The 112979-nt window shown below is 37.2% G+C and overlaps 12 protein-coding genes and 2 long non-coding RNA genes across 30 annotated transcripts; 7 read left to right on the top strand and 7 right to left on the bottom strand.

The window, feature by feature from the left end:
• Nucleotides 1–15743: 15743 nt before the first annotated feature.
• Nucleotides 15744–19224, bottom strand: LOC113706737 (ubiquitin-conjugating enzyme E2 10). 3 transcript variants are annotated; one of them, XM_027228693.2, is made up of 5 exons: nucleotides 19086–19224; nucleotides 18852–18962; nucleotides 17624–17751; nucleotides 16900–17004; nucleotides 15744–16096 (listed from the first exon to the last, which is right to left on the bottom strand). In XM_027228693.2, the coding sequence occupies exons 2-5, from the start codon at nucleotides 18919–18921 to the stop codon at nucleotides 15953–15955; spliced, it is 447 nt and encodes a 148-aa protein (XP_027084494.1). In that variant the 5' UTR covers nucleotides 18922–18962; nucleotides 19086–19224; the 3' UTR covers nucleotides 15744–15952. The 3 variants fall into 3 exon arrangements, with proteins under 3 accessions (XP_027084494.1, XP_027084495.1, XP_027084497.1); XM_027228694.2 differs by having other exon boundaries at nucleotides 18852–18946; nucleotides 19086–19223; XM_027228696.2 differs by having other exon boundaries at nucleotides 18852–18936; nucleotides 19086–19196.
• Nucleotides 19225–20625: 1401 nt separating this feature from the next.
• LOC113706255 (probable inactive receptor kinase At4g23740) lies at nucleotides 20626–24914 on the bottom strand. 2 transcript variants are annotated; one of them, XR_011820683.1, is made up of 4 exons: nucleotides 23251–24914; nucleotides 21169–21987; nucleotides 20949–21033; nucleotides 20626–20867 (listed from the first exon to the last, which is right to left on the bottom strand). XR_011820683.1 is itself a non-coding variant. In XM_072064049.1 (2 exons), the coding sequence occupies exons 1-2, from the start codon at nucleotides 24497–24499 to the stop codon at nucleotides 21329–21331; spliced, it is 1908 nt and encodes a 635-aa protein (XP_071920150.1). In that variant the 5' UTR covers nucleotides 24500–24914; the 3' UTR covers nucleotides 21070–21328. The 2 variants fall into 2 exon arrangements, 1 of the variants encoding a protein (XP_071920150.1); XM_072064049.1 differs by lacking the exons at nucleotides 20626–20867; nucleotides 20949–21033 and having other exon boundaries at nucleotides 21070–21987.
• A 3915-nt stretch (nucleotides 24915–28829) lies between these two features.
• On the bottom strand, nucleotides 28830–32702 carry LOC113705543 (putative glucose-6-phosphate 1-epimerase). 7 transcript variants are annotated; one of them, XM_072063056.1, is made up of 8 exons: nucleotides 31813–32702; nucleotides 31646–31720; nucleotides 31431–31487; nucleotides 31163–31326; nucleotides 30810–30944; nucleotides 30375–30480; nucleotides 29772–29871; nucleotides 28830–29338 (listed from the first exon to the last, which is right to left on the bottom strand). In XM_072063056.1, exons 1-8 carry the CDS (start codon nucleotides 31921–31923, stop codon nucleotides 29169–29171), a joined length of 918 nt encoding a protein of 305 aa, XP_071919157.1. In that variant the 5' UTR covers nucleotides 31924–32702; the 3' UTR covers nucleotides 28830–29168. The 7 variants fall into 7 exon arrangements, with proteins under 7 accessions (XP_071919157.1, XP_071919158.1, XP_071919163.1 ...); XM_072063057.1 differs by having other exon boundaries at nucleotides 30375–30477; nucleotides 31813–32699; XM_072063062.1 differs by having other exon boundaries at nucleotides 31431–31720; nucleotides 31813–31907; nucleotides 32398–32698.
• Nucleotides 29867–30753, top strand: LOC140013631 (uncharacterized). The gene is made up of 2 exons (XR_011820453.1): nucleotides 29867–30265; nucleotides 30359–30753. It is a non-coding gene; the product is annotated as an uncharacterized lncRNA (long non-coding RNA).
• Nucleotides 32703–33235: 533 nt separating the features above from the next.
• LOC113706254 (putative pentatricopeptide repeat-containing protein At1g10330) lies at nucleotides 33236–35833 on the top strand. The gene has a single exon (XM_027228130.2). It carries the CDS (start codon nucleotides 34194–34196, stop codon nucleotides 35619–35621), a length of 1428 nt encoding a protein of 475 aa, XP_027083931.2. The 5' UTR covers nucleotides 33236–34193; the 3' UTR covers nucleotides 35622–35833.
• A 429-nt stretch (nucleotides 35834–36262) lies between these two features.
• Nucleotides 36263–40883, bottom strand: LOC113705529 (hydroxyproline O-galactosyltransferase HPGT1-like). Of its 3 annotated transcripts, XM_072063055.1 has the most exons (13): nucleotides 40728–40803; nucleotides 40562–40625; nucleotides 40164–40297; nucleotides 39742–39791; nucleotides 39397–39610; nucleotides 39035–39084; nucleotides 38871–38943; nucleotides 38301–38424; nucleotides 37657–37744; nucleotides 37490–37540; nucleotides 37333–37404; nucleotides 37135–37247; nucleotides 36263–36626 (listed from the first exon to the last, which is right to left on the bottom strand). In XM_072063055.1, the coding sequence occupies exons 3-13, from the start codon at nucleotides 40188–40190 to the stop codon at nucleotides 36604–36606; spliced, it is 885 nt and encodes a 294-aa protein (XP_071919156.1). In that variant the 5' UTR covers nucleotides 40191–40297; nucleotides 40562–40625; nucleotides 40728–40803; the 3' UTR covers nucleotides 36263–36603. The 3 variants fall into 3 exon arrangements, with proteins under 3 accessions (XP_071919156.1, XP_071919154.1, XP_071919155.1); XM_072063053.1 differs by lacking the exon at nucleotides 40164–40297 and having other exon boundaries at nucleotides 40728–40883; XM_072063054.1 differs by lacking the exon at nucleotides 40164–40297 and having other exon boundaries at nucleotides 39021–39084; nucleotides 39417–39610; nucleotides 40728–40883.
• A 3568-nt stretch (nucleotides 40884–44451) lies between these two features.
• LOC113705607 (V-type proton ATPase subunit E) lies at nucleotides 44452–47547 on the top strand. The gene is made up of 6 exons (XM_072063526.1): nucleotides 44452–44749; nucleotides 45053–45153; nucleotides 46002–46158; nucleotides 46570–46763; nucleotides 46963–47062; nucleotides 47205–47547. Exons 1-6 carry the CDS (start codon nucleotides 44648–44650, stop codon nucleotides 47238–47240), a joined length of 690 nt encoding a protein of 229 aa, XP_071919627.1. The 5' UTR covers nucleotides 44452–44647; the 3' UTR covers nucleotides 47241–47547.
• A 9835-nt stretch (nucleotides 47548–57382) lies between these two features.
• On the top strand, nucleotides 57383–67686 carry LOC113705605 (ABC transporter C family member 10-like). Of its 2 annotated transcripts, XM_072064154.1 has the most exons (11): nucleotides 57383–59662; nucleotides 59913–60233; nucleotides 60324–60410; nucleotides 60593–61171; nucleotides 62717–62881; nucleotides 63349–63643; nucleotides 65910–66124; nucleotides 66214–66519; nucleotides 66914–66977; nucleotides 67055–67294; nucleotides 67370–67686. In XM_072064154.1, exons 1-11 carry the CDS (start codon nucleotides 57587–57589, stop codon nucleotides 67489–67491), a joined length of 4470 nt encoding a protein of 1489 aa, XP_071920255.1. In that variant the 5' UTR covers nucleotides 57383–57586; the 3' UTR covers nucleotides 67492–67686. The 2 variants fall into 2 exon arrangements, with proteins under 2 accessions (XP_071920255.1, XP_071920256.1); XM_072064155.1 differs by lacking the exon at nucleotides 60593–61171.
• A 591-nt stretch (nucleotides 67687–68277) lies between these two features.
• On the top strand, nucleotides 68278–70109 carry LOC113705606 (6-phosphogluconate dehydrogenase, decarboxylating 3, chloroplastic-like). Its single transcript, XM_027227516.2, has one exon. It carries the CDS (start codon nucleotides 68421–68423, stop codon nucleotides 69888–69890), a length of 1470 nt encoding a protein of 489 aa, XP_027083317.2. The 5' UTR covers nucleotides 68278–68420; the 3' UTR covers nucleotides 69891–70109.
• Nucleotides 70110–72211: 2102 nt separating this feature from the next.
• LOC113706253 (uncharacterized) lies at nucleotides 72212–73090 on the bottom strand. Its single transcript, XM_072062946.1, has one exon. The coding sequence runs from the start codon at nucleotides 73088–73090 to the stop codon at nucleotides 72212–72214; it is 879 nt and encodes a 292-aa protein (XP_071919047.1).
• A 1197-nt stretch (nucleotides 73091–74287) lies between these two features.
• LOC113705609 (BTB/POZ domain-containing protein POB1-like) lies at nucleotides 74288–79788 on the bottom strand. Of its 2 annotated transcripts, none has more exons than XM_072063387.1 (6): nucleotides 79247–79788; nucleotides 76788–76934; nucleotides 76359–76480; nucleotides 76194–76257; nucleotides 75668–75947; nucleotides 74288–75412 (listed from the first exon to the last, which is right to left on the bottom strand). In XM_072063387.1, exons 1-6 carry the CDS (start codon nucleotides 79527–79529, stop codon nucleotides 74599–74601), a joined length of 1710 nt encoding a protein of 569 aa, XP_071919488.1. In that variant the 5' UTR covers nucleotides 79530–79788; the 3' UTR covers nucleotides 74288–74598. The 2 variants fall into 2 exon arrangements, with proteins under 2 accessions (XP_071919488.1, XP_071919490.1); XM_072063389.1 differs by having other exon boundaries at nucleotides 76815–76934; nucleotides 79247–79735.
• A 13086-nt stretch (nucleotides 79789–92874) lies between these two features.
• LOC113707328 (uncharacterized) lies at nucleotides 92875–94454 on the top strand. Its single transcript, XR_003452198.2, has 2 exons — nucleotides 92875–93868; nucleotides 94033–94454. It is a non-coding gene; the product is annotated as an uncharacterized lncRNA (long non-coding RNA).
• A 3120-nt stretch (nucleotides 94455–97574) lies between these two features.
• LOC113706937 (uncharacterized) lies at nucleotides 97575–99968 on the top strand. Of its 3 annotated transcripts, XM_027229018.2 has the most exons (7): nucleotides 97589–98133; nucleotides 98257–98429; nucleotides 98534–98636; nucleotides 98749–98865; nucleotides 98951–99121; nucleotides 99380–99503; nucleotides 99585–99968. In XM_027229018.2, exons 1-7 carry the CDS (start codon nucleotides 97846–97848, stop codon nucleotides 99698–99700), a joined length of 1092 nt encoding a protein of 363 aa, XP_027084819.1. In that variant the 5' UTR covers nucleotides 97589–97845; the 3' UTR covers nucleotides 99701–99968. The 3 variants fall into 3 exon arrangements, with proteins under 3 accessions (XP_071919368.1, XP_071919367.1, XP_027084819.1); XM_072063267.1 differs by having other exon boundaries at nucleotides 97575–98133; nucleotides 98951–99064; nucleotides 99380–99968; XM_072063266.1 differs by having other exon boundaries at nucleotides 97585–98133; nucleotides 99380–99968.
• LOC113706936 (uncharacterized protein At5g41620-like) lies at nucleotides 99789–104467 on the bottom strand. 2 transcript variants are annotated; one of them, XR_003452128.2, is made up of 4 exons: nucleotides 103501–104467; nucleotides 102597–102719; nucleotides 100410–102018; nucleotides 99789–99963 (listed from the first exon to the last, which is right to left on the bottom strand). XR_003452128.2 is itself a non-coding variant. In XM_027229016.2 (3 exons), exons 1-3 carry the CDS (start codon nucleotides 103987–103989, stop codon nucleotides 100492–100494), a joined length of 2139 nt encoding a protein of 712 aa, XP_027084817.2. In that variant the 5' UTR covers nucleotides 103990–104466; the 3' UTR covers nucleotides 100245–100491. The 2 variants fall into 2 exon arrangements, 1 of the variants encoding a protein (XP_027084817.2); XM_027229016.2 differs by lacking the exon at nucleotides 99789–99963 and having other exon boundaries at nucleotides 100245–102018; nucleotides 103501–104466.
• Nucleotides 104468–112979: the final 8512 nt, after the last annotated feature.

The following is a 112979-nucleotide window of genomic DNA, read 5'->3' as shown; positions in this document are numbered from 1 at the left end:
TTGTTTTGCAGAATCGAATTCGAATGAGCTTTCATCAAGTCGAGCTCAAGTAGTTTGAATTTTTTACATATCAAATCCAATTTTATAGGAATAGAATTAAACTCGAGTTAAGTTTAAAAGTTTATTGACTATAAAATGTTGTTCAAGTTTGATTTAACTAACTGATGAACCAAACTCGAATGATATTTTATTGAATCGAGTTCAATTCGAATATCGAATAGTTTAGTTTATGTTTTGGCCCCTTTTTTGAACCATTGACCCTGGGTTCAACGTGGATTTGCAAAATTTTGGATCGAGAGTTTAACTTCTCCTATGGCATGCGTACACTAGTGGCTCAAGATTCTAGCAACACGAGGATAATTGTAATCGTTGCCCCGAAAGGGGTAAGGCCTATAATCTACTTTAGCTGCAGTTCCTTGATCACGGGCTTCAGTAGAAGACTTGGATACAGAAAGCCAAAACGGCCCAAACATCAAAAGGATTCCCCGTAGTTGCATGCAGAAGCGCAAAACCAAGGGCAACAAAACGAAAGTTGGGCTGGAAAAGTGACTGAGCCGACCGAAAAGCAGGCCTGCCGTAAGCTGCACTGGTCCAACTTTCCCAGGTGTCGCCAAGAAGTATGGGCCTGTTTGGAACCTGGGTTTTTTGAGAGTTTGTCTAAAACTTTACTGTAGTGCACTGTAGAAGTTTTTGAAAAAATTTTGTAAAAGTTTTTATAAGGTGAAAAATTTTTTGTAGAAGTTTTTATAAGATAAAAAATTTTGTTAAAGTTTTTGTAAGGTGAATTTTTTTTCCTTTTCTTTTTTTTCTTTCTTTCTTTTTTTTCTTTCTCTTTATTTTTCTTTTCTTTCCTCTCTTTTTTCTTCTTCTTCTTCCTTCCCCTTCCCGCCACCCCTCTGACCTCCCTTTCCCCTTCTCCTCTCCTCTGCATTTCCCCCCCGCCTCCTTCCCCCGCCAGCCCCTCTGCCCCTTCCCCCTCCCCTCTGCACGCTACCCCCCTCCCCCCGCCAGCCCTTCCCCAGCTGCCGCGCCCCCCCTGCCCCTTGCCCCTCACCTCTGCACGCCCCGCGCCCCCCCGCCAGCCCCATTCCCCCGCCAGCCCTCTGCCCCTTCCCCCTCCCCTCTGTACGCCACCCCCTCCCCCCGCCAGCCCTTCCCCAGCTGCCGCGCCCCCCTGCCCCTTGCCCCTCACCTCTGCACGCCCCGCGCCCCCCCGCCTCCTCCCCCCGCCAGCCCTTCCCCAGCTGCCGCGCCCCCCTGCCCCTTGCCCCTCACCTCTGCACGCCACCCCCTCTACCCCTTCTCCCTCCCCTCTGCACGCCACCCCCTCTGCCCCGCCACCCCCTTCCCTATTCCCCTGTTCCCTTGTTCGCTCGGTTCTTAATCATTTGGAGGTCAGCACCTGCGGAGTAGCGGACCTCGCTCCATCAACGAGAAAGCCTTCTCCGCTGTAACAATTGAGCGGGACGGCGATGATGATGAAGACGACGTCGTCTGGGCCTCTGGGGAGGCTTTCATATTAAGCATCATCTGGAAATTTGGAAATTTGATGCACAATTTGATTTTTTTTTCCCGCCTAGAGGTTTGCAGAGAATTGCAGGATTGAGTTGAGGTGCTTATGACTTGTGAGAGAGAGCAGAGTTAAAGGAGCAAAGGAACGGCTAAGATTTTGGAAAAAAGTTTTTGTGTATTATTTTAAAGTGTGTAGGTAAAAAATTTTGATAAGTTTTTTGGGGTTCTTGTAGCAAAAGTTGTTAAAAAACTAGTAGCTAAAAAACTTGGCCAAAAACTTCACTTCCAAACAAGCCCTATATTTTAAGGGACGAATAAAACTGTCTTTAATAGATATTTTGATAAATGTAAAATAAAAAATAATTAAAAAATATATTTATGAAAAGTGTAAAAAAAAAATTTTTTAATGAAAAATTCCTTTCCAGGGCGAAACTTTGCACTCACCTCAGCACAATACTAACTGCATTTTGTACTCACCCCGGCGCGCGGCACAAAAATCACGTCCCCATCTTTTTTCACCTCTAATAATGACTTTTTATTAAATAAATTAAATTTAGTTTTAAATTAATTTTCAAAAATCGATAACTCTTGAAAGCAATTCAGAGACTTAATTATCCAACTCAAACCCCTCTCAAGAATCGAATCGATGTGGGACTACTTAAAATCACGTCCCCGTCTAATCTGCATATTGTCGAGTGCTGTCGTACGCAGGTTCGCTGAGCTGGACAAAGGGCCCACAAATTGGAGGGAGCAGCCCCGAAATCCTACTAGGTGCAATGCAAAAGGATGAGCAGTACGGCACTGGGATGGGACTGATGATGATGACCCGAAGAAGTTCGTTAAGCTGACAAAACAAAATTGAAAATACTACCACGTTACCTTAAATGCTTGGCTTGGCTTGGCTGCTGTGTCAAACCCAAGCTCAAGATTCCAATCTTTGCTGATTTTTTTTTTTTTTGCTCTTCTTTTGAGTTTTCATCCAGAAAATCTACTTCTTCTTCTTCTTTTTTTTTTTTTATTGTATGTTTCTGTCTATCCACTCTCCCTTGTGCTTTTAGCATGATTTTGGTTCTTGTGAAAAGATATTTATTATGTGTACAAGTTGTACGTTGTTTCTTTTTTTTTTTTGAACAAAATTAAACATTTTATTGATAAGAATAGTAAGTCTGTACATGAAATGTAGAATTTCTACTACATTAATAGTACCCTATGCCAAATCCCAACTCTATAGCCAATTCCCAACTCTATACCCCTTGTTTATTGGAAATTTTTCTCAACCTGCCACTAAATCTTTTACAGTAGCCTGCACTTCACGAACAATGTCCTCTTCTTTTACAAACATGTGTTCGAAAAAAGATTGGTTTCTAGCCTTCCAGAAATGGTATACCACCTCAACAAATGCCAATCTCCTCACTTGATCAGGAAAAGATTTCGACTTCGAATGGACACTTAACCATTGTTCTTCATTTGTCCATGGTAGAGTATCAGACAAGCACATGTGTAACAATTTTTTTTACACTTTCCTTGAAACAGAACAATCAAGGAACTGAACAAGTGATTCATGGTCTTCAATTGGCCTTGACGTAGCTCGCAAAGCTCACCTTCTGGTCTTACCTCCCAGTTCTTCAATCTATCCTTGGTATTTAATTCCCTAAGACATAGCATCCAAACAATAAAAGCATATCTTGGGAAAATGAATTTCCTTAGTATATATATATATATATATATATATATATTTTATAATGATTAGGGCGAAACTCGGAAATAACTTGTCTAAGGCAACTTTGGCCACTAGGAGGCATTAAGAATCCCTTTCTAAGCTGTAGACCAATAGGAAAAACTCTCAAAAATCCAGAGGTCTAATTTTAGGTGGACCTCCTGCTTCTCTAACTCCTTATATAACTTGGGTTTCCCATTAAGTATAGGAGGCGTCATTTATAAAAGAAAGAAGGAGGACTGTATTGTTTAACATCTGTGCGCGATGATTAAATCCATTGTAATTTAAGCTTCAACTGCACACAGATTTTCTGCAATGCCTTTTTTTTTTTTTTTTTTATAGCTTAATTTATTTCGAGTACGTATTGTCTGCCTAAACGGCATCTATTTGTTTGCTTAAAACAATCTTAATCTATTTTTAACTGTGGAAATCATTAGATGGAGATAAATGTATTAGTTAATGCAGTTGAGTTATCCTAGGCTGGCTGAGCAGTTCCCGCTCGATCTTCAAACTTTCCCCAGTGATAAATTGCACATCTGTTTAAGTAAATTTCCTTGGAGAGAAGGGAATACAAAGCTTTCCGTAAATAAGCCAAAAGATCTCCAAAATCATTTTGAATTATCTATCACCGGACGCTGCATGTGTTTAGATTATACCATCTAACAAAAGTACCTAAGTTACAGTTGAGGGAGGTCAAATGCATACGGATGCCGAGCATTGAACAAGAATGTGCAAGAGATTTCTTTGTTGAAATATTGCAGATGACATGATACAAATGTTTCCCGATTGCGGTTACAAGTATGCATCAAGATTGGCATTGAAACTCACAAATGGCAGCTTACCAACTGTTACGAATCATTTCAGACGAATGGGGTCATGATTTTTCCATCCACCACATCTCTAACATATATACATCCTTATATACTTACTGTATAAGAACGAGTTTATATAGCACAAAGAAGGTTTTTAGATTTCAACCGCAAGGGTGGGGCTATTTTGGGAATGTGAGAGTGTTTGGAGTGTAATTGGAACATCGAGTACAAGTTATTATAGCTTTAATTTCATTATACTTACTCATATAACCTTTCAGACATTTAAGGTTAGGGGCATGTTTGGTACCAAGTTGAGTATCAAATACAACTAAATTAGGAACAAGGGGAGCGTTTCCTGAATGAAGAAGAAGATCGTACTGCTTCCTGTGCTCGGTGTATTTCACTCCCTTTTTATTAGTCAACATGTCTTGCATTCTTTGTTGGTCCATCGTGTTGGGGGAGAGAGTGGAAAAAGAAAGAGACCCGAGGAAAAGGAGCGAAGATTATGAGTCAGGTTCGCATTTGAAAGCGAAAGGGGGTAGAACCCAGACGCAGAAGTGAGGAGAGGAGAAGGGATGGAAGAGATTCTCGGAATAAAGGGGCAGCTGAACGTTGCTAAAGCTTAAACGCCCTTGAAATTAACACTGCAAAATAAAAATTACCATGGGTTTCTAAGATGAGGTGACTAAAAAAGGAAGAGAAAGTTCGAGGAAAGGAGCAATAAAAGAAGAGATGTTTACTTAGGAAAGTGAGTTAAAGATAGATACATAGATGGATAGATATCTTCCAAAGCCTTCTTTTTTAACTCTCTCTCTCTCTATATCACACACACACACACACACTCAAGGGTGTGTTGGAGCAAAAAGAGTGAAGATGAGAAAAGAGAAACATACAGGAAAGTGTATATATATTGGTGAAAGTTTTTGGGATGGAAAAGGAAAGGGAATATATGTTCCAGAAGAATCACAAGCGGTGTCCCAAAAGCTTCATGTTTCTGTTTCTGCTCCTCCTGTCTCTGCTATTAAAAAAAAAAAGAAAATCCAAAAGCTCAAAAATTCAGGGGATGGATGCCAGGGAGGGTGGCGCGCTTGAGGCTTTGAGCAGGAGCAGATGGAGAAAAGGAGGCAGAGGCTGTGGAAGAAGAAGAAGAAGAAGAAGAAGAAGAAGAGAGCAAGAGGGTGAGAGTGTGAGGGAGGGGGAGTGTGTATTCAGTTGGATTGTAGACCGAAGCTACTGCTGGAAATGCTGTTTTATAGGATACGATTGTTTCAAAAGAACTACTATTATTATTTAATTAAACGAAATTCTCAAAATTAAACAAATATATTAGTATATATATGCTCTAGCCTAGTAGTTTTGTTTTTACTTATAGTAGTAATTTGTAGTTATGCCAGTTTAACCTTCAGTTAAAATTGATTAGTAATTCTGGTCTAATCAGAGAGCGATGCAGCGGAGATATTTTAGGCGAGCCGCCGCATCTAGTGGAGAAAGCAGTACGATCTTGACATGTGGATAAATGTGGTCAATAATTTAACGGCTAGCAATGAGTGATGGATGGATTGTAGATGGCGTTGAATCAGTTACAGCAGGCTAAGGGTCGTTTTTTTTCTTTTTTTCCGGTTTTCTTTGTACCGGTGGTGTATTTTTTTTCATCCTCCGAGTCATTGGAATCTGTGATTCATGTCACGTGACACCGGAGAGGGCGGTTCCGTTAATTTAGTCAGTCGAGTCAATCAAATGACTGGGCAGTTAGCTCTTTAGGAGTAGCGAGCGAGTCATTGTACTAGTAATAGTGCGTCAGTCTATCTTTGACCGAAAGATCTTAATTAAGAGTAGCAATCTCAACTCTGAGGCCTTATAGTCCTGGGGTTAGCGTTTAATGCTGGTAATTATGAATTTAAATGTGGTTTATTGAACAGATTTACTAGTAAATAGTAGCAACACACTACTATATATAATATGCTTTTATAGAAGAGAGCTGGTGAGCTTTTAGCGCCTGATTTCTAGAGACCGTTGTAGAGAAAGTTTTACCGTTTCTAATGGTACAAACAGAGCAGCAGTGGTAAATTTTAAAATTGGAGTGGTTGCAATTTTGTAACCTGTTTTCCTGCTGAATTTACAGCTAAAATAAACGTGGGAGGCAACCTAGAATTTGGCGCCATTCATAAAATTGCCCTTCTTTTTTTTTTTTTTTCTTGGGTTGGTTTGGAATTCCCATGCTGCTCTCTAAGCAATTTTATACTATTCGGGAGTAGACTAAAGACCAGATAGATGTAGAAAAGAGCATTCCCACTCGTACTTCTGCCAGTTGCCACCTTGGTACCGTATCATCTGAGACCTCAACCACCTCTCCTCTACCACTTTCTTGTATTTGTATTTAGCTTACGAGTGGCGTTTAACGTTTGGGCATCACACTGTTTCCACTTGATCCTCACCATTGCGCGCCTGCCTTTTGGGTTTTCCAAGATTTTTTTTTCTTTTGTTGGTTTTTTGTTAGACTACAGCATTATGGTTTTAAGTTTTCCGATTCAATGTCGTATATATTTCCTCTTTGTGTAGTATTGTTAAACCTTTTTTTTTTTTTGTCAACACAAGAGTGTTCGAATCAATTCTTACGGGGCCCAACTAATTTCCTGCGACTCGAGAAAGGAGGTCCCACTCCACATCGAGCACGTTAACACAGGGGGTGTAGTATTGTTAAACACGCACTACAAATTACCACTTCTTTACATGGCATGACATGCAAGAAAGACAGGTGTCATGCCTGTTCCAGGATAAACATTGGCCTAACATTTGAAAAAAAGAAAAAGAAAAAGGGGACCATTGTACAAGATGAATTTTATAATCTAGCTACACACACGGATGCTTCAAAGATAAATTTCGCAGGGACAACCTAATTAAGTACTTAATAAGGGATGGAATAAAGATAGTCATATAACATATCCGAGGATAATAGTCACGCCGGTTTCATATTTCCCTTTTAAATTACTCAAGAATCCCTGACGAAGGAAGACAAATTTAGATGTGAGATTGTAATATATTGTATGACTGACCAAAACTCTATTCTGTTCTTTTTTATGGTGCCAATTCCTTTATTATCTTGACACAGATTTAGATGTTTACATTGAATAACTCCTGTCATGCACATTGAAAAATGTACTCATGTTTTGGTGTCCGCAATCAATAATCACCTCAACGTTATAAAAGCTTTGCCCAAATTCATGACCGGACACGATCGGTTGGTTCAACCGATCGAATTGCGAATCGCTCATAACTCTAGTCCGATTTATACTTTAGGTTTATTGGACTTAAAAATCGATAAAAACCATTTGAACCATGCAATATCATGCAAATTGGAATAAAACCGTTGGACCGATAGTTTTTTTTGTCTATTAAATTAAAAAAAAAGAATAGATTTTCCTTAATCCTAAAGACTAATTATTAAATGTCACATCCATTCACTTTTTTCTCTTTTTTTTTTTTGCCTCTTATAAAGTTTGCATCTCTATTTTTTTTTAAAAAATTGCAATCTCTAAATTTCAAAAACGCGATTTAAAATTTAAACTCACACTGTCTAATTCCCATGTACGTGAATTTTGTATCATTTCAAAATATTATGGTATTTTTGGATTGGATTTCAAACTCACAGTGCCTAATTCCGAAACCAAACTAACTATTCTTCAAAAAAAAAAAATCCAACCTAAATTTACTTGTTTATTCATTTTGCCCCAGTAAGTTCGTTCATTTAACGTTAAACCACCAACAAGTTTACCGTACAATACAAATTTTTTTTTTTTCGCGTCCCCACTTAAATCTTGAGTATACAGACGGCAAATTCAGATGCTGTTAAATACCAAAAAATCTTTAACGGTTTTTATCCTTGCGTACATGTTTCAAATTAGGCAACACGGCTAAACGAAGGGTAAAGTACGAGGGGCAGTACAGTAACTTTGACTCACTGTTCACTAGTCTAAGGTTTCAGTGTGGGCGTGGGCCGGCCCAAGGTTATTGGATCCCTTGCTGCGGCTGCGAAAGGACCAATCATTCCTTCGCGGCACATCAGACAAATAAGCCGTCTAAACTGTTTCTTTATTCAGCAGCCGGTTTCTGATTAGTCATTAATTATGTTATTATCCCATTAATCAACCTTAAACAAAGGTGACGCGGGATGTCAAGTTGAGCGGTGCGGGTACCACTTGACTTCCACGAGCCTAATTATGGAAAGAAGACTTGCTCTGGGGGCCTCTTTCCAGCATTTAATGATTGGATGTAGGTTTCAAACAGTTATAATCCCGTCGTGTAGCTTTTAATGAAATTCATATCTCTATTTATTCATTGTGCTAATTGATGACCAATGCCCCCCATATATACGTAATTCATTAGCTATTTTAAAATAATCTAAAAATACCACGATATTTTTCATCGAGTGTTTTGGGAACACCCGGCATGTCATGCATAGAATTTACTATTTAAATGCACGTACTCGTATATTTATTTTTCCACTTGATTTGGGTTATTTTTCTTTTACGATTTAAGCTCGTTTAGAGGAAGTAGAGTAAGCTTACTACAGGTACACTCAATCGATTAAAAGGTACTATGGCACCATTTTTTAATTTTTTTTCACTGCAAGTGTAATTTGAATCTCCACCTATAATTCAAAGAAGGATTTGGCCATTGAATCAAATTCAGTGATCGATAGATAGCTCTCGTTTCTATCTTTTCAATAATTCGGGAATATGATTCTCAATGTACGTCCAAGTTGACTCAAAATATGACTCACGTGATCGAGTGTTCATTACAAGAAAAAAAAAAAAGTTTATCTCAATCACACGAAGGATATCTTGTTGAGAGATCTACGAAAACAGCCATTTCTCCTGTGCTACGAAAGGATTCCCTCAAACCAATTGGGGCCGTATACAACAAACGATGACTCAATGGGCCATATTAAGGAAAGGAAAGAGTACTTTTGTTTGTTTCATGGTCAAAGTAAAGTTGACCCGTAGACGGGAATTGAAAATTGTCTTTACATGGACGAGATCTCCAGCCTCCGTTAATACTGTCCAAAGGGTCACTTTCTTGCTGAATGCATTAGTGCTTTTCTTGAACTTAAATTAATACTGGGATTAAGGCTAACACGTTTTTGTTAGGTGCTGTTTGCTTTGCCTGGCTCAATACCATCATTGAGCTATAAACTCAATTGACCCGAAATCTGATTTCTTAGGGGGTGGCATTATTGAATGAATGATTAGTCGTTAGGGCAAGAAATCGTAACAGGAATTTCCTAATGAATAAATCATTTGCCGGTTTGTACACTAATCAGATTTTGGATTATGCTTCATCAGTTTGTGCAGAGACACATGTAATTGTACGTTCTGTTGTTGGATGCAAAATTTGGCCATAAAATGACTCATTTCAGACACTAGTGGTTTGGCTGGGCATATATATATATATATATATATATATATATATATATATATATAAGATTAGTTTGTACTTGATTTCACGTAAACAGCTGAAATGGGAATTCTTTTGAACTTAGTATATATGGTTAATGTTACCTAGGACATTTGCTTTTGTCTTAAGTGAAATAGCACTAATTAATATAATACGATTGATTACTAGCACTAATATGAAATTAAGGTCCTAAACTAAACCTGTGAGAAAAGACTGCAGTGAACTCTGTACAGCAGTTTATTCCATTTGTTCCCTGAGTTAGTAAAATGCTCATAGCGCACGAGCCACTTACAAGGAAACGTACATTGAAAATAAAAAACAATAAGATTGTCGACCACTCACATAATGGATGGTTTCACTGAATGACATTTGAGATTAACTAAATTGACATTCATCTAGTTGATCATACAGTAGTATTGTTGTCATGTTAACATGGTACAGGAATCAGTTTAATTAGTGGAATCATATTACGTACAAACTCGTAGCCAGCAAGGAAGATGGTGTGTTTAATTATAAAAACGTGCACGTACAAATTAATTAAGACCGAGAGACTTCATATTAGAGGGTGCATGCATGGCAATGATGATAATTGGTGTTTCATTTCATAAGAGATCCAGAATGGTCGAGTGAAGAAGGGATTAGCAAAGACAAAACACTCAATAGATACCCAAAACCATAAACTAAAGGACAAGTAATCTAAGTAATAACTACTCTCTATAAGTAATACAACATGCATTGATCTTCGTTCGTTTTCTCGAACTCCGACATTTTTACCGTTGATTTGCCAGTTGTGATTTTTAACTCGATCCACTTCGCAGAAGGAATGAAGTCAATGGACATCTTCCCCAAGATGGCAACTAATTAGTGCTCCCCCTTTGAGCCACCCAACTGCAGAAAATCAGTACCTTTCTTTGCGTCCTGTTCTGTATATCGGCTTCCAGTTCCGCCCAAGTCAAAACCCATCATCGACCTTACCACCTCAATCAAGTTATACCCGCAGAATCATGACCCTATAATATAATGAGGAGAGCATAAGTCTATCGATCTCCTTTATTTGTTTATTACTTACTTTTGCCTCTTACCATTGGAAGGAGAGTGCTTGTACTATTGTTTCGGATTTTTATTACTATCAAATATACTTGGGAAAAAATCCCTTAATTTTCTCAAGAAAATTTACGTGTTTCTCAGCTTCAGATCAATTTTTCTATCTATCGGTAAGTGCAAAAAATTTCTAGCTAGAACTTCATACACCTCCTTCTTCCCTTTCTTTCATGTGTATTCTTTTTTTTTTTTGGGGGGGGGGGGGGGGGTGGGTTGGTTAATAAATCTTAAGCTTGGGGAAAGCTGGTTGATCAGCTGTGTAACTTTGGGGTGTGTTTGTCCATGTATAACTACAGCCTGATAAAGGGACTCAATAGGGATATTTCTCAATTTGTTAAGAGTGCTACATACATACATACATACATACACACATACACTTTTGTTGGATTCTTGCCATTTTCTCCTACAAAATTTTTAATGAACCAATTTTTCAATCGTAATTTTACCACATATACATTAAATTGGTATAATATATTTTTCTATAAAAGTTTCAACAAATAGCAATGCAGATAATAGCAAAATTAATTGTATTAATTTTAGCAATCCAAACTGCAGAAAATTAGCTAAAGCACCTTAATTAATTGTATGATTGCGTACGTAAATTGGCACCACCATTTACATTCATCTTTTTTGTCTACCGTCGCAGCAAAATTCTTGAAAGCACATTCTAATGAACAGTACACAATAATAACAATGCATAAGTACGGCTGGTTCAGTCCGGTAAAGCAGTACTACCACAATAGACGATTAATTACAGCCAACTTGCTTTGGCAGTAATTTAATTCTTTTCTATCCGCAACCATTTAATTTAATTAACGAGTTAGACCCCCAAGCTGAACATTTAAGGGGAAGAAGGAACTAGCTAGACTCAAGATTTAGACAGGAGACTGCTACATCTGTAAGGAGAGCGGGCTGAGAAACAGTAAGGCACGTGAAGCCCCTCCATGTTTGGAAGATTTGAGTGCAGCAGCCCTCCTAACAATCCTAGCTACTAAATTAATCAAAATCAACCTGCAAAACTCGTCCTTCTTGTTAACACTCACGTACGTACGTGCATGCAACTAGTTTCCTTGCATGACTTGTGCAAGTAAATTGTTTTTCTCAAGTCAAATTCTTACTTAATCCTTCCATTATTGGATTGATATGCATGCACTACTGCTGCAGCAGTTCCATTTGACATTTCTGGAGTCAGTCAGTCTCTCGCCATTTCGCCTTTCACTGGGTATTAGCTTAGCGATGGTTCTCTCCTAAACAACGAAAAGAACGCACTCGGAAAGAGAATGCTATTGACCAGAGTTTTAATCTGCTAACTAATAATGACAATCAATAGCTACAATTATGGCAAAGTGCTGGAAAAAAAATACTCATTCGAATGTGTATATTTCTGCTCTTCTAGCTACAGTTTTAAAAAAGCATCATGTAAGCCTAAGGAAGGAAGAGGAGCCCTTACTTAGGTGAGCTGAGCGAAGCGAAGAAATGGTGGCCTGGCGGGGAGCGAGCGAGCGAGCGAGCGAGCTTGAGGTCGCCGGAAGGAAAGAACAGGGGGACCGTTCGGGCCCATGTCTACACAGTCAAAGACAAAATTACAGGCCGGTTTTTGGATTTGGGGGAAACCCCAGAAAAATGCTGACGCATCCAACGTTTGAAAAGTCCGCTTCCGGCGCCTTTTATGCTGCTTTTCACGGTCAGGGCGCTGACACGTGCCCCCATGTGATGTCGACGTGGCTCCCGGTTCCAACTTCAGTTCGGGCTTAGGAACTTGGGAAATCCCATCTCCTCGACTCTGACTCTACGATCACGATTGAGCTTGACAAGAATACTGCGACTAACACATGAATCCATAATAGTCATTTCTTAATTAAGAAGAAATATTAGAGTAAATAATACACAATTATTCGATTCTCAGACTCAATTAGTTCGAATTCGAGTCAAGTGTTTAACTGCCGGCAAAGTAAGGAAATTATTGAAGCATGAGTGGAGAACCCACCAGCGAAAAGGCTGCAAACTGTTACAGTGTGTTACTCCTCCAAATCAAAACAACTCATGAAGCAAATAATTGTTGCAACTCAAGAAAGAACTTTATGGTTTTCTTGATTATGTATGTACCCATTAATCTTTCTGTGGCGAAGTCCAGATCATTTTGTTCTCCGATATTTGAGTGGGGATCAGACTACAGATAATACTCTCAATGGTCATTATTGTGTAGCTCTAAATCGAGAAAAAGGGCAGTACTTGACTATGAAATTAGTTTAATTTCTTGGTGGCAAAATAATGGTCCAGCACTCGTGTGCATGAACCCTTTTGCCTGCCTAAATTACAAATTCCGTACCCTGTAGTCTGTACCACAGTGCAAATAAAAAATATTTTCACAGGTTCAGTAGAAAAAGATGCAACAGTAGTCTATAGTATACAAATGTTGCTGGACATCAAAAGGAATGGGTCACAAATACAATACCCCATACAAAAAGCTAATAGTAGTATAGTTTTTTAAATGAAAAGAAGCGACAACCAAAGCTCTAAATCTGTCTTTTTGTTTTTTCTTTCTTTCTTTCTTTCTTCATGGGGAGCAAAAACGGATTTAGAAGCAGCAACACGGGGTGGTGGAGACTGGAGACTGGAGACTGGAGACTGGAGAGGGTCTTGACCCCCGGATTTTCCGGTCTCCACCACCGATTCAATTGCTGCTGCAAAGATTGCAGATTGCAGACACCACAAAGGCTATCCAGATACTCGTGTCTGTCTTCGGGTGGTGCTAACGAAACGAAGGATCCCATTTCAATTTATTAGATGCAATGGAACTGGTCTCAATTCATTCATTAATAATAACACGAATGTCCCATGCAATGCACCCAACCAATTGTTTCTTTTTCCTTTTCCTTTTCCTTTTCCTTTTCCTTTCTTCCCCCCAAAAAACCAAAAAGAAATTCTTTACACAAAAAAAAAAAACCAAAAAAGCGTTGACGATCTTGTTTATGGATTAATTTTTGATATACTGATAGCAGTGTATGATGCACCGCTATTAAATTAAATTTGAATGTATGAAAACTAATTTCAACTTAAATTTGTATGAAACTCAAGTTTTACACACACATATATATATATATATATATGTATGTATGTATGTATGTATGTATGTTGTAGTATTTATTGTCGGGAGTTATGAATGAGTGCTAGTACCAGGCATATGCACAACTCATCGAAGATGGTTAATTAATTATGCTCCCCGATAATTGTGGCCCATCCATTTATTAGGATACATAACGAGTCTAGCTAGTTGGCATATTAGCCAGCCAGTGCTGTAGATATATATACATACGTGGGCAGATATGCTTATAGAGTCTGTTTTTTTTTTTTTTTTTTTTCCTGTGGTTTTTCCAAAGATGCTCATGGGATCCAAGTAAAAATTTAGACAGATTCAGGGGGAACACGTAGCCATAGTGGGATGCTCGTGGTCTTGTGTCATGCACTGTAATTGGACTCACTTTCATTATGAGAAGATGGGATATGGGGATGGCAGACCTATAAAAACTACAAGTATTATTACCGGCCACCTAGAACTAGAAGAGGCCTTAAAAACTGGATGTGCACTTGTATCATTCACTCACCAGTCACCACACACTACTACTACTACTAGCGTTTATCCATCTGACTCAAAAAAAAAACAAAAACAAAAGGTGATGTAAGAAAGGCTACAATATACAATAATAATATGTTCTGCGGAATTTCGTAGCAAAAAAGTGGCATACAAAAAAGCCCTTTTGAAGAAGGAAAGTTTGAGTCGTTGGTTGGCACGCGGCACCAAGAATTAAATCTGAAAAGTGGCCTCCTTCTGAGCTGCCACGTGCCAACGTCTACCTGTTTTTTTCACTGGCGGAAGGATGAGTAGAAAAGAAGCTAACACTTCGCTTCTCATAGTTATAGTTTACAAAAATGACTCTTACCGTCTTTTTGCAATTCACATCCTTTATATCTTCGTTGCCACCGTTATGTTTTATTTTGTTTAGATTCAAAAGGAGATTCTGATTCAAAAACCTGACCTTTCAGTTACACCAACTTCATTGTCCAAGGATCAAGCTTGAATTTCATTTTCATGATTTTTTGCTCTATTTTTCCTTGTCTCATTTTTTGCACGCACAACCTCCTCCTGTTTTCTCTTGAAGGAGCCACCACCAGTGTAGATGAAGCAGCATGGGATCAAATTTTTCATACCAGACTTGGACCGTTCTTAGAGATCCCCACCACAATTCCTCCAATTGGGCCATCTGAACCCAAGGTGTTTCTGGAACTAAAAGAATTTAGAGCGTGCTTTGTTGTGAATTCCCAGCCTCCAAGAGACATGACACCTGAATTTGGGCCATCTGACTTTGACCAAACATATTACAACCATTCTTCTTTAGCTTTGAACCCCCATTCAAGACTAACCAGGCCTAATAGCCCGAAACACCAATAGTCCAGATAATGCTTCGTTTTCAAGCCATATTGGACTGGACCAATGTTCAATTCCCTCCGCAAGATCGCTTTTCCTTTTCTAAGTCACACGCCTCTCTCCCATAAAGACGAGAAACATTTAGGTTGCCTTTCCACTGAAGTCAACAAGCTTAACATCTAATCTCACAAATCAAACATTTCTTTCTCTATATATGCTTTTTGATAGGATTAAATTTGACCTGCTCACCACCACAAATCAAGATATGCCCTAGAGCCCTTTACACAAGTTCTTATAAATTGCTCACCAATACATTGCATCCACAAGCAGATGCACAACCTTTTGTGCAAAAAGGTGCACATCCTTGCTAACTGATGTTAGGAAGATGCAGGGCATCTCAACGATCGATCTGGCATTTAAGGAGATTTTGAAGGCTTAAAATGCAAAAAATATTCAAGGTTGCGAGCAAGATTTAATTGATCTCGACCCATTAAGCCCAGTTTTAATATGCTCACATCCTAATGTCAACTGCAGTCCCATCAGGTGCCAAAACTGATTACGCCCAATTAGACACTCATTCCCAACGCAAGTTCAAACCCTTTCCCGTAACTCCAGGTCTCCCCGGAAGTAACCTTTTCTGTGCGTTGCAAACTTGCAATTTAGTCTTGTCTATGTTTACCAGGAGCCAAAAATTGAACGTTACTCTTTTCCGTCGGGAGACTGAGGATCAAACCACATAACCATGATTAAACAATTCTAAAAAGATTACAAACCAGAAAGAGAGTTTTTGAGGCAGGATTCCGTTGTTTTCTCTTCAGTCCACTCAATATAAAGAACATATTACACTTCATTTTGCAGGCCATATCATAGATAAGAGTTTAATTTCACAACGGAAAGGAACCCTCCCATGACGCTACTACAGCTGCTCTGCTAACCCATGGCATACTTTTGGGTCCAGCTCCGTGCAGTTGTCTCATACTTGTTTCGATCGGTCTTGTACATATGAGCAATTTCTGGCACGAGAGGATCATCAGGATTTGGATCTGTTAACAGAGAACAGATGGACAGCAACACCTGGAAGCAACCAAAAAAAATCTCGGTCAGTCAACCAAACATTCTCCATCTAATTTCTAATATCTAAACAATCATGATTACTTTTTCATTCAGTTCATGCATTGATAGTTCCCTACTTCAGGAAGGGGTCCCAGGGGATTGATGGATCATTGTTAGCCCACATTTCCTCAACTATGCAGCACTGAGTAGTAACTCAAAGAAAGCCTTTCTTGTTTTATACCATAAGGCATTGATCCATGTAGTCGACATGTATAATCATGTTTAGAGCACTTGAGAGATTCCCACAGGATAAGGTGCTAGTAAATTAGGTAGCTTAAAGCTCCCAAGCTGATGCAATTACACAACTGCAGTGTGCTTAAAACAAATCAATAATAGATCACGAAGCCCAATCTGATAAACAACTTAGGGCAGCCAATAATCAGGTAAAGTCCAATTAAGGTGAAAAGAAGACGATTAAGCAGACAATGAACTACTAATTCATGTTTCTTCTTGAGTTATTTCCCAATAGCAACAGATAAGGGACACAGAATGTAGAGGCATATAGAGGGAACTTCAAACAGATGACAGCGATGCATAGGGAAAAGAAATCTCTAGAAATGCATAACAGCTCAGCAAAAGGAAGGGTTGCTACAGAAAGGCAGAGGAATCTCTTGAAATGTATTATAGATTACTAGAAAAATAGCCATGGAATCTTCAAGTCTATGTTGCATGCACAAACAAAGTCCTCATCAAGAAATTAAAACACAAATGTGCGGCACCTTTTTCACAGAAGAGAAAAAACCAAATTGAGAAAGAACACACACCTTTGAGATTGTAAGAGCTGGGCTCCACTGTTCCTTCAAAATATCAAGGCAAATGCTTCCATTGCTGTTAATATTCGGGTGAAAAACCTTTGTCCTGAAAGCCACCTACAAAAGTAATCCCAAAACAATCAAAACCACTGAAATCCTTGAGCAATAACAATATCCATGTACAACAACATCCCACGAGTCAACGGGATGGTCTTCAAGAAACAAATAAAAGCAACTACAGCATTAACTTTTCAATTGCAACTTCATTATGGTTGGAAAGATCAAGAGTTTTTGCAAGGAACAGATAATGGAGAACACCATATACAATGTTGTCAAAACAGTATGAAGAATATGGGAATTCCTCGAAACCCACAAGGAAAACTTGCGTTAATGCTGCTATGTGTATGCACTAAACTTGTGTGAACAAAAGTTTAACAACTGAAAAATTCTTCTTTGAGCTTAGTTATGTGGGAAAAAATGAATATAATAAACATGGTAAAGACAACAATTCTGTAAGTTTAAGAAGGTATGATACATTAGAGATAAAATATCTGGTATCCACAAACTGCCTATAGCATTAGCCTATGTACGAAAACAATAAGGGCAGCATATCTGATGAATCTTCATCACAGGGAGCAAGATTTCCGAGAAAATTTTTGCAGTTCCTGAAAAAACCCTTGTTCCACTCAATAAACCATCAATAAATACATCAAAAACAGACAAGCTCTTCAGGTACCTTAGGTGGTTTAAATGGGTAATCTGGCGGAAAATGAATGGTAACAAGAAACACTCCACCAGCGTAAGGACTCTCTGGTGGACCCATTATGGTCGCTTGCCAATGAAACATATCTTCAGCAACTGGGCCTAGAGAAACACAAAAAACCTATATTGAAGATAAAAGAACAAACTTGTACACAAAACATAAATACCAAAGGGACCATATGGATTAGGTGTTTTTCGGGGTTCTTTTCAAGAAGTTTACTGTGACACCATATATCAAAAACTTTACTGTAGCATTGTATATTGAGGTGTTTTTAAAATTTTAAATTTTTTGGAACGTTTTTAAAAAATTTAAAGATTATCTCTCCCTCCACCTCCCCCTTCATAACCACCCCCAGCCACCTGCTACCCCCCTCGTTCCCCCTTCTCTCCTCCCTCCCAGCACCACCTCCCTCTCCACTTCCTCCTCTCCCCCTCCCCTCTTCCTATCTTCACCCCCCTCCCCAACCCTCCTCTCCACCCCTCCCCCCATCCCCTATCCTCCTCCCTGGCGACCAGAATCAGCACGTTATCCATAACAACAATCAGCAGCAACCTTTTCTTTTTCTCAGTTGAATTTCTTTTCCTTCACCTTTGGAAAGGGGGTGGGGGAGGTATACACATTGGGGCAAAACATTTGACTTCTACATCATACTGCATATATTTAAAATCACATTACATATGGCAAATCTTTCTGACTGCACAAAACTGTAGCTACAGATATGCTTCCTCCCAGACCCCCAACATATATCATAAGAATCAAATTTCAAGCACTTAAACGATGAAAACATGCATTAGCTACAAATTTCAAAGCTTGATCTTGATGGGATGCTTCATAGTCTCTAATTAAATTAAACTGGATTTATGTTCATATCAGTAGGTTCTCTAAAGTGACGAAGGAATGCGTGCCCGCTTCGAACCACAGGCCATGTCTGTGTCTCTCATGTACACGCACTTTCTATGAGGGCATAAGCGTCAAGAAAACTGAGGGATATTTGATAGCAGAAGCAGGATAAAAAAAAAAAAAAAAAAAAAGTCCAGTCCGACTCTTTAGAATATCCAGGTATTAAGAACAAAGACCCTAAACAGTAAAGGAAGAATCTTTTAAACAAACAGGGCGCCAGAAAAATCCAATCTTTTTCCTAAAATTAAAACAGATAGATTAATGACAAGGAAAAAAGGGGACGAATGGAGGGCGATCTAACCAGCGCTGCAAGAGGTAGGAGGATCCTTCTGGAGATCCTTGAGCTCTTTCAAGATCCGCTTGGAAGCCATCACTCAGCAAAAACCCTACCTCTCCCTCAAAAAATTAAACCCTAGATCAACCACCACAATAAAAAATACATAGCATAAACAAAAAGATTTACACGCTCACGCACACCGTAACAAACAAAATCACAAAAGAAAAACTTATGGTGATTGATTGGAGATATACTTACAGAGAGAAGATCCTCTCCTTTGGCCCTTCGGGAAATGGGACGAGAGAGAATCTGGAAGGGGAGGATTTTTCAATGTAAAAGAAACTGGAGTTTTTATAGATAGACTATACACGGCACTCCACCCACCCCACTCCTAGCCCCGCACTACACACTTCTCCAGCAGCCCCCCCCCCCCCCCCCCCCCCCCCCCAAAACACAAAAAAAAAAAAAAAAAAAAAAAAACCATTTTCATCTTTTATGCTATTGCTCACGCGATTACTAGCTCTCAGCTGGTCCCACTTCTACATCTTTTCTGTTTGGGTTAATATCAACATACGCCCCAAAGTATCTCTAATTTTCGTTTTTGTCATCTTAAACTATCAATTTGTATGTTATACTCATCAGCCACAAACAAGTTAGTCAAAAAACGTACAAGTTCAAAAATCTTCTTTTCATTTCAAAAAAAGAAGTGGATAAGTTACTGTGCATCTTACTGTTTTACAATAATTTTTATGTCGAATTTTTACTTACCAGCAACTAATTCAGTATAAATAATCATTGCATTATGCCGTTAATTTTAACTGATGTTTATAGTATAATACAACTGTATGTTATTATTGAATTTAATTAAGGTACAAAATTTGGAAAGAAAATACAAGAATTTGGAACTTACATGGTAGAGGAAGCTGAAAGGAAAGTTGGTCAAATTTGCTTACAACTCATCATATATTTCCAAGGACCATGAGGATTACCTTCAAAAGAAAAAGAGGCAACGAGGGGGGAAGAACCTTCACACATACATTAAGGAATGTAGAACATATTATTAGTTTTAGGGGGAATTTTGTTATTCTTTTAATGGATGAAAAAAAAAATTGCTTGTTCTTGTCTATGAATTTACTCGCCTATCTTCAAATTTCCTTGAAATGAAAGGTTATATTAGTAATACGAACGAAAATCACATTTATCTATGAATTTATTGAACCTTTGAATTTTTTTTAAAATCTTCCGTGTCGTCAAATTCAAAATTCAAAATTTGAACCTGACATATAGGGATGGAAAAAGCACGGAGATGAGTGGAAGGATGATTTTTTTTCTATAAACTTATTGCCTGATATTTTAGATACATAATTTTGCTACAATAGCTTTCGAAAGGATAAGAAGCAATATCATCGATAATTATTAATACTCCAAGTCCACGATGCAAGGGAATGCTATTTGGTACTTCAAATAGACTAGATCTCCGTCTAATTTTTTACTTTTTCAATTATTTGGTGTAGTAGGAATATTTGCCTTGTACTTCAGAAACAAATCTGTTTGGATCCCCTATTTTTGGAGTATTTTTCAAAAACTAGTTTTTCAAATATAACAAAAATTTTTAAAAAAATACTCTAAAAGGTAATCTAAAAATTAATTTAAATTTTCTTAAAATTTTAAAAAATACCTCAAAATATATTCTAGAAACTTTTCTATCTTTAAATATCCCAAAATATTTTCTAAAAATATTTTCTAAAAACTCTTGCTACAGCAAAATTTTTTAAAAACACTCCAAAAAATAGCTAATCCAAACGAAAATTTTAAGGATATTATTATTGACAAGACTTGTCTCCAGTTTTGGTTTTTTTTTTTTTTTGCCCTTTTAGCCTTAATTAATATGCGACAAATGCTTTTGACCAGCACACTCGACTTCAACTGATGTCCTTTCCCCTTTTTTATCGATTGTAATTCTTTCATGACCTGTTCTGCGTCTGACTCCGGCGCTCAGCTAGCGCCTGCTCAGTGTTCATGCCATTCCCCGACTCGTATCTTATGAAACAGGAAAAAAGCCATCAGTATTATGTAATTCTGCAAATATGTACTTATCAAACACAAGCACGTCCCTTTTACCTGATGCTAATCAGCGACGTTATTAATTCTGTAATCAAGAACCAAAGTTTCTGACTCCTGTAGCTAATATTTGCAGAAACATGGGCTGCATGTAAACGAAGTACTAGTAACAAAGATGGCATGTGAAGAGAGTGAATATGATTAACTGACGATCCCAAACTTCGATTGTACAACCAAAAATAAGAAAATCAAAATAGGTGCCAATGGCACGGATACTAACCGATGCACAACCCAATCCACCTCTACCTTAAACTGGGAATAGGTTAGTAAAGTCTCAAGGATAGTCGTCATTCACACGGGCAGTGAACAGAACATTTTCAGCACGATGCAGAATGATGCATCGTGTTGCAGAATCGAGTTACACGATTAGGCACTTATCTTCAGCTTGACAAATCCGTCTCGGATACCCCCACCGGTGGGGTTTGTGAAGAATTTCCACTCTTCAGCTCGCCAGATGATCTATTTCGAATAGCTGTTGGCCGGACATTCGCAATCATTTTAGCAACCTCTGACATTTTAGGTCTCTGATCCGGCATTCTCACCACGCATGCCATAGCTATCTGTAACATCTCCACTAGTTCCTCCTCTATGTTTGGATACCTTAATAGCTCCAGGTCAAACACCTCTGCTGTCCACTCTTCTCTAACTACTGAGTGAACCCAGCGGACCAGGTGTACAATCTCATCCCCACTGGTCGTATGGATAGGTGACTTGCCAGTGAGGAGCTCAAGTAACATCACGCCAAAGCTGTAGACATCAGAAGACTGGGTTGCTTTCCGAGTGTCCATCACTTCCGGGGCACGATAACCAGCAGCACGAGCGATTGGTGGGGCCAACGAGCTCATCACTGTTGACAGACCAAGATCTGATACGCAGCCGTATTGCCGAGAGTTGAGAAAGATGTTGGAGGACTTGACATTGCCATGAACTAGCTTTCCACCATTCTCAATGTGGACTCGAGCAATGCCTCTTGCCGCACCAACGGCTATCCTTAGTCGGGTTTCCCAATCTAAAGGAGGCCTGTTTTCTCCTCTTTTTCCTGTAACATTACATTTGCCATTAAAATCAGTCACCCAAGTCATCTTCCAATTGCATATTAGAGGCAATAGCAATGCAAACCAACAAGGTTCATGCATAGACTTGCTCGTATTTACCCAGTATTGTGAAGATAAAACATAATATTCAATGACCTGTGAGAATCAAGCTCAAAAGCAGTCTCAAAACTTGTTCAAGACTGTAGCACACAAATAATTTGCAGCTCATAGCGGCTTGCCGCACCTCATAGTCGATAGAATCGCTTCTAATTTTTTACAGAAAAACTGAAACACGGAAAGCCAGAACCACAGTACAGTTTATATTGCATTCAGAAACAAAGGAGATTAATTCTCTGAAAGCTACAAGAAGAAAACATCAATTTATCTGCATTTTGTTGAATATTAACCAAATCAATTGGCTCAAACTCGAAAAATTATTGACAGCTTCTAGGATTATAAAGTTTGTCTTTACATGCACCAGACAATCTTCCTTGTTGAACAATAATCTCCCAAGTAGTGGTCCATCTAGGGGTATAGTCAAGCTAAAACCAGGCAACATTAGCGTAAAGGAACCAATGTCGAGTGGACACGTTAGCGTAATCTGAACAGTGAAGCTAATTTCAAACGGACACGCTAGCAATAAAAAGACTAAGAAACCAGCGATTGTGCTTGGCTTGAGAAAAATATATGCTTATCCAAAGTAGGTAAGGGAATATACACAGAATGGTGACACTATCGATCAGTACAATACAATTCCCCTGCCCCACAGAGCTGTTAGCATCACAATTTTAGGCCACCCACAAAAACCACTCACGATCTCATGTTCGACTTCTTGTAGGCTAAATAACCGTCCAAGCTGGAAAGAGGATATTGAAAAACATTCCAACTTATAGCTATGGCCCTATGGCCCCCATTCCACCTACAGCTAGCTGTCACATAAAAATTAGTAATTGGTGGAATGCGACTTGACAGTTTGAAATTTGAAGATCCAGTCCCTAATTGTCATTTTTCCTTCAGCTCATAACTTCATTTGCAATGCTCAATGAGGAAATGGCTAGTTGCATTACAGAAAAAGCTTGCAGGTACGCAGAATCACATAACCTCACATGTTTTTAACAGGTATAATGTGTTGGCAAAATCAAGTAAAATTTTCAACAGTCCAATTGACCATTTTTAGTTCACAAATTTTCTTTGAGCATGCAACAGAGAAATCTTATATGTTAACTGTTAACAAATCAAGGCCAAGAAGACAAAAGAGAGGAACATACCATGTAACATCGCAGCAAGACTTCCTTGACTGTGATAATCATAGACCATAAGCTTCTCATCCTTTGAGTAGTAATACGCTCTTAGCTCGATGACATTCTCATGCTTTATGCTCCCCACCACCCCCATTTGTTGCTCGAACTCCCTTTTTCCAACTCCCACCTCCTTCAGCCTCTTCACCACCACCATGGTTGCATCCTCCAATATTGCCTTGTAAGCAGTACCAAATGTTCCCTTCCCCAACACCTCGGCAGAAGCCCTTAACAAGTCCTCCAAATCGAATGCATAATTACAGCCCTCAAAGAAAACTAATTTATTATTTGCATCTTGACTCCTGGAAATCACTTTCTCCGGTGACATGTTTCCTTTCTCAAGCTTGCCAGGAAAACCATCCTCAATTTTCCTCCTTAACAAGCAAACAAGCAACAGAAAAGCAAAACCTAGAAGCCCCAGAACACTAACAGCAATTATGATTCCAAGCAAAGCCCTCTCACTCAATTTCCCAGTATTCTTAGACTTCAAAATTGGTTCTTTAGGAAGTGAAACAGCAGGTGAGCTAGTAACAGAATACTCCAACAGAGATGCATTGTTTCCAAGAAAAGCAGATTTTGGAAACTTTTGCAAAGATTTAGGCACAGCACCACTGAGATTGTTGTTTGACAAATTGAGTAGCTGCAAATTAGGCAAATTCAAGTCTGGAATTTCTCCCAAAAGTGAATTATTAGCAAGATTTAAAGAACTAAGCTGCCTCAAACTAGAAATAGAAGAGGGAATGCTGCCATTGAACCCATTATTAGAGAAATTAATACCAGTAAGATTTTTCCAAACAGAAAAATCCCGAGGCAGAGGACCTGTGAAGTTGTTAAACTGAAGATAAAGATATGACAGGTTCCTAAGTTTACCCAAGTCCAAAGGGAAAGTTCCATTGATGAAATTGGATCTGAGGCTCAAGATCTGCAATGCTGATAAACGGCTAAGTGTATTTGTTGGAATAGGGCCGTGAAAGCCAACCCCGGGTAATCTTAACGATATTACTCTTGAACCATCTTCATTACAGCTCACTCCAGTCCAGTTCTTGCAAACTGGAGAGTTCTCGTCCCAGTTCAAAGACCTCAAATGGGGAAGCTTTTTTTCAAAATCAAGCAATGCTTGCTTGTCATTGTCCACCAGAGTAGCCCTGACGATCCCTTGTGACAGCAAAAACAATGCCGACGAGATTAAGGAGAAAATGTACAATCTTTGTCTCTCCATGTCAAGATTGCTTCTTTGGGTTCAAAGTAAACTATTTCAAAGAACACATTTTTCTGTTTTGATGCATCTATTGAAGCTCAAACAAATGAACGCAGGCAAGGATTAATATAGTAGATGAATAAACAACACAAGAAGAAGTTGAGGAAGTGAGGAAACGAGTCAAATTTCAAGACTGGTGTCGGGGAAAGTGATGTGGGATTCTGAGAATGGGCTTGGAAAGAATTGGAGGCCGCAGGGTTTGAAACAAGGCATTGGGTCAAAGGGGATATTTTAAAGGAAGATGTCTGGGTTTAGAATCAGAGCTTTTCTTTTTGTTCTTTGCTCTTTTACTTTCGGGTTGAGTGCCAAAACCAAGTATAGGAGAGTACTTTTTCCAGAATGAGAGAGGATAAAAGGCCTGCTTTTCCTCGCGATAAAGAGAGCCATTTTCATTTTTTTGGTGGGAAATCAGACGAAAAAAAGAAAAGAATCCCAAGACCTTAAATTTGTCCTCTTTTTTTTGGCTTTAATTTAAATCACATGTTTCTACAATTTTTTGAACTCAATCCTTGCCCATGATTTAATTTTTGGCGGTTGTGGGGCTAGGATTTTTCTACTGCTTTTATTTCCTGTCTACACAATTCTTTTGACAATTAGCCGGTTTCTGGACTTCTTTCTGATATAGAATAAAAATCGTTTTCATTTTCGCCTTCGAGATATTAAAACAATCCTAAAGAATATGAAGAATTTAGCTGTAAAACTCAAGAGCTTCAGAACCAGAAAATTTAATGCAATATGACTCGTCAAATTCATGGGTCCTAGGCAACGAGGATAACGTTGGCGCCCTGCAATTAGTCGATTTTGTTAGAAATTTGAAGAGAAGAAAGACATTTACAAGAGGACAGAAGAAGAAAAAATACAAAAGAAATCCTAAACAACAAACATGAAAATGCCTGGTCGGCATATGAAGCATTGAACAACGAGAACTATGCAGGCTAGAGCCTAGAATAGAAGTAATGGTACAATACGTAGAGGCATAACCATTCTGCTGAAAATGTAATGGGGCCTGGTGTTTAAGAATCTTGAGATGATGCTGCACAAATTGGACGACTGTAAATGCTGCACGTCTTTAGAACGCAAGAAACTATCGGACGACTTATCTACGATATGATGGTGGCCACATCCTTCTGGTAAAGAATGGTGTAAATCTACGGACACATCATGAAATATTTACGGAGTCATGAACTAGCTTAAGTAAGTTTAAAACCCTGATGATTATGATAAGAAGAATCATTTTTGACTCGTTGCTTTGACATGAGTAAAATGTAGAAACGTTCTTGGTTGGTAATGATAACACGAAGTTCCCCAGAAAAAAAAAAAAGAAAAAATTCCACTATTCAAAGTTTATTTATCTGTCTGTTTTTTTTAAAAAATAATCGTCTGCTGCTAAAAGAATCTCTGTACTAGTATTGTGACAGCCGTATGAAGCACTAGTAAATTTGATCATCAAAGTACAATAAATAGGTGAAAATTTGGAAGTATCACTTGATGCTGAGGGATAGAGTTAATGGTGGTGCATGTGGAAAAATTAATGTGCCTTGGTATTGGATGGCCATGCAGGGATAAGCTCCGTCCGAGAGCAAAAGCGGGACCGGAATTTATGGCATTTGTTGTCAGTCGGTTTGTTCTGTGTCTTGACTCTTTGATACAGTTATGCTACTACTGGTTAGGAAAGTCGGAGGAAGAAGAAGAAGACTACAAAAACGCATAGGGTGGGGGACTGCCGGACGCAACAAGAGGATATTTTGACAGCCAAAAAAAATATATATATATATATATATATATGTAATGTAATGATGGTGGTAGCTTTAGTGGCTTCCTAGGCCTAATCAGCCATCGATGGGGCGGTTTTGTGGGCGTTGCATAGCACTTTGTCTTCATGCTGGCGTCTTTCTCATATGGATGGATTGGTGTCAATTTGCTGTCCCACTCCCACATGGACATGGCCACCTAAGCTATTACCACCACCCAAACTGCGCCCCGGTCCGGCTCCGTTTTCCTTTTCTTCTGTTTGTTGATCTTTCAATCTTTTCTTTCATGATGAAACAGAGTTACGATTAGCAAATCCAAGAACCTTTTCCTTAATTTTCTGCTGGTAAGCATGAAATGTTTACATCTATCTCGCATCTTTAGACGTAGACATATCAAATCGATCGAGGTCTCATCACAACTTTCCTGAGAAATGAGTCTTTTACATGATTCAGCATGGTAACCTGAAAGATCAATTTTACGATTACAATCCTTTTATGTATTTAATTGATTGATGCGTGGCGTAATTTATCATGGTATCTTTGACTGCTGCCATCATATCATACGTGTCGCTTGCCAGCTTTCTTTACAGCAGTTACTTGCTTCCCGACCGACCGAGTTAATTGTAGGATTTGTTTGGCAAAAAAAAAAAAAAATTTCCTATATACAGTAAAATTGCGAGTTTAAACTTAGGATGCATTTGATAAAATTGAAATCTGAATCCATTAAGTTATTGATTTGTTAAATATTAAATCTAATACATTTGTGTTTGTATATCATATTCAGTGATAAGTGAATAGTTCATCACTTAATTTTGAGAGCAAGTTCTGTCCAAAAAATTCAGTGCTACTTAATTAATTCAGATATTCAATTTTTAGTTATCAGACGGCGTGAATCCATTAAGTTTAAGTATTAAATTGACTTATCAAACAGGGCCATATTTTATTTAGATTAGAAGTTGGAATCCTCGCACGTCGCATCGTACTAATAATCTAGAGCACATTTTTCGTAAAAAGGTTGTACATTTGATTACTGGTAACAAAAAACAAATGTTTTGGTTTACAAAAATATTAGCAAAAGATCAGTACAGCTTAGCTTCACAATCAAGTACTAAGTGTTGTTTGTCATCATTCAAGTGAATTATATTATCGCCCATGTGCCTCAAATCCCTATTATTATCGTCAGTGTTGGTTGGTATGAGTACCTAATGATGATAAAACCCAAAAAAAAAAAAAAAAAAAAAAGAGAGAGAGAGAGAGAGAAAAAGAAGCTAACAAAGTTGAGTCCATGGTTGACAAAAACTTTTTTTGAAATCATGGCTAATTGACATTTGTATCAATTCTGGTTATATTTTTCTGGTGTTAATTATTAGAGCGAAGATACATTTTTCACGGATTTACTAAAATGCTTTGGGCATAAATCATCTGACTTCAACTTAATTTTACTCTAAATAAATTAGCACAGAGACCTGGCTTTGAGTATTAGCGGGCATGCATATATAATTAATAAAATAAAAAGGTACATATCCCACGCAGTGACGGAACCAAAAATAATTTCCAGTAGAGAGGGCAAAAACAAATTGTAATTTTTTTCTTGGCTTCGAAATGTAGTACATAATGATAATGTTCACATAAAAGAACTATCCAATCTGTTTCGTTTATAATACAACGCAAAAATAGCATACTTTAATTTATTAACAACATAATAATTTTCTTCCAAAAGAAAAACTTTTGTATCGTTGCTAACCGACTTGCGGTTTTATAATGCACAAGGAAGTAAAATTTTGTTTTATTTTTATTTTTTTTTAAAGAAAAGAGTCACCTCGGTTTTATTGCAAATGGCCACATCTAACTTTATTATTTAACCTAAGCAACGCAATTACTCTTGTTCGATACATTATTAGATAATAATGTAGTTTTCCTTTTGTTGAAAAATCCAAGTAAGTTTTTTTAATAATGTAAAAGGCCTTTGATTTTGACTTTTGTAACATGCCAAAAACCAATGATTTTTATAACAATTTTGACAGTTTCTCAAAATTTTTAGGTATTAGTGGAATTATGCCCCCATTGTAGATTCACCATTGATGGTCTTTTTCAGCAAAAAAAAAATATATATATATATATACCATCTAATTACTTTACAAATTCGACCTACTATTTTGCAGCGTTTGATTGCTATATTATGCTACAAAAAAAAAATTCGAAACCAAATACTATTTAGGTTAAAATAACAAAAATATATACTCATTTAGGTTTAGAGAAGGGAAAAAATTCCATCACACCAGCAAAGCTCAATATATATTAAAAAGAAGAATTTTTCACCAACAATCAGAGTGGCGCAGCGGAAGCGTGGTGGGCCCATAACCCACAGGTCCCAGGATCGAAACCTGGCTCTGATATATAGAGTAGCTTCCACGGTTCCACCTAATCATTTTTTGTCGATTCAGTTTTCGCATTCTTCCAGAGGCCACTTTTTTGGCTTTCAAGAAAATCTCTTCAATTTACCAAACAAATTATTATACAGAAAACAAGCAACTACGAGATATAAAATCTTTAAGATCAAGCCTACAACCGAGCCTTTCATCTTCACAGACCATTTCACGGAGTCAATTTCTTGGATTGGATCAATCCACATACATCTTAGGGGGGAAATAAATTTCCCCCGTCATATTCCGGGTTATTTAACAAACTCACCAGTCATATCTACCTGACAATGTTCTCAAAGTCATGAATCATGAAATTACTATTGATCATGACTTCAGAGGTAACAAGTACAAGTTGCCACCAGCTGAGAAACCACAAGTCAGTTACTAATCAGTGTCCTCCTATCACTTCAGTTTTTCCAGGACAAAATTGAGAAGATCGCAAATGGCTCCAATCTGTTAAATTGATGCCACAACAGACAGGTCCAGTCGGCCTGTCCATTCCTCGCCTGGCTTCAGAGTGACTGGTTTCTCAATTGCAGCCCCATCCACGCAAAGCATCTGTTTGTACTCCTCGTCCCCAAGATCCACTATGGCTTTTGATTTCTTCTCCCATGGATTCCAAACAACTGTGATCATTGGGAGAATGCAACAGATTAATGCCAATTGGCCCTACTCTAAACCAGGACCTCAACAGATATTGTAGACGACTCCTCCCAGAATTTAGAATTGACACGACAATGAACAGCGACGACGACGCATCATCGACGAGCATGGACATAAGCTCAAGACCAACCATACTTTCTTTAGCAGGTGTTTCCAAATTCTATTATCCCTAAGATGCTCGTGGCTGCTTCTGCCATGTAGTTCTTTGGGGGTGTGTATCAAGAGAAGGATGAGGAAGCAAAGGTTCCTTTAAATGCCTAAGAGATAAAAGCACATCTACCATACACATGGAATTTCAAGAACTCGTATTGAATGAAAATCCCAATTTGTGATTCTTATGCAATGATCCCACATGCTGCTTCTCAGATATAAATCACGAGGGGAAGTGGTGCTCACCTACGTCAGGTAGCCCTTCCTTCCTTATGAGGAAGGTCCGCTTTTTCTGGTGATCGAAGACTGCTATAACATCCGAAGAACTGAGATATACTCTATCAACCTGCACACGAGATAACCTCAAAACGATATTTGCAGCAAATTTGATACCAAAGGCATGCAGCCCTGCTGAAAATAGAATCCCATCCTTCGCAGAAGTTTTATATACCTTGAAATTATCTAATTTTGATTTTCTTCTTCTTCTTTTTTGAATCTAATCTTCAAATGATCAAGTATACGTGTTATTAGGATCTTGAAGTGTTTGTTTGACAAGTTCTTTCCCAGCTCTATTCACTCAGGTGGTCACTCCCCCCTGCCCAAACATGGAGCTCCACTTGGCTTCGAGCTATAGTAACAGGATTTTTCTTGACAAGTGCAGTTCCCAAAACACCAATAGTTCTTCTGAGAACTCATTGTTATCAGTTGGCTTATTTCAGAAAATTGCCAATTGAAGAATGGTAAGCCCCATATACTACAAGGAATAGTGTTCATACAATAAGGGCTGTATTTAGTCAAGCATATTGACAACCTGCAGCTGGAAACTTTTACAGGTTAGAATTTGGTTACCTCGGATTCAAATGTTAAGGCATCTCCTTGCTCAGTGAAACGCTCTCTTTGGCACAAGTTGTCAAGATAGTCCAGCGTCTCCAAGCCCTCCACCCTCACTTCACTGCTATCACAATTAAATCTCAGCTGGAACTTCATGCAATTTCAATTACATACTAGATCAACTTCAATGAAATCCAATTGAAACGTAGCAATTTAATCTATAGAAGACAAGACTTGTCAGCTCTATGTTAAATTAGAAAACTATGGCCAAATTTGGATCTTGGTCTGAGTCATAAAACACCTGCAATTTGTTGTTTCCAAAATTTTGTACTGTAGTCTCTAGACTGACAGAAAATCTTGGCTTTGAAGAACTGTATGCAGAAGAATTTCTTCCAAACTTCCATTTGCGCATGAAGACTATACTGATTTTGAAAACATTGCATCAGAGCTTACCTGATATCGGAGATAGAAAAATAGGTGCGATAAGCAATTGAGAAGCTGAATGGCTTCGAATTGATATTTCTCACACGTGATGTGAAGATGAGATGCCCATCAAAGTCCAGAGCCACCCTAAGACGGAATTCAAAACTGGAAAAGGACACCTCAAATTACTAACATGCATGACAGTCAAGGAATAACTGCTCTTTGAAATGTACAAAGTCTGCAACTTTAATTGCTATGCAGATTCTAAAGAACTCTAACGTGCATAACCTAAAGAGATCTGGTCTGATGAAGAATTCCAACTATATATGCTGTAGTAGGATATTTCATTTTCAAGAGCATTTCCAAGCACAAAGAGCCTCTACCTGTGTGGCCAGATCCTTAGGTCTTCTTCAGATGGTTTAAGTAGCAAGTCAATGTATGCCTTGCCATTGGAATCACTGGAATGTAGAGGTGGAGGGTTTTCATCAATGAGCCACATTCTGTTCCTGGCAAATCCATGCTGCTCCAGGGAACCACGGTTTCCGAACTTACATGTATGCATCACAGCACCAGTCAAAACTCAAGAAGAATTGAATATCACTCGATTGTCCTGAGAGCCATGACATCAAATTACAAGATAGATAAGAGTACCTGAGGGAAACAAATAGGTATTCCACCCCTTACAGCTGCTGGTGGCTTAAAATTTGCCTGAAAGGACATTAAACCCATAATAGAGGCAGATTTCAGCTTTGAAATAGAATAGAAGAAAGAATATATACGACTTGGAAAAAATATAAATTTTGTGTAGCTTCTTGCTCCATTTTTTTCTTGTTTGTCTTTCTTAATTACTTCTTGACAAACTATACCTTACTACTAATGAATAATAATTCTTCACCCCTGTCGGTTTTCCATGAAAGAACCTGCCCTCCATGCAGGCTAACCTGGACTAGGCAAACTAAAACGATTAAATTGAAACCTGAATATAAAGGAAGAATCTTATCTTAGGTTCACACGTGAATGTTAAGGATCTAACCCTTGCAGAAGCCCCTCGAGGATTTTGAAGCAAAACCTGTTGGATGCCATTCTTATACTTGGTAACTTCAACTGTTGCTCTATTATCATCACCTGCTGCAGAATGGTCCATTTCAAAAAAGCAAAATGGACTTGAATATCAAGAACAAAATCGTCAATTTCTCTTTCTCCTAGACACACCCTAAGGCTCTTATATCCCACTGCTTGAGCCTTATAATGAGGTTGATCCGGTCTGAAGAAGACCTTAGCAGTCAAAAAGCTCTGCAATTACTGAAGCAGTTGAGAATCTGAGCTTCCTCCGGACACTTTTCTTGTGACAAAACCAATTTCATGTGAATAGTTACCTAAATCTCAACAACCAAAACTCCATCCCATTTACAACCCCCCCCCCCTGTGCAAAAATTTTTCCTTCCTAGTCTACCTCAAAAGGCTTCCAGTTCTTGCGAAAGGATGAAACTGGCCGGTATGTCTTGGTGATCTGGCTAATGGGAGAATGAGAATAGGCTCATACTAAGGTCTACTTTAAGCCCAAACAAAGAGTCAGTTAAGCTAGGAATAGCATAAGTTTCAAGGACCAACAAAAAACCTGTTCAAAGTGAGACCAAACAATCCAGAATTTCACTCAACTAACAGGCTAACGGCAACTTCAAAGCAGACGATTATGAAAGACGGTTGGTATTTGTCCAGAAGGAGAAGACAACCTCAAAGCCAGTAGAGACCTCTCAACCAAAGATGCCTATCTTAGAGAGGGATTAAGTCCACGTTTTGGTACTGACCTTGTCTTATCGAGGACAGGAATTTAATAAATGGGGCTGCTGGAGGAATGTGAGTCAGATAAAGAAGAAAGTCCAAATCCCTCGCACCCTTTGTTATGCAGCCGATCCTTAGTCGGTGGTACTCAAAATCTAAAACTAGAAACAGTGTCCGGAAAGGCGGATGCGCGACTTCAGCAATACATCAGCTGTTGGCGCTTGAGATATGAACCTGCGACATGGGACCATGATTGACCCACTTTAACAGAATTAACGGCCGTTGGGAAGCTTCAAAGCCAACAAATACAACAACAATTAAAAACAAGAAAAAGAAAATGAAAACAAGGACAATGAAATTGATGTGCCCGCAGACATTTAAAATAACAAATATTGATGGAGGTACTCCTCTCATTTATTAATTTAAATATTGACCAACAAATACAGCAGAAACTAAAAAAATTCTTGTCTGCAGAATGATCTCCATCCAGATTAGAAGATTGATACAAAATAGCCTTATATTCTCTGTCCCAAATTTGTTGAAATCTGAAGCAGTTTAGCTTACCATTCTGATATTGACCCATGATGCCCTTGAACATTGAAACAATTTACTATATGAGATTATTTATTGCTCAACAGGTGAAGGGATCTCCATTATTATCATATTAACTAACTGCAGGCTCCCTCTGGCATTGACTTGTTAACATGTTCCTTAGGATGCAGAGTATTGTTAATGGTCATGAATCATGATGCTTGAAGCCATATGTACTTTGACCAAGTCCCACGAAGGAACCCAGAGATACTTTTTGTTAAGAAGCCAGACGGCAGACCATATCCCTTTCCACAGTCCGCACTGCAAGAACGGAGTCCCAGCTTTGTCCGCTAGCCATTCGCAAGGGTAGAACAGCACAAAAAATTAGGAAACCGGAGTTGATTCTTCCTTTTTCTTCTTCTTTTTTTTTTTGGCTCCCCTTATTTTCTCTGGTTTTGGTTTGCGTAATTAAAATCCGCGGTCTGCTGCAGGTGTGAACTAGGTGAATTCAAGAACATTTTCGGCACCCAAATTTGAACATTTCCGGCCCTTCAACTACAGCTAAAAAATTTCAACATTCTACTGCTGCTCTTCCTTTATTTAACCACCGAATGAGGACAGAGAGTTGGAGATAAAATTGTTAAAAAAAAATAGAACCCTTACTCATTTTACGGGTGGGGCGGCATGGGACTTTGGATTTAGCTATTACCAGTAAACGAACCTAGGACACAGTCTCTGAACAGACGCAAATAGTTTTGGCCAGGAAACTAGGATTCATTTGTAATTTTGTGAACAGGCAAAGATTGCAGATGAAGTCTGCATTAGGTTAACAAATAATCTGAGTACGAGCATAAAACTGGAGAATTGAATATAGCCCATGTTTAAAAGCCTGCCTGCCCATCGGGGCCGCTCCTTCCTACTTCTCCCTCCCAAGACTACCCTTCTGAAAAAATTCTTAAAAACCAAAGAAAGAGAAAGAAACTTTGGCTAAATCCCAATCTGTGATAGAATTTGTAGGAGTCACAGATTTGATTATACCTTTAGCAGGAGGTAAAATAATCTCATTGGTTCAAACAGTTTTCTCAATTGGATAATTTGTTTATGCCAAAGCCTCAGGCCAAGATACACGCCCCGCAGTTCCTCCTCAATGCTCTACAACGTTTCATCAAAAACTCGGAAAAGATCAAACAAATTCATTCCCTTTTAACTACCAATGGTAACCTCCTCATCACTTCTGGATGGACCAACACACTTCTTTACAACTGCCTCATCAGAGCCTATCTCAGCCTTTCCCAACCACAAACAACACTCATTCTCTTCCGCCACATGCTCGCTCACACTGCCCCGCCCAATAATCTCACTTTCCCTTCACTCATCAAAGCGGCCGCGTCCCTCTTGCCTCCATATGCTTCCCTCGTGGGGCGACCCCTCCGAGCTCAAACTCTCAAAAGAGGGGTCTCAGATGACCCTTTTGTGCAAACTTCTTTCATTTCTCTGTGTGCACATTTGGGTGATCTTGATGGAGCACGTAAGGTGTTTGATGAAATTCTCCAACCGTGCGTTGTTTCATGTAATGCCATGCTTGATGCTTTTGGGAAGTGTGGGAACATGGATTCGGCGGTTTTGATGTTTTCGGGAATGTCTAGAAGAGATGTTTTTTCCTGGACGAGCGTAATCAGTGGCTACGCTAGGAATGGGCGATTTGGGGAGGCAATGGGGATTTTTGGGAAAATGATGGTGGATGAGGACGTCAGTGTTGGGGTTTTGAAGCCTAATGAAGCTACCTTTGTTACTGTTCTATCTTGCTGTGCAAATTTTGAGGGCGGTAGAGCTTTGTATCATGGGAAACAAATACATGGATATATGGTCAAGAATGAGAATAAATTGAGTGTTTTCATGGGAACAGCATTGATCGCATTCTATGGAAAAATGGGATGTTTTAATTATGCTAATAAATTATTTGGCAGGATGATGGTTAGGGAGGTTTGCACTTGGAATGCTATGATTTCTTCACTTGCTTTGAATGGTAGGGAGAAGGATGCCTTAGATATGTTTATCAGGATGAGGACTGGAGGATTTTGCCCAAATGAAGTTACTTTTGTTGGTGTATTATCCGCATGTGCTCGCGCCAAGCTTGTGGACTTGGGTTTGGAGTTCTTCCATTCAATGCAAAGACAGTTTGGCATTGTTCCCAGGATGGAGCACTATGGTTGTGTGGTTGATCTCCTGGGAAGAGCTGGATTGCTCAGGGAAGCATATGAATTTATGGAATGGATGCCTTTTGAGGCTGATGCATCTGTTTTGGGAGCTCTTCTTGGTGCTTGTAGAATACATGGAGCCACAGATTTGGCAAATGAAGTGGGACTGCGCCTTTGTAAGTTGCAGCCCCAACATTGTGGGAGGTATGTGCAATTGTCAAGCATTTATGCTGGGGCAGAGAGCTGGGATAACGCTGCTGCCCTGAGGAAACTAATGACGGATGCTGGAATTCACAAGATTCCTGCCTATAGCACGATTCACCAACAATGAGATATTTATGGTAACCTTGTGTTCTCAATTGCAAGGATGACTGAAGCTCGAACCTCAAAACTTACGTGTTTTGATACTCTCAAAATCTTGATAACTTGCCCTCTTCAAATAGATCTTAAAGCTGCTTGTACGGTTGAGAGACATCTTTAGAGCACTGCAGTATTGCCTAAAACTGCATTTTAGGCCCTATTTGAAAACTTGATTAAATGACATTGAATTTCTTAAGTAAAATTTGATTCCGAAAATAAGTGATAAATTATTCAGTTAGATGATATTTGATTCCAAAAATAAGTAATAAATTATTCGCTTATAACCTAACGTGATATACACTCAAATATATGAAATTTGGTACTTAATAAATTCAAATTTCATATTTTAGTTTTCAAATTTAAATTTTATCAAACGCGCCTTGCAGATACTTGCTTTAACTACGTAGTGCAAGTTAATCTATTTACAAAAAATTGCAGAACAACATATTTGAATCTTGAAAAAACAAATATAGCAGGTCAAGCAACATAAAAAAGATACGAATTCAATATTCATATATATATGTGTGTGTGTGTGTGTGTGTGTGTGTGTGTGTAGCTCTCACTGGCGTGTTTTTTCCTATTGACGGACAAAGGAACCACACAGTACGCCTCAACATTCAACATTTAACATGACTAAAATTATACTAAATCTCTATGAGACACCATGGAGCTCAGTGTAATAAAATTATACTAAATCTCTATGAAGGTACAATCTACATTTTTACTGTATTATACATCGTCAGCATCTGAAGCCCTTTCCAGGATAATGAAACGCTTGTAAATTGCTATTAACAAGAAACCTGTTGCAATGTAACTCAAGCCAGTGAACATCAACTTCTACTGACAAGAATGCTTATGAGTCCTCCATGAAACTCGATGGAATAGAAGCTGCAGAAAGCGAATCAACAGAGTGTCTCTTCAAGGTCTCTCAATAATCCCACAGAACTCAAAATCTAGGAAGCCGCACAAACAGACCCTGAAATGACAATGGAAGAAAGATAGTTAGTTCAACCTCGTCTAATAAAGAACTATTATCTTTTCCATGTAAAGGCCACAGTAATATGCCGAAGTCGCCCCAGCACTAAAGCAGTCGTCCTGGTTGTGAATACAAGTCTCCACAATGCTGTTGTCAGGGAGCCTCATCCACTAGATTTGGCTTTTACTCTTTAAGGTGGATTTAGAGGTAAATGGCTACCAATTTTTCCAGAAAAACCACTAAGCCAAGACTATACTGTAACATTATTTTCAAGAACATAGATTGGCTCATGCCCATGAAAACATCCACTTCTCCTTTTCACTTGGTTTATGTGCATAAATATGCTTCAACTTGAGATCACATGCCAGATGAGTTGCATTTTATTCATAAAGCATTCTTCTTTACCATCAGTGACAATTAGATAGAAACTTAATGTCTTGTCAGTCCAACTATCACATAATTGTCTTGATATATGCACACGCGAACACACAGAGCGAAATAGAGAGACCTGACGACCAGGATGAGCAACAAAACCTCCCTTCATCAACATGCTTAACATCTAGGCCAATGAACCAGGATCCAGCACTGACATCATCATGGGCATACGTACGAAGGATGGACCTAGGAAACCAAAGACAAGACAATCAAACAAATGTAACCCCCGTTTGTTATTGATCCAAAAATGGGTAGTAATTGAAGTGCTAACCTGTTAATTAAGATAAAGTGTGCCAGGGGATGAGATATAGCAAATATTTCTCCAGAAGCATGCAGGAAATATCTGTTGACAAAAGAGTCATTTATTCTGAAGTTGGAAAACAGTAATCCAAAGAGCCAAAAGGTAGCTCGAGCTTGGGAACACTTACGATTTCCCATCCCCAAATTTCCACCACTCTGGTTCATACCATTTCTGGGACCTGTATATATCAAGCATCATAACACAAAACCAGCAATGAATACAAATTCTAGTTAAACTTTCTCCATATATGGATAAAAAAAGTTCCTACAGTTTTAGGACTAAGAAGGGACGCACGGTTGAGAGAAAACCTCCCCTGACTTCATGCACCCAATATAAACACGAGACTTATCCAAATGACTGGCAAGTGCAGCTCCAAGTGCATCTGCAAATTAAATTGTTACCAAGAAAGATAAGTAGCATTTCAAATGGCCTCAGAGCATAAATCGTTCTATCTAGATGAATTTTCGGGAGTATGTGGTCTATAACAGGTCTTTACATTACTTAAAAGGTTTTTGATCTTTCAGATGGCTAAACCTAGCCAAAAATGTCAAATGCTAAAAAACCAAAATCAGGGTATACCATTCCCTCTTATACAAAAGGAATTAAAAAAATTGATTGACTAAATCGTTTTTTCCTTTGCCAAATATAAGTGCCAGTTCACATCTGGAGAAGCCCAAATTTTTACAAAGACTGCATATGTGCAATTAATCAATTGCTGCAAAGCAATAATGGAAGTTCTCATTTTTGTTGCAGAGTGCATTTCGACAATACGCTTCCATATCACATTGACCAAATTTGAGATGATCAACCTATTTGAACATGCAGCTAAATAATTCTCCAGGCCTTTTTGTTTTAGACCAAACCAAAGCCACCATATAAGCACTTACAGCAAGAGAATTCGAGAAAGACATAGCCCCACTGAAGACAGGGTCACGTACCAATGTTTATGTAGATATCATCATTGACCTTAACATAGAACTCAGCATTCCAATTCTCCACAGCATGAGCAAAAAATAATTTTGCCTTCTTTGAACTCTCCTTAGGAGCCTCCAGATGATCATTCTGCTTAGAAACAAATGGAAGAACCACATTTATTTAACTGAACATCCATCAACTTAGACATCCCAAACACAAAATTAGCACAGACATGTAATCACGATTAGTATATGACTGCATAAGTCTTTTATAATAACCAGAGCCCCAAACTTGTGTTATGCTCCTTCAAATGGTATTCCTTGGAAAAATTCATCAGCATGCACATCAAAGCGTAGATAAACATGCATATAAATTCAAAAATGAAAAGGACTGTGGGGAACAAAGAGATGCAGATAATAAGTATTTGGTGTAGAAAGATGAATAATGATTAGGCAATGTATGTCAAGGAAGCTGCAAACTACAGTGGTTTAGCAGAGATTTTGATTAGCTGTCTGGCCATCACTGATCTTGAGGCTAATAAATAATTCCCTTAACAGTTCACCTCCAAAAGTTCAAGCAGAAGTTGAACATACAAGAATTATGAAGTCACTAGTCTGCCTATTTTCATTGTCGATGTCCTTATCTGAAATGTCTCCACGGTTTGCACTGCATGATGTTTTAACCCCATTAAACCAAGCACTGAAGGAACTTTCTAGTACTTATAGTTCATCAATTAGAAAGACCTTCTCCCTATTACAAATCGTATAATGATGCCCTTCTCTTCCTCCAGTTTCTTTGAAGCAGCACCTGCATAAGATACACACCGAATTGAGAAAAATCTAGCTATAACTTCTCATACATGAAGCGACACACAATAAGCAAGCAATAACGGTTACCCCAGAATTCTCGTTTTAAAATTACAATTTCAAATCGAAAGTGACGCCAACATACTTCCGATGATAGAGTTCACCACTAGCACTTAAAACTTTAAATAGTATTGAAGTTATGACAAATTTTAGCCTCAAATGTAACCACCCAATAGGTCAAGGATAGTTTCAAAACTCAAATGTAAAACCTTCTGAACCACATCCATCAAGATAAAAAATTGAACAAACTAACCAAGGGAAATGATTCTGTACCAGCAGGCATCCATGCCTTACGGATTGCGTCTCTATTAGTCTTACGACCAAACCTTGTAAAGATCCCTACAACAGCAAGAAGCTTTTTCTTTTTATGTGTCCCACTATTTTCTGAGAAATAATTTGAAACGAAGCCTTCCGTCCGTGCTTTTTCCAGCTCCGTCTGAAGAGCCACTAGCTTCTTCTGTTGTTCTCTGGGAAGCAAGATATCAGTTTTTAGATACATGCCAAAACGTTAACCAAGTGGATCACACTACCCAAATCTCAGACAGAAAAAGAAAATGCATAGAGAAGGAAAAGTTATAGACTACTACAATCAACTTACCTACAATTTATGATCTTCAAAGTATCATCAACAGATATAGCAGAATGCCCCTGAAACAGTAATACCAATGTCTTAACCCAAGCCTCAGATATTCTACAGGATAAGGTAGAAGAAATTCGATAAGCAAGCACCACTTTATCAAATTGACTGTGCAGCAAAGTTACATTGTCAAATGTCTCTGACTGAAGCTATACCATTAAGAAAGCGTTAAATTGCATACTATAGTGCACGTAGTAATAATAATAATAATAAAGACGTGATGCCAAAGATGCAAGGCAGCAAGTTATACTTGCCAAACTCATCCTATCATCGGTATAAAAATGAGAAAAACCTTAAATCGCATCGTTTTCCATTACATAAACCAGAGAGAACAAAACAGGGAACTCGCAAGCAACAAAAGAAATAAAATTGTTTGTATCAACCCCATTTGACATCTCTTGGTTTAACATGGTAATGTTTAAGCCTCGAGGGGATCCACAACTTGGTAATCTTCCTTCAATCTACAAACTCAGGCAATAATTTCAATGGCATCATTCAATTGTCAAAGGCTCATACCCTGAAAATAATACAAATCAATCACCTTTATACCCCCCAAATTAACCGGGGCATGCCAGAAAAATAAAAAATGACTCGTTTCTGCCTCACAAAACAAATCTTGATCTGTGTACATGATCAGCAGATTGTGTGTGTTGTCATTTCCACAGGATTATACCCATGCACGAAGACGATTTTCATGAAGATATGAAAATGCAACTACGAAGACAATCCAGGATAGCCCCATAAGAAACTTAAGCACGACATATTTAAATGAGAGATGTACCTGTCCGGTTCGTCTATCAAGCTCTTCTATTAAATGAACTCTATTTGTTGCATCCTGCCACAATCTAACCCCACAAATACATCTTTCAGAAATCCATTAGAAAATTAATATAAAACTGAAGATGTTTCCAGCTTTTAACAAATTTAGCTGTAGAATACTAACTGACCGGCCAGCAACATAAAGCGAAGCCATGGCGGCGAACATCGAGAGCATCATAAAACATATCCGGGATTGGAAACTCGACGCCGATGGTAGCCGGTGGTTACTAGATCCCCGGCCATTAACCATTCTACCTCACGAGTACCTTTTCCGATTGCCCAAACAACAGACTTTCCGTTTTAGTGTATATATATTTTAGGGATAATTTCAGAAATCTCCCTTGAGGTTTTAAATAATTTCATTTAGCTCCCTCAATGTTTTAAAAATTACACATACCTCCCCTATTATTTAAAATGACAACATTATACTTAAATTATCCCCATATTTAAGCATTTGGTAATAGATTGTTTCTGTGACAATTACCATGCTAAACACCGATTGGATGGATCACTCCAAATGGGGATTAGGAAAGTGTGGCAGAGAGCCCACCCAAAAACAAAATGTAAAAGGGCACAATTTAATTTTCATTTTGATTATTAATTTTTTGTTTTTATCACTAAAATGTTCATTTGTAAACCAATAATTGTTTCTTCAATCTTGTCTAACATTGATATGCTTAATGAATAAAAAGGTATCTAATAAGAATGTATAAGTGAAAAACAGGACGGCTGTTGCCAAAAAAAAATGGTATAATTTAGGGAGAAGGTAGAAGATGAATTGCTAGTAGATGTATAATTTGAGAAGTACGTACAAGGTGAATTGCTAGTAGTTTTTTAATTATTTCGAGCTATCAATAAGTTCAATTTGGTCATTACTAACCAATTTACAAATCCCTCTCTATCTGTTAAGCGTGTGTGAGCACTCTTGTTGTTAAAAACATTCTTTCATTTAATAAACTGTCTAATTTACCCTTCTTCTTTTACATTTTTACAACCCACTTTCCTTCTTTCTTTTACCCATTATCCTTTCTTTCACTTATCAATAATTAGTATAACTTTCTCTACAGTATTTTAAGAAAGTTACATAAAGTTTTTTCATCTTTTGCTCCTCTAATTAATTTGGTAGTCTTTGTCTTTTTAAATTTTATTTATTTATTATTTTTCTACAATATGCACACATAGTGTGTGCCTTACCCACTAGTTACATTTACTTATCTGATGATAGAGCAATATGTAAAATTAATAAATGATAAACAACAAAAAATTTATAAACACCCTAGATCGTGACGACTCTAACAAAAATGTGGTGATATATATGCCCAAGAAGAGTTCTTAATACTTATAATTACATTATCTATATATAGACTCTTGAATTAGAAAATGATAGTATTATTTCTAGAAAATTTTTTTTTTGGCCAAAGCAAATTTGTATTAGAAAGGCCAAATTGCTCCTTATGGTCAAAATCTTTCCCTAGTGATTATTTGACCCATATGCATTAAGTAATGCTCTCATCTTCTATTTATGTTGTCATTCTCTGGCGTCAAGCCGTTCACGACCGCAGCGTTACCTAACCCTTTATCTTCTCCTTTAAATCTCTTGCGATTATCGTTCATGCTAGTCTCTAATCTGAACCATCCAATCCATCTCTCCCCTTGATTGAAAAAATTAGATAACTATTACACTATATCATAGGAACCACCAAAAACTAAGGGTATGGTTGGCATCTTAATTTTTTACCTGGTTTTTAATAGACAAGTTTTTAACAATATTATATATAAAAATCCTTTTGAAAAGTATAAAAGTTTTTAAAATATACATTTCAAAATATCCAAAGATACATATCCATTATCTTTTAACACTATTATCCCTAACCATTTGTACTTTCTCAATCTATTACCACTGTTACCATTGACACCTTACCCTCCATTTTTTTCCCTCTCTTTCTCACTCTCATCCTCGCTATTTTTCTCTTCTCCTTGCTCTCTCACTCCCTCTTTCCTCATTCCTTTCCCTCTTCTCCTTTATCCCTTTTTCCCCATTACCAGCTCTTTCTCTCTCACTTCACCCTACCTTCCTTCCCCTTCGACACTACCTTGTAATTGTATAAAGGAAGGGATGGAATAGAGAGAGGGGGAAGAGGGGTTGGCGGGAAAAGAAATAAAGGAGGAAGAAGAAGGAAGGAGAAAAAAATAAGAAAGGGTAAAAAGGAAGATAAGAAGGAAAGAGAGAGAGAGGGATAGAGAGAAGAGGAGTGGGATGGCACTAACGGCCTAGATGTCTGCTCGTGGGGGTTGAAATTAGGGATGAGAAGCTAGAAAAAAGTAAAGAAAGAAAAAGAAAATAAAGAAAAGAAAAAAGAAAGAAAACAGGAAAAAAAGAAAAAATCCAAACACTCAAATATACAAAAATAGTTAAAATAAAATTTTATACAAACTTCCAAAAAATTAGCCCTTCAAAGCAGGCCCTAAAATGCATGATTCACCTATCTAACCACCAAAATGTAAACCAAATTTACTAAACAATCTAACAAGATAATAACAAAATCATACATAAATAACAAAAAGGCCTCTGTGAGAAATTAACCACGGGAAAGAGACAATGAGATTTCAATGTTGTGAGATAAATGACATTAGCTACGTTGGGGAACAAGTTTGAAAGGCATCAAAAAGGAAATAATAAGGGTTTTGTATAGGTTCCTGTTTTTGGAAAAAAACTTGTATTTCAAATATTAGTCTACTGTAACATTAACTCGAAAACATCACCAAAAAAAACCTAAGAACTCTTAAATATAACTTCTCTTATCACCACCACTCTCCATCTCTTACTATCCTCCCTCTTCTCTTCCCCAACCATCCCTCTTTTTCTTTTCTTCATTCTGCTTCCTTGTTGTTGCCCCATCCCTTTTCCTCTCTCCCTTCCTTCCCTTTACCTCATTTCTCTTCCAAGCCATCTCCTTCTTCTAGTCATAGTGAGCTGATATCGTTGTGGATAGAGAGAGAGAGAGAGAAGGGAAACAGGAAAAAGTAAAAGAGGAAATAAGAGTATAGAGAGAGGCATGGATGGTTATAGTGGGAAAGGATAAATTCTTTTTTAAATTACTCAATAAAATTTAAAAAATATTTCAAATACATCTACAGAAAAATTTTTATGTACAGAGTTACGGTAAAATTTTTCTAAAACATTCTTAAAAATAATTAATCCATATAGATCCAAGAATATGATACAAGTAAAAGGAAGGAAAAAAAAGCAAAAGATTATAACACATAAAAAAGAAGAGATACACAAAAAAAATTAATTTCTTACTTGTCAAGATTGAGAGAGAGAAAATCAATACGGGTAGAGGAAAATTGGATAAATAGGCATTGCACAGAAGGAGATGAAGCTAATGGTTGAGAGCAAAGCCAAATGAATTAGTGCAAAGGAGAAAGTAGTTAATTCTATACAATAGTTACAGAGATATTGTTCAATTGAGAGGTGGAGAGAAAAATAGAGAGGTTAAACCTATTAGAGTAAAATTACAATCACACTTTTTTGGCTCAAATGAAACTAGATTAGTTCAACTTATATTCTTAAAATTGATACTTTTTTGGGGGTAAAGTGCAACGAAAAATAGTTTAGGAACTAAGTCCCAACTTAGAAGTTAATTTTGCATCTAAGCCTTAATTTGAGAAGTCCTGACTTGTTATTTGCACTTACATCGTTTATTTTATCATATAGTTAAAGAAATAAAAATTATATAATTAAAATAATAATAAAAGTGTAATTAAAAAAAATAAAAATGTAAATAACATTCCTTTTGAGTATTAATTTAAAAACAATATAAATTTATTTTTGGAAGCAAGTAAATAAACACGAGAGATCGCAGCACGTTAGAAACTGTCATCATCAATTATCAATGCAAATCCCAAGTCTAATTGAGGTGTCGTATATATATTGAGCAGTGGTCGTGGAGTCGTGAGCCGAAGCATCCACATTCAATCCGATCACCTTCTCCGTTCTCCACCTATCGATCCGTCCATCGATTAATTCCAACCGTCAGATCCAAAAATGAACGACGCAGATGTCTCCAAGCAGATCCAACAGATGGTTCGATTTATTCGCCAAGAAGCCGAAGAGAAGGCGAATGAGATCTCTGTTTCTGCTGAAGAAGTAATTAATTCTTATCTTCCCGTGTCATAATTCCCTTTTTTTTCTTCTTTTTAGATTGAGTGTATTAGATTTTTATTGACGAGTTTATGGTTGAATTTCGATTTTGTTTTGGTTGGAAATTGGGAATAATTGTTGCAGGAGCTCAACATTGAGATGTAGTATTTGATTTCGATCTTTTTTATTCTTAATTTTGATTTTTCTAATTTTTATTTCTTAGTTTTTACGTGATTGGGAAGTTAAGCTTGAATTTCTCTTTCGTTGGCTGGAACTTTTGGAGATAATAGTTTCCGATAACTATTGCAGGAGTTCAACATTGAGAAGTTGCAGTTAGTGGAAGCGGAGAAGAAGAAGATCAGACAAGAGTATGAGCGTAAGCAGAAGCAAGTTGAAGTTCGCAAGAAAATGTAAATTTTCCTTCGCTCATCACTCTAGTTTTCAGTCCTTTATATCATTAATATCTCTGTGAGAGCCTTAGTTATATTGATCGTAGAGTTAATTTGCTGTAGAGCATATTTGCGCTATTGCTGGTGTGTCAATTGTGTGCTGCGAATGTTCTTTTTCTTTTCTTGGTTAGGTTAATGTTGCATTGAGGTCTTGGTAAACATGGGCAATCCGGCTGCTGCTGATTGAGTTGCTGTCTTGTGATCCTGAGTTATTATCACTTGTTAGAGACTTAACGTACAGCTATGAGAGTTGGTAGTCGGTTATGAAACAACGTAGTAGCAGGACCCAAAGGATTTTTATCTGGATGGCTTATTAGTTCTCTTTTGATACAAACCTTTGGAAAGATTTTGACTTGTGGTAGCTACACTGTATGACGGTGGTGACTTTTGAGTTTTGGAGGACTTATGGGTTGTAAGTCTTTTGCATGCAATCTGGTGGCCCTTCTTATAGTAGGATTGAAGCCTGACACTTGTTTGTCTCATTGCCTTTTGGTGATGGCGTTTAAACAGAATATGATCTCGCCTTCCAAAAGATACAAGTTCAGTCAAGTTAAAATTGGATTTAGACTCTGTATCATCCTATTAAAGCTTCATTTCCTTGAAGGTAACTCATTTAGGAAATAACATACAGTGAACTATTATGGGTAGAAGTTCACAGTCTGTTATGGGTAGAAGCTCACAGTCTGTAGGGGATAATGCTCCTTTTTGGTGTTATGCATATCACATAGTATCACGAGCTTTAGTATTTGAACTTCAGTTGACTGTAAGATGTGAAGATTTAAGTCACATTAATGTTTGATTTGTTGCAGTGAGTACTCCATGCAGCTAAATGCTTCTAGAATTAAGGTTCTTCAAGCTCAGGATGATCTCGTTAACTCTATGAAGGAGGCAGCATCAAAGGAACTCTTGCGTGTGAGCCAAGACCACCATAGCTATAAGCATCTTCTGAAAAATCTCATTGTTCAGGTGCCAAAAAGAATCATGAACTGTACTATCATCTCTTGTTTAGTATTGTCATTTGATTTCCTGCAGAAGGGCCAAGGGACAGAATCTTTTGGTTCATAATGAGGTAGCATAAAGTGCAACTAGCAGAATAAATGACCTTTGTTTTTTCTTTTTCTTCCTTTTAAGTTCTTAGCTTGATTGAAGTCTTGGTTTTTTTAAGACAAGAAATTTGTAGTAGACAAACAAGAAGTGCCTAGTTTGAGGATGTTAAATGTCAGGGTATGCATTTCTCAGAACACTGAGCTGCCTTTAATATTTGTGTAGTTTGTCGTTGCCATTTGTCATGTTGTTTGTCTGAATTGTGAATTTGATAGAGATTATCATGTTCACAGAGATATTGCCATTACTAAAGAGTAACTATCTTTATCACAGAGTTTACTTAGACTGAAAGAGCCTTCGGTCTTACTTCGGTGTCGCAAAGATGACTTACACTTGGTGGAGTCTGTTTTGAACTCAGCCAAGGAGGAATATGCTGAGAAGGCAAAGGTTCATGCTCCGGAAATCATAGTGGACTCCATCCACCTTCCACCTGCGCCTTCTCATCACAATGCCCACGGTCCTTCCTGGTAATTTACTGCTAATAACTTATGCGGAGCAAATTGGGATGGCCAGTACTTGTGTTTTTCCTCATTTCTCCATTTATGCACTTGCTTTTTCTTCTTCTGTTTCATGCTTGCGACTTTGTGAACCTCCTCCCAGTTTTTGAAATCAGGGGTGACTACAGAGATTTATAATATCTTGTTTTTGTCACTGTTTTTTTTTCAGCTCTGGAGGGGTCGTATTGGCTTCTCGAGATGGAAAAATTGTGTGTGAAAACACACTCGATGCTAGGTTGGATGTTGTGTTCCGCCAAAAACTTCCAGAGGTACTATTTTTTCTGAGATTTTAGTTTCAGTAATGTCATTTACTTGTTTGATTTATTTATGATGACTCTAAACTGCATTTGGCCAAGTGCTCGCCTTTGTGAAAGTGTTATTTGACAAGATCAATGTTTCTTCCAATTGCAGATCCGCAAGAGGCTGTTTGGACAAGTTGCTGCCTAATGGGCTAGAAGTACTGTGCATTTTAAGCTCGTGGTTTCTGCAAGCTCTCAGATCTTAAAAATGGTCATTGACCAGAAAACCTATTTATTACTTGTTCGTGTTCTTATTTTGCTTGTAACCTGTATTGATGCTTTTATTAGTGAAGTGCCCTCCTGTGCTTTAGGCTCGTGTTTAAGGATTGCTTCATCTATTCAAGATTCTATAGTTTTATATCTATTTTGGTTTATTTTTGTATAATAAGTTACTGCTCAAACCTAGTGTTTGTTGCATGAATTCAATAAAATGAAATCCTATCGTAAGGTCGCCATATGTTTCTGTTCGACATTAACAGTATTGAGTAACAAACCAAAAAACTGCTCTTTGGAGAGTGGATATCTGCGTAGGGGTGGGGTTGGGGTGGGGGATCCCTTCTCCATCCCCAGTCCCGCTACCTACAAACTGCCCCCATCCCCCGCTCCCCATCCCCCGCTCCCTCCGTTGTGTCCTTGCAGGGCTAATAAAAATTTATTATGATTAAATTTTAACAAATAATTAAGTACTAAAATATCATTAAATTATTATTCATTATAATTTTATAATTGAAACTTATAAAAATAATTAAATAAAAATTATTTGAATACAATCCAACATGATGAAATAAATATAATTAAAGTGGTTAAGTTTTCACTTTTGACACAAATACAATCACTAATTCATTATTGTGCTTGCACTTTTGTTAAGAAAAAAATGTTATTGTATTAAATTTAATTAGGGATTTAGTATAAATGTATTAGTAAATTTAGTATAATCGATTAATAATTTATATTAGTACACATATATAATTAATAATATCAATTATATTATATATACTAATAGACATTATATAATACATATAACTAATAATATTATTATCATAAGTTTGTAACTAATTAAATTATATATTAGATATATAATTATATATATATTTTATATATTTATTTTTTTAAAGTGAGTGGCGGGGCGGGGTACACCCTCCTGCTCCCGCCCTGTTTCTAAGCGGGGGGGGGGGGGGGGGGGGGAATCATCGCCAACCCTATATGTGCGTATCATTCAGTTGTTAGCCTCTTTTTGATATCTGCTATTCTGACTCTTAAATCACTTGATTCAATTTTGGACTACTAATTCAGACATGCACGGTTCACACTTATTCATGTTGAAATATGCACCTCCGCACGGTAAAACTTTGAACCCATCATCTTTTACCATAATTACAATTTAAATCTGATTAGAACTGCCTAATTGAACTCTAATTAAGTTATGCTATTAAGAAAGTGATAATGCAATTTCTCAAGTCAGCCAAAACTAAAAAATGTCCTCAAACTACTAAAACTTGAGCACAAAGATGCGTACTCTCATTCCACTTAATTGTCATAATTTCCTCACAAATCCTAAACGTTTATAGACTTCGTCGATTGGTGCTATAAAATGTAAAATCATGTTGCAAGCCTTTTAAATGCGTTATTGTTCATTGAAAAAGGGTAAAATAAACATTTGAGCGGTCATATTTTGTAACTAGGAAATGTTAATCCATTTGGCAAAAGAATATTATACAGTTATATGCTCATTGATGTTATATATGTTACTAATTTCTATTAAAGCATGAATGCCGTGCTATCAACTTTAACTTTTTAAAGCTTATTTACACTAGTTATATTTACATCAAGTTTTATGTCAATTATTTTACCTTCTAAATTAATAAATTATCACAAAGAAACATCAACTCGGTATGGAAGAAGTTTACGTACCAAAATGCAAATTATATATTACAGAGGGAAGTCATTGCATTTTCAGAAACTTGATGGGGAACTTTCCAATTACTATAAATCTGGGGAGAGGTCAATCTAATTTCCAACAAAATTGAGGGGTTAAAGCTTGCTGCCTCTATTGCCTCTCGCTCTCCTCAGCATAAGTTTCTCGAAGCATACAACGTCAAACTGAGACAGTGAAACCGTAATATTATCCTCTTCAAAATTTTCTGAAAATTCCTTGATTTTTAAATTCACGGGAAGAACATTTTCTGTAAGTTTAATCTCATTTTCCTGTCTCTCTTTTCCAAGATTAGTTTTTTCAAAATTTTTTTACTGAGAATTCCGTAGTCAAGGTAGTCGGGTCTATAGTTAAGATTCCAGTAATTAATTATTAGGAAGCAAAATTCATAAAAGCTTGAATTTTGCACTTTATGCGTTCGTTCCCTATGTGTGAATTTTGGTATTTTGGACATGCTTGTAGACTTTGCATATAATAATGTCTTATTTCATGACATGGGTTCTCCAAATTATGATAACGGTAATGTCTGGTGGCTTTTATACTGAGGTTTAGTGCATAAAGATTTGATTTTTGTGGAAATGAGAAAAAGCGTGTTATGGTTTTTAAGTTTTTCCAACTTGGAATTGTTATAGTTATTGGCTTATGAATCATATTCAGGAATAATTATTCATATCTCAGCAATTTTGGCTCATGCTTTGTTTTCTATTATCTTAAATAGTGGTTGCATGTCCAAGATTTATTTTCTTTATTTTGAGGGTTATTGCTTCTTATGCATAGGTACAGAAGCTGATATGCTTATGAATGGCGTGGAGAGTAGCAGGGAGAAAGGTGCGTCTCTTATATTATTCTTTGTTGATATGATTTTAATTTAAGTCACTTTATTTTCTGGTTAGAATTTCTTTCGCTGCAGAATAAATGCTTCCTCTTTGTAAGTTTTATGATCCTGCACTTGAAAGCGGAACTTCAGAGGCTGTATGAGGCTTCCTTTTATGTGCTTGTTTCTAGTTAAGATTTGGTCTGTTAGTGCCACTTTTTGAAATGTGGATAACCGTGTGGGGTAGCTTTTGAGTAACTGGTTAATTGCTTGTTGAAGGTGTCTGTTTCATTTTGCCAAATGGAAAATGCATAAGGTCGTGAAATTTTCTGAAACTGTGAATGTAGTCTCCTAGGGTTTTGGTTTATTGAATGCTTGCGGCAGATGCTTTTGATTTAACTTGTTTCTCTCTGCCTCTATGAAGGATTATGTCGCTTTTGGATTAGTATTGACTCTCATGGTTGGTCCACAAATGTATTACCAGATGAAAGGACTGGAGCTTTAAGTTTATTAGGTTATAAGAAAACTTCAAGGGTACTAGTCTTAATTGTGCAGGGTATCCGTGCTTGTCTAGCTGAAGCATTGACCATTTCATTTAGAGATCCAGTGTTCCCAAATACCAAAGTTGACCTTGAAGCAGCTCAGACTACATTTTTTTCCTCAGTCAAGCAGAAACAATGTAAGCAAAGTTGCTTTTTCTTGGCTAAATATTCATCAAGTTTATTCTTCTATTTTGCTTGGTCTAGCAGTCTAGGTTATTCTTTCCCCAATGATTCAGTGTTTGATTTGCCCTGGCTTTTCCTGCTACCTTTTGATACTTTATAATTAAGAATTAATGATTGTCTTGACAATGTGGATTACGTTATGTTTGACCTGAAAAGTTCCTTTTCAAACGTGATGCAATTTTGCAAGGAAGGAAATGTCGAAAAGCATAAAAATTCTTACAAAATATGGTTGTACATGTAATGACTTTTGGTGTTGAAAATTTCCTGCAGCATATAGCGTAAACCCAGGTTTACGGATATTTGATGATTTGAACTTCTTCAGCAGCAGATGTCTGATCAGGTATATTCACTTCTTTGTGGCATTAAGTGGACATTTACTTGTTTTTCCCAAAAATTTGCTCGTTTTCAAAAATTTCTTCAAGCTTTTCACTCCAGGGTTGGTCATTACCTTCAAGTATCTGTGTTTGGAGTGATCACAAATAAATTATAGCTTTGTGGCTTCCAAGTGGGCATTTCAAGTTGTTAATAGGAACACTATTGAGGTTAACCAAAAGTGATTGGTGTTTGTTGCTTCCCTATGAGGCTAGAGCCACATGGCAAAAGATCAAGCATGTGTCCTTAAGGGCTAGTATCTGATGGGTGAATAATAATATAATATTGTTCAAACCTGCTTTTTGAAATTTTCTATAATGTGAATTTTGTGGATGATGGAACATCTATAGGATAGTTCTCTTGCTGAGACCACTTAGCAGCAATCAGGACAATTCAATAGCATAGCACCAAGTGATTCCCCTTGAAATGAGTGATATACCATGCACTAGCTGTTACTGAACATGTTTCTCTTACTGAACATGTTTTTGTGTAAGATACACAAACTCCACATTCACACACACAAAACTTCAGGTGTGTGTCGAACTGTGCACCTGGCAGTTGGTCCCTCCCTTGCCAACGGCTTGTGGGCTGTTGGTTAGATTCAAAGACGTACGTATTCACTTAAATTAGGTTAAGATCTTATGGGTTTTTGGTTTATGCTTATATAATTAATGGTAATAAGAAACATGCAAATGGGTTGAGCTGAGCTGATCTTGTTGTCTTTGCCTGGGTAACTTTTTATTCAAGCTCAAATTTTTGAAGTTGACTGGAAATTCTGTTATGATAAGGTCAGTACTTGAACGAGCATAGTGTTTACGGAGTCGGTAGAAAATATATAGTAAGAAAACATGGACTTCCAATTGCTCTTTAACTTTTACATGCCATGAAGTAGATTAGTCTTTCCTAAATAACTTCTCGTTAAAGAGTTAAACATTCTTCGTTGTGGAAAGTAGACAGCATATGCCAACATAATGATATCATAAAAAACTTAGCAATTTAGCAGGTTTTGAGTTTTCTCTTGAAACAAGGAAAAGTTAAAAAAAATTCTTAAACACCTGCACATTATGACTACATCCTAATGAGCTTTGCTTTCTATTTTCTTATTTTGAGCCTATAATTTGGGCATTGGTTCGCTACATGATTGAACATGACTGAGTCCTTAGCAAGGACTTCATCAGCTACATGTGAATATAACTTTTGTACAATTAAAAAAATTAATATTCTTTCTTCATTTGAAAACAATATCCTGTCTGATTGCAATGCTTTTAATGATTTGTCAGTGAGGTGACTTGCTTAGCTGAATTCTTTTTGGCTTATCATATTTTGGTGATTCAGGGTGTCTGCCATTATCTTATGGTTTTCACTGTTGAAAATGAATTTTATATGCATACGTCCTCAGGCTTTTTCATGCTAGTCCTCAATTACTGGTGAGAAGAGATGATGACACACCATGGGGACTAAAGACGCAGCTGAAAGGAAAGTTCAAGAACAGACCAAAGAGCAGTTCATCGCCAGTTGAAGCTCCTTACGTGCCTCCTAAAATAAAAAGGGTTTCCAGATCCTTGCCAGATAAAACAATTGAAATATTTGAGGGCATGACCATTTTAGAGCTTGCCAAGCGATGTGGAGAATCCATACCTACCATGCAGAGTATCCTTGTAAATGTTGGAGAGAAAGTTGATTCAGAATTTGACCCTCTTGGCATTGATATTGCAGAATTGGTTGCAATGGTAATTATTTTGGAGCTGTTTATATTTTGTTGTCATCATATTCTGCTTTGACATGAACCAAAATGGTAAAATCTAGTAATTTCGTTAAGCTGTTTCAATTACTGGTTTGAGAACACTGTGACACACAAGATGGGATGGCTATAAGACCCCCAATCACCTTTATTTTGGGATACTGGTCATTTTAGAGTACCAAATCTATGTGATGGAATTGCAAATGCGGAAATGCCTTTTTCTCTTTTGGGATGACTATTTTGGGATATTGGTCATTTTAAAGTACCAAATCTATGTGATGGAATTGCAAATGTAGGATTGCCTTTTTCTCTTCTCTTTTGGAAACTAAATAGGTTGTTCATAGCTCCCATGAGCAGTTGAATAAATGGTTATTTGTATCTTTTAGGAAGTTGGGGTCAATGTAAGGAGGCTTCACTCTGATGAGGGCACTAATGTACTACCACGGTCTCCAGTTGTGACAGTGATGGGTCATGTTGACCATGGTAAAACATCTCTTTTGGATGCTCTACGTCAAACTTCTGTGGCAGCTAAGGAAGCTGGGGGCATAACACAGCATTTAGGTGCCTTTGTTGTTGGGATGCAATCAGGGGGTTCAATTACATTCCTTGATACTCCTGGTCATGCTGCATTCAGTGCCATGCGAGCTAGAGGTGCGGCCATCACAGATATAGTTGTGCTGGTGGTGGCTGCTGATGATGGCGTGATGCCTCAAACTCTGGAAGCAATGTCGCATGCAAAAGCAGCTGGTGTTCCAATGGTTGTTGCAATTAATAAATGTGATAAACCAACAGCTAACCCAGAAAGAGTGAGACTCCAGCTCGCAGCAGAGGGGCTGCTGTTGGAAGAGATGGGTGGTGATGTCCAGGTTGTTGAAGTTTCAGCCATAAACAAGATTGGACTGGATAAGTTGGAGGAGGCTTTGCTTCTCCAGGCTGAGTTGATGGATATTAAAGCTCGTAATGATGGACCAGCTCAAGCTTATGTAGTTGAGGCAAGGCTTGACAGGGGACGTGGTCCTTTAGCTACTGCTATAGTAAAGGCGGGAACCTTAGTTTCTGGTCAGTTTGTTGTTGTAGGTGCCGAGTGGGGAAGGATAAGGGCCATCAGAGATACAGCAGGGAAAATGACAAATTTTGCTAGACCTGCAATGCCCATTGAGATTGAGGGGTTAAAGGGACTTCCAATGGCTGGTGATGACATTATCGTCGTGCATTCGGAGGAAAGAGCACGAATGCTTAGTGAAGGGAGGAAAAAGAAACGAGAGAGGGATAGATTAAGGAAGCTAGAAGAGGAGAAACGAGAAAAAGAAAAAGAGGAAATAGAAGGAGGAGAAGAGGAAGAAGAAGAATTGAAAGCACCTGAACTAGGAGATGAAAGAGGACGAGGAAAGAGAAGAAGAAAAGAGAGAAGAAAGTTACAAGAGAAAGAAAATAAGCCCAAACGGCCAGAATTGCCAATTGTAGTTAAAGCAGATGTTCAAGGCACTGTGGAGGCAGTTGTAGATGCGCTGAAGGGTCTAAATAGTCCCCAGGTATGCTGAGTTATTCAATGAAATATGACCTAATAATTGTACTGTTTGTTGTCTCTCTGGTTGAATAGTTTACTTTAGACATCCTTGCTAATTTTCTATGCTAAAAGAAATTTGTAATGATGTTTATATTACATACAGACCTACATGACCCATATGGCCATATGTATAAATGTTCATATGAACTTCTTATTGCCTGGAGATCTGATTCTTTTAGGATATTCTTCTTTCAGGGTGATTGAAATCTAATACTTTCTTTCATAATCTGCTACCAGCTTCCTGTCTTTGTCGTCCATGTGGGGGTTGGGCCTATATCTCAGTCTGACATTGATATGGCAGAAGCCTGCGGTGCATGTATTGTTGGATTTAATGTGCGGAATCCACCTAGTTCCATCAGTTTGGCAGCAACTCAAGCAGGTGTAAAGGTATTTTGTTGTCAAACTGCTATAGTCCTATCCTTATCAGTCTTTGTGCCTCTAATTATCACCTTGATTTCTATATGAATGCTTGCTTGTACATTTTTTATACATTACCACCGTACCATTGATTATTGTTGCAGTTTTCTTTGTTCTTTTCTTTTGGATGTCCAACTCGAAAAGAAAATGACAGGAAAATGGTAATTTCTGAGGAAATTGTAGATATCTGATCAATTGTTTAAAATGGTATTGCAGATAAAACTGCACCGAGTCATCTATCATCTTCTGGAGGACATTGGTAATTTAATTGTTGAGAAGGCCCCTGGGACATTTGAGACCCAGGTTGCTGGAGAGGCGCAGGTGCTGAACATATTTGAACTTAAAGGAAGGAGCAAAGCCAAGGGAGCAGATGTCAAGATTGCTGGTTGTCGAGTCACTGATGGTCGCTTCACCAAGTTATCAACAATGAGGATTCTTAGAAGTGGTGAAGTTGTTTTTGAAGGTTCTTGTACGTCTCTGAAACGGGAGAAGCATGACGTTGATGCAGTTGGGAAAGGAAACGAGTGTGGACTAGTAATCCAGGACTGCATTGATTTTCGGGTTGGAGACGTTATTCAGTGCCTGGAGCAAGTCAACATAAAACCTAAGTTCATTTCGTCAGAAAATGGAGCTGTTCGAATTGAGAGCTAACGAGTTCTCGTGCAGAAGTATCATCTGCAGCTTGTGATTTGGAGTCTGGTTTGCTAGCCTCTGCATTTTTCTTGAGTAGATGACAGTTTTGGTTAAACCATAGAATTTTGGGGGATTGGTGGTATTTTTGACGAGGAGCTAAAGGCTTATTACCAGTTTCCCCGAAACCAATTCTTTTGTTCATTTTCTGTTGAAGAAGAAACCAAACTCAATAGGAGAACTCGCATCGAATTAGTCATTTTGAAAGCATGTCAAGTGTACTAGGGGATATATGGGAACAATAAAAACCGGATGAGCAAGTGAACCTGCTAATCTACATGATAAACTTTTCAAGGAGTGATGAATGTGTGCTTCTTCTAGCTTATGTACGTTCCCCTGTTAATGGATGCATTTAGCTTAGCAATTTTCTAATCAGGCTCACAGTTTTTTCATTTTGCAACCATGAATCATAAGAAAGCACTTCCACTTAAGGGAGATGCGGAGAATTGCGACTAATAAAGTGATGTTGAACCAATTTCCTGTCAACTGGATGAATCAGAACGGAGTTCGGCGTCCAAAAACAGAACAAAACCAGCCAAAATTTGTCAAGTTTTTCCAAGTGCATACGAACGAATATTCTCCCGCTACAGTGGCGGAGGCAGCAGGGGCCCCTCACTTTATATGTTGGCACGAAGTTTCCCACCTCTGTCCGATGTATCAGTCTTCAGTCTGTTTTGGGTTGTGTAGTCTTAGGTGTCATAACGTTTCTGTCTCGGCATGTCTTTAGTGTAGTCTTGGACGCGGGCAGGAACGGTTGTCAGAACAATCGCTCCGAAAGGTGAAACATCATTTGTACATGGTGTAACATCATCTGTATGATGTATAATAATAGAATAACAGCGAGTAACATTGGAACAACATTTTTGTGGGTTTCACACGGCGTGAAAATCGAGTTACAAGACGTGATCTGAACCGCACAAATTTTTGAGGCCTCGTCTAGGCCATGAACTGCCTGGGACAACCGTCCAGGCCCCTCGTCCGTCTTTAGTGTGGTGTATGCGGTCAGTGTTCTGATATCTCCGTGTCAGCGCTGTAAGAACTGTTTTCCATTTTTAATATAATCCTCTAGCCTTGCTTACGAATATTCTCTTCATAGTATCTCGCTCCTCTTCAGGAACGTAAAATATCTACTAAAACAAGTTGCATCCTGTTAACATGTAGTAATAAATAGCAAGGGGTGCTTGGAAGTCTCTGGACGACATTGCAGTAGTAGACTAGTAGTATTCGTGGCATTGTTATGAAAGAAGAATGACCAGCCGGCAGCCACTTGAGATCGGAGATCGTATACAAAAATATGGGGACCCTGAAAAACATGAATCCTTCCTTAATCTTCTGTGTTTCATTACTGGAATAGCCAAGGGGGTTGAAGCCATGCGAGATAACAACTAGCCATTTTGATGGAAGCTTTATCCTTACGGGTTATCGTTAGCCATCTAGCTCTTTTCTTTTCCTTTTCCTTGCTGAAAAGTTAACCATGTAAAGGCTAAAGAAGGAAAAGTAACAAAAAACCAGGTGATGGTAGCATATGTAAATCAATTTTCGCGAAGCATGTATTATCAGTTCAGCCTACGACATGGGTCTTATTCATTCACGTATTAGTTGAAATTTTGACGTCCCTTGTCCGAATACCAGTAACATCAAGTTCAAAATCAATCAACAATTAGCCAGGCCGAAGTGACTTGGCATGCCATCATCCACGTAATCCTTAAAAGTTTTTAAAAGAATCTACATCAAAATTTGATCTTGTGGTGCGCCCACCTAAGTTCCATGGAGGAATTTTGATGAGAAAATGAACTGGGGGTGGAAGAAGACAGCAGGAGGCATATGCACAGGGGAGTGAGCCCACCATTGCGTTTTCTTCTTGGGTCCGATTCCTTACCGAGCAAATCTCATTGGACTATGGATTCCCTGTGATAATCATTGGCTTGAGAATAATTCTTTATAGGGAATCCATGACTACGACAGATAACAAACACTAACTGGGACCTAGACTGGTAGCTGAAGAAGCAATAGATTTGCGTGAAGTTGAAGTTGAGTACTAGTGCTACACTCTTCATTTTTAGACGACGCCTTTTCTTGGTGAACAAGTATAATATCTGCTACTCAACATCTTGTTTTCTAGCTTAAAATATTATGGATTCAAGCTTTCTGTTATGCTTACCTGTCTTCTTGAGCATGGAGCAAGTTTTGTTTGAAATTTAGTGGGTTGATTGCAGCAACAGGCCCAGGTGCAAAATGGATTTCTGGATAGTTGTCTGTGGAAAAAATGAATGCCAAAAAAACAATTTTGAAAGTGGTTGTAGCTCTGGAATCATGGCAATCACGGATCCATCTTCGTGTGCCAATCATATTTTGGTCATTTCCGCTAATATCTTCCTCTCATTCATTCTTATATTCGCCTTCTTTCGGGGGAATTCATCCAGGAGGGTTGTGGCTGATTCAGGGTTGCAAGGGCGACGGTTCATTTCTCTCCTGTCATTTTCTTGCCTTTTTGTCAATGCAGGCATAGCTTGTATTTACATCGGTTTGGGGACGTGGATGATTGGCAAGAAGTTGAGCAGTAATCAAAGTCTTTCACCTCTTCATTCTTGGCTTGTACTTCTATTCCAGGGCTTCACATGGCTGTTGCTCTCTGTATTCGTGCTGAGCAAGAAGAGCCAATATCGTGCTCCTTTTATTTCAGTGGTGAAACTTTGCTTTTTTACTGCTTTTCTAGCTGGATTCCTCTGCATTCTGTCCCTAATGCAATTAATAGTCGATAAACTGGTATCTCTCAAAGGGGTGCTAGACGTGTTACGGTTTCCTGGAGCGCTTCTGCTTCTCTTCTGTGCTGTTCACGTGAAAAAGCATTCAGAAATTGGCAAAGATACAAGCGTTGAAGCTTACTATGAACCTCCGAGAGGAGAAGAAGCCGGTTTCAGCTCCACAATGAGTTTGAACGATAGGATAACTCAATTTGCTGAAGCCGGAATTCTACATAAAATGTCGTTTTCCTGGTTAGATCCGTTACTGAAGAAGGGTAAAGAGAAGACTCTTGAGGATGAGGACGTTCCTCTATTAAGGCCACAGGATAGGGCCGAAACATGTTACTCATTGTTTAAGGATCAACTGAATAAACATGAAAGAAACAAAATTTGTGATCAGTCTTCTATTCTGAGGTCACTAGTCTACTGCCAAAGGAAAGCTATTGTGATTTCTGGGCTTTTCGCGCTGGTTAAGATAGTAACCTTGTCCAGTGGCCCTGTTTTTCTGTATGCTTTCATTGATCTTTCTGAAGGCAAAGAAGTTTTCAAGTATGAAGGTTATGCACTGACTGCAGGCCTTTTTCTGGCAAAATGCTTAGAATCACTAGCAGAGAGACAGTGGTTCTTTTGGACTAGGTTGATTGGCCTTCAAGTACAGTCTTCGCTAACTGCAGCAATCTTCAAGAAGCAATTCCGTCTTTCAAATGCTGCTAAACATATTCATTCCTCAGGCGAGATTATGAATTACGTCACTGTGGATGCCCACAAAATTGGGGAACTCCCATATTACTTCCATCAGATATGGACAACAGGCCTTCAGATAGGTATGGCATTGGTTATCATGTTCTATGCTATAGGACAAGCTACCTTTCCGGCTTTAGTGGTAATTGTATTAAGCATGCTGGGGAATTCCCCGGTGGCTAAATTGCAGCACAAGTATCTGCATCAGCTTATGGTTGCACAAGACCGAATGCTGAAGGCTATAACAGAAGCACTTGCACATATGAAAGTTCTAAAATTTTATGCTTGGGAAACACACTTCAAGGATATAATTGGCTTGCTAAGGAAAGAAGAATGGAAATGCTTAGTAAAAGTTCAGGCACAGAAAGGATATTATATGCTGCTATTTTGGTCAACTCCAATCATAGTATCTGCAGTTACTTTCTGGTCTTGCTACTTGCTCAATATTCCTCTGACTACCAGTAGTGCTTTCACCTTTCTTGCCACCATTCGCATAGTTCAGGAGCCCATAAGGTCAATTCCAGATGTTCTCGGAGTTTTCATTGAAGCAAAGGTTTCATTTTCTCGGATTGTAAAATTTCTTGTAGCACCTGAGTTGCAGACCAGCCCTATTCATCACGGTCCACAGGGATTTGAAATTGAGCATTCCATACTCATTAATGCTAAGAGAATTTCATGGGACATTGATTCTTTAAATCCATCCCTAGTACATATCAATCTTTTGGTTAAACCAGGTCAAAAGGTAGCTATATGTGGAGAAGTTGGTTCAGGTAAATCAACTCTCTTGGCTGCAATTCTTGGAGAAGTTCCATGTATTGATGGCAGGGTAAGTAGAAATTTACTCTTTCCTTCTTTAGGTTCATCTGAAATTTCTCTTATTGTTAACATTTGTCCTGACTTAGTGGCCTTAATTGGTATGAACTCAAGCATTTTGAAGAATTTCTAGAGAGTATTTAGATGAAAATATAACAGAAGAATTTCAACAAAACTATTGCAAGTATATATGTGTTTTGTACTGAATAAATGGTAGATACTCGAAAAATATCTAAAAGATAGTAGCATCCTTTCATTTTCAGGTCGAAGTGCATGGAAAAGTTGCATATGTCTCTCAGGTTGCATGGATTCAAACAGGGACTATCCAACAAAATATTCTCTTTGGATCCACCATGGATCAACATAAATACCAAGATGTACTTAAACAGTCTTGTTTACTTAAGGACCTCGACATGCTTCCTTTTGGTGACAAAACAGTTATAGGAGAGCGAGGTGTCAATCTCAGTGGTGGGCAGAAGCAACGTGTTCAGCTTGCTCGTGCACTGTATCAAGAAGCAGACATATATCTGTTGGATGATCCATTCAGCGCTGTTGATGCACATACAGCGAGCACTTTATTCAATGTGAAGTTACAGTTTTAATTTCTTCTGTCACTGACATTTAAGCTCCTGTTTGAATATTTTCTCAAAAAAAGTAAATGTTCATTATGCCAGGAATATGTCATAGGAGCTTTGTTCAAGAAGACAGTGCTACTAGTGACTCATCAAGTTGATTTCCTTCCAGTATTTGACTCTATATTGGTCAGTAATGCTCTATCATTTTTAATTTTCTTCATCGCCACTTGGTTTTGCTTCTTCTCAATTCTGCAAGAACTATATAAGAAATGAGATGGATCTCAATATGACAGACAACACCACCATATAAAGGACTGCATATATTAGTCAACTTAGTCATATGTCATCTCTCTATTTAATGTTGCCAGTTGATGTCTAAAGGAAAAATCCTAAAAGAAGCTACCTATAGCAAGTTGCTGGATTCCAGTCAAGAATTTCGCAATCTTGTTCATGCGCACAGTGAAGCTGCTATGAGTGCAGGACATAGTTCTCAGAAAAGACAGAAAACTTCTCAAGATGTTATCCAGCAGATCCATTCTGGGGAGCAACTAGCAGCACCTCTGTGGGAGCAGTTGATCAAAGAAGAAGAACGAGAAATTGGATATACTGGTCTTAAGCCATACGTACAATACCTAAGTCAAAGCAATGGTTTCTTTTACCTGTCCTTGGGCGTTTTATCCCACCTTGTGTATATAATTGGCCAGTTAATTCAAAACCTTTGGTTAGCTACTAATCTACAAGATTCTAGTCTTAGCGAGTTGAAACTATTATCCATATACTCGTTTATAGGGTGTGGCATGGCACTGTCCTTGCTATTAAGGTCTTGTGTAATTGTCCTTTTAGGTCTTAGGGCGTCAACAACAATTTATTCCAAGTTCATGGACTCCCATTTTCGTGCACCAATGTCTTTTTATGATTCAACACCACTGGGAAGAATACTCAGTAGGGTAAGCATTACAGAGGAAGTACATTAACAACGGCTCCGTTTGGATTAGCTGTTTTTAGGGTTGTTTTTCAAAAACACCACTGTAGCATTTCGAATCTGAAAAACAAGTCCGTTTGGATTATTTGTTTTTGGGGTTGTTTTTCAAAAACTATATGAAAAACTTTTACTGTAGATTTTTTTGGATTATTTTTAGAGGTATTTTTGAAACATATTTTTGAGTATTTTTAGAATATTATAATTTTTATATTTTTATATAAATATACATTTATGCATTTATAATACATTTATATTTACAAATGTATAAATGTATATTATTATAAATTATAAATTATAAATGAATATTATATAAATGTATAAATTATAAATTATAATTTTTATATAAATATACATTTATGCATTTATAATACATTTATAAATAAATATATTTATATATTCATATAAAAATATATAAATGTATTGTATTCTATATAATACATAATATAAATATATTTATAAATGTATAAGTGTATATTATTATAAATGTATAAATTATAAATGAATATTATAAATATATTATAAATTATAAGTGTATATTATTATAAATGTATAAATTAATATATTATAAATATATATTAATATTATGTAAAAATGTATTTATATAATTAATATAAATGTATATATGCATTAATATTATGTATAAATGTAAAATTAATATTATGTATATTAATATAAATGTATAAATGTATTATAAATGTATTATATTATATATAATATATAATATAAATGTATATTATAAATATACATAAATATTTATATATTATGTATAAATGTACATTTATATAAATGTATAATAAATTATATATTATATTATATATAATTTATATAACATATAATATTTATGTAAATATATTATAAATATATAAAAATATATTTTAAATAAAATAAAATATTTATGATATGTATACGTAAATATATAATATTAGAAATGTATAATATATATAATATACATTAATATTAATATAATTTATATATAATATACATAATTGACATATACATATTAATATATTTTATAAAACAAAATTGCATAAATATATTTATAAATTTATATATAAATAAATGTATTTATATAAATATATAATATTTATTTCAATTGACATAATATATATAATATTATACATAATTGAAATAAATATATTTATATTAATATAATATATATATAATATACATAATTGAATATACATATTAAAATACATAATTGAAATATACATATTAAAATATATAATTAAAATATAATTGAAATATACATATAAAATACATAATTAAAATATACAAATTGAAATATACTTATTAAAATATACAAATTAAATATGCATAATTGAAATATATTTGGAGTTGTTTTTGATATATTGTTTGGATTGGTGTTTTTGAAGTTGTTTTTGAAATACACATTTACTGTAGCATTTGGAATGTGAAAAACAGTTTTTCAAAAACAGGCTCAAAAACACCAATCCAAACGTACCCAACAATTTTTAAAATATCTACCCTCATTGCAAGGTCTTCCCTGCAGGTATCTTCTGATCTCAGTGTTGTGGACCTTGATCTGTCAACGAGATTCAGTATGGCTTTTGCTTCGACAATGACCACATATTTCAGCTTAGGCATACTGGCATTTCTTACCTGGCCAATCTTGTTTGTCATTATTCCTACAGTATGTGTAACCATACTCATACAGGTAAAAGGTCAACCCTCATAATTTTGTTTATCCCTATGCAATAACTTTCCGTCTCTGATGGTGAAAGCACTCTCACCAAATCTTTCCAGAAGCTGTTAACTGTTTTCAATGATTCTAATGCCTGTCATGAACTGCTTCGTATTATAACTAGTTACCTCACAGTCTTAACAAAAGGATCAGAAGGATAGTCAGTTCTGGCGCTAGCACTTGACTAGGATAGCAAGTTTAGTTTAAAAACTGAGACTTGAAGTCCTTTCTGCAACTTGGATGATGCAACATTCGTATTAAAATATCATAAGGCTATGGCCAAAAATTACTTCCAAAATACCAAATCCAGATGATCATGTAATAAATCAAACAGTATACACCAAAATGATGCACTGTAATTAGTAAATACTACCAGCACAATATACTGTCCCAGTCTTGTTCAATAAGAATATAATACTGTGTTCTTCTGTTCAACACAGATATACTACTATTCTTCTGTAAAAGAGTTAATCAGGATACATGGCACAACCAAATCTTTAGTTGCTAGCTATCTCTCAGAATCGATAGTTGGAGCTATGACTATTAGAGCTTTCGGAGAGGAAGATCGTTTCTTCTTGGATAGTCTGAAGCTTATTGACAGAAACCAAAGTTCCTTCTTTCATAGCTTTTCTGCAAATGAGTGGCTGATGCAACGACTGGAATTGCTGTGTGCCATCATTCTGTCCTCCTCAGCGCTTGCCTTGACTTTACTGCCTCTTGGAGCTTCTGAATCTGGTCAGAAACTTGCGCGCGCACACACATATTGACACACACAGTCTTATATTATGACTAGTAATTAGTCACGTGTCTTATATTATGAGTAGTAATAAGTCACATGTTTTTGCACGTGATTATAGAATCATAAAATAAGATTAATTTTTTGTACACTGTCGATATATAACTGACAGGTTTAGATCATATCATATAATATGAATTCAAAATTGAAATTCAAATCATGTATGCATGGCATACATTCATAATTGTTAGTATAAAAAAAATTACTACACTATTAGTGTATAAAAATTTAATTCATAATATAACATCACTTATATATATAAATATTTGTGTGAATTCTATTGGCAACATCACAATTTAATATTTTCGTATTTTTCATTTTTTGAATCAATTATTCTCAAAAACGTTATTTTAAACTAGAAGACATTGGAGATATCATTTATTTGTTAAGATTTATTTGAAAATATTATTTGCAATTATGGATCTAACATTTTGGGAAATTATTTTTTAAAAATCTATTTTAAGCTTTTGAGATGTTTTACTAAAGTTATCATATACTTTATAATCTTATCATACTTAAACCATAATAATAAAATTTTTATACACAAAATAGTATTCTTAGATAAAAATAAATACAGCAAATAGAACTTAGAAATACTTATAAAGTAAAGGCTTAAACTATAATTTTAAAATCTAGAGGAAAATTAGTGTCAATGTGTAGAATTAAAGTAAAGGTCTAAACTATAATATAAAATGTAGTGGGGCATTGGAGTCAATGTATTTGCTCATTCTATTTTTATTATTTCAAGGGATAATTTTAGAAACCTTCGCTAAGGTTTTTTGATAATTTCACTGGCCTCTTCTGTAGTTTGTAAAATTATACTAACTTCTCCTAGATTAAGGTTTTGGAAACAAAGCAATCCAAATCAGAAAAAAAAAAGTATCATTAAAAAATACATTAAGAAGAGAGATGAAACTTTTATTCCATAAATATCCCTTATATGTATGTATATAAGTTGTATTAGTAAAAAAAATAAAAATAATTAAAAGTTGAAAACAATTAGCATACAAATTCTACTACTTTAAGAAGTTCATATTCAACACATTAGACAACATAAACAAGTAACTATACTAATGATCACAAGATTCAGCAAAACTGACCAATCATCTCTCTTAACATGCAGTTTGCTATGTTTCTTGTGATTTTGAATAGAAAAATTTTTAATTTTTATTTTTCTTCTCCTTCGCTTTCACGAAATAACTTTACAACTATCGCAGTTTTAAGAGTTGCAGAGAAAATTTTCTTATGGACACCTTTTTTTGGCCCTGTGTTTTTTAGCCCTTTTTTCTCATATTGTATATAACTAATTTTTGGTCATTGTTAAGTTATAGCAATCAGATCATTTGATATATTAATTGGCATTATTTTGTAATTCTAAGTTACTACTTACTATGCATCATTAAAGAATTTTTCAATAATTATTTTTGTTAATTAATTACTAACAGTTAATTGGTGCTATAATTATTTAATCATCAAATATTAGTTTCTAATAAGACATAATGTCTCCGAGTATATGAGTGATCTCTTCTCATGTAATGTAAGTAACTGGGTTCATAATTCTGCCAAGGAAGGTAAGTATAATTTTTTCAAATCTAAGGAAGGCCAGTGAAATGTCAAAAAGCTCGGGAGGGTTCCGAAATTATCCCTTATTTCAAGGACACTTGTCATGCTTTTTTTTTCACCCCCAGTGTCCCTTCACCATATTTCCTAAATCTGATTTAATTCGTTTTTCAAATTGTCATGTCAAAATCATGAATACCAGACTCCTCTGAATAATGGGATGCAAATAGACAAATTAGATTAGAGTGTTTTATTTTGTATTTATTATCTTCATAATTCAAATTTAAGTAAATTTACAATTTTTACTATTATAACAATACAATAAATCTAATAATTAGGGAGAAAGGTATTTTGGGCACAATAGAATACTAACACCAGATCCTACTTAAACTAACTAATGTACCGACCTGTGTGATAGATTATTACTAGCCTTTCAATATTCCTGCACTTGTATAATCATAATTTATATTTTCCAAACCTTCAATTGATGTGCAAAGGACCAGATGAACCACTCCTTTCATTCTCAGAATTTCTGCACAGTCTTTTCAACCCGTCTTCTGTAATCCTCCCTGGTAGCTCAATGTATAACGTTGATGCAGTAATCTTCTTTTACTGTGTACCTACTTCTTGATGTTATAAATGCAGGATATATTGGCATGGCTCTATCATATGCTCTTTCACTCAATTTATACCTTGCCAGTTCCGTCCAAACTCAATGCATGCTAGAAAATTCAATTGTATCAGTAGAAAGGCTGGAACAATACATGCACATTCCCAGTGAAGCTCCAGAAGTAATAGAAAGCAATAGACCGCCTCCCAATTGGCCTTATATTGGCAAAGTGGACATACAAGATCTGAAGGTAAAGTTCAAAATGAGATAACTGAGTATTAAGTCTCCAAATATATTATTGTTTCACTAGTTAAATAACTCTTTTCAACAAAACTTCAGGTAAGGTATCGGCCGAATGCTCCACTGGTTCTCAAAGGCATCACCTGTACGTTTGAAGGAGGGCACAAAGTTGGAATAGTTGGCAGGACGGGTAGCGGGAAATCAACACTCATCAGCGCCATATTTCGCCTGGTAGAGCCTGCAGATGGAGCAATTCTCATAGATGACCAGGACATTTCAACCTTTGGGGTTCATGATCTTAGGTCACATTTGGCGATCATTCCTCAAGATCCAACTTTGTTTGGTGGGTCGATCAGATATAATCTGGATCCCTTATCAGAACATAACGATCAAGAAATTTGGGAGGTCAGATTGATATATAGCAACGATAATGATTTTTAGTAAAAAATCAAGTAGGATTATCCAGAGCAAGCACTTTTAATCATCATAAAATTAAAAATGACAAAACAAGAATAAATTGGGACAGGAATATTATTGTCATCCTATTGCTTTGAACGGAAAATGACTGTTGCACACAAGCAGAACAGCAGAAAACTAGTTTGGGGTTAATTGTCCTTTTCTGGTACAAAATGTTTGTCCTTTTCAGGTTCACTCTTGGATTAGACTATTAAATTGACAAGCAAGTCTTTTTTTCGTACATTAAGTGAGAGCTTGCACTAAGGTCAGTTAGACAGTAGAGCACTCAATCAGTATTTATTGGTCTTACAAGCTAACATGAAACACACTGAACAATATGTAGGTTCTCAGAAAATGCCAGCTTGGAGATGTTGTTGAGAAGAAAGAAGGGGGCTTAGATTCATTTGGTAAGACTCGTAAATTACTGTAGTGTATGTTTAATGCTGAAGAATTAGATGATTTAAGGAATTTTCCATGACTTCAGTTACACAAGATGGATCAAATTGGAGCATGGGACAACGACAACTATTCTGTTTGGGACGAGCATTGCTGAAGAGAAGGAAGATACTAGTTCTTGACGAAGCCACGGCATCAATTGATAATGCAACAGATTCCCTCATCCAGAAGACGATAAGAAGCGAATTCTCAGACTGCACTGTGATTACTGTGGCTCACAGGATCCCAACAGTGATGGATTGCACAATGGTTCTTGCATTAAGGGATGGTGAGTCTCAAAAACTTATCCAACGTATATTAATCCTTTTTAGAGCAAAATTGAAGCTTTCAAAACAACTTTCAGGAAATGTGGTGGAGTATGATGAGCCCATGAAGCTGATAACCGAAGAAAATTCGCTTTTTGGTCAGCTTGTGAAAGAATACTGGTTACGCTCTGAGCACGCTAAACCATTGGGAAGAAACTGATGAGTAACTGGTCCGGCGGTTCGCATAAACTCGATGATACTTATCACTTTTTCTTTTTTTCTTTTAAAGTGATAATTACTTATCACTTTTTCTTGAAAACGATTGGTCGAGCCAACAGTTGTATTTTTCCGAAAGACTAAAAAGCACTAAACATTGAGAACGAAAACGTGGAAAAGTACTAGTGTGTTTCTCCCACCGTGCATGTATAACGGTTTGCAGACTTGACACGGAAAGCCATGCTTGGGCCGGAGACCGGATAAGGACTGTCATCGTAAGGATCATTCTTGAACAATTAACGGTCAGAATTTGATTTAAAAAAATTATACGATTCAGATTATTTTTTATATCTCATTTTTAGTAACGTGTGTGGTTCTCATAAAAATTTATTCTAAAATTACATGTTGTGCAAATAAAATTACGTCGTATGCAAATGAAGTCATGCGATGTGTAAAATATACAAAAATGCTAGAAACGGTGCCCGTGGTCCGGGCCAGCCCTGCTTTATCTGGGTATATAATATATATATATATATAAACCTTTTTACCACCAGCTATTTTCCACTTTGGCAGCTAAATATTTATGTATAGCCGTCTGATACCAAAACCAAAACGACGCCGTTTACGAGCCTAGTAATCATCGTCTAACTGGACGCCCATTCGTTGGTTGTTCCAGTCGCTACCTCTTCGCTTCCTCGACGAGTCCGTCCAATCCACCAACCACCCCAGCTGTAGCAGTAGCAGGAGCAGCCCCCCTCGCGACCCACGACCCCCCATTTCTCCCCATACTACTATAATATATATATTATTCCACCCACCTAACCCATTCGCTCTTCGTCCTTCGGCCAATCTATATTACCACTGCATTTCCCAAACTCTCGTACTCTTTAGCACAAACTCCCCACCAAATTTATCTGGTTTCAAGTTTCAATCATGGCAACGGCTGATGCCCTCTCGCGTATAGGCCTAGCTGGGCTAGCCGTTATGGGTCAGAACTTAGCTCTAAACATTGCCGAAAAAGGCTTCCCAATCTCCGTCTACAATCGAACCACTTCCAAGGTCGACGAGACAGTAGATCGAGCCGATCGAGAAGGCCACCTTCCTCTCTTCGGCCAGTACAATCCCAAAGATTTTGTACTCTCCATTCAGAGACCTAGATCTGTCATCATCTTAGTCAAAGCCGGCGCCCCCGTTGACCAGACCATCGCCGCTTTGTCCCAGTACATGGAGCCCGGCGACACCATTATTGACGGCGGCAACGAGTGGTACGAGAATACTGAGCGGAGGATTTCTGATGCTTCTTCAAAAGGGCTTCTTTATCTCGGCATGGGCGTCTCCGGCGGGGAAGATGGTGCCCGACACGGTCCTTCGCTCATGCCGGGTGGGTCCCACCGAGCCTACCTGAATATTAAGGATATTCTTGGAAAGGTTGCGGCCCAGGTGGAAGATGGCCCTTGTGTTACTTATATTGGGGAAGGGGGTTCGGGGAATTTCGTGAAGATGATCCATAATGGGATTGAATATGGTGATATGCAGCTGATTTCTGAAGCTTACGATGTATTGAAAAATGCTGGTGGGCTCAGTAATTCCGAGTTGGCTGATATTTTTGCCGACTGGAATAGGGGTGAGCTGGAGAGCTTCTTAATTGAGATAACTGCTGATATTTTTCAGGTGAAGGATTTTGAGAGCGGACATGGGGAGTTGGTGGATAAGATTTTGGATAAAACTGGGATGAAAGGAACCGGAAAATGGACGGTTCAGCAGGCGGCCGAGCTGTCGATTGCTGCTCCTACCATTGCAGCTTCACTTGATAGTAGATATTTGAGTGGGTTGAAAGATGAAAGGGAGGCTGCTGCGGAGATTTTTAAGGGGCAAGGGTTCAAGGAGGAGATTAATAATGTAGGAGTTGTGGATAAGAAGAGGCTGATTGATGATGTAAGGCAGGCGTTGTATGCATCCAAGATTTGTAGTTATGCACAAGGGATGAACTTGTTGAGGGCCAAGAGTGTGGAGAAAGGGTGGAATTTGAATTTGGGCGAGTTGGCGAGGATTTGGAAAGGAGGGTGTATAATAAGGGCTGTGTTCTTGGATAGGATTAAGAAGGCCTATCAGAGGAATCCGGCCTTGGCAAATTTGTTGGTCGACCCTGAGTTTGCTAGGGAGATGGTGCAGAGGCAGGCAGCTTGGAGGAGAGTGGTGGGGCTTGCTATTCAGAAGGGGATTAGTGTTCCTGGAATGTCCGCTAGTTTGCAGTATTTTGATACTTATAGGCGTGCAAGGCTACCTGCAAACCTTGTTCAGGCTCAGAGGGATTATTTCGGGGCGCATACGTACGAGAGGATTGATCGTCCTGGATCATATCATACTGAGTGGTCAAAGCTTGCTCGAGGGGCAACAGTGTAATGCTAGGCATGATTTGAAGCTGAGGTTGCATTTTGGTACACTTAGCTTATTGCAATTGTTATAAGTTGGGTTTTTTTTGGGGCATCTATTTGAATTTGAGTTGTATCTCTCAATGAGGATATACTTGCTTAGGCAGGGAAGTGTTTGAAGTTGAGCCTTTGCGTTACTTTTTTTTGCAGTTAATAATAGGTCGTTGCCTCTTAAGTATTGAAGTTCGTATATTGGCTTAGTGACATTTGAAGTTTTTTTTTGAGCAAAAAAAGATTTTTATTGATGATAAGCAATGACAATTACACGGGGGAATCCGTAACTACATAGAAAGAACAACTAACTCTACACAAACTACAAAAATCTAGCAAAACTGATCTACTGAGAGTCCTCATTCTAGTGCCAATTCACAATTCTGCTTGGATCGTGGAATCTTTCCCAAGTTTTGACAACATTCTGCACCTTATCAATGATGGAATTCATGATACCAGTAGCAGTAGTATAATTAGCTTGCAGTTGAAAGGATAAGACTTTCTTTTGCGCCTTACAGTGGTAATACTTGGCTTCTGCTGGCTTGCTTTCCTTTTCGTCATGTAGTAGTGCAAGTAGGCTTATACTTGTAGAAAGTAGTGAAACTGCTGGTGTTAACTTTGGTTGGAAATGTAACGGTAATCCCTTCTTGGCTTTTTGGCTAAAGATCAAGTTAGTTCATTCCTTAATATCTTGTCCAGGTCTAATTTGTTGGATCTTTGCCTTGTGGCTGAAGATTAGGTAAATTTCATTCCTTTAGCTACGTGTCTTTATTGGTTTGAAAACTGAACGCAATTACAGAAGAACTTTTCTATTAATTAGCTGTTATATCACATTTTAGGATCATCAATACTGCAGTTCCCCTTAAAAGTACAAAAAGAGCGCAGGCATTTTAGTTGGCATTTGGTGGAGTCTGTATTCCAAACATATGAACGCTCCAGATGCAGCTTAAACTTGTCTGGGATATTCCACTCATAAATGGACGTGTTTTTGTTGGTAGTCATATTGTCTATGCATTGGAGTCATATTGTCTATACATTGGACTGCATTTGTCAATGTTAGGTAGGTATTAACAGTCTGATGTGTATGTTCAATAAACATATCAAACTTGACTTTGCATTTTGTTTTAAAATAAGCATTTATCCTTTCATTGTTTGGCCAAACATGAGTGGTTCTGATATTTTCTAATAAGGTTTGCCTACTGCTGTATATTCTAGTGTGTGGGATGCCTAAGCTAGTTTATTAGGATCAATCCCAAGTTTATGATTTCAGATGTTGATAAACCTTGGTTGAACAAGATTTCCTGTAAAATTAGGGCGAAGATGGCCCCATGTAGGTGCTACCTACATCCTGCTTTTGTGTGCATGTTTGTGTTTGTGTGGGCAGGGTTTGTGTGTATCATATATGAGAGAGAGAGAGAGAGAGAGTGTGTGTGTGTGTTCCCTGCTATATTCAGAGGCATTTTGTTCAATGGAACATTCGGATGCATTAATAGTAGCTCCCCTTTTTCTGATCTCACTCTAGTATAAGAGGATAATTAAGACAAAACATGGAAGCAAATCTACCTTTCTAACCTTTAGGAGAGAGTAGACCCTATGAATGCTGAAGGCTCTTAGCATCTTCTCTGGCCGCCCCCTCTTTTTGAAAGCCAAGAACTGGACTGAGAAACTTATTTGAAAAAGCAAGGAAATAGTGGTCAAAGCTTTTTTTTTTCCTGCAGGATCATTTTAGTTGTAATTGTTGATGCATGAAGTGCTTTCTCATTGTACTGATGACTGCTGAATGGCATCTGAATTGGAGCTTCCCTTGCCCCCTTTCTTTTGGTTTTCGATAGCTCATGACATCGTCTAACCAATTTCCGTGGGATAGTCAATATTGAATTAAAGGTGAGAAATGGACAGTGTCTGACGATAGCTTGTTACGACAAACTCAATCCTTCATTCCAAGGGGACAAAGATTATGGCATAATAAACGTGAGCTTTAGGGCGACTGAGTTATTTGATCATTTGCTGCTTGTAAGGACGTCCCTCGGTTAAGTTTCTGTTTTCTTCAATTTTTCCGTTCCCAGGCTCTTGTATCCAGAACCTCACAGCCGCCTTCTATCGATTAAATTTTTATCTACCAAAATTGAAAGTGGTTTGCATATATATATATATATATATACACACACACACACACACGGGCGCGCACACGGATCAGCCTTGACAGAAAGTGAGAAGAATGACGGATGATTCACGACCCAAAGCATATACAGTCATAGAAAGTAAGAATGCTTTGAACAATTGAGGAAGAAGACAGTAAGGCTACGGACGACCTGAGTTTTCAAGGACGGGATGAGTTCTGGTTATTGATGCGCGAGGCATTTTGCTGCTGTCAACCCAAAACGTCTGTAAGAACTCACCTTCATCTGCTTCTCTTTCCATTTCTCGAGTCCTCTTCACAGTTAAAACTATTAAAACTAATCCCAGGATGAATCCCACCGAGACCAGGAACACAAATCCAAGCACAAATCCTATCACCCAAAATTTCCATACCTGTGGCCGCTTCTTGAATCTAGTAACTAGCGAGAAATGTCCTTGACTTCTACTCTGGCATAGATTCGGCGAGCTCATTTTGCTGAGGAAAACCTTCCCACCGGCACCAAAGGTAGCACACTCAGCCCTTGGATTAGTGCCACCAGGTGACTCTGGATCCTGAAATTGAATTAAAATAGGCTTCCCCATGGGGTTAAGATCGAGCTTCCTGAGGCCTGTGCTGCTCAAATTTGAGGCATCATAAACCAAAAAACCAACGACCGAAGTTAGCAGGGTGTAACCTGATGTATTATAGTAGTAAGTCGACAGATTGCCTAGATCATGATAGACAATTAGCAGTCTCCTCACATAGGGCACTGGCAGAGTTCTTGACGGGATGGAGAAATTGCTGAAATTAGCACCCAATCTCCACAATGTTCGGCTTCTAAGACGGACTACAGAAACCTTCATCCCTGCTAGATTGGGTGGAAGACTGGCATTGTATAGTGCACCGGTGCGAGATCTCCCATGAAACAAAGTACTAAAAGCATGGTCATGAAGTATAGCATCCAAAGATTCACCTAGACTCTCATTGAAGCTGTATACCGGAGAGAAGTAGAGGTGTAGAAACAACCAGATGAGATGATAACTCCTGCCGGTCAGTCCCATCTAGTAGAGTCTGAAAGTGCTGCCTATCATTGCAGGACTTGGAGGAGTTGGCAATATGATCTCTTAAGCTTCAGTGCACTTATAGATTCTGCATTTTAGGAATGATTATCCAGTTTTTTCTTTCCTCTACTGGCCAGCGTTGGTGAACTTTTTCGATTTTTTTTTTGGCATTGTGGTACAGGATTTAGCCTATGTTTGGATGGACGGCTTCGAGGAAAAAGTAGTACCTTTTTTTTTCCCCTTGTTTGTGACCCAAAAAAATCAAGGAAAACATCTCCCCCAAGGGCTTGGAGGAAACGGATTGAGTGAGTTATCTGTCCCTTCTTTCCGTTCTCTCTCTCTGAACTCCCAAAGTAGTAGGGCTATGGTTTAAGTCGATGAGCTGGCATAGAAGAGAGGAACCGTTAAGGTTTACTGAGGCTATTTATGGTCTTTCTGCCTCCTACTAGATTTGATTGGTTTTGACTTTGTGCAGAGTCATGCCTATTCTGGGTCCCCTTGAAGGAGAAAAATTAACTTGATGCGAGGCCAAATTGTAGTGTTGATTTTCCTCCATCCGGTCGTGCAATCATATTGCTGCTGGTAAGAGTAGTTATCATTTTGCTCCATAGAATGCGGGGCTTCACGCATGCTGGAACAGCTTTGCTTTGTTTTTCTTCGTTGTGTCTAGATTCTTAAAGAGGAAAATCAGCACTGAATGGTGGAATAAAACTTTTGCCGGCAATAATGATCATGCTTGTCAGGAATGATTTTCAACGCAGCACCTCCTGATCCAATCATCCAATGTCAAGCAAAATCGGACACATTAACATAACATTTGACATATAGGTTGATTATACACACAAGTTCTCCTTTCTCCTTGCCAAGACCCAAGCTACTCCTGCTCCACAGGGTTAGAAACTCGGTACAAAAAATACGTCACCTACCTTTACTACTCCGTGTGATCTTTTCTGTTTACTTGCACTCCAGTGGAAATGGGGGTAATGAGAGGCCGAGGGTTTCAAAAAGTCGACCCTTTTCTTATCTAATATGTCATAAAGATCAATGCAAGCGGCACAAACAAAAATATAGGAGCCCTAAACGACATGCAAAAACCTTTCACCCTAGATTATTAATACTCTTACCCAAGAGCCCAGATCGAATTCAGGTTCACCTAAAATCAATCAAAGCATTTAAGTTACCCTAACAAGATCAACATTGACGCCAAGCGAAGAACCATTCGGTTTTTCTTTTTTTTTTTTTCGGATGGGGGTACAAGAACCATTACAGAGATTCGGAAATTTAATTACATAGGTAACATCTGGCACGCACTTAACAACCCCAATCGTCCAGAAGAACTCATCATTCAACAACCTCAGTTATCACGGAGAGACTTGCCTCCACTCACATGTATGTAGTATTAAGCCTGCACAGATTAATTGTATTCTGCTCTAACTGCCATCTAGAGATCAGTAATGCTACTATTATGTGTATTAAACAAGGCTCTTCGCAAGCATCTCACTCTGAAGTCACTGCTTGATTGTGAGCTCAGCCCTGAGGTGAAGAGTTCCATTGATGAAGTATAGACTATCATCGGCCACAAATGCCGTCCAAGGAACGCCAAACAGGTTCCTGTAACCAACAGCCTTCCCTCCAGTAAAAGTGTAGTTTCCTTTATACTTGCTGGTATACTCCTCGGTAGGCTTTGACCTTGATGCGAACTCATAATCAACTGCAAAAGATACTGAACCCTTCTCCTGCATACCCAAGAACAGTCCAAAGCAATGGAAGGAACTCTGCTGGTCCATGTTGCAATGGGCAGATAAGAAAAACCCCTGCCCGCCCAAATGGAAAGCCTGGGAATAAATTCGACCAGCAGGAAAGAGATTTGCACACTCCTCCCGCTTCAGATCGAGGTAAACAATGCATTGCTGACGAGGTAATTCAAACTCCACCACCTTAACCGGTCGGTACTTGTATGCTCTCTCCACAAAACGTCGGTAAGAGGTATTAGACTCTTCTGCCACAAGGGAGCGCTGCCGGTATGGTGCTTCAGCCTTGAAAAAAAGAGCATCAAGTACAACATTTGAAGCAAGTTCACGATCAAAATCATTGCATGTGAGGACTTTTTTCAGCTTTCTGCAGGTCATGTATGGAAAACGGATCAACCGAGCAAGGCGTGCGCCTAGTATATCTCGTCGCTCTTCCAACTTGGGATAATGGATACGGGCCCACTTGAGGACAAAATCATAAACAGCATCCTCTGAAGCAACCTGAAGATCATCACTAGATAAAACTGCCTCAACTCCAGCTAGAGGTAAATTCAGTACGTCATCCTGGAACCTAATAAGCAATGTGGTGGCAAACCATATTAGCCATGCACATTGGCATATCTTTAAGAAAGGCATCAAGATTTTAACTCACAAAAGAGGGCCCACAAAGAAAGTAAAAGCTTAAGCTCATAAAGACTTTACTACAGTTTATATTTGCTTCTCCTATCATGAATCCTTCCATAAGTTCACCAACTATTGATATTTAATACAACAAGACAACATTGAAAAACCAATGAAAAGTCATGATTTTCAAAGAATATATTACTTGGTAATGTCCTTGTAACGTGCAGCAAGGAACTGTTTTGCAGCATCCGTCAGCGGCTGAACTGCATCGCCCATTAAAACACTTGAAGGAAGATCCAAATAAAGTAGGGCTGACTCACAAGTCATGGGCAAGGTACGCAATAACCGACTACAGTATCTCATGCACGAGGCAACCTCATACTTGTCAGCAGCCATTAGCACATCTAATAAAGCAGAGGGCATTGTTGTTGATAAACTATTGCTATACATAAAATTGAGGAGGTCCATGAGGGCAGCTTCTTCTGCTCACAAAGTAGGAGGGTTAAACAAATTTAAGTTCATAGTGTGCATTTCATTTGAATGGAAAAGAATGTTTACTGCAAAGTGTTTAAATGACCAGTCAACAGACACAGGCTGTTAACCATAAAGATTGTGTAAGTCAAGCTTTTCTTTTCCTGGTTCGATGAAAACAAATCATGCTAATTTTCTAGCTTAAAGCAGCACACTGGCACTAAAGGTAACTAACATCCGAATGTTTCTTTAATTACCAGAGGCATGAATGCGAAGAGTTACTTGTCGTTGCTCTGACTCCCTCATACCATTTGAGAATAACTACAAGACATGCAAATATAAGGAACTCAGTGTAAATTAAAAAGAAAAGAGAAAAGAGACACAATATAGAAAGCTAATGCACAAACATAACAAGTCCTGACCTTATAGAAAAAAGGACTCTTAGCTGCCAAAATTGGAGAACTGATGTGTATGGTCCTAACGTGAAGGACAGTAGAGCAATCCATATTTGTGGATGAGTCATTGTTCTCAGTGGATCCATCACCTGCGAGAGTAATTTAGTTAGTAACATGTGACTCATCGGCAGCCATCCATATAACCAAACAAGAACATAACTATGCTCTTACTAGACAGATTCAATCAGGACAACAAAATAATTTTAGCTGTCTATATTTCGTGGCATTACAATAATATCACATAAAAAAGAAATTTACAAGTAAAACTGAAATACTACATGTATAACTACAACACCTTGTTGACTTGTCAGATCTTGAGAATTGAGGTATCTATATGACCAGAAAAACCAAAACTTAAAAAAAAAAAAATCTACATAAATAATGTGATGAGAGTACCAAGTTGAATAGATGACATTCCAATACCAGTGGATTCCTCAACCATAGCTATGGCTTCCTCATCTTGGTTTTCGTATGCAAGAATATCATCCGTATCGGGCATATTGCAACTCAAAACCTGCTCCTCTCGTTGCATAATCTCTGCGGCTATTGATAAGAATAACATGCATCCAAAACATAAACATCCACAGTAAAGACCAAATTTAAAAAAATAAAGCTGCAAAAAAAGAAAGTTAACCCACCGGTTTCAGACACATAACGAAATTACCATGCCAAATCTTTTCAGTTTTTCTAGAAGGCATCAATCAATGCATCCACATATGTTTTAGAGTAGCCACCACTTCCCTAGCCCCTCAACAAGAACCCATTTTCTTCATAAAATGTTTTTACTCCAAATAGAAAAACCTAATGTAGCACAAGTTTCTGATCCATCACTAACAACACAAGAATAGAAAATGGAACATCCCAGAGTGGGAAGACAAGCAAAAAGGTCAAATGGAGGGAAACTTTACTAGAGGGTGGCACACCTCAGACAAGTTCAAAGACATCACAGAGAATAATATGAAAGTAGAATAGGCACAAAATGGAAAAGTTGGTGATGCACAAGACAAAATGCAAAAGAGTGAAGAGAAGGCAAATATCAGTCCAAAAGTTTTCGACACCAGTTGAGAAATCTAACCTATACTAATAATTTATTTTTCATGGAGAAGCTCACGTTACAACTTATTTTTCAAGCATATTCCTGGAAGGCAGAGCAATTAGGCTGGAAACAGTTTTCAAGTCTGGGTAAACATGATAAATCTCTATTTGAAGGAGAATGGCAAACAAAAATAAAGGTGTGTAAAGTTGCAAAATGATACATTCGAAGCACATGTAAAAAAGTCCAAATCCAGAGCAGTGAGAATCCATATGCATATGAATGATCTGTCAAGTTCAATAGTTTAGTTTTGTGACATTTCAAAATTACATAGTAGAAACCCAGAAAAACTCCAGGATGTAAACTGCATATGCATCCATGTGGCATGTATGCACACACTTACATGCCACAAGCAGAAGGGCAATATATTTAGGTGGGAAAAATGAACTGGCAAAAGACTAATGCAAATGCAAGGAAGATGTTACGGAATTGCCCATACTGGAAAATCAACGATGCTCAAAACTTTGGACACCGGGCAGAGAATACGTAGAGTTATATGCTGCAGATAGTGTATTGTATTGCGAGACAACCGTAGAATAAAGTAGGGGTTTTCCATGCAGCTCTACATGTCAAACTACATGCAATGATCTACCAAGATGCTTATTTGGAGCATGTAATTTAAATTGCCAGCCCAACACAGACTGAACTCTTCAGAAGTAAAAAGATAAAAATAAAAGTCTGCGAAGTACATGGAACAAAAGTCACAGAAATTAATGTCTTAAATGCCAACAACAAATCCGTTTTGAATGCATGCACAATATTGCGAATGTTCTCCAATTAATAAAGCATTCATTAATCCTTTCCAAACACAATGTATGTAGGTGGTAGGCTACAGATTGTAGCCCCAATCATCATCGAGATCCATTAACTGGAAAACTTGCTGACATGTGAAGACAGAAATTCTGCCGATACATCCGATTAAGCACCAACAAACAATTCCAGCGCATTAAATAACCGATAAACCTACAATTTCTTCTCATTTTCAACAATTTGCATCCCACCCTCTCCTCACCTCTCAACCTCTTTCTTCTGTCAAATGAATCTACTGCACCACCCTTCAATAACAGAAAATTTCAATTTTGTCAATGAAAGATGGAGAGAAACATCAAGACCAATCACAACAAACTATGCAGCTCCAACCCAGATTCTGCTCTTCAATGCCATGTGATAAGGAGGAAACCCTAAAATTGTGTTATTTCCCTTCATTGTTGCTCTGATAAATCAGCACAGTCTCAAAGCATAGCACGGCCACTATATAACCTAAGCTTCCACTCAAACCAGGAAGCTTTCGTTTCTTCTTTCATTCACCCCATATTACCAAGCCTTTTAACTCAAATTCCACTAAGAATTCATAACAACCTTCGCCAAGCAACATGATATCATGACCTGGTTCCAGGACCAGCTACATACCCAACTAACCCCTAATTATAAAGGCAATGCTAATCAAGTCCCAAACAAAAACCAAACTTGATGCATGTAAAGAAATTTTCCAGCAGTTCATCCATATTCACCATTCCTCAAACAACTGCAAATTACCCAAATTATATTTAAGAACACGATATCATACTCCTTAAAAAAAAGGGGGGTGGGGGGAATCCAATCTTGGAAAAACAACCACAATTTCACAAAATTCAACACCCAATATTTTCATCAAAGTCAGAACTTGCAAAAACTAAAACTCAAAAATAAATAAACCCATTTCAAAAATTCAAAAACAATTAAAACTTTGTATATCTAACCACATGCACACAATCATAGTTACCATTTTCTTTTCTGATTTCCTCACGGCGGCGTTTCCGGTTGCGAGCCCAATCAGCAATGGTGGTGCATCCATCGGGGTCGGATTTGGAGTCGGGCAAATCCGGTAGAATCTCAACTCGCAAGACCCGGTCGGAGAAATTGCTGTCGTTAAATGCGAAGGCGAAATCCGAGTCGGAACCCGAGCCATGACGAGGCTCAATTGGCCGCTCGGCACCGCCACCAGGTGAAAAATCAGCGTCCATCGTCGAACGTGGGTCAAATAGATCCACGTTCAAACCTTTCATTCACAGAAATAAATACCCGCAAGAAACAGAAGTGGTGGGCAACGACACAATTAGTACTATCAAATACGCAAATGGGCCGCTGAGATTTATAGAGTGTATCTTAATTAGCAGGAGGAGAAGGGGTAGAGGGGTAGAGGGGAGCAGTTGCAGAGGAAAACGTTCCTTTCTCTCTTGACGGTGAAACGCGGAACTTGTGTTGTTGCTGTGTCTTGGGATCGTGAAACGTTTTGATTTTTATGAGTTTAGGTTTTTATGAGTTTGGGTTGGGTTTGGGGTTTTTTAAATGTTTTCTTCCTTTCATCTGTCACTTGTTTGTCGTTCGAGGCTTGGATGAGGTGTCATCTACAGTCCAGAGAATTTTGGGTATTTTCATTGAAGTTGTTAATTTATTTGTTTCCCAAAAAAAAAGGTTGTTAACTTTTTTAAAATGGACGTAGAAAATATGAGGGCAACTTTTTGCTCTCCTGAATTTGATATAATCTAATCTTTTTTCTTCATCTACTGCAAATTTCTCCTCCAAATTCAGGAATTTTGGATTTATTATTGATATCAATTTCAAAAGATAAAAGTAGAGAACGTGTTGAGTTTTTAAACTATCATCGTTGCTCACTTTTGACCTCTAATCTATTTTTTTGTCTTGAACTAGCTCCTAAATAATTAAAAGTGCTTAGTCTAAGAGCCTCTGACCATTTTAGACTTACGTCAAACCATAACTGGAGGGCATTTTTGTCCAATAATAATTAGGAGCATCGAGGACAGGAGTAGAAGTTTTGAGACGAGAAACCCTTCATTTTCCTTGAAACTCTTCATCAAATTTCTGTATAAAACTTTCAAATTCATTGATTTCATACTTGAGAGGGACATGAAAAATCCGATGAAACTTTGGCCAATTAGGTATGAAATCAATGAGTTTATGAATTTTGTAGAAAAATCTGATGGAGAATTCAAGAAAAATGAAAAGTTTTCTCTTTTCAAACTTCTACTCCTACTCTCGATGTTTTTTATTGAGTTCCCAATGCTTTTGATTAAGATTGAAGAAAAAAGCCATTCGATTCCGGTTGAACTTATGTTTAAAATGGTTAGAAGTCCTTAAATTATGCATTTTAATTATTCAGAGCCAATCAAAGATAAATATATATATATATATATATATATATATATATATATATATATATATATATATATATATATATAAATCAGGGGTCAAAAAAGGACAACAATAATAGTTTCGAGATTTAAAAGATAAGAGGAGGAAGTTTGAATTCTTCATACTTCTCTGTTATAATAAGGTCATACTTTGCATGAGTTTCAATACTAGTAATATTAAACCTCAATGCCTCAAAATTGCAAATTTGATACGTCAAGTTCGCAATGCTTCGGAGTTTTAAATTTAAAAAGGAAGAGTGCGAATTTAGTGATGAATATAAAACAAGTTAGACGCATTCGAGGAAAAAGCTCATCATATGTGAATTGGAAACTCGAATTTTTCTACCAAAACAAACTCTTATGTTTTTTTAAACATTTACATACATCAAATTACAATATTACATATTTCAATAATTTTTTTTTTAAAAAAAATAACAAGAACTGAGACTTAGTATTATGTTGAGGGATAAATAAATGAATAAAACTAATTTCTCGTTGCATGTCCTGACTCTGTATACCATCTCTTCTGCTGATCATGCACATTTTCCTTCGCTGTTAGCTGCCGTTGCTTCTTTAACTTTTTTGTTCTCCCTTAAAAATAAAAGCCTTCTTCTTGTGTTTTGAACACAGCGCAACTCCTTTTCCCTTAATAAATCCTTGTAAATTAAAGCTGCCTTTAAATTCTTTCAAGCCGAGCTGCATGTTAGAATTTTCTTCAATAAATAATCAAGGCAAAAATCATCTCTTTTCTGAGGTCGTTTTGCTTTCTCCAGAAATCACTTGGTATTTCGCGGCTTGTTCGTTCAGGTACATCTGAAAATTATTTTTGGCAGAAAAGTTGTAGCAATCAAGTCGAGTTTGGAAGCTACTGAAAGAAGCATTGATACTTATATAAGCCGTACTGTATTTATCTTTCCCCTTCTTCCATCCTAGAACAGTTATTTGCATCCTCTTCTGGGAGTGTCATTTTCGCACGAAACCGACTTTGATTGCGGATTTTGAGGTGGATCAAATTCAACTACAATAATCACTCTCGGCCTTTTGATGTCAGGTTATCCTCCCATTAATCGTTCTTTTTGTACCTTCTTCATCATCATCATCATCATTCAGGATACATTCATATGAATGAATGAATGTAACGCTTCCATAAATATCTGAATATAGAAACAAAATTCTTTTTGATGCAAGGGAGTCTTAATCTAATTAGTTGTGGAATCCATTTAATCTTCACCACGATGGAGTGGCTTGTGTTATGGTACATTTTTATGGGCCCAGAGACACTAACTAAAGATCAACACAGCTCGGTGTGGCGGTTTTCCTTGGGCCTGCCGGCAATGCGAAAAGCCCACCACCTCAACTCTAATTTTAGTCTTGGAAAAAGAAAAGAAAATTCACAAAATTCATTTTGATTTTCAACATCTGTAGGCTGACAATACTAGTATTATATAGAAAATTACTAAACTTTTATTGATTAATCTTTCAATGCGTACACTAGACGAGTTAGACGAATGCTGCATAATGTACAAAACTTTTATACTTGCAGACGCATTTAAGGTGGCTGTTAATATATACAATTGACAGTGTATAACGTATCAACTCAACTTTTATTTCAATTCTCTTTCCTTTTTTCCCCGTTTTTATAAATTTGAACGTGAAGATACATTAAACTTAAACCCTCAAACACCGCTTTTCATTTTCTTGCTAAACCTTCTCTAGTCTAAAAGGGTTTCCATTTCCTAGAGGAACTCCTTTTGTTGCACCTATTAGTTCTTCGCCCTCTCATGTCGCCCGCCACTTGGTGCTGTATATGCTTGCATTAAGTACACAACGTACTCTTCTAACCTCTAAACTATGATTGATCTTGTGGAAACAAGAAACGACATACCAATCTTAGCGGGAAACATCTCTTGCCAAATCTATACCATTCTTCTTTTTTTTTTTTTTTTTAAAAATAATAATAAAGAGGAAAGAAGAACTTGGCTTCTTGCTTAATTATTCTTTTCCTCAACTACATCACAATTTCATAAAGAAGCTCATGAATCACATCACTAAAGCAAAAGCCTTTAATACACCATTGGGAATATTATTGTAATAATGAGCCCGGCATTGAAGTATTGATTCGAGTCTGCTGCTAACGCTTAAGACGAATATGTAGCAGTTGAGAGAAATGACAGGAATGAGTGGCATTAGCATTGTGGTATTAGTTCCTCATTCAAGGTACAAGTTTTGTCATCGATCCACATTCTTAAATATTGCCAAATGAGTTGCTCCTCCTATGCTATGGGACAATTTCGTATCTTTGATCTTGTTTCTAGCTTTTTGCCCCCAATGCTTACTATTCACTCATCATTGTTGGTTCCAGAGACATGGAGTGGAATCTGATCAACTTAATTGTTGGAGATATGGAGAGAGGATCTCATAATGCAACTCCTCCATGAAATAATCTGCCTTGTTTATTGCTGAGGTGCCGACATGAGGAATTTAGCAATCCATGACATCAGGATCTTTAAGAAAGAAAGCCATGAAGCTTCCTATTTCTACATCACTTGTTAAATTAATTACAGATATCATCGCGGACGACTAAACTTGGTAGTTGGCAGCAGCCCTTTCGAAGTACTCGTATTCTGAATTATCTTCCAAGCAGTACTTTTTTGCCTTCCACATCAAAGTTCAAGATTCACGTCACAAAAATGACTGAGGAGCTATTCGGTTAAATTTTGTTTTACTCTTTTTGAAAGCGATTTTGATGGAGTCTGTATTCACGTCGAGTCTCCCTCCCCCTCCCCCTTAGATTAGGCTAGATTAGGTTATAGGAATTCTACCGTAATGATTAAAAAAAAAAAAAGAAAAAAGAAAGTGACTTCGTTTTTCAATATACCTTTTTTCTCTGTTTTTTTTTTTTTTGGGTTAATATCATTTAAGATCAAATGAGGGAAAATGCATACAAGAATGTTCAAGTAACAAGCATACAGATGGTAAGCCTGCCACACATAGCCAACTACTAACACTCACTAAACTGATATGGTAACTTCACGCTGAAAAAAGCATCGAAAGCGTATGACATTTACTCCTTCATCCTCCACGAAAAACTTTAAACAATTGCAAAGGATATCAAATCCTTCATTTTACCAACCAATAGGGAAATTAGTTATATGACTTGCAAATGCAAAGGCTAATTTGTGATTTAAATTGGACCACACCGATGCAGGTTCTTTTTTTTTTTTTTTAAAGTGTAAGTAGGAGGTCCTGAATTCGAAACTTTTCATTTACACTCCTTACCTCGGTACCATCCAATCCATCCCCCCACAAACTGATGTGGCTTGATCGAGGTTAACGTTCAAGCTCAATAGTTTTGAAAAATAAATATTTTATTTTATTTTTTGCATCACGTACTGCAAAAAAAAAAAATAGAGTATTGGAATTATTGTAACGCATTTCATGATACGACGTATGTCAATTAAAAAATAATTAAAAATATTAAAATGTGCTTTGGAAAGAAGTGATCGTGATGATGCAAACAAATAATTTCCTGCCGACAGTGGTCGAGAATCCGTTTTCGTGGGCTTAGGCGCAGCACTAAGATGAGTACAAGTCGTGCGGGGAAAGAGAAGCTAAAAACTATTATTTGGTGTCCTCTCCAGAATAAATCCTTTCCGCTTTCCAGAGCCCAATAGGCGAAAGCTGCCACTCCTCTTGCCTTCTCCGTCATCATTCATCCAAGTACCCACCACCACCCGCTTCACGTCCCTTGTTCCATCCAATCTTGTTGGATCTGATTTCAGTGGGGTTTTTGCTCTGACTGTTACCTGTCCACTAGCCTCATAAGTTAATGTTTTACTACTTTTAAGTACTAGGTTTCCGTGATTATAATCTTGGGTTCATTCCCGAATTGTTCTCGACTTTATCCACTGATTTTTTTTTTTTTAAAAAAATTTTTTGGGAACAAAGTACTGAATCAAGACTTTATCTACAAATAAAATTATTTAATTAATCAGGTGTAACATCGTGCATTTATCTTCTCATACCCAATTTAGAATATAGGGCACAGACCTCAGAGTAACTAAAACTCTGTTCATGCATCGAGTTTAGTTGTCTTAATCAGAGCCTCCCAGTTTCCAATTTTTGTACTCAGAAAAGGAAGAAAAGCATGAATTTCGGCGGTTAGTACTTGGGACGGATTTTGATTTGAACTTGTCGGTATATTTCATTTGATTCCTTGATGCTTTCTCCATTTTTTTCCTTGATGATGACTATACATGTATTATTGTACGATATTCCAAGAGTTTGCTGCTCATTTTCTTGCGCTGCTATCGATTCTGCAATGGTTGATCTATCATTCTCGCCTCAGAATTGATTTTAAGCGGAAAGAGACAAAAGTTGCTGGACCTTCACCAAGAATGTTACTCGGACAAGGATGGCAGCCCATCATGCGCAACCAGACCACTGTGCATTTGATTTGATTCAACTCAAAAAATTTTCTCCTTGCCAGAAAGAAAATATAAAATCAATTATATATATATATACATATATATCTATTTTAAAATTTTTAATAAAACTTGGAATCAACAAGATTAATCTAACTCAAAAAGGAGAAGATAAGAAAAGGCAGCTTGTCTCGTAAAGATAGAGTAGTAACAAAGAAGGGAGGAAAAAAATCTGTGGCAGAACGATAAAAATATTTTAAAAAATGTTGAAATGACTAGAAAGCACAATAAGTTCTTGATGAGCAACAGCCCGTATAAGTATAAAGGCTAGGAGGACTTTTCGCAGGGACCAAGCTTCCATTTTCATGTGCTGTAACTAGGATTGAAACTAGAAACAGTGGACAGAAGATTGACAATAGAAATAAACAGGTGAAGCTGGAGCTCCTGAGCGTCCAGTTAGCACTGTACCAGTAAAAGACTGAAAGTCTGCATGCTGCATAAGGCAATGCCTAATAATGAAACGGAAAGAAATAAAGGACCATGACCATGACCATGTGGCAGGTATGAATAATTCTGCCAAAGCATTATGACTGAGGAGATCAGAGACAGAGAGATTTAACCAGAGAGGTCACCTTGAAACTTATAGTAGTATTCTTCAAAAAAAAAAAATTTTAATTTTTACTTACAGTACTTTTTGTAATACTATATATGTGAGTTTAAAAAATAATTAAAAATATATTTAGGATGTAATAACTTTTTGCATAAATAAAGTTACCCAGCTATCCAACTATCTAGTTTTTTTTTTTCAATGGTAATTTTATCCTATAATTTAATCTATCCTATTTTAAAAGGTTAAAGAGACTACAATAATCTATCATATTCTACATGGAGGAAAAGTTTAAAGAAAATGAACAAGAGACTGGCAAATATACATAGAGATGGCAACGTCGGCGGGCACTTGAGGGGTCCTTGGGCCGGGGGGCGGGGCGGGCCACCCGTTTGAAATATATATGTACATAATTATATATATAATGATATTAATTATTTAAAGTAAATTTATTAATACATTTATGTTAAATTTCTAACTACACTTAATACAATAACACTTTTTTCTAAAAAAAAATACAATAATAATTTAGTGATTGTATTTGTATCAAAAAGCGAAAACTTGATTATTTTAGTTATATTTGTTTTATCATATTAGATTGTATTCAAATAATCTTTGTTTAATTATTTTTATGAGTTTCAATTGTGAAGTTACAATAAATAATAATTTGATGATGTGTTGATATTTTAGTACTTGATTATTTGCTCAAATTTAATTATAATGAAATTATATAATAAAATTTTTTTAACCCCACAGGTGCCCCCGCAGGGGAAGCGGGGTGGAAGGAATTAAAATGCAATGGGGCGGGGGTTGGGAGAGGTGTCCCCCGCCCCATTGCCACCCCTAAACATACAGATTCAACTAGATTAAAAGAGTTATGGTATTTTTTTGTATTTTTTTCAAAATAGGTGGGTTTGAACCCCTTGATCTATCGTGCACAAAGAATCTTAATCCGTTTTTGGTGCCATTGAACCGGAACTCAGTGGTTAGCTATCCAAATTCGCACTAGTATTTTCTTTTGGAATAAAAAAGTGAAGATGTTCAAATTTGGTTACTGGGTGAAGAATGAAGACAATGTTCTTGGCTTTGCTTCGAAGGTCATCAAGAGTCCATTGTATTGCTATGTTTTGTACAAAAATATATTATAACAATTTGATATATGTGAAATAAAAAAATGATTAGAAAATATATTAATAAAAAAATAAAAAAATTTTCAAGAAAAATAACAACCCAAAGTTTTTTTTTTAATTTTTAAAATTGGTATTACAAACATGTTTCTAAATCTCTCATATATTTTACATTACATATGTCACATTTCAAAAGTTACTACAATATTCTTTAAAAAAATTTTCAAGTAATCTGTAACTCAAAGAATTTCGATTCGGATTTGTTTGGATAGAGTATTATATAAAATAATTACTGTATATTTTTTATAATGTAATGTATATAAAATAAAAAAAATAATAAAAAAAATTAAAAAATATATTTATAATGCAAGCGAAATATATTTTTAAAAATTTTTCTATTCAAACACGATTGCTAATTCATAATAAAGACAGAGAAAAAATAATATGGAAAGAGGGGGCTGCATGCAATTTCATGGGACAGCCCCATTTGTCCATGGAACATGGCACTGCGCAGCTGCCTGTCCCCCCTTCGTCTGTTTTCTCCGTCTCTGGTCTATGCATCGGGACTTGTTCTCTGCCCCAGACTGCGGTCTCCCTCTGAAACTCTCTGGTCTTTCTTCTCTCGCCCGTCTAAAAAGGGTTCCGCTTGCTTCCTGCCTGAGCGCCTGCAAACTACAACTACTGTATATTTTTAATTGTTTTTCTACGTTCGCATTTCTTTTCACCAAAGAAAGAAACCTTTTGCATTTCTAGTCGGTCCTAAAAATACGTACGCATAGATTTATGTGGAATATCGCAGCGAAGTTGTAAATTTTCTTTTGGTACTGGTTCACAATTCTAAATTTAGATACAAGATTTTCCATTTTTCTGTAATCGAAAACCGTTTCAAGATACTCTAAAATGCTTCTTCTTTCATTCAAACTTCCACATTACTAAATCCAAAATTTCAATTGTTAATAATTTTGAAAAGCGTATTTATTTCGTTAAAGAAGATCTGCAACCAGCTAGATCATACTCTAAAGGGAAACATGTATGCTCAGCTCTCTTCGTGTGTTGTGGCCAACAAGTACCCATGGGGTGAAGATAATTTTTTATTTCTCGGATAAACAAAACATTCTCCATAATTTGTCATATACTTTGTGTATGACAAGAAAGAAACGCTTTATGGGGGAGCTTATTGGTGCTCAGGAGGACATTATGGGAAGGCTAAAAAGGTTGATCCACAAATTAAGTACCATCGTTAGAATTGGCAAAACATGAGGTAGAGAAAATTGGGTGAGGGGGCAGTTGGGGTGTCCGCGTTGCTGGATCATGAGATCAGAGATGATGTGAATGATTGGAAAGAGTTTGATTTAAAGTCGGATTTACTACATCCTTTTTATTAGTATACATCACATCAAAGACAGATTGAACTGGTGTAACACATCAACTACTTTAGAATTTTCTGAATTACTGTGGAACAAATTGGATGAATAATCTCAGCATTCTAAATCCTTTGAGAATGTAATCAATTTGGTTTACATAAGGCAGATGCTAATGGTACATGTCATTAATATATTATGCGTGTAAATTCATTATTCCTTTTATTTTATGACTGTCCTGAAACTTGATAATGATCAAATCCTCTGACAATCTAAACTAAGCAATTAGCGTCTGTAATTTGAGATGGATGGAGTTGGAGACACGGACCGGGTGAGATGACGAGATGAGATCTGTCGATCTGAAGGCATCAGAGCGCAGGCGGGCTTTTGGGATGACAAGACGGAATTCAGTAGTGACTGCTGGCGCTGCCTATCTGATGTGATCTCTGCCCACAATACTCACACACACACTACCAATTTTGTTTCCTCTTTGTCATCATTAGTGTTAGGGAAAATTGCAGAAACCTCTCCTGGCGTTTCTTACATTAGCACTCACCTCTCTCCTGTGATTTAAAACATAGTACTTACCTCCCTTAAACTTACTTATTCAGTTGTATATTCGGTTAATGCTAGAAAGAGTGCTATTAAAATATTATTATTTTAAGGAGTGAGATGAGAAATTTGTACCAAATGTATCATTTGTGCTGCATGCCAAGTAGTATTAATGAAAGAATGACAAAACAACACAAAGCAATTAGTAATTAATAAACTTCAGAGGATGTAAGTGTAAACTCTTCAGAGGATGGAAGCGACCTTGTTTGATAGCTCAATTCAGCACTTAAATTTAATGGATTCAGATTTTAATATATTTATATGCATTTGGCAATGAAAAATTGAACATCTGAACTAATTAAGTGACATTGAATTTCGTAAGCAAAACTTGCTCCCAAAAATAAATGATAAACTATTCACTTATCACTTAATGTGATACACACTCAAATATATTATATTTATGATTTAATAATTTAATGGATTCAAACTTCATATTTCAAATTTTAATTTTATCAAACGATATCCTAAATAACATATTCCATTAATCATCATCCTAAATAACATATTTCATTAATCATCAATAAGTCTTAAAGTGATGATGCATCATCCATTCATATTCCATCATTGATAACCCATAAATTCACTGAAGTTAGATTTGGCATTTTATCATACAACAGCTAACATGAAATTTTCTGTTTTAAAGTGACAATGGCAAGGGTCATTTACCTGTACAGGTGTGATTCTTGCGAATTTTATGACGAAGTTGCACACACTTTATTTGTTTACAATTGCCTATTTTATTTTTTCTCTCACAATTGTTTTAGCTCTCATGAACTAAGCAAAACCAACATACTTCTTCTGTTATGTATAACTCTAAAGATACTACAGCTTTTAGCCCTTGTTATCTCAAGAGCATAACCAACAGCTACGCCCCCTGTCATCTCAAGAGCTGTCGTTCACAAATTGGCGCCAATTTATGGCACCATTTTCCTCCACAGTTGGCACCATTGGTTAGCCATGCTTATATTGCCTAAACCTGTTAAAAGTCTAAACATAGTAGAACTCACAGGTAATTTAATTAGTTTAATTAGTCATTTAATTTATTGACAAGAAACAAGAAGGTTTCTTTTGCAAAGTTCATTCATTAGGTTTCTTCAAATAATTAGGACATAAATGTAAATTCCTACAATCTTTTATCAGCAATAGGCGCCAATTTCCTCTAAAGAGAGCTTAGTCCTATTTTTTAAACCACAAGAGAGGTGAGTGTTAGTAGTGTTAAAAACCTCAGGGGAGGTTTATGCAATTATCCCTCAGTCCTATCGGCTCTTCCTACGATCCCTCCCGCTACAACTGGCTCCTTTCATCTCTTTATTCTTTGTAGTAAACTTGACAATTTTTCGAGTTTCCAGAAATATTCAGCTCATTTTCCTTCTTTATTCTGGTTTGGAAGTTGTAACAAAAGAGGGAGGCTTACCAGATTATCCTTGGGGAAAGTTGTTTTGAGTTTCTCATCTTCATTCCAGCTTCCATTTTTTCTTCCATTTCCTATCATTTCACTCTATCAGGGAGAAATATATATTTTTTTTATAATCAAGTTAATTGGTCCATCATCCACCCAAGATGCAGGAAATCGAAAGCAATTGGAAAAGGTTGTGGGTATTAGTTCCTATCAGTTACATATGGTGATGTTTTCTAACTCTGCCAACATATATGGTGATTATCCTCGCAAAACTTCTGTCTACCATCTGATCAGCAACTCGTCCTCATGATGGATTCTCTTAATCTATTTTTTCAATCTTTGATTCGTTGGTGGCATCAATATCAATAGGCTGAGGAGTCTCTTCGATCAGTAGAGGCCGACACCAGAAAAAACCTCAGCATCTTATAGAGTGGAAAAATAACATATATATTATCCATAGTTGAATTATAACAATCTTTGGACACCCTTTTCCTATTTCGGTTTGGCTTTTGGATAATAAAAAATTTTCAGATTACATGTTTAAAAGGATTTTAAGAAAAAGAAAAAAGATACATATACCGGCGGAAGGTGCGTCAACTTCAAGTGCTTTTATTTAATTTGCGTTCTTTTCTGTGGTAGGAGTATCGTATCTAAGTTCAGGCTAAAAAAAATATGATACTAAATACACCAATGGATGATTCATAGCACTAGATGCATCATACAAGAATATATATATATATATATATGTATATATATATATGTGTGTGTGAATTTCTTAAATTGAAAAGGATTTTCAATGTAGTATAATATATCTCCCTTTTCCTGAAAAAGATTGAGGTTAAAGTTGTGATCAGTGGTACTAATCTGTTCTTTTCTTTTTCACGTTCTTAAGTTTATTAATTAGAACTCGATCATTCGGTGTGCACATGATGTGATGTAATTGCAGAAAGCCTACGCTTGATATTGTCAAATTGGGATTATACCACCGTGTGAAAAGAGTGCCCGTTTGCCTACAAATCCTACATCAGTTACGGATTTTCCATAGGAATCTATAGGATTTCTTTAGCCCTGCTCATGCAGGCATATAGAGAGTTGAATAAACAGAAAAGTGGAGCATTTCGGGTTCTCTATCTTTTCCTAATCCATGCTAATTAAAGGATCAGAATATAAGTCAATGTGAAAAGGTAGAATTTCAATTAAATGAATCGAGCAACTAGCAAGCGCAATGGCTTGATGTCTGCTTTATCTTTCACTCAGGTGTTGTGCTCTACTAGAATGAGCTAAAAGGAGATGCCTCGATGCAAAGTGTATGCATAAGATAGAAGTTTGTCTTCATTAGTAAACTTGAAAGCGATCAAAGTTGGCTTATTAATCATCCAATTTAATAGTATTGAGATACTGATCTCTGTTGGAATGAAGCAAGTGCACAATGCAAAGTTCTTAACCCAGCGGGGAAAGTTCCTTGCAAAAGATAAATTGTGTGTGTTTGGATTGTATTTTCCATGAATTTTTCGTTGAAAAATTACTGTAGCGATTTGATGTATGTGAGATAAAAAGGTGATAGGGAAATGTGTTCACGGAAAACAAGCCTATTTTTCGGTGGAAAATGGCTATCCAAACAAGCAATAAAAGTCTGCCTTTATTTTGCTTTTACAAATATGTCAGTGTTACTAATTTTGCTATGTTTGCATGAACATGAATTTTCAGTAACCATTTACTCTTTCTTCAGACACGTGACTTGCAACGGATTTTTTGTCCCACACTCTATGTCACTCTCTGTCTCACTTTTTATTATATTATTATTTCTCCTACATCAATATCATGTTTTAGTTTTTTTTGGTTTCCTTAAAATCTAATAACTATTAATTGAGTAAAACACAAAATTTAACAAACTCAAAAAATTAAAATGCATACAAATGAGACTTTTTATGAATTTTCTATTATATATTGCTTTTTTGAAGATGCTGTATTTATTTTTCACTCAATTAATAGTTATTGAATATTAAGGAAACAAAAAAGAAGTAAAACATGATGTTTATGTAGGAGAAATAGCAATTTAATAAAAAGTGAGATGTAAAATGGCATAAAGTGTGGGACAGAAGATCCGTTGCGTGCCTGAAATTTTCTTTTTGTTATTGTTTATACACATGCAATTTTGAGGACTTTATCATATGTACTGTTTGATTTTTTTTTTTTTTAACAAAACTTTATAATTTCATTAAAAGACAAAATTACATCATACACGCACACATACAAGATGGATTACAACAGAAAACAGGCACATTCAGAGATTTATTCAACGCATAATTCTCAGTACTTGTGGCGTGTGTACATCCAACTTACTGCGCCTAGTTACTTGCGCTGATCCAATTCCATCATACCATACTATTGCCTTCCAGTCTAAATTCATTTTTTTAAAAACAGATATGTTTCCCTTCTACTAATATTAAAATCCCCGCAAAGCTAAAGCATATGCAAAGTAAGGCAATGAGATTAGGGGGAGTGTTCTTTGCAAAAGGAGAAAAACAGAAGAAAAAGAATAATATGAGTAACTCCCCGCCTTGCTTTCCATTATTACATATTGTATAACCATAATAGGACCGTCTCTCTTTTGGCTATATAAAGCCCTTTCCTCCGTCCCGGAACATATAAGCTACCACATGGCTTGATACGTGGGGAGTTCATATTTGAACCTACCGCTGAGATCATTCTGTCCTTTTCACTCTCTTTGTCTATACGTGTGTGTTTATGTGCGTGCTTTGGGCTAATTAGGGCATCTCCAGTCCTACATATAATGTACAAGTTGCATATGTCACAGGCTTGGCTCTCCCATTTTCAGGTTTTATTGCCAAGTTTGCTTAATTGTTTGTTGCTTTTGCAGTTTGATGCGGTTGGATTGAGGTTTGGATATACCTTAAAAAAGAGAGCTTTCTTCAGTCCACTCATGGGTGGCAGTAGGATTCAATTAGCTGCCGACTCATTCATCCAAATGCTGAGTAAGATTGGTACTCAGTAACTGAGTGAATGATGCGGGAGAAAAATTGATTCTTAAGCTTCCTGTACTTGGACTGAAGGGAGCTCCCTTTACTTTTATCATCTATATTAACCTGAGATTCGGCCTTTTCAGTCTTCATCATCTATAGTCTTGCAGGTAGATATGTTTTGCTTATTCTGCACCTCAACATACAGCAGGCAAAAGTAGAAGATAAGTGTAGATTACTAATAGAGTACTATATTCTGCATATGATGATGTTTGACTCATCATGAGCTTGAGGGCTTGGTTTGTTTAAAGAAACGGATTATACATCTTGACTAGATTCTGTGACCATGATGTTTGTCTTTCTAACATTATTATATGGAGAATTTAGTTGTTTAGGGAAGAGCTTCACCACTAATCAACCAACCCATTTTCGCATGTCGATTGTCTTTTTCTTTCATTTGTATGCTAGGCATATGTTGAATGTTAATTCAACTATAACCCCAATGGATGTGAAACAATGGATTTAGGGTTTCGTCAAAGTGACTTTCTTGTCATGCTGTAAACGCTCTACGACAATGCGTTTCTTGGTTATTGCCCACTTATTGCATCAAGTTCCCAGATATGTCTCTCAGAAGCTGATGCAATTACCAAAATATCCTCGTCATCCATCCAAAGTTCCAACTGTGGGTATACCTTGAAAATATGCTAGTGCTAAATTTATACCAGCTAGTATACTTCTCTTCGATTTATCCTTATCGGTTTCTTTGGTAAGCATGTCAAGATTTATTCGTGTCTTCTGATATTTTTTTTTTCCTTTTCCTTTTTATGATCCACAAACTTGTTTTAGCTGCAAGTTCTCAAGAAGATCGACCAATGAGCCAAGGGAATCATTACATCCAAAAATTGGCAGAATGTTTCAAAGGACGTACTTTCTTGGACCCATGAAGAGAAATCATCCAGAGCTCCTGAACAGGAGGATGCTCCCAGCCTCAAGGCTATAAACATAGTGATATTGTGGAAGGCGCAGTCAGTTAATTTACCACTAATCTGTGTCTTGACTAGGGGTTAACTGGTCTAAATTTGCATAGCTTTCCAGTAGATCTTGATCCTTTATAACATTAGACCAGCTCTCGTGTACTTGACTTTGTGTATTAATTTAATATCCATTGTATAACTAGGGCCAATTCCTGAAGTTTGTACTTTTTTAGATGGTTTGTATGGATGGTGACAGATGAAATGTTATAATTAGGGCCCAATTCCTTGTTTGGACTGCGATTTCTTTCAAAAAAAAAATTTTACATTTTCTATAAGCACATTTCTCAATCACTATTTTACTTCATGTATGTTAAAAAATCGTTATGATATATTTTTTTACAATGACTTCAGAAAATAGAAATCCAAACGGACTCTTCTTATCTATCGGAGCTTGTTTTCATACTTAGCTAACAATTTGTGTGTGTACTAACATGAAAAAAAGGGTAAAATTGTAGGTTCAGATGATTATATTTTAAGGGAAGAGCTCTATTCTATTCATAACATATATATATATATATATAGGGCTACATCGATGTTATTGGAGGAAATGTAAATTTTGGGTCAACATATTACCAATACCGGAGTTATTTTGGTACTCGCGTCATTGCTACTGCCATGGCTGCACTGCAACTCTTGAGAATATTTGAATGGAACCCTAAAAAGCAACTAGAGATCAAAGGGAAACAGACATGCCATTGCATTAGTCTTGCTATGATGCAATACTTTGCGAATTGTTTCATCCCACATTGCTGTCTTCTGAATTTTCATGGGAAAATGACCTGCTACACAATCTACTCAAAAGGAAACAACTTCCACCACGCACGTTTTCACCATTTGGACTTGTTTTACATCCCTTCAAGCCTAGCAACTCCACACTAAACATGGAAAAAAGCAACACTTAGAAATTGAAAAATTATATGTTTTTTTTAATAATATGCCAGTTTTGTTTGTTTTTTTTTTCTCGTGCTATCTATAATTGATCAGTGCACCATCTTTAGCAAACACAAAGTCCCCTTATCCTTTGTCATCAATGATAGTATATTATAGCACAATGGGAAAGGAATTTCCACGCGTCAAATCTGCGAAGGGTACCCGATGAATTATCCTGAAATTCAATCTAGTGCTCCCCCCACTGCTACTCTTCCCTCGAAATTTCTTTAGCCTTGTTGTTCTCTGGGTGCGATTTGACGTTCAAAATTTGCTCTTAATCCTGCACAGAAGTCCGAGTAATTAATTAAAGCTTGAAACATATTCCTTTAGCTTTGGGACGGGCCCTAGATGATGCTCCAATCCATTGGGAGAAGAAGATTAAGTTATATCGAGTATCTCAATGACATCTGCCTGTCCAGCATCGATCATCGATCTTAAAACCTGGAATATTTAGTAGTTAGTTGAAAACATCCTAAAGTAATTTGAGCTTGATAAACAAAACGCAAGTCAAATGTTGTAGCCAGCTAGTGACGACATTCATTCATGTTAATCTAAAACATTTTGTATTTTCACTTTTTATGTCGATTATTACTTGTTACTATGATAATATATATATTACTTTTCCTAATCTTGAATTAAAAGCCAGATACGATGTAACTTCATCAGATGTAACACATTATGAGAAGTGGCCCTTTTTTGTTTCTACACCAATTTAAGTTCCAATTTCCAGCGGGAGACACGTTTTCATAAGGATTCGAGATAGCTGCCGGCCAGTTAAAAGTAGCAGTGTTGTTCATGCAAGCGCCAAACTGTAACTGGGGCCTGTCTCACCATGATTTTCTTCGGATTAAATACATAACAGTTGTAGAAGAAGCTGTTGTTGGATATAAAATAAGGCGACTTTCCAATGAATAGGATCATTAGAACTCCCTATGGACACAGACACGATCAAGCTCAGGCAGCGGCTGCCCACCACCCTGCTTTCCTGCACACTCAACACTCAGTCCCTACCATTCAAATTCATTAATGAACAATGGTTGCCATTTATGATTCTCCTTCAATTGTGTGAACAACAATAAACGAGAGAGAGAGAGAGAGAGAAGGGATTGTTCCGATCCGTTCCGGGCTCTTGCTCAAGGGTGGGACAATATGAAATAGGAATTTATTATGGAATAGGCATCTGATTTTCTTGTTGTTTTCATTTTGATGATATAATTTACAGAAAGCAAGCTGTGCTACGTGTTGGATATTCTCTTGTGAAAAGATTCCTTGATGTTGTTTTGAGTTAATTTTTAGCCTTACACTTTCATCATTATAATCATGACATTTTTTTTTTAAGTCAAGACCTCCTACTTACATTTCTTCTCCTCGCGTTACCATCTAATTCAACCCTCCCCAACAAATCATGACGAGTTTTAGCAAGCTTCGCAACAAAATGTTGTTGGAGAGAACACCGGTTGAGATAGTTGTGTGGTAAAAAAAAATAATAATAGGAGGGATAAAAAAGATTCCAAGAACAGCACAAGAAGGAAGATGAACTTTGTAGAAGTCCAACCCTAAATCTGTTTGATATGATGGATCTTGTTCTCGGTTGTTTTAAATTTTACAAAATTTGATTATAAAACCTGATTATGGAGAATGATTATAATCAGTAAAAACTACTATTTGGATAACTATAGATTTTAACATTTTTTGTCGTTACACAATCTATTATCAAAATACCAAAAAAAAAAAAATTTCGATAGCATCACAAAAGCTGATTATCCAAAAATAGAATCTATAATCACTCAAAATAATCAAACGAGAACAAGCCTATGGTTAAAGTCCTAATTGTTGGCCTTTTTTCAGCTACCCAAAAGGCGTGCCTTATTTTGGGAGTGTCGGGTGACGCCTTTATGTGACTGAAACCTTTTTACGACCCAGGCATTGAGTTGAACTTTCGACCGCTCAGAAAGACCACGCCACTCTCTTGGGTCGCAAAAAGACGTGGTTTTTAATGGAGTGGTAAATTCCGCCTTCAAGTGGATGGATGGAAACCTTTTTACGAATAGCATTCCTATTTCCTACACATCACATGGTTTCAAAAAATTAATTGCAATTGAAGACAAAATGGAAAGTATTTGCAGGAAACTAAATCAATTATAGCCAGACTGACACCTGTGGCTGTGCCAGTTTCCCCCGGCTCAGAAACCAGGAAAATTTGCAGAAAATTACTACTACAAATTTGTCTTCAGCAGGATTAGATAATTATTGGGCCAACAAAACAATTTATCCTGGGCCTTTTGGCCCAGCAAAAAGGGTCCATGGGGATCCTTTGCTAAAATATTACGCACAACATATTAATCAACAAAATTGGAAGTTTATGATTTTTTTTTTCCTACTTGCTAGAATCAAATAATTTCGAGCTGTTTATTTTTTGGCCAAATATGTGCTGCATTTAGCAACAATTCACAAAATGACATTTGGTGAATTTTCAGGTTGTGTAAAGAAATTTAGTGAGGATAATTTTGCCATGAAAAGATATCATGATGTTATCTTTAGGCACTGAAAAGTTAAGACGACACATTTACATCTTGAGTTCAGGTGGGGAAAGTGTAATTAATGGAGGCAAGATTGCAGGAATGGTTTTGCCCAACGGCAACTGCTAATCGCAACTCCCAAAGCCAAGCACAGCAATAGAGCCTCTGATGATACTATGGAGGAGAAGCCAGGCAATGAAGCGAAACAACTGGAAATCTTTGAAGTTGGCCCTGTTGCAGATGGCTACAGCATGGGGTTCTTGATAGGCCACAGGTTCTCCGGACAGATAAGAAGTAGGCTTGCCACAGACCTTATCCTTCAAAACCAGCTGCTGCCATTTGCTCAAACTCCCCAAGGCCGCAAGCTCATCAATGCTTTATCTGAAAATAACCAGAAAAAATTCCCCAATTACTGGAATGAACTTCTGGGAACTGCTCAAGGAAGTGGGGTGCCTTTTCTTGATGTAATGTTTACGCTCAACAGCTTAATGAAACGCTAGGAATGTTCATTTATCAACTGGTCAAAACTTGAAGTCTCCTGTTTTGTTTTATCATTATTGTATGTATTTTTTTTTTCTTTTGCCCAGATTTTGCTGCTCAACTTCAGGAAGGAAATACTTCCATTTATACCGAAATCCGAAGCAGATTTGAGTTCGAGGGACGATAACAATGATGATTGCTCCGATATACTTGTGGTTAGTGATTACATGGCTATTGCAGCTCATAATGAGGATGCAAATGTTGCTTTACTAGGCCACACGTAAGTTCTTTTGCAGCCTCTCTGAATGTTAATACAATAATTATGTCTATTTTACCCACGTGATATACTGCAAGCTACAGGCTTGAAATGAAATGCCGCTGCAGGTATTTAATCAAGGGAATACTTCCAAATGGACTATGTTTCACTGCTTATACATATGCAGGAGAGCTTCCAAGCTGTGCCTTTGCCTTCAATAGTCTTGGATTGGTACTTCTGGTTACTTACTTTGCCCGAATTGTACTATAGTTCTATACTTCTGGTTTCAGTTCAAGTCAATAAATTGCTCTGGAGCCATCACTCATGAAATGGTGCTCTCTAGGCATTTACGCTGAACTCTGTACCGCCGACTCAGTCTGAGATTGTGGCTGGTGGGATTGGCCGGAACTTCATTTCGAGAGACTTGCTTGAAGCTGAGAGCATGGATGATGCCTTAACTGTAATACATCTCTCTTTTAACAGTTTAATTAACTTTGAATTGAGGGGAGGATAGGTACTAATTTGAATGTTTGTTTTGGCTTTAGAGAATTCGTTCATCAGAAGTTTCCGTGGGACACAGTTACAATCTGATTGACACAGGGAAGCGGAGAATTTTGAACGTGGAAACTGCATCAAGAACTCGAGTTTCCGTACTTGAGGTTGGGGAAACTCCATTCTTCCATGCAAATATGTACCTTCATCTTCAAGTTCAGCAGGTGACATGTTTCGGAGACGTATGAAATTTATACAAAAATCATGTGTAGAATCAGCTAATTACTGTTGTGCTGATTACTATATTGTACCAGTTCAATGTTATACAATTAAACCTCTTCTACAAAAAGTAACGAATAGAAGAGGTCAATCATCGATCTGTTCTTGCCATTCTAACATCAGAATAGAAGAGTTTCAATCCATTATATGAACTCTTATAGGTGTATAACCATACAAGCACTTCCGCGTTTTCGGCTGTTCAGGTACAGGATGAGAATTCACTGACTAGACAAAAAAGTGCTGCTCTACTGCCAAAGAGTTCAAAAATTGATTTCCTTTCGCTCCTCGGAGACACAAGTGATAAAACATACCCCATTTATATGACAGGTTGCTTATGGAAATCCGTAACATTCTTCTCTGCTGTGCGGTTAAGTATTTTGTGCCTAATGCCGTTTGCCTTTCTTACAGGACCAGTACTTTACACCCTCTGTACGGTTCTTATTGATTTAGATGAAAATACTCTATCGATTACAGAAGGGAACCCAGAGCAAAGAGAACCCTCGTATGTGTTTTCAATGTCATAAAAGCAGCTGGACATATCCCCAGAGAAGAAGATTCGCATGTTGTCAAGCAAAAAGCAAGGTCTGTGACTTCTTAATCTCGTTGTATTAGTTTGCCCAAGCGCTGATGCTCATTAACTCGTGGTTTTGCAAGGGAGGTGGATCTCTTGCTTTCATCTTCTGTTTTGAGTGTTCTACCTCTTACTTGCATGCAAATTATTAAGTCTTGTCTTTCCCAAACAAAGGAGAAGACGAATTTATCTGCAATTCTACCATGACTAATATTCCTGCATTTGGAAAGAAATCACGTATTAGGGAAGACAGCATCCTCGCCCAACCCACAACTCACTTGGCAAACAAAAAAAAAAACCTGTTTCAGTTAAATGATCACACCAGATACATCAATAGATTATTTCTGGATACTGTTTGCTGACTATCAGCAAATTAATCAAAATCAAATCTCTCTTTAGAGTTTGTATTCTCATTTCAATTTAAAGATCAAGTGACTACCTATACAAAATCCAGGATCTAACTAAGCCAATTGCATTTGGTAAAGTCGGTGTTGAAGTTAGGGTCCGAAAAGTTAAAAGATCTTAAAGAACAACGTTAAGCTTTAAACTCATGGACAACAAATTATTCTAAATCTTCTTTGAAACTCACTGGTCAAGAACCCCCAAAAAAAAAAAACACTTGTACAAGATTAACTTCCAAAACTACGTACAAAGATGGATACCTTGACATACAATTCCGTAGTGTAATAAGACTCGTATTCACAAAACACCCGGTAGATGGGCTTGCAAGCTACCAAATCAAGCCTAGAAGGAGATTTTGGAGCCCTTTAAACGCGAGCGGGACCTTTGGCTCCTTGTCCTTGCTTCAATGAGCTTCGCCTTTAATGTATTCTCCTTCAAATCTGGAGGCAATTTTGAAGAGGATTCAGATATCTCCAGCTCATTGGATGGAAGTCTCTCGGTCCATTGCCTTACCGGACTAGCACGACTTCTCCAGACAGAACTACCACCAGATGCTAGCCCATAATCTTTTTCAGGATGCGTGCTCCCACTCTCTGATAACAAATAATGGCTCCTTATTAAATTATCAATCATGTAGTTAGAGTTAGGTTCAGGGGTTCCATCTGGTTTATTTCTTCTCACTGAACTGCCCTCTTCTGTTGCTTCACCTATTTCAGACCTCTTTGAAATGCTAATTTCAACTGGATTCAATGCCTGGGAATTTCTCTGATCCAAATCTTCAAAATGGTCTTTGCTTTCACTATGCAATACGGCTCGAGCCATCTGTTCTTCAAACTTCACCTGCAAACTGGCTGGGCTACGTGATTTTGTTTTGTCATTGGATGGAAGTTTCCTTGTTTGATTCTGCTTCAGTCTATCATCAATATGATCCTCCTCGACATCATTCTCTTGGGATTTTATGTCAAGAGCACTTGGTTTGTGTAGCTCAAAGCAATGTGACCCACTACCTGCAGAATCATCTGCATCGTCCTCATCTTGAGCAGCACTAACACCAACATTCAGAGGGGTTGATTCCAAAGTGCTCTTCCGAAATTTAACATCTCTTGCTGGCAAATGGTTATTCTTGTTACTCTTGGCAATTCTTTTAGCTTGAAGAAAGGCCTCTATTTCAGAGTTCAACTTGTCCACAACCACAGTCCTACCTCCTAAATGATTCTGGTGCTCAAGCTTCATCTGCATTCGCTCATCAAGCCATGATTCGGACATATGAAGTACTAAGTGATCATGACCAGCTTTTTCAGTCCAGTCCTTGTCATACCTCTGTCTTAGAGCACGCAGTTCTTGTTCAGAATCTCTTATTCCCCAAGCAAACTCATCACAAAGGTCTTCTAAAAGCACACGTGATTTTCTCTCTTTCTCTAGCTCTTTTAAAGCTGTTGCAAATGACATTTTCACCTCATGAAGCTCCCGGGCTAATTTCCGGTGCAGGCTCTCTGAGCGCTTTCTCAACTTCCTTTCATCTTCAAGTTCTTCCCTTACAGATTGAATAGCCAAATTAATGCGATCCTGCTCCTTGCTTTTTCTGGCTAATTTATCCTCTGCAATCTGTTTCATCAATTCATCTATCTCCTGTCGATCGGCTTGCTGATCTCTTACCAACTCTTTGATACGGGCACGAGCATGGTCTAATTCCTTCTTCAATTCTCGCACCAGTGACACATTGGAAGCATGCTGCTCTTCAAGGCTCCAAATTCGATTCAATACCTTTAGCAGTTCTGTAGATGTCTTGAGGCTATAGCTTGTCTCACCAATCCTTCCCCTGAAGCCTATAGAACTGCTAGGGCTAATGGCAGGGTTATAAGGTGCCACCTGAAAGACACAAGTTATAGGTTGAGCTGTAAAGGCTATGCATGCATACACCATTCATGATCAATCATTGTACAACTAAAGGATGCCTATCGGCCATGTGTTGCTATGGTAAGACGACATTTTTCCAAACTTGAAAAATAATTCATTGACAGAAAAAGTGACAGAGGAGTTGTTTACAATAAGGGAAAGGGAATTGGGTGAAGAATGGGTAGATTGCATGAATTTCCCTGTGGCATACAAAGCTGCATGGCTCCATGGTTTTTTTGGTGGACATATCCTGGATGTGATGAGCGTTTTCAGCAAACTATGAGTCTCAAAAGTTTTTAAACAGGACCATACACTATCCAGTGAATAAAAAACAAATAATAGGACAAGTTAAATCATGTTATTTTATAAAGATAATGAAAAGATAAATCTGGATTTTGTCCATAGAGTTAACGTACGAGGCCAAAAAATGCAGAGCAAGCTACAGCAAACTTAAAAGAGATCAAGATTCTTCAAATGGTTTCTCCATAAAACAGTTACAAGCAAAGACAAGTCAAGCTGTATTAGGAAAGAGCAAAGAACATGATGTGTACCTCCAATGAACTACCATAACTAGCAGGAGAAACAGGTTGTAAGGCATGATTGCTTCTTTCAGTGGGTCGGTGATGTTGCATCAGTAAAGCGACATGCCTCCTCAAACTGCTAGCACTTCCGGGCTGGCATTAGAAAATGGGAGAAGTTATCAGCAAAGTGAACATTAGAACATAGAACTATGCCAGCTTGAATTAATTTTATCGATGAAGCACATGAAAGATCAAATGATGCATCCATTCCTAAATATTCCAAAAGCACGACAGTGCGTGCTGAACATCTATATGATATCCACAATACAAGATCATCAGAAGTAAGTTCCATGATTAAGGGGAGAAAATATAAACCCAACTTAGGCACACATTCCAAAATTCCATTCCTGTGAAGTAAAGAAACACCAATACAAGTTGACATATTTCATAAGAAAGTAAAGCACCCCATTCGCCATCAGATGCATGATGGAAACCACAAGCAGCCTAACCCCTAAACCTAAAAAACAGCCCATTGTCCAAGAGACAACAATATAATCGAGCGACATAGTATTTGCAATTAGCTTGACAAGAGCCCCTGGCCACCAATTTGAGAAGAGAAATTCCATAAGGATGAAATGATTGCAGTTAGGCAAGCCCCTGGCCGCCTAAGAAGCACAATTATCAAAACAATCAAACATTACCCAAAACGATGGACGCCTCGTCAAATTGCTAAGTTCCAAGATCAAAGCTTTTACAGATCACAACAAAAAAATGGTGAAAATCAAGAACAGGAATATCCCAAGAAAACTCATGAATGATAGACCAATAGCCAAAACAATTAAAACCCAGTAAAACTAGCTGACAAGATATCGCAGGGAAAAAAAAGGGAAAAAGAAAGAATAACCCATGAAAGAAAATAGAAGAGTCTATATACCAGGTCAGGCGAACTAGGTGAAGGATCAGGGTGTTGAAGATCACCCTTGTCGTCATAAGGGTGGTGCTGATGGTGCTGGTGGTAGTGGAGGCGTCGGATTCTCGGAGGAGCTATGCCGACACCCTGGTGCATTCTAGAAAGAGGCAGCTTGTAATGATGAAGTTCCCAAAGGGTGGCAGCGAGTTTTCTTGCCGAAACAGAAGGAAACTGAAAAAGGCTGACTCCAGCGTTGGTAACTTGCACCCTTTCAGCTTCTTCGCCACCGCCCCCACCACCCCAACTATGATGATGAGCAGCAGCACTAGTACTATTGGCAGCTAAAAGAGGGCGGGGGAGGTTTTGTTGTTGTAGTTGTAATTGTAGCTCTAGTCTCCAAAAGGGTACAACCGGAGTGCTATGTCCCCCTCTTTTCCCTACTCTCTTCAACTTTTCCCCCAAATTTTCTTGCTTTTCTGCTGGCCCTTTCCCACTTTTTTCTCTCCTTTTCATCTCTGTCTAGAGTCTACACCTCAAAGTTGCCTTCTTTTCTTTATTTTTTCATTTTCTCATCCCTTCTTCTCTCTCTTCTCTTTTCACCTACTTGTCCATATGGTTTAACTTGCTGCTAGGCTTAGCTAGTTTTCTTACAAATCCATCCATCTTTGTACTTGTACTTTTTTGTCTGCGGACTATGGCTCTCATGGCGGAACTGGAATTCTGGGATTCTTTCTGTTGTGGCTCCATGGCAAGTAAACTTTTTATGAGGAGAGGGTCCTATGTCCTATGGCTATTGACTATGATACAGGCAAAAGTGGAATATATTTATTACCTGCCCACATGTTCATTTTTACCTTTCCAAGAGATGTGAATTGCAGGCTAGAATCAACAATCGAGCTACTTCACCGCTCAATAATCTTCAATGCCAGTATCGTACTGTTGTCTGAATCATCGAAATTGTTTGGTTCCTTCCCAATAGCTTTCTGAAACTATTACCCATTTTAACATGGTAGAATTTTATGTAGTAGTTTTTTTGAAGTGTATATAAAGCAAATAAAATAAAAGGCTCTTGACGGCAACAATGGATATTGACTTTTGGCCCTTGTGGAAGATTGCAAAGTTTTCTAACCGTAATCTTCAATGATAAACTGGCTTTAACATGTTAACATTAATGAATATGAAGAAATTGAGGGTAATCTTTGTGGTGAGACAATTACCTTTCTATTAAATCCTTTCCTATAAAACAATCCTCAATCATGACAAAATAATAATTTTAAGTTAATTGTTTCACTTAATATGTTTCACTTAATTGTTAATTGCTCATTAAGATTCTTAAGGAATATGTTATTAATATAGGAAGGTACAAAAGATGCAAATTTCACGCTCTTGTCAATTAAGGTGGGTATTAAGGACAAAGGTAAAGTTTAATTACATTGTGGCCAATTTGGCACCTAGCACCCATATTCGATCTTGGGCTTGGACTCTTGGGCCGGGGGAGCGAAACTCTATTCCAACTGATTCTTTTCAATTTTGTTTTTCTTAAAGTCCAAAGGCCTTGGTAGGGGAGGTTAGATTCCAGTAGGTCCAACTGGCTAATTTAACAGGCTATCTCTGATAGACTCCTATAAATAATTCTACATATGCGACAAGTTGGACAAGCCTTTGCCCTTGACCTTTTATTGTACCTTTCTTTATCCATGCACTTTCAATATACTACTGCCCGGCCGTACAGGATTGGGATCCAGTAAATACTAAAGCCGTTGATGTTTGGTGCCAGATTACATGATACCGCGGGGTTTGCTTTGCTCTCAACTGATTCTGATTTTGTAAAATTGATTCTTGAAAATCAAAATTTTCATAATAACCCGTGTGTTCTCATTTACTATTAAAAAAAGCTATTTTAATGAATACATACATACATAGCTGTTCTCAAAAGAAGTTTTTTTTTTTTAAAAAGCTGATATTATTGATTAAAAAAAAAAAAGATAACCAACAAATTAGCCTTATCTGCTACATAAATGAAGTTTTGTGCTAATTAAATGATTTTGTTGTAATTAATTTCTTTTCTTATGAAAATTAAACGTTAGATGAGAAAAAAAAAAAAAAAAGGAGAGATAGATGAATCTAGAAGTAGGATGAGAGCATGAGCACAATAAAGAGAGGCGAACAACATAAGAAAGCTACGTACGTAATTTGTTTCAGTAGTTTAATAATTATGTTAAAATTTGAAAGGTATTTTTATACAGATGAAAAAGTAGGCCAGAATCAGAATTCAAAAGCACCTCAAGACCTACTTCTGATTTTCAGCTTTTTTGGACCCAAAAAAATTTAAAATTTTAGTTTTTAAAATCAGTCAACAAAATATATAGCTTTCTAAAATCACTTGAGAATATGGCCATAATCTTAAATTCTTCAAGTTAGCTTGGTGTTTGAAATGTCTGCCAATAATTACATATCCGGAGATAAGAAGCAAATTGATGGTTACTTCAAACAACATTCAAAATTAAACTTAAGTCAAAAACACATCAACAATGAATCCAGAGGACAATTTATGCATCATGACCTCACCGTAATTAAGTTGGTCATGTTACGATGAACCAACCAACAAAATGCAACATTTGTTGCCCCAGCTGCGCCACAGTTATGAATGTATCAATGAAAGTAGACGAATCCCTTCGTAGAAAAAATTCCTTTTTTTTTTTTTTTTATGGTAACCAAAACCTAGATTGGTAAGGAACAAATCTAACAATGTTTGGTAAGGAAAAAATTATATAACAAATTTTTATTAGCTCCGCGAGAGAAGCGGGGCTGGGGACGGGGGATGGGGTGGGGGCGGAGGGAGTTCGTAGGCAGCGGGGCGGGGGATGGGGGAGGGGTCCCCCGCCCCAACCCCGCCCCGTTGCCATCCCTATTGTCTCGGCAATAGTTAGCACTTATCCATCAAAGTTAATTCAAACTAGAAGATTCTCTTAACAATGGTTAGCACTAATCTAGCAAAATTAATTCAAACTGAAAGATTCTAATTAAGAAAGTTCGTGTAGATCATCGTTAGAGGCTGAACATGCGTGTGGCTAATTAGATCTCTTTATCTTCTTCCGCATCAAATCTAGTAATGGAATCATATTTTTAAAATTTTCGTTGTATATATTCATATGATTCTTTCACTAGATACGATCGATGTCAACTCATACCTACCATATGAAGTAGCTAGGAAACCTGGGACACATACCAGTATATTCGTGTGATTCTTCAGACTAGATCCGATGTCAACTCATACCTAGTATAATATGTTAATTAACTTGAAGTAAGAAAACCAGGACCACATATATATCTGTCAGAGATCGATTGAGCAGCAGACTTCTGATGTTAGGTTTTTTTTATTTTTCTTGATGGTCTAAACTAATCAAATAAGATGGCTAATGTAAGTACCATTGGATCATCCCATCTGGGCGAATTGCCAAGGAATCTAATAAGGGAGTTTACACTCTCGAATGACAAGACACCACTGAAATTACTATATTATGGCAATTACTGGATGCGGGAGGAGCAAGCCTTTGATGCGCTTTTTTAGGAGCAACTTTCACATTATAGATGAAGCATCTATTTGCATGCTTCAAGTTTCATTTGGCATCACGAGCGGAAGAACTTTGCATCAATCAGCCACCTAGTTTATACCTTTTTACTTCAATGATTGGTTAGGAGGATAATGCGATTTGAGCTTAATTTAGTTGAAGCACTATTTCGAAAATCATGCCAATCTGAGATGGACATACAAGCTGAAGCTGTCAACCATATGGACGTGGCTTATCTGATGGATAAGTCAACCAGATGGACGCGGCTTATTAAATCTATACAACCCTGATGAATGTGCATTTTGAATACAACCCCGTTTCAAGATTTCCCGTCATCGATATTATTGATTTACTCCTACGACATGATGATTTGTTCCAAAAGCATTAGGAAATGGATATACCATGCGCATATGCATCCATTTTGCAACCTTGTATCCAATTCTTATTTTGCACCTTAAATTTTAATTCAGGACAACTTACGCCATAATCTCTCGTAGAATCGTCCCATTTAAGATTAATCATGTCATTTGATTTTAAGACAGTCTTGTTAACTTGTATGAAGTTAAGTCAGGGTAAAACAATAACTTTCGGAACTCGGATCCTACTTTTTCAAAATGATGTCCAGCAAACTAATCGTGCAGAATGAATAGAGCAAATCCTTGGTTTGAATGCTGTAATTAATTAAACGATTTATTCTCTTGTCACATATCAACGCTAAATTAAGCACAGTTCTGACAGGCAAAGATTAAGCAATGGAAAGGGTTCGTTTCCATTGGCACAAGAACCACCAAGCCTAGCTAGTTTAATCTGTCTTATACCCTCCAGAAAGGAAAGGAAGGTTCATCTTAATTATTCTCTTCCATTGAATAAACAAGGGTTTTCTCATGATCTTTAAATGACAAATGGAGGTCATGAAGAGCTTCATATATTCCTCAAGCAAATGACTTGTAGGCACTAAGAGAGGATGGCATGATCTGAATCCTCTCGTCCGTCCAAAATCCCAGAAAAATAAAAGCGTATGTATCTATGGTATAGTAGGAATTGGATTTCAAGATGTCACGGTCAGTGCTCGCAAGACAATGGCAAAAGCCTTGCCATAATATCAGAAGAAAAATGAAACAAATAAGAGCCAAGGTCCGGCCAGCCCTTTCAATACTAGTTTGAGATAAAAATGGTCTCACTGATGAAGTCGCTGTACAAATAGTTAGCCAGGTAAACCGTCTCGGAATGATTTTGTTTAATCCGACAAAATATGATTCATTTGTTTAAAATGTGAACAGCTTTAAATTCAGTATAAATATAAACTAAAATTTTATGAACCACGTATGTGATGTAAAAAACAACGATGTATATTACATAATTTGAACTATATATATGTGTGTGTTGGTTTTGGACCAAGGCTGCAGGTACTGAAACCATTAAAAGAATGCTGCTAATTCCTCACGGATCTGCACCGACCAGTGGGGTGGAGTGGACTGAAGAGATTGGATTTTTTACAGTTTTTATGACACATCCTTAGGGATTGTTTTTTTTTTTTTTTTTTTTTGGTATAATCCACCGGTGTCCGTATCTATTTTATTATCTGCGACTAATTCTGTTTGAGCCGGATCGGACGCCATAGGGGTAGCTCTCCCAACGTTATATTTTCTTTCAAACCCGAGATTTTATGGTAAAGTGATGCAAGCACCTTGCACCAACGTCCGTACATCCTTAGGGATTGTGAATGCCCCAGACCAAGACATCTGCAACTGAAGTCACCATTCAAACCACAGAAACCCTTTAAATTTAATTGCGGTTCTTGATGTTTTTAGCAACTACCAGCTGTCCTTATTTCCTCGCGGATCTGCACTCCGACAGTGGGGTGGAGGGAAGAGATTGGATATTCCAGTTTTATGACACATCCTTCCACAAACCAAGACATCTTTTAACTGAAGCCATCATTTAACCTAATAAACCCTTTAAACGCGGTTCTTGATGCTTTGAGCAACTTCTGGGATAAAATAGAAAAAGGCTAAATGATATTCTGAAAGATGAAGGGTTAATAAAAAGACCGCAGCTACCCACAGAATCAAGTTATCCATTAGGATTAGATTAGTCTGCAATGTATTTGCTTATCAACTTTAGCCAACCAAGGATTAGTAGCATGCTGATTAAGAAAAATTATCCAGCGGACGCGTACTTCTTCCTGGTTGGTCTTCTGTCCAATTTTTTGACTTTGGACTGTTCGCTGAATTGATCAGCTGATTCCACACATTCTAGGTAATCAATTTAATGTGAAAATTTTTTGCATTGATTATAAGATTATGCAAATTTTAAGAGAATATTTAGAATTCAAGTCAAATTTGAAAAACATGCTACGTATTACTGAAAATTCTGAAATTTAGTACATTTTTTAGGTTATATTTTCACGTAAAATCTACAATGTATATCAATACTAGGTTGTTTTTCCCGCGAGAGGCGCGGGTGGTGCTGGGGGTTGGCCTGTTTTGTTTTAGGTATTAGGAAAATGCTTGTGTGGAAAGATTGGTAGTAAAACATGGGAAAGTTACTTGGGTTAAATTTTCTGAAGTAAAACATGGGAAAATGTTGTTTATTTATGTAGCTAATTGTGAGTTGCAGAAATTATTTTATGTAAAAGATGTCTGTGAAGCTGCAGCTTTTTGTTGCTGTTGTTTTTTTTTTTTTTTTTGTATGGTTGGAATCTTTGTTTACATGTGTATAGTATTGTTTTGTTTTGAATTGAGCATTGAGTTTTATAAGTTAGTTTGGTCAAACGTAATTTGTTAGTGGATGGTAAAAGTTTATTATAAGTTTAAGCTTAGTGTTTTGCGCAGAGGGAGCGTAATCGTGTTCAGGTGCGTAATAATGTGCGGGATCATTATCCAGATTTGGTGGAACAAAAATGAGGAAATATAATATAAAATATAAAACAGAAGGAAGTAAAATGATGAGTACCAGCAGCGGCAATGCAAAGGAAGCAAAGCAGTGGGAGATGAAAGCAAATAGAACAAAGCAAATTGACGGAGATCAGTACATATGCGCATGACTAATCTGTATACCATTGTGCTTAATATGGCATTGGGAACAACAGATTCATGCAAGTGGGGGCATAAAATTTACTTTTCAATGATGACCTCAAGCTAAAATCTTATAATCCACAAGAAAGACATCTTTAAGGAGAAAAGTGTAAATTGGAGGCTGAGATTACTGTTTATTGATGTAACCCAGCAATCTTGTCAAAGGAATTGACAAAAAAGCCCAATTTCATAACACTCACAGCACCATAAAAAAAAGAATTTATTGAGGGTAAATAAAGGAATAATAAGTAGACCAAGGGCAAAAGCGTAATATGAAGGTAAAAAATCTCCACTTCTTAGTTCTTACACACAAAATTGTCCTGCGTAAGAGGATGAGAAAATATATGAGCAACACCGGATGGAGGGCAAAATGACGGGTAAGGCCTTGGAAGAGCAGATGAAACTGGCCTTGAACAGTAAGGCAAAAGTATCTCTTATATATTAAAAAAATAATGACATAACGTCACATGTATGCAACAAGATATTGTGGATGATTTAACCGGACCCCACAGGACAGGAATAATGTCAAATTTTTTGATGGTTGACGTCACTCCTCTTGCAGTGGAGGAACAGATACGTTGATTTGTTTGGATTGGCTTGATTTTAAATAAAAAAATTTATTTTATAAATTTTAATTATTTTTTTATTTTCTTAATCACATTTTTATCTCATATATATGACATCACAAAAAGTGCTACGATAATTATTTCAAATAAATCATGCAAATAAATTCTTATCCAAACAAACTAATGATTATTTATGCCGGAACAACCTGCTATGACTTAAGGTGATGTCATTATCTGTTCCTCTGCAAAGACTATATGAATGACGCTGACACAAAAAAAATATTATAAGGTCAATAAATACAAAATTTATACGTGTTCCTTTGGCAAATTTTGTAAATCCATTTTTACCACACAAGAGGAAAGTCAACATGCTGGGGCCATTCAAAGGCAGGGGGTAAAAATTTTCCACCGAGTTCGTTTTTTCACCATTTATATTCTAGACTTATCATGTTAGTCCTATGATTTTGTAATTTTGTTTTAAATTCTTTCTCTGGGCAGAGAAGAGAGGTGAAATTTAAGAGGTTAGAAGATTTAGTTCTTGAAATCTCTCCCTTAATCATTGGATCAAAATTCTTTCACAGCAGAAAAGAGAGGTGAAATTCAAAAGGTTAGAATCTTTTTAATTCTTGAAATCAGTCCCTTAATCATTCATTGGATCAAGGCCTGCTCTACAATTTTCTAAGGCAACTTATACGTTGTCTATATCAAATTAAGTCGTTTAAGCATTAAACACTGCGTTGGATAAAATTTTCATACTAACCCTTTTTATCTCACGTTGCATCAAGTTCTCACCCACTCCCACTTAAATATTCCGTATGTTGAAGGGCCCAAAATTCAGTGTTCATTGGTCATTTTATTGGGGAAGCCGAGCTGATACGGGTCAATGAGTTTCACAAAATGAGGGTTGGACCTTTTTTTTTTTTTTTTTTTTTTTCCAGAAAACGGTAGATAATTTCATTGATATGTTGTAAACTACACAGCCGGTTGAGCAAAGACCCAAATTGACAACCTTATTGGGGTTTGACTTCGTGAGTCAAAAGTACCTCAGCTGTTTGCACCTCCTCATCAGCCAATATTCCGGCTAAATCTTCAAAATATTGTCAATTTCTAAAAAAAAATCAACCAAATGCTGGTCTGCAAAAGCATAGTATCAAACTATGCCCATGGCGCGACGGGCTCCAAATTTTCACCAAAAAAAAAAAAAAAAAGCTACATGTTGCGATGGCCCCACAAAATTTTTTTTTTAAGAACGAACCATGCATGGTTCGACACCAATATTCCAATCCCTCTGAACCCAAATTACAGCGTCCGACTGTCTTCTGCAAGTTCACCGATGGGGGACGCATCTTTCTTTACACTGTCGGCTGTTCTTGAGAATTGAGATGAGACTCCCGTGACCTTTCCAATTTTACCCCTGCGTGCTTTCAGTTGTAACGTAATGTTGTCCACTTCTTTTTGCTGCCCGCCACTTACTTTTCGCCAGGTAGAAATCTAGGACTTGTTTTGGAGAGCTCGTGACTACGGCTTTGTGAGTTGTTCACTTGTTTGTCGTGTGTATCAGACTCATCCTGTATCATAACGGAGGTAAGTGCTTTTCCCTTCTCCCCTTTTCTCCTATGAAAATTTGGATATTCTATTTATTGTTTTAACATATTCGTTACTAATTATATGCGCGTGATCAGGAAAACAAGAAGTATTTCTCAATTTAATACCCACCAATGGTTAATGGATCATGAAAAATACCCACCTGATAACTTACCATATGGCGGGATATAATAATTGAAGATTTTAATAATTGTAACGAATGTCAAACTTTGCGCCTGATACTCTGGTCAATATCATATGAGGATACAAGGGCATGCATACAGATGGCGGGACATGCCCATCTTGTGGACTCCCTCCAATGAGGAAAAGTCCTGCTCTGAATCTTCATGCCTTGTTCTTTTTTTTATCACTACCTTGTTTGGCCGGCCAGTTTTTAGTCAAGTTTATCTGTTACAAGTTTTTGTAAAACTTTAATTACAGTAACATCAAAAAACTTCTCAAAAATTTTAAACTATACACTTTAAAATATTTTTAAAAAACACATTTCAAAAATTTTTTTAAAAACTTCTACAGTAGTTACAGTAAAGTTTTAGATAAACACTCAAAAACTCACTTGCGAGGTCATCGATGTTATATTATATCCCACCACCCATTTTTAGTAGTGTATCTACCGCTATAAAGTCTATAATGCATTAAAAAAAAACCCTCCTTTGCTTACTTCTCATGTTTTGACAGTAATAAAA

The sequence above is a fragment of the Coffea arabica genome, chromosome 8c (assembly GCF_036785885.1).
Source record: "Coffea arabica cultivar ET-39 chromosome 8c, Coffea Arabica ET-39 HiFi, whole genome shotgun sequence".
In the NCBI taxonomy this organism is placed as follows: domain Eukaryota; kingdom Viridiplantae; phylum Streptophyta; class Magnoliopsida; order Gentianales; family Rubiaceae; genus Coffea; species Coffea arabica.
This window is presented reverse-complemented; position numbering and strand designations above follow the sequence as displayed.

Bases quoted from the DNA above. Each gene is read 5' to 3' on its own strand.
- LOC113706737 (XM_027228693.2), bottom strand. From the start codon at position 18,921: ATGGCTTCCAAGCGGATCTTGAAAGAGCTCAAGGATCTCCAGAAGGAT. The intron at 17,005-17,623 runs GTACCTGAAGAG...TTACTTTTGTAG, and splicing joins ACCCATTTAAACCACCTAAG to GTGGCTTTCAGGACAAAGGT. The intron at 16,097-16,899 runs GTGTGTGTTCTT...GGTTGCTTCCAG, and splicing joins CAGCTCTTACAATCTCAAAG to GTGTTGCTGTCCATCTGTTC.
- LOC113706253 (XM_072062946.1), bottom strand. From the start codon at position 73,090: ATGGGACTGACCGGCAGGAGTTATCATCTCATCTGGTTGTTTCTACAC.
- LOC113706255 (XM_072064049.1), bottom strand. From the start codon at position 24,499: ATGGAGAGACAAAGATTGTACATTTTCTCCTTAATCTCGTCGGCATTG. The intron at 21,988-23,250 runs GTATGTTCCTCT...GTAATGTTACAG, and splicing joins TCTTGCTGCGATGTTACATG to GAAAAAGAGGAGAAAACAGG.
- LOC113706936 (XM_027229016.2), bottom strand. From the start codon at position 103,989: ATGAAAAGGAGAGAAAAAAGTGGGAAAGGGCCAGCAGAAAAGCAAGAA. The intron at 102,720-103,500 runs GTATATAGACTC...TTCTAATGCCAG, and splicing joins CACCTAGTTCGCCTGACCTG to CCCGGAAGTGCTAGCAGTTT. The intron at 102,019-102,596 runs GTACACATCATG...TGTGTCTTTCAG, and splicing joins GTTATGGTAGTTCATTGGAG to GTGGCACCTTATAACCCTGC.
- LOC113705543 (XM_072063056.1), bottom strand. From the start codon at position 31,923: ATGGACCATTCTGCAGCAGGTGATGATAATAGAGCAACAGTTGAAGTT. The intron at 31,488-31,645 runs GTATAGTTTGTC...ATGTCCTTTCAG, and splicing joins TATTATTCATTAGTAGTAAG to GCAAATTTTAAGCCACCAGC. The intron at 30,481-30,809 runs GTAAGCTCTGAT...TAATTGTGATAG, and splicing joins TTTTCTATCTCCGATATCAG to CAGTGAAGTGAGGGTGGAGG.
- LOC113705606 (XM_027227516.2), top strand. From the start codon at position 68,421: ATGGCAACGGCTGATGCCCTCTCGCGTATAGGCCTAGCTGGGCTAGCC.
- LOC113705529 (XM_072063053.1), bottom strand. From the start codon at position 40,849: ATGGTTAATGGCCGGGGATCTAGTAACCACCGGCTACCATCGGCGTCG. The intron at 39,085-39,396 runs GTTAGTTTGTTC...TATCTTATGCAG, and splicing joins GTACAGAATCATTTCCCTTG to GTGCTGCTTCAAAGAAACTG. The intron at 37,405-37,489 runs GTAAGTGTTCCC...TTTTGTCAACAG, and splicing joins AAATTTGGGGATGGGAAATC to ATATTTCCTGCATGCTTCTG.
- LOC113705605 (XM_072064154.1), top strand. From the start codon at position 57,587: ATGGATTTCTGGATAGTTGTCTGTGGAAAAAATGAATGCCAAAAAAAC. The intron at 66,520-66,913 runs GTCAGATTGATA...AACAATATGTAG, and splicing joins ACGATCAAGAAATTTGGGAG to GTTCTCAGAAAATGCCAGCT. The intron at 66,978-67,054 runs GTAAGACTCGTA...CCATGACTTCAG, and splicing joins AGGGGGCTTAGATTCATTTG to TTACACAAGATGGATCAAAT.
- LOC113705607 (XM_072063526.1), top strand. From the start codon at position 44,648: ATGAACGACGCAGATGTCTCCAAGCAGATCCAACAGATGGTTCGATTT. The intron at 44,750-45,052 runs GTAATTAATTCT...TAACTATTGCAG, and splicing joins TCTCTGTTTCTGCTGAAGAA to GAGTTCAACATTGAGAAGTT. The intron at 46,764-46,962 runs GTAATTTACTGC...TTTTTTTTTCAG, and splicing joins AATGCCCACGGTCCTTCCTG to CTCTGGAGGGGTCGTATTGG.
- LOC113705609 (XM_072063387.1), bottom strand. From the start codon at position 79,529: ATGAAAGGTTTGAACGTGGATCTATTTGACCCACGTTCGACGATGGAC. The intron at 75,948-76,193 runs GTAATTAAAGAA...CTTTGTGAGCAG, and splicing joins TCTTCGCATTCATGCCTCTG to AAGAAGCTGCCCTCATGGAC. The intron at 75,413-75,667 runs GTAATATATTCT...ATTGCTTATTAG, and splicing joins CGTTACAAGGACATTACCAA to GTTCCAGGATGACGTACTGA.
- LOC113706937 (XM_072063266.1), top strand. From the start codon at position 97,846: ATGGAGGAGAAGCCAGGCAATGAAGCGAAACAACTGGAAATCTTTGAA. The intron at 98,637-98,748 runs GTACTTCTGGTT...GGTGCTCTCTAG, and splicing joins CCTTCAATAGTCTTGGATTG to GCATTTACGCTGAACTCTGT. The intron at 99,122-99,379 runs GTGACATGTTTC...TCGGCTGTTCAG, and splicing joins TTCATCTTCAAGTTCAGCAG to GTACAGGATGAGAATTCACT.
- LOC113706254 (XM_027228130.2), top strand. From the start codon at position 34,194: ATGCCAAAGCCTCAGGCCAAGATACACGCCCCGCAGTTCCTCCTCAAT.